This window comes from Misgurnus anguillicaudatus, chromosome 5, assembly GCF_027580225.2.
Source record: "Misgurnus anguillicaudatus chromosome 5, ASM2758022v2, whole genome shotgun sequence".
Lineage (NCBI taxonomy): Eukaryota > Metazoa > Chordata > Actinopteri > Cypriniformes > Cobitidae > Misgurnus > Misgurnus anguillicaudatus.
In genome coordinates this window covers 29,473,711-29,578,025 of record NC_073341.2, presented here as the reverse complement: position 1 = coordinate 29,578,025, position 104,315 = coordinate 29,473,711, and the positions used below count along the sequence as shown (strand labels likewise).

Below are 104,315 nucleotides of genomic sequence, written 5' to 3'. Positions count from 1 at the left end.
ATTATAACATTAGAATAACGTTAGAAAACCGTTAAACTAACCTAAAACTAACATTCTATTTCTGTAAAGAAAACTTTCCTGGCTAACCAAAAACAAACCTAAAAAAAATAACGTTATGGGAACCAAAAACTAACGTTAGGGGAACGTTTTTAGAACCAAAAACTAACGTTAGGAAAATGTTTTAGGAACCAAAAATTGTTAGCTGGGTCGCGTGCGCCCGATGAAAAATCTGAATATTTGCATTTTTGTGAAGGAATTTTTTTCAGAGATCAGATTATCAAAATGTAAACAAAGTGTAAAAGTAATAAATAATGTTTTGCTTCAGTTTTTTAATAAATTGGGTAAGTGCGCCATCTAGTGGATAATCATATTACCCTAAAAACTCACCAGGAACACGTTTTTCATGAAAACGTTTTGTCTTAATTGACGAGTAAAACAACGAGATAACTCGTCAATGGCGGGGAATGAGTTAAAATTGATATTTTCTTTGTGCTGTTCATGCTATTATTGCAAATTCTTTATGTAATGTAAAACTCCCACACTTACATAAGTTTTCTCTTCTTTTAGGGGCCATTTTCATTATTTCAAAACACCTTGCACTCACATATCTTAAAATATATCAGTGCCATTGTTTTGTCTCCAGGTGCATACCAGTAATGTTTTTTGTAAGGTTTGTTTGAAGAAAAAAAAACTACTTAAATGTCCTAATATCACTAAGGTCTAATCCTAGATTCATCTAAACCATGTCCATGAAACTGCCCCTAAATGTTCCATAGGCAAAAAATAGCATAAATCATTTGATCAGATTTTAATCTATTAATGATGACAATAACATTTGCAATATAGTACTATATGAAGAGTTTGGTTCGAAAACTTTAAATTAAATTTTTCAAATATCTTCTTTTTTTGATTGTGCATTCCAATTAATATCAATCAAAACTGCAGTTGGTTTGTTTTGATTTTAGCCTTAATTTCTACAAAAACAACAAAAAAAAACCAGCTAAGTAGCACAATAAAAACATGATAACATAATAATAAACATGTTTTGACAAAATTTTTAAAAACCGAGTTATGTCGTTTTGGAACCAAACTCTTCATATATTTTATTTTACATACTATACATTTTTTAATTTCCCCATTTTTGTGGGTTCATTGTTCTCATGTAAAGCTGCTTTAAAACAATGCAACATTGTTTGACTAGACTTTTTACTGTTTTGAAGAACTTGCAGTTTGTCCTTGCTTTCAACTAGTTTTGTAAGCCAATATTTGTATAACCTAGTAATTGCCTGTTGCTAGCTTATTTGGTTATTTAGCCAACGACCATTTAATAAAAAAGCTAATGTATGCAAATATATTCAAATAAAGAGAGAACTTAGCAGAGAAGATCCCACAAAAATCGATGTCATTCTATCCGCCGCCCGACAGGTGGCGACAACGAGGCGCAATGAGCAGTAAAACAACATCGTACTAGGAAGTACTGCAACTGTTAAAGATCAACATTTTGTACAGCTCACTGGACAGCCTGCTATTAATTTATGAATGAAGAAATAAGCCACGATATTGACACAAGGGTAATGGAGACCTGTTTTTCCGGTTGGCTTACATTAGCGAGTGCCTAGCTGCAATAGCTCTCAGCCTTAAAGTGTCAAAATAAGACACTGTTTCAATATATATTTAACATTTCATACACTTGCCTGGATCGTATCAGTAAGAATGAATCTTTAGGGCTTTATTTGGACCGGGGGTATCGGGTTTTAGATTTTAAAGTCGTGTCCCCAAACCGCAACTTCACTTCCGATCTCTTCAGCAATCTTCAGAGGGTGAGTCTAAATTTGAAAACTATTTAAGATTATTATGTTTTGTTAAAAAAAATATGTATGTTAAATCTAGACAATACCACATTTCGTAGATAATCTCTTATCTACAAATTTCTTTTACTCAGCGCCTCACAATATTTTACAGTTTAAGACAAGACATTCATTTAAACTTTAATAGTTACATTTTTATTCTTCGGTAAAATCTTATGTCAATAACAAAGTAAACTCATTGGTTTAAGTTTGATTTCTGTGTGAGGGAAATACGTGTGGGTACGTACATACGCTTATTGCCATATTGTTTACAGGGGTCCGTCCAGCTGAGACAATATTGTCTTTCAACATCTGTATGTTCTTTGCCTCTTTCTCATTTATTATGTCACCACAGGTCCTGGTTTCATTGAGAGAAGACCGTCACAATGGCATCAGCCAAACTGAAGTACCTTTCTTTGGGGGTCCTGGTCTTTCAGACCACCTCTCTGGTGTTGACCATGCGTTACTCGCGCACCTTACAGGGCGATGGGCCGCGGTACCTGGCCTCCTCAGCTGTGGTGGTGGCCGAGCTCCTCAAGATTTTTACCTGTGTTGGGCTTGTCTTCAAAGAACACAGTATGTTTGCCTTTAGTAAAACTACTGGTATTTGTCAGTTTCCCAAACCGGTTTCTGTGTTTACACTAAGGAAAAACATCTTGGGGTGGTTTCCCGGACAGGGATTAGACTAGTCCAAGACCACAATAAATCTAAGAGCTGAAAACAACTTGCACTGACATATCTTAAAATACATCAGTGCTCTTTGTTTTGCCTCAAAATGCAAATTAAACTAAGGTCTAGTCTTGGTTTAAGCTAATCCCTGTCCGGGAAACCACCCTCTTGGGTCCGGTTTCTATTACAAATATGAACCATCAACTGTTTGCCATTTAAAAAATCCTTTATGCTGTGTTTTGGGCCTTAATCCAGTAGGATTTTATTCACCAATAGAACCTACAGTAACACATTACCAGTAGATACCCTTAGATACCGTTATAGTTTTCTTTAAAACCAATCCAATTCCTGTTATTATGATATCTGTGATGGTTTCTAGTTTTTTTTAGCAGGGAAGCTAATATTATTTTGCTGGTTTGTACTTTTGCCCTGGTTGCCAAACATCACCTTTGCTGTCTTAACTTAAAAAAAACCATAGCATCTCAGAAATGTAGTCTAGCTGTTAGAAAACCATTCACCACTTTCTGTGTGTGACTAATAAACAAAGTGTGAAATTCAGTGCTGTGTTTCTATATAAAAAGCCTGCATTCATCAAGCGGAGAGGGAAATGTGTTGGGAACAACTTGAGAACTCCCCTTTTAAAACTAAACCTCAGATGTAATTGATTTGCCTGTAAGAACATTGAATAAGTTATAGAAAATGACTGAAAGTTGGTGGCACTAACAGACTGGAAAAACATGAGGGAAATCTAAAATAGTTAGACTTTTGAAATCCGCCCACTTAGACAGACAGAAACCATCTGTTTGACATTGTAAATTGATCAAACACAGTTTGTTTGCTTTTGCTGTGCCATTTGAGGATATGTCTAAGTTTATGGACTGACACGTTAAAGGAATACTCTCCACTTTCATAAAACAAAAATTCAGTCAAGAAGAAATTAATTTAATTTACTTTATTGGACCAGTTTACATTTTCATTGCAGTTTAAAATTGCAGTTTCAACGCAGCTTCAAATAACTCTAAACAATCAGAGGCATAATAGTCTTATCTAGCAAAACGATCATCATTTTTGGCAAGAAAAATAAAAAAGATGTACTTTTTAAACACAAATTCTCATCTTGCACTAGCTGCGTGCTGTGCCAGCGTGACCTTACGTATTACATAATCAAGTCAAAAAGGTAACGCATGACTTACTTAACCCCGCTGCGTTACGGCTCCGCCGTCCGCCAAAACCCACCAGTCCCATATTTGTTGCAGAGCGGCTGCGTGCTGAAGTGACGAGGACCCATGAGGTCTCGCAAATTCACGTGATAATTATGACGTTAAATTATGACGTTTTGCTAGACCAGCCCAGATCACAACACGAGATCTCGCGAATTCAGGTATGATCACGTGATATAGTCATGGCTCCGCCCTGCGGAGCTGTCCGGCATCCGGCAAAAAAAAGAAGCTCTGCATATTTGTTTCGGAGGGCTGCGAATGGCCGGAGCTGTAACAGATTTCGGAACGCAGTCAGTGGAAATACACACATTGACTTGAATGGAAACCGATTGACTCCGCCGACGTTCCGCAGCGGATCCGCAGCCGTTCCGCAGTCGGTGGAAATCCGGGGTTATGCAAAACTACCTCTCCAGTGTTTACAAGTGTGGAGAAAGAGGAGCGTTCCAACATTGTTGCATGTGTATAATACTAATCTGTTGTTTAAAATGGTCTGCAAGTGTGTGTTTCACATATGTAACGCGTGATCTTTCGACGTGATTATACGTAAGGTCACGCTGACGCAAGTGCAAGATGAGAAGTTGTGATTTAAAAGTAAAATTTATGATGATCGTTTCACTAAATAAGACTCTTATGACTTGATTGGGATCGTTTAGAGCCCTTTGAAGCTGCGTTGAAACTGCACTGAAACTGTGAACTGTTGAGGTCCAATAAAGGTCTTTTAAATTGAGAAAAATCTTAAAAATGTTAAGTGCTGCCTCACGATTAGTCGCGACTAATCGTTTGCAGAATAAAAGTTTTTGTTTACATAATATGTGTGTGTACTGTGTATAATAATTATGTTTATATAAATACACACACATGCATGTATAATTTTAAGAAAATTTTTTATATAATAAATATTTATATATAACATAGATTATATATAAATATATACATGTATATACACATGCAAATGTTTCTTAATTATATACATGCGCGCGCAAACAATTAGTTGCGACCAATCGTGAGGCAGCACTAAAAATAAACAATGAAAGACATAAACATCTTGTGTGAATAAATTATCTTGATTTTTTAATGAAAGTGGAATATTCCTTTAACTAAGTCTCCATGAATTGTTATAGGAAACACAAAAGTCAAATACTTTTTTGCGTCTATATGTAATGAGTACTGATTCTTTCACAGAAGGGTATCAAAACACAATATACTGTTTAGCTTGTATATATTGTTTATGGGGGGGACCACTGTTATCACTGTTAGTTTGAAACATTTATAATATGCATTTGAAAAAGCAAAACTCGTCAAACATAATCATTATACATATTTTTTATTATCATGAAAATACCTGAAAAAGTTTGAAAAACAGCAATAGAAACGTATCCTTAAAGGAACAGTATGTAGGATTGTGGCCAAAACTGGTATTGCAATCACACAGCTGGTGGCCAATACACAACATGACAACATAAACATCAGTTGAGGGCTGCAACTCCACTTTTTAAATGACAATATCCTGGCCGGACCACTGTTGTCAGTGATATAAGCATTTGAAATGAAAATTATTTCTTAATGTCTAGTGACATATCAGGGCCATTTTATGATTAATTTATATAAATTTCTTACATACTGTTCCTTTAAGCCATTTCCTGGAGCTGCATGTGTTTGGTTCTTCGTCTGCAGCACATATTGAGTTTCTGCACGAGAGCGCCCTCTGGCTTTTATTGGCATTTCACCGTAATTCATTGAGAAGCATAGCAAGCATCATCAGCCGATATATCGGTGCATCTCTAATTGTTTAATTAATATCGCTTGTATTTATATTTGTAAAGGTTACAGCGGTCGAGCACTAAGCAGCATACTGAGACAGGAGATTCTACACAAGCCTATAGAAACACTAAAGCTGGCGATTCCTTCAGGCATCTACACATTGCAGAATAACCTGCTCTATGTAGCACTGTCTAACCTAGATGCTGCTACATACCAGGTAAGTCCCTATTAATCCATGCCAAGTAACTTTATCTAAGATTTCTTTTATTTTTGATAAACTTCATTATTTGTGACCCTGTCTGTGAAATCTAGGCTAAAGTCTTGTAATTTGATTATGAGATTCGGAACATCAAAGTTTGATTTAAATTAGAGATTCACAGATTTATCGGCCAATAACCAGTATTGGTCAATAAATGCAAATTTTCTGTTATCAGCTGATAGTTTAAAACAGCCGATAGTCAATAGCCTATTATGGAAGTCAATGGTTACAATCAGCTCTGTGTGCTTACCATCATTTATCAAAATATCTTCTTTTGTGTTTATCAGAATTTTTTATACAGGTTTAAAACAACATCAGGATGAGAAAATGATGACACAATTTTCATTTTTGGTTGAACTATGCCTTTAAAAGCAGGGTGCGTAATAAAAAAAACACTTTGGAAAAGGGAGTCGGGCCGACTACCAAAACACACTTGTAGCCAGTCAGCAGTAAGGTGCATGTGTATTAACCAATATTGTTTCCTGGGTTGTATATGTGTGGGGCGGGTCTATCAAAAGATGGTCCAGATTCTATTGGGGTAGGGGCGTGTTTGTTTAGGGGATTTCAAATGTCAACATTGGCTTTCAGAGATCATGGACCCCGCCTTTAATAATCATTATGTAAATGAATAAAATTCAGAAAAAGTTATCTTCTGAATTTAGTTAATGCAAGTTAATATAACCACCAAACGATTGTTATTGGTACCGGCAGATATAACTCTTAAATAATCGGCTATCAGTATCGATGGAAAATTTTATATCAGTGCATCTCTAATTTCAGTCATTGATTTCACTTTAACTCATTCCCCGCCAGCCTTTTTTTTGGAAAAGTTGCCCCCTTGCATTTTTTTGTGATTTTCACAAAAGTAAAAAATGCCTTCCAGAAAAACATACAAATATATCAAATGAAAGAACAGACCGTCTACTTTCAAATAAACAAACAAACAAAACAAGAAAAAACTGTTTCATTCTATTTATATTTTTTCTCTGCTTATAAACTCTTAAATATGGGTATTTTTCTTAAAAAATATATTTTTTTAGCAAAAAGTTGAAATAATTGCATTTTGTGAAGGAATTTTGTTAGAGATCAGATTGAGAACGATTATCTGAACACGCACAGTTTAAAATTAGTAGATAATTTTTTGCTTCGTTTTTTTTATAAATTGGGTAAGTGTGCCATCTGATGGATAATTGCGGTATTACAGATTAACATAAAAGCTCATCCGTCACACATTTTTCATGCAAAGTTTTTCCTCTTAATTGACGAGATAACTCGTCAATGGCGGGGAAAGAGTTACTTTCAACCCTACACAGTCAGTATTTATGTTATCAAGGTCATATTTTCACAAAGTGTTCTTTACTTTATGTAGCATAAGCATGATTATATATAGAAAACTCTCAAGTAAATCACACAAATTACTAGCTGAATTTTCAAAGACAGGGTCACATCTTATTAGATATTATAGAAGTTTATTCCTGAGTTTGTTTAAAACCATTTACCTTCCCACCCCAATGCACATTTAGGTGACATACCAGTTAAAGATCCTCACCACGGCCCTGTTCTCAGTATCCATGCTGGGTCGCCGGCTGGGAGTGTACCAGTGGCTGTCTCTGCTAATTCTTATGGCAGGAGTTGCATTTGTTCAGGTAAAGCTAAGTGAGAAGTTTAAGGTCACTAATGGACAGTAACAGATATCAGTACTTTCTATAAATTGCAATTATTGAGATCTTTTCAGTATAATAAAGAGTATTTATGCTGGATTGGTTTGACAGTGGCCTGCCGAATCTCCATCAGAACCTCAGAAAGAGCAGCTGACTGCGGGCTCACAGTTTGTGGGGCTGGTGGCCGTGCTGGTGGCATGTTGCTCCAGTGGCTTTGCTGGAGTTTACTTTGAGAAGATCCTTAAGGAGACCAAACAAAGCGTTTGGATTCGAAACATCCAGCTGGGTCAGTATATTTGGGAAGAAAAGTCCTCCACTCATTCTGCATATCACAGTTTATTGTATTAGATATCAAATGACTCAGTTATAATAATACGTGTAGAGTATCTGTGTTGCTGTAGCTCAGTAGGTTGATCTCCATACTGATGAAAAGCATCAACCAAACGCATTTATGTAAATAGATTATGTTTTACTGATTCAGCCATTTATAAATGCTTCCCATGGAAACGTTATAATACAAAAGGGGCTTACAGATAATTGCTGTATAAACTGGCCAGTATTATAGTATTTCTCACTGTACCCCCACCCACCAAACACGACTGAAACTATGGTAAAAACTGGCATGTGATACAATATTTTTCTTCTACGCTGAACATGTTATTGTTAATGAATCCAGAGATACAGAACTAATTAACACTGCAGACTGCATGAGTGAAAATGAACTCTCAGCATCACACATGAACCATCACATAACACATATAAGATAAACGTGTTAAAATGCTATTTTTGTACATGAAGTATTACTTCCCTAAGGAGGTTTTTCAAGAACTACAATTTAATAGGTAGTTTGTTTAATTTTCATCAAATCAAACCAATATTCACTTACAGATAAATCATTTTAAGTGTCCTTGCATGTATAACCTCTCAAGTTGCATTCAGGTTCAATGCTATAGTGTTTTTGTTATCATTCTTGGTGTCTTGGCGTTAAGTTTATTTTTAACCGGTAATGTGTGAATTGAGCGTCTGTAGTGATTTACATCCTAATGTTAAGTGGGCCAAAACAAGTCTCCCGGTTATTCTGTGAGGCAATGCAAAAGCACACCTATGATGTCATCACAATGACTTAAAGAGGACACTTAAAGGATTAGTCAATTTTCTTAAAAAAAAACAACAACTGAGTTTCAAAGGACTCTAAACGATCCCAAACGAGGAAAAAGGGTCAAAAATGAATATGCCTCGTTTGGGATCATTTAGAGTCCTTTGAAACTCGGTTAAAAAAAAGTGTTAAGTGTTGGATTCCATTAAAGTCCATTAAAATGAAAAAAAAGAAGAATGTTTTCCTCAAAAAACATAATTTCTTCTCGACTGAACGAAGAAAGACATCAACATTTTGGATGACATGGTGGTGCGTAAATTATCTGGATTTTTTTAAGAAAATGGACTAATCCTTTAAAACTTTTTCCATGTTTAAGTGCTATAATTGGGTCCCAAGTGCTTTTATCAACCCAGTAACTTAGTTTTGGTAAACCATTCTCCAGAAGCATGTGAAAAAATAGATCATTGAAATTTGGCTCCCCTGGTGATGTCAGAAGGGAATAATACCACCCCTTAATCTGCACAATTCAACCAAGGCACTGCTACTTAGTGCAGAGATCAGCTCATTTGCATTAAAAAGGACACACACAAAAACGGCAAATTTTTGCTCATACCTGCAAAGTGGCAATTTTAACATGCTATAATAAATTATCTATATGGTATTTTGAGCTAAAACTTTACATACATACTCTGGGGACACCAAAGATTTATTTGACATTTTAAAAAAGTCTTGTGAAATGTCCCCTGTAACTAGTTAATACAGATTTTAGAGCATGCATGATTTTATTTTATTCATTTCATTTTTTATAAATATTAAAGTTTGATTCATTCATTGTTATACTGATATGTGACCCTGGATCACGAAAACCACTTATAAGTAGCAAGGGTATATTTGTAGCAATAGCCAAATAGGTCAAAATTATGCCAAAAAATAATTAGGATATTATGTAAAGATCATATTTCATGAATATATTTTGTACATTTCCTACTGTTTATATACAGTACTGTGCAAAAGGCTGAGATTATAATTGAAATGATAAGCTTGCTTGTTCTTGTCTTTTAAAGTTTGACTCTGATATCTCATTAGTGATAAGTTTTGTTACAGTACTTCTCACACATCTAGCTTAATGTATCTGAGGTCTGTGCTGTTCTCTATTGTATGAAAGAAACTAAATGTCCTCTCTCTCTCCTGTGTGCAGGCATGTTTGGATTGGTATTTGGGCTTTTCGGGATGTTTGCCTATGATGGTGCCAGAGTCCAAGAACATGGAATGTTCCAGGGCTACAGTACAGTGACCTGGATTGTGGTCGCACTGCAGGTGAGTCAAAACGTTTTGCGTATGAATCTTAGAATTTTATTTAGCACTACATATGTGATTAACTGTTAAGAAATAACAGGAAGTCTGTGTGAGAGTTATTTCCCTGCAACACATTAATGTGTAGCGATAATAAATAATTAAAGGGACACTCCACTTTTTTTGAAAGTATGCTCATTTTCCAGCTCCCCTGGAGGTAAGGATTGGATTTTTGCTGTTTTGGAATCCATTCAGCTGATCCACATCTCTGTTGCTGCCACTTTTGGCATGGCTTGGCGCGGTCCATTGAGTCTGGTTGGACCATTGGCGTCGCGCTGAAAAGTAACCAGAGTTTCGATATTTTTCCAATTTAAAACTTGACTCTTCTGTGGTTGCATCGTGTACTAAGATCGACGGAAAATTAAAAGTTGCGAATTTCTAGGCCGATATGGATAGGACTATACTCTCATTCTGGTGTAATAATCAAGGACTTTGCTGCTGTAACATGACTGAAGCAGGCGCAATGACATTAGCGCCTGAAAATAGTCCCCTTGGTAACTTTCAAGAGCAGGGACTATTTTCGGGCACTCCATAATATCACTACGCCTGCTGCAGCCATGTTACAGCAGCAAAGTCCTTGATTTTTACACCAGAATGAGAGTATAGTTTCTAACCATATCTGCCTAGAAAATCGCAACTTTAAATTTTCCGCCGGTCTTAGTACACGATGTAACTACAGAAGAGTCAATTTTAAAAATATCGAAACTCATTGGTTATTTTTTTGTGCAATGCTAATGGTCTAATCAGATTCAATGGATTATGCTAAGCTATGCTAAAAGAAGTGGTACCACCAGACCCGGAGATCAGCTGAATGGATTTCAAAACAGTAAGAATTAAATATTTAACTCCAGGGGAGCTGGAAAATGAGCATATTTTCAAAAAAAGTGCAGTGTCCCTTTTTAAATTATTATTTTTTTTTATCTCATTCAGGCTCTTGGAGGGTTGGTGATAGCTGCTGTTATCAAGTATGCTGACAACATACTGAAAGGCTTCGCTACATCACTCTCAATCATCCTCTCCACATTAATTTCATATTTCTTGCTTGAGGACTTCGAACCATCCAGGTACTTAAAAACCAACCAATGTTTTTTTCTGTTTTGTGTGATCAATAAATGCACAACTAGGAGTTGAAATTCGTTGAATTGTACTGAACTGAAATCTATTTCTGTGCAGTGTGTTCTTCATGGGCATGATATTGGTGATAGTGGCGACGTTTCTCTATGGTTACGAAGGCAAGCCGGCGGCCAACCCTAGCAGAGCGTGAATGAGTGGATGAGAGATGAGGTTAAAGTGGGGCAGAACAAAAGGATAAACGAGTGGAAGGACGCAGAAGAGGAGGCGTTGTGAGAGGAGAAAAACAGATACAAGGTTGGATTAATAGGCTGGGCCACTGCTGGGCAGTGCTGAGCTGAAATACTCTGGGTCTAAAGGAGAGCACGATTTCGATGTCGAGTTCAGTGTGTCGAATAAAACAGTGCCATTTTCTGATGTTTTTGGAAGAACTATTTTGGACAATGATGACTCAAACATTACTGAGGATCGTATCACAGACTGCTTTTCCTAGCAGTTTCGGTGATCAGTGGCTTATACATTCATCCATATGGGATGTTGGCTGCTTATAGATTGCAGCGATGGCCTGCAGTAATTTGCCACAAATTAAACTTGAATCTCGCAAAAACTCGCTTAAGTTTTGTGAATTTCAGGTTATTGGTTACTGTATTTTTCATCGTTCAGTCCTGAAAAAGCTTTTAATTGTTATTTTAATTGCGTGGGTCGCTGGGATAGTTTTGTGCAGGGAGAGAGCATACACTCTGAAAATGCTGGGTTGTTTTTAACCCAGCGTTGAGTCACAAATGGACGAACCCAGACGTTGTGTTAAATTAATCAGCATAGGTTAAATGGGTTGGGTTTATTCCTTTTTGACCCAGAGCTGGATTAAAAATAAACCCAGCATTTTTTGTGTGTATTATGAATATAATACAAACTTTTCACATAATTTTATTAATTTTAATGCAGATGAAAATGATCCTAGCCAGTCAGTTTTTGGGTTTTCCGCACTGACGTGATTACGTGATTATAATTATTTACCACATTACCTCTGTTACCAGGAAAAATACTTGAGTTAATCTGTTATATATGCAAGGAAGTGCTATTTTAGCTATTTTGCACTATGTATGATGCTGTATTAGTCATGGGTGAGGAGTTACATTGAATCAGGTGTTTATTATCAAATCATTTTTTTTAACAACACACACACGGCGAGACTAAATAAAAAAAACAGTTTGGCATTTTCCAAATGTTGTATTTACTGTAAAAACAATGCATGCAATCACAGCTTCAGAAAGGCAAACGATCATTTTTTAACTACATACAGTTGGTCTGGGATTAACGTTTATTCAATCATCTAAAACTGCCCCCAGTCCTTCAGTATTTTAGACTTCACTGTGAACCTCAAAAACAATAAACTTGCCCATGACCTCTGAGGACCAACCAGGTTATGTTGTTTTTGATGACGGCCTGTCCATACAAAGTTCAGTTTGTAGAAATGTAATGGCTTTTATGCTGAAGTCAGCTGACTGTATTATATTTGATATAATCACACAGTCTTTTCAGCTTAATTTGTGCCGGTTTAAGGGACTTGTGAGGCTGAAGAGGAGCGAGTGCTGAAAAGAAAACAGGTGAGTGTTTGTTGTGCTTTTGAATTTCAATGTGCATGTCTGGAGGAAGGTCTGAATGTTTTGCGGCTCTAATGGGAAGCCGTGGGTGTTAATGTTAGTGGTACTGTGTGAATCTTCCCCTTTGCTCTCTTGTTCCATCACTCCCAGGTGTGATTTTTTTTTTTTTTGACAGCTCCAGACGTCCTACAAGTTCCAGGTCGCAACCACTGTAGCAAGTCCGGGTTGGTTTTTCAGTTTTGTCTGACAAGCGTATGTTTTTGCCATGCTACTGTAAATATCAAAATTATACAGTGGTAGTAGCTTTGGTTTTAATTTTACAAAAGCTGTATTTAAAGGTGAATTGTGTAACTTTTAAAAGGATCTCTTGACAGAAATGCAATATAATATACATAACTATATATCAATGGTGTATATACTGTATTGTTTTTATTACCTTAGAATGAGCCATTTTTATCGACATACAACGCAGGTCCCCTTATGGGTGATTCTCGCAAAATTAGACTTATGAGGTGTCATGAAACATTTTGATAAAAAAGTAAATGCTATCAAAATAAGAAGCATACAGTTACAAACATGATTTCAAATGACATCATACAAACAAATTTTGTTGTTTTTTCCACATTTAAGGGGAAAATTTTCATTACCGCAATGTGTCATGACTGGATTTGGGTTCTTTGACAGGGAATATTTATATTTAAAAATATCGAAAAAATAAAAAGCTTCAGTGCATGTTATACTATAAACATTTACAGTAAAGAAACATGTGGTATTTGGTGATCATTGGTAAATGTAGAGACGATAATAAGGAATATAAATGTAATTTTCTCATCCTCCACAACAATTTTCAATCATTGTTTAACCCCTCAAGAATTAACATTTTCAAAAAAAATATGTTGGAAGGGACATAATTGACTGTGACACTCAAGATGGCTACCAGGTAAGCAGTTCTTATTTTTTCTCTCCAGATAAAAGTAAAAATTTTGTTTGTCGTAGTACCTCGACAACGTTTTGGTTCTAATTACCAAAACATGAGTTTGTAAATGCATATATTTAATGTAATATCATGTTGCGGTAATGATAATTTTTAATAATGATAATCTAAAAAATTTAAATAATTCAATAGGAAATATTTTTAAAATCCTCTAAAAATAATGGTTATAGTAAGTTCAGACCTTAATCTTATATGTGCAAAAAAATGGCTTCAAGGGCTTTTTAAAAATTCTGATGCTGGACACCTTCTAAATCTGGATTTCGTGAGAAATACCCTTATGTGGAAGTTGCCACCATGTTTCTACAGTAGCCCTAGTGCGTTATTTCACTGCGGTGTCTCAGACGATGACTTGTTTGTCTTGTGGCAGCTACTGTAGCTTCACTATGAATTTCGAAAAGGAGGGGCAAGCTGTGGAATAAGCGTTGGTTGCAATTCACAATTTTAACACTAGATGCTGCTTAAATCTACACAGTGGACCTTTAAAGGCGGGGTGCATGATATCTATAAGCCAATGTTTACCATTAATATCACCTAAACAAACACGCCCCTACTCCGATAGAATCTGGACCTTTTGATAGACCCGCCCCACACATACACAACTCAGGCAATGATGTTGGTTAGTAGACACGCCCCTTACTGCTGATTGGCTACAAGCGTGTTTTGGTAGTCGGCCTGCCTTCCTTTTCCAAAGTGTTATTTAAAAATTATGCACCCCACCATTAAGTTGCAATTTTCATTTAAACTGATGGATTTATGAGACAATACAGTTTTTTTTTTGATGTGGTACATATTACAATTAGCAAATTTTCATTTTTATGTCAGTGCATCTTTTTATTTACCATGTAAAGCCTGCTGTTTTGTGAGACTAGCTTCTATGTTGGAAAATCATTGTGCTCTCGTATAGGAAACAAAAGGCTTTTGTTTCACACAACGCGTTCTCGGTTAAAACGTTACTGAGTCAAAGCTCACATCAATTAAGTGCTGAATTACAGTGTTTTCAGTCCATTCCTACAAACCTCCATTCACATTTAAGACGTGTTTTTTAATCGGACACACACAGGCTACACCAGCATTAATCCGGATGCAAGGACGTTCAGATATTTGCATTTCCGTAATTAAATCATCTTTTTGTGCATATTTTAAAATGTATGAAGCGTGAGCCTGTACCATAATCTTTAAGTATATTAACAATTTTTCATGAGTTCGCATTCAAAATCCACTTTTACAAGGTGTTTGGACATAACCACCCTACAATGAAAAAAATCCACCCACTACTTTTTTATTCCCCGTTAAACCAAAGCAAGCTCATTAGATGTGCTGTTTTAATGTTCTTGTTAATGTGACATCACACTGATAAAGCCCCACCTATGGCCACTGGTATTACCATAGTTTCTGATGGTATTCACAGGAATAAGATCTATTTTAACTGAAAGCACTTGCTGTTTTTTTAAGTAGCTCATTTGCATTTAAAGGTACAGACACGAAAACGGCACGTTTTTGCTTACAACCAAATAGTGCATTGTGGACATGCTATAAAATGATCTGTGGAGAATTTTGAGCTGAAATTTCACGGATACATTCTGGGCACTCCTGAGACTTATATTACATCTTGTAAAAATGGGCATAAAAGGTGTCCTTTAACATGTTATCTGATATGATAATAAAGCATATTTGCTGTGCTGAGAAGCCATTTTAGGCCGAACCCGGAGTAATCTTTGTCCTAAACTGGGATAGATGCCATCTGAGAGTAAGGCGATGAGGTGGCGCATGAGGGGTGGCTATATACAGACCTCTTTGTGCCGATTGGTTGTGTTACATGACCATGTTCCTCCTGAAGTAGTTAAATGAAGTTCATATTGTATTTTGCAGTATTTATCAGTTGTATCTGACATTTTTAATAACACTTTTAAAGATCGCTGGGACATAACATAGGACATCATTCTGATCTTTTTGGGTCAAATGACTTTTTCGTAAAGCTCTTTTCTTCAAACCATGCTACTTTAATCCTGATTAATGTGGATGTAGCCTCAGTTTTGTTTTTTGGGGTGGGAGTCTGTAGGAATTGTTTCAGAAACTCTAGTCTATAATATCCTGATATCAACAGCCTTCGGTGTATCAGACTGTTTTTCTCTTTAATTCTTGACTTCAAAGAGGTTTAAGGCAAATGTACAAGTCAGAGTTTAGTGTCTCGAGGACCATTTAGAAACCAAGTATCTGTTTAAAGGCAGCAGTGTGGATTAAGGCAAATTTACTTAACAGATCCTTAAACTAGTGCTCCTAGTTTCTCATACCCTGCTACTTAGATGGGATGACCACTAACGGCGGGCCTCGCTTGGGTCTCCACATCAGCACTTGGGCATCATTGGCATTGGGGTTGCCCAGAGCATTAGTGGGAATGGGCTCCATATGGGCCAACACCTTAGGTTGGTCCTGGTATACCCTGCCAGCGAGTCTCGCTCGAGAGCCCAGCGGCTTGGAAGGGTCAACGGCGATGTCCACCTTCATCCTCCACTTGACTGTCTGGAGAAGGATCTTCTCCTGCGTGGCCATGTTTAGAGCCACCAGCCAAGTGGTGAAGCTCTGGTCCCGCTTGATTCGCGTTAGCAAAGGCACGTTGCTCTCGCTCACCGGTACAGCCCACGTTACGCTGGGATAGAAGTTATCGTTCATGCTGACGGTGAAGCGTGAGGGTTTGGACGTGGGTCCGGATAGGGTCACCGTTTCGGTGGTGTTTCCGTACCACGGGTAGCTGACGCCATCCGAGTCGCTGATGGCTTTCACGAGTCCCTCTCTTAACTCCGGCAGCTCCCAGCTTGACCTGCGGCAATTGAATTTCAGAGGTTAAACAATGTGCTAACAAATCGTGTTGCTGTACGTGTTAGTGAAAGAGTAATGGTAATGGCATTCATTAGCAAGGTCCCAGCTGGCAGTGTGAGATGACTCAGTGTGAGATGACATTGTTAGGTATAACCCAGCGCTGGCATTTCTCCGGTACCATCTGTGTCATAGACAGCCCCACGCGAGCACCCGCGCAGGCAGTGATGATACACCCCCACACACATGTCCACACCTCCACATGGACCGGCACCCCGGCCAGCATCAGAAGGGCCCACATCACACGTCACAGGGTCTGTGGGAGGGTGTGTGAATCTCTCTCTCTCTCTTTAGCTGTTGCTCTCTTTCATGGCAGATCAGCCATTAAGTGTGTTCCCTGCAATTCTGTTGGTGTTTAATGTGACCGTTTTCAGAGCAACTACAGTTTTTGTCTCTCTGGTCTGATCCAAGCTGCGAAACTATTTGTGGGAATTTGAAGGTGCCAACACTTCGCACCTGACGTGTAAGCTGACGTGCATTCACACTCTGTGAATATCACAGTTACATTGAATTTATGCATTCATATTAACTGGTAAAGCACTGCTTTAGGTCAAAAATACAAGACTTAAAATACTCGCCTGGTTAAAGATAACTTACATGCCAAGATCTCCATAAGTGTTGTAAAACTCCATCTGAGTGCACGCTTGAATCCAGCCCACCACCCAAGCTTCATTGCGAGGGATGGGCGGCATCACTATCCGGGCGGAGGCCTTGAAGTACGGGGTTTTGTAGCGGAGCACAATGGGTGAATTTTCCTCGATCACTGTCGGGCAATGGTCAATGGTAGCTGACAGGTCATAAACAATGATGTTCTCGCGTTTAATGCGGGGCTTACAGGCGACGCTCTGAATGCAGCCCATGACTGCAACGGGTCTGAATTAGGGTAACCAACCACGTCCGGGTGTGTTTTTTTTTAAACTGCTGTCTGATCCTGTATAAGCGCTTAATACAGTTATTCGTCACGTACTAATACATTTCAATAAAGTAAAAAAACAATGATTGAATGATAAATTCAAAAAATCCCTGTTAACAACTGTTGCACGATCATCTCTCGATCTTTGGCATTCCCATGCTTGTGATTGTCACTCGCTTTCGGAGTTAATGTGTGTATTCGGTCTCCCCTTGAATCTGAAATCTTTTTCTTTCACATCCACGTGTCCTTTTGCAGCTCTTCGCCCCTTTATCCGTTTCTTTCTGCTCCGAGTTTTCATGTCACAACCGGAGGCAGCGCAAAACAGTCAGGTGTGGCGGAGCTCTCGCCTCGACAAGAGATGCTCGCGATCCTCCTCTCCTCTCTTGGTCTTTTTTGGTCTTTCGGAAGGACAGACGATCTCAAAGTGTCGCATGATTTACGGCACAGGAAGGAGCGCAAAAAAGTATTAAACGCCTGTGGATTGTTGTTGGTCTCAATCACATTACATTTGACGTTTCGTTATAGCGATAAAAACGCAGATCATCCACATAAAAATCCGATGATTAAAATTAAATAAATCACGAATTTGTCATCTATGGACCTTCGACGTTTATTTACTGTTTAAATAAACAGTACGCGTCTCCGTTTTGGCACGCTCGACGCTGTCGCTGTTCAGTCGCTGTGGTGCTGAATGAACGGGCACGCGCGTGGGAGTGCGTTATAGATCTGCTCACGTAGATGCACTCCGGTTATCTTGTCAATGTAATATTGCGGTGAAGTCGTGCAATAGTGCGATTTTTAAATTGTAAGGCATGTTCATATTGCGCGAGTTTGGACCTGTGGGATTCTGTTGCTGGTTTTACAACATTTTTTGTATGTGTAGGATATTTATTATTAAATATAATTATTTTGTTAATAGCTTATTATTGCAATGTACACTTTGTTATGAACCCAAATCTCGCGATGATGTACCGTTTTTAGGTAGACATTGAGTATTTAACTGCATTTCCTTTAATTAAAGGTCAATTATCTGTTCAGACGGTCTATTAGCTCGTGTACTTTAGGATTAAAGTGCAAAATGAAGTAGCCTATAAATACGAAACTTTTAATATGTCAAAGACTAGATTTAAGAGCAATGCTGAGAGGCAAATGTTTGATTGTGCATTTAAAAATAACAATTAGATTTGTGAAATAATGATTTTTATTTATCTCTATTTAAAATTGTGTCGCAGGGGAGATTACACATCAGCGAAACATGTTCCGCTTCTTAATTGATAGCTTTCCGTGTAACCATGACAACCGGCGTGTGGACTGTCGTCACTGAGGCCGAACTTGTGTCAAGTTGATTCGTTTCACTGTCAAGGAAATTGTTTACATTTTTGAGAGGCCAGACGACGATTATGTTGTTTAATGTATATGAATCTACCCCAGAATAAAAGTGCTGGATTAGTTAAATGTGTTCAGGTGTCAGTAGCATCATAGGAAAATAAATCATCACTCGGATGCAGTTTAAACTCCTAATTTCGCCAAAAACATTACAAAACTAATGTTAAAAGGCTCGTTTCTGCCACAAGAATAGAATGAATATACAGTAGCCTATGTTGAAAGATTTAAAGAGTCAGCTGTTCTGTCCAATCTGTTTTAACTGTGTAAACTGTTTTAGTTACGCCGTCTGTAAAAAATACTTTTTTAAAATTTTTTGTTAAATCGACTCAGATTTACAAGTCATGTCAACAGAGATGAGTTGTCACAACTTATAAAATATAGTTGAGAAAGTCAACTTTATTTTATATGTTGTAACAACTCATCTCAAGTCAAGATGAATAATATTAAGTTGAAATGACTTGTAAATCTGAGTTAATTCAACAAAAAAATTTAAGGCAGCAAAGTATTTTTTACAGTGTAGGTATTTCATATTTGTTTCCCAGAAAACCATCACAAAGAAAAAGTAACAAATAGCTAGAAAGTCATTTTAATGCGTTCACATATTAAAAATAAAATACAATATAAATGTTTTGGCCTTAGAAATGATACTGTGTTTCAATATTTTAAATAAAATAAAATAAATTGTTTATCTTCTAGACTTTTTTTCCACAACTAAAGTTACTTTTGCCAGAATGTCTCTAAATGAATACCAGTCTGCATTTACTAAAATGTCCAGCAGGGGTCCATGTTGCTTGTGAAGAGTGTGGATTGGATTTGTGAGAAGAATCTCTTATTTTATTGTATAAAATCCAAGGACTCCCCCATAACCACCTAGTTTTGTTTTTTGTTTTAATGCAGGTGCTTGTGAGATTTTTCGTTACATTACAAAATATATAAATATACATATTTTTCTTTGGTGTGCAACGCTAAGTCTCTTGCCTATATATCTATATGTCATAATGTGATATGCTTTTCAAGATTTTGTGTTTCCGGATTGTTAGTGATAAGATCTCATCTGTTTTCACCTTGGCTGGGGGTCCGAATTATAATAAAGAGAGCCATCAGCGGAAAGAAAACCAAAGGAAGGAAACAGGGTTTTTAGTTCAGTCAGCCACCTTTAACTTCTGGAGGAGCGGATTAGAGTTTTGTTAAGAAAGAGAGAAATAGTGGTGGGTGATGTCCGTAAGGTAGCCTGTCTGTCTAAGATGGCCCAGTATAATGGGCTAATGGACGGGTTAAGATTGTGTGTAATCCCTAGATGGGTGGGTAAATAATCCATGCCTTCTCTCACCTATACAGCACAGGTCTAGACCACTTTGCAGCCTATTCAAACCTTGTAATGCGACTCTTTGCTGGAACTTATAAAGACGTGCATGAGAATCCTCCTTTGGTAAACAAGTACAATACACCTAAATCCTAGATGGAACAGGGACCAGGCAGAAAAAAGGTGAAATTCCTAAAACATATGAGCGTCTGATGGCCTATGTGTGGCATGTGGTTTGTTTGGTGTCTTCTAAGGTGACAGGAAAAGTGTGTGTGTGTTACTGGATGAATTGTGGGTGGAGCATAGGAGGTGAGGAACTCATCAGAAACCTGCTTGCATCTGACCTTTCTGCTTTAATGAAATGTCATGAAGATAAAAGCTGAATAATGTGTGTGTGTGTAGACACTGAACCTGTTTGTGAACAGAATGTAGGCAGATGTGTATGTTATGTTGTCTTGCTATTGCCTATCTCTCTCTCTCCATTATCTCTCACTCTCTCCATTCTCTCTCTCGATGTAATGAAGGGTGGAGATGCTAAAGCTCAATCTCTCATCACTGTTCAATGCTGAACTGCATCACAGATGCCACGACTCCTGCCACAGTTTCAGGCTAGTTGCTTGGTGATGTGTTGGCATGTTCTGTAAAAGCTTTAAAAAATTGGAAAAAGTCACTTCTTGGAATTTTACTAGTTTCTACTATTTGTTCATGCCATAACCAGGTATAGACAAGACGAAGTGTCTGTTGAAAGATAAAACTGGCCCTTGTCTCTTTCTGTTCGTCTCAGTCTCTCTTCCCAAAACCCTGTGGCCCCTTTTGCGTCACTTGCTCACTTTTATCCATTGATTTTGATTGGTGGGTAGCTATAGATTCGCTGTAGCTGTCTATGACTCTTTGTGTTTTGATGAATAGAAGCTATACAACCACAGCATTATATAGGCCTACCCAAATTATGTACTTACAAATCCTGCTTTTAAAATTGTAATTAGATTTTTTTTAATATGGATATCAGATATTTTTTGTGTGTAATTTCAATATTCATCAATGCATCAAAACCCCCTTTTCTTTAAAGGGACACTCCACTTTTAAAAAATATGCTAATTTTTCAGCTCCCCTAGAGTTAAACGTTTGATTTTTACCGTTTTGGAATCCATCTCCGGGTCTGGCGCTAGCACTTTTAGCATAGCTTAGCCAATCCATTGAATCTAATTAGACCATTAGCATCACGCTAAAAAATAACCAAAGAGTTTAGATATTTTTCTTATTTAAAACTTGACTCTTCTGTAGTTACATCGTGTACTAATACAGACGGAAAATTAAAAGTTGCGTTTTTAGGATGATATGGCTAGGAACTATACTCTCATTCTGGCATAATAATCAAGGACTTTGCTACCATAACATGGCTGCAGGAGGCGCAATGATATTACATTGTGTCTGAAAATAGTGCCCTGTTATTGAAAGATACTAAGGGAACTATTTTCGGCTGCTGCGTAATATCATTGTGCCACCTGCAGTCAAGATTTAAATAGGAAGAATATTGAAACTCTTTTTTTAGGCGCGATGCTAATGGTCTAACCAGATTTAATAGATTATGCTAAGCCAGGGGTGTCCAACCTTTTTATGAGCAAGGGCTACCGCAATGGATAAAACAATCTGGAGGGCTACTTTTTGATATAGTCTACTTAAAACTTTTTAGTTTTACTTGTTTATTTTATTGAATTTGACTTGTTTATATGTTTTAGTTAAAATTTTGACATACGTAAACCAAGCCAAGCTAATATAGAAAAATATGTAATGAATAAATATTACAGTTGAGACTATTAATAGAATGTGCTTTGCCGGGCACCTCACAGACTCTGTGCGGGCTGCCTGGTGCCCGCGGGCACCACGTTGGTGACCCCTGTGCTAAGCTATGCTAAAAGTGGTAGCGCCAGACCTGGAGATCAGACCTGGAGATCTTCCAAAATGGTAAGAATCAAATGTTTAACTCTAGAGGACCTGGAAAATTAGCATATTTTCAAAAAAAGTGGAATGTCCCTTTAACACAGACAGACACATTTAGTCAGTCGGTCAGCAGTCTGAGCCACCAAACGCATCAGGAATCTCATGTCTGCTCAGGATACTTCCTGCTCAGTGCAGCAGACTTCTAAACAGTCAACTTAGTCACACTGGTCCTTCCCAACAGCTATGATGTGGTCATCTCGAGGCTTATGCTGTCCAAACAGAGATTCTGTTTAACACACCCAGTGGATTTTCAAGCAGAGAAACCACCGATTGATCACTGCTTTAGTTTATTAGCTTAACTGTTGACTGAAATTCCTGTTTTACAGGTTCAGTCATACTGGTTTAAAGTGACACTCCACTTTTGTTTCAAGGTGTGCTGGTTTTCCAGCTCAATTGGAGTTGAATGTTTGATTCTTGCCATGTTGGAGTCCATTCAGCTGATCTCCGGGTCTGGGACTATTTTCGGGCACTGCGTAATATCAATGCGCCTCCTGCAGCCATGTTACAGCAGCCAAGTCCTTGATTATTACGCCAGAATGAGAGTATAGTTCTTAGCCATATCTGCCTAGAAAATACCAACTTTTAATTTTCTGTCTGTCTTGGTGCGCGATGTAACTACAGAGGAGTCAAGTTTTAAATAGGAAAAATATCTAAACTCTTTGGTTATTTTTGAGCACGATGCTAAATGGTCTATTCAGATTCAATGCATTTTGCTAAGCTATGCTAAAAGTGGTAGCACCAGACCCACAGATCCAACCCAGTCTCACGGCAAGTTGTGTTATAGTAATGAAAATTTTAATTAATTTATTTGTGTTTGATGACACAAATTTCCGCTGTTTTGATAGTCTCTGGAGTCTTTTTCGTCCTTCCCAGCACAAATTTCTATCAATGGCTTTTTTTATTGCGTCATTTTATATTTTGTTTTCTCATCGTTGTTTTCAATGTTTTGACCATTGTCGTTTGGGGTTTGGGTTAGAATCACTTTCTGCGACTTCCTAACCCAAACCCCAACTCTAACCCCAACTCCAGGCGAGAATAGTTTTAAAAGCGAACGAAAAACATATAGAAACCAATGCATAAAATTACATCCTAACGCAAACCCCGAATCTAACCCTAACACCAAGCGACAATGATTTAAAAATAGGAAAGAACAATGAGAAAAAAATATATAAAATGACACGATAAAGAAAGTCATGCCACAGACACGAACAGCCATTGATAAAAATTTGTGTTGGGAAGGATGAAAAAGACATTCATCTCCAGAGACACGAAAAACAGCGAAAATATGTGTCATCAAACACAAATAAATGATTAAATATTTTCGTTACTATAACACGACTTGTCGTGAGACTGTGTTGGGAGATTGGCTGAATGGATTCCAAAACGGTAATCAAATGTTTAACTCTAGGGGAGCTGGAAAATGAGCATATTTTCAAAAAAGTGGAGTGTCCCTTTAAGTTTAACAGGGTTAGCCGAAAGTATCCAAGTCATCATTTCATTTAGATTAAAGGGATAGTTCACCCAAAAATTAACATTTTGTCATTGTTTACTAATGTTGTTTTAAAAAAGATATTTTGATAAATGATGGTAAACACACAGTTGATGGTACCCATTGACTTCCATAGTATTTGTTTTTTCTACAATGGAAGTCAATGGGTTCCGTCAACCATCATTTATTAAAATATCTTCTTTTGTGTTACAGAATAAATAAACTCATACAGGCTTTATAAAAAAAGGAGGGTGAGTAAATGATGACAAAATTTGACATTTTGTGCAACAAGTATCTGCAATTATCAGACCTCACCATGGAAAAAAATTGATCAAATGAAACAGCCCAGGCTAGAAGTTTGTCAAAAACTTAATGATTTACATATTTTACTATTATGAAATGACCATAAATTGCTGCAGTGCTACACTAAAATGACAATAAAGTGCTGAACTACAATTAAGCTAAGGAGAGAAACAAGTTATGGTCAGGATGTTTTTTGTGCTAGTGAGAGTAATTTCACTTCGCGCATGAGCACCAACCCTCGGGTCAAAATCAATAAGATCTGTCATTAAGAGTTTGGTGATAAGATCAAGCAATGCATGTAGAGCTTGACCAATGCATGCAGCTTAGAGCAAAACTTATTTTACACTGTCAGAAAAAAATAGCCAGAAAACTTTTAAAATGTACACGTTTGTATCTAGAGTACATATACAGAGATACATATTGGTACCAAATGTATACATAACTGTACCCAAATTATACATATTATATGGGACCTTTATTTAGAGCACTGTCCCAGTGATTGCTGTTGGGACCTTTTTTGACATTTAGTTTTTTCTGATCAGGTGCACTGATTTTGTGCTAATAGAGAATTATAAACATAATCACACATTTTCATTATTATTGTATTGTATGTTACTTTAAATTCAGTTTTACAAGAGGTGAACTATAGAAGCGATGTACAGGTGAAGTATAATGTATTTGTAAGTCTGTAAACAATTCTTTGCTGCCTTCAATTTTTGTTTAATCAACTCAGATTTACAAGTCATTTCAATTTTTTTTTATCTTGACAAGAGATGAGTTGCTACAACTTATAAAATGAAGTTGACATGTTTCAACTAAGTATTTATAACAACTCATCTCTAGATAAATAATAGTAAGTTAAAATGACTTTTTTTATTTAAGGCAGCAAAGTTTGTGTTGATCTGTTTTTTCAGAACGTCCATCACTGACCTACGTGATGCATGTTTGTGAGAGCGTGTGTATGCTTTCTGTCTGTCTGCGTGTATCTGTGAGAACCACGTTGAAATGCTTTAGCGAAGCAGCGTAGCGTGCAGTACAGGAATGATGTGTGCTGAGCTGACATGACCGAACCCCAGCCCACCACTAATCCTGTCGTTTTCAGGAGCCCTGGCCCGTACTTGATGAGCTTGGGTAAGAAAAGGGGCAGCGCTTTCTGTCATTCACTTTGCCCTCTTTCGTTCTCTCTCATTCTTTCGTTCTCTTTCTTTTTCTCATGCACCCCCTCCCGATCCCCATCCCTGCCTGGAGCCAGCGTACAAATGAATGAGTTCCAAGTGTTTACTCAGCAGTTTTCTCTTGCTAACCCCTCTTCTTTAGATCTTTCTCTTTAGCTCTCATCAAGCTCGATTTCAAAAATATGTCTTTTAACATGAACAAGGTTACACTTATAAAAATAAAGGTGGCATAAATACCTTTAACATCTGAAGAAACTTTATGTTTCACAAAAGGTTATTTGTGGTGAAAAAGGTTCTCCTAATTATAAAAAGGTAAAAACCAAAAAAAAAAAGGTTCTTCTGTGACATTACTGTGAAGAACTTTTGCAGCATCTTTATTTTTAAGAGTGTATTGTATTGAGTTGGGGTAAAATTAAAGGGATAGTTCACACAGTGTCATCATTTACTCATCCTCATGTTGTTGTAAACCTGTATGAATTTCTTTTTTCTGATGAACACAAAAAATATATTTTGAGAAATTATGGTAAACACACAACAGATAGTGACCATTTATTTCCATAGTAGGAAAAAATATTTTTTAAGTATTGTGATAAATGATAAAGAAAATATTTTGATAAATGATGGTAAGCACACAGTTGACGGTACCCATTAAATTCCATCACATTTTTTATTCCTACTATGGAAGTCAATGGTCACTATCTGCTGTGTGTTTACCATCATTTCTTAAAATATCTTATTTTGTGTTCATCAGAAAAAATTATTCATACAGATTTAGAACAACATAAAGATGAGTAAATGACAACAGAATTTTCATTTTAAAGTGAACTATCCCTTTAAGATGTATGTTGTGTGACTGTGCTTAAGGTAAATTAACTGTATATAGTGGTAAAAAGTGTGTAAATATATTATTACAAAACCAAGCCAAGTGGAATACATTTTAAAGGAATGGTTTAGCTTAAAATTGAAATTGTGTCATCATTTATTCACTCTCATCATTTTCCAACCTAATACAACTTTTTTCCGCTGTAATGCAATTTGAGAAACAGTTTTGTCAATTTTTCAAGGCATTTATAATGAATAGGAAGTAAATCTATAAAAACGTAAGACTGAATAACTACTTCTCTTATGGACTTTTATGAATTTTCCGAGGATATCTAGTTATATATCACATGGCTTTATAGTACTTGTAAAATACTGCAGAAGTCATATGAACTGTTTTATGTTACTTTTGCGTTATAAATATAGGTCTGGAATGACATGGACAAAAATGTCCCAGGAGAATGGACCCACATTTTCCATTTTTTTTTATTTTGTAATCTAATGCGATTTTATTTTTAACATTTTAAATGTGTTTATGGCTTAAATGTCAAAATGCGTTTTGGAGCCACTGTTGGTTTGCTTATGTAAACACATTAACCTTACATTAAAATACTTTATACAGATATAATACTTCAAACTTTTCAGCAGGAGACTATCTGTTGTGTGTGGAGTAATATTACATGGATAGGCCCTGGGGCTAGTGGATTGGGGGGGGGGTTATTTCCTGGCTGTAGCCCTTGTTTGTCTGCCTGACCTGGCAGCACTAGAGGCAGATCCTGCTTGGATACATCCCTGATCCCACGCCTGTCTGAAGCTGTTAGCCAGCCACTGTGTTCGGCTAGCTGGGCTTAGTTCGTCTGGGTGTAGGGAGGGGGGCGTGGGCTGAGGCCGCTACATATGCTTTGTGCCGGGGCAGTGGGGAGTGCGGACAGGGATATGGACGCTGTAATACTTTATGACTCTGGTCTTATTCATCCTACCATTTCTTTCCTATCAGTCAGAGAGCTACTGAGCCCTGCTGGATTAGGTCTCGCTTTGAAAACATAATGTCTGTCCAGTACTGTCTCAATCTCGTTCATCATCACTCTATTGCTCGCCGCTTGTCAATCATAAACTTTTTGCAAGTTTAAAGTCTTTGTTAGTTACATTTATAAAGCTTGTTAAGCATAAGTTTTTGGCAGAGCTTTTGGCAAATGCATAATACATGTGAGAGTTGTTAACTCCTGACCTTTATGTAGATCCTGTGTTTTTGAAAAAAATAATCATTTATTTATATTTTCCTAAAAGTCATTACAGAAGTTGAGAAATCTCTGGACATATTTTTTTGTATGTCATGATCAGTTAAATTATCGTCAAAAAGACTTTGGTTTATTATTTATTTGGTTTATTTATTATTGTTTTTTAAATCTTTTTCTGACTGTGGAATATAAATAAAGCAGCTTTATTTTCTTAACATCCTTTAAAGCTTTCATAGCTCGATTGCTGTTTTTAGAGGCTTGTTTTATTTTTCAATTGGCAGAATTAGAGTTAGTTTGGAAAGTCTTTTCTTGTGTGTTGTTTCTGTCCTAGATACACACTGAACCCTGGACAAACTGAAATAGATCAAAGTTTTTCTTTTGTCAACCCATTGTCTACCGCAATGTTTCAGATCATTTTTCCTAATGATATAGCAATTTTCTAATGACTCCCCTGTAAGAGAACCGTTACATTGTGTAGGTGGTAAAGAGTATTTAATCCACCTCCCCAACCTTCAGTTTCTAATCCTGTCACTCTTAAGACCCCAGGTTAGTGGAAGCTATTATGTCCGCCACTTTGTCCTTATCTAAAATCTCATGATGTATATTCTACACTTCCTTTGTGGGTAAGCTTTAAGACAAGGTATGACTGAAGTCATCAGTATTCATGCTGGCATATAAAAGAAAAACATGAACTGTGTGTCTATTAATTGTCCTATGCATAACACGTTTGCTTGTCCTATGCATAACGCGTTTGCTTTTGGAGATAGATAGATAGATAGATAGATAGATAGATAGATAGATAGATAGATAGATAGATAGTTAGATAGATAGATAGATAGATAGATAGATAGATAGCTAGATAGATAGATAGATAGATAGATAGATAGATAGATAGATAGATCAGTGGTTCTCAAACTGGGGGCCGGGGCCCCCAGGGGGTCGCAAGATGGTGCCAGGGTGCTCCAGTTTTATGACATTTTATAAAATACATTCATGTGTCATGAATTCTGTGTAATTAAACCTAAAAAATAAGCCTACTATCCAACAGCACAAATTAATATGTTTTGTTTAATTAAAATGTTAAATTTTAGAACAGTTTTTGTCATAAATTTTCTTTGGGGGGGCGCAAAGAAATGCACCGTACACAAGGGGGGCCGCACGCGGAAAAAGTTTGAGAACCACTTAGATAGATAGATAGATAGATAGATAGATAGATAGATAGATAGATAGATAGATAGATAGATAGATAGATAGATAGATAGATAGATAGATAGATAGATAGATAGATAGATATGATTTGATGTGGCTGATAATACACGTAAAAAAATTATTCATTCAATTTTTCAATTTATTCATTCAAAAAATAGTAAAATAAAACAAAATAAAAAACTTTTTTTAAAGTAGCTTAAATAAATTAATTGCAACCACTTATCTTAAAAAAATTAAGTAAATTGAATGAATATTTTTTTCAGTGTAGTTCTACTGACCTGGGGTATGTTGACTGGGTTATATATAATATACTGCGTTTTTATTATGGATTTAATAATATATGAATCATAATCTATACAATATCCAAAAATTAATGTAATGCAGATCATTTGACCTTATATTCTTTGTCAGGAACTTTCTCTAACGCCCAATGAGAACAGCTCGTGTCGTCACAGCTCAGGTCTATAAAACTCCCCGATTCACTCACCTGGTTAGACAAACACCTCCCTAATCTTCAGCTGAGAGCACACAACTTTTGTTATTGTTAGTATTTTTAAAGCCGGTTAGTGGCTTAATCGAGTGAGATTTTTTTTTAACTTACAACTGATGAAAGACAACTTTTATGAATCTTGCAAATTTTTCATATTTTACGGGCATGTGCAACATGACGGCAGAGTCGCATCCCTCTCCAGCTGAGGCGAGCAGTCCGTTGGAGATGTCTCCAAACATGAATTTGGACTCCGCAATTCCTCCTACTCCCCTCCACCACCAAACTCGACCGAAGGATGGTGTTTTAGTCAAATCTGAGCCAAACGCAGAAAGAGAGGATGTGCTTTCGGTTGGTCAAACCGAGGAACATATGCCCTCCACTGGGACCAGACGAAGAAAAAGGCCGGTACAGCGAGGAAAACCACCATACAGTTACATCGCCCTGATAGCAATGGCCATCGCCAATTCACCCGAAAGAAAACTCACCCTGGGTGGAATCTATAAGTTTATCATGGAGCGTTTTCCGTTTTACCGCGAGAACTCAAAAAAGTGGCAAAACTCAATACGGCACAATCTTACACTCAACGACTGCTTTGTGAAGATTCCTCGAGAGCCCGGTAGGCCCGGTAAAGGAAACTACTGGACGCTCGACCCCGCCGCCGAGGACATGTTTGATAACGGGAGTTTTTTACGGAGGAGAAAAAGGTTTAAGCGGACTGATGTGAGCACGTATCCTGGGTACATGCAAAGCTCCAGCGCTTTTACATCCACACCTATGAGTAGACAGGCGTACCCCAACACACTGTATCCCAGTATGACGTCAGGCTACGGGTCTCAATTGACAGGACCTTCGCACCCAGCAATGCTGCATCATTATCAGACGTCGGCGCAAGGTCAGAATAGGATGTTCAGCATCGATAATATTATCAGTCAGCAAACAGTCATGCAAAGCGCACCGGGAGACCTCAATATGCAGTCGCTCGGCCTCGGTGCGGGAGACATGGGTACCATGTCATCCAGCTGTTCCGTATCTACCTCTGACCTTACATGCTTTCAGACACAACCGATAAATCCCACAACCAACATGCTAAGCAGGAACACCGGATCGCTTGCTTCGAATATGACGACCAGCTACGCGTACCCATCATCAGCATCACCTACCCACTTGTCCGGGGTCACGCAATCCAGCTTCTCTCCGGGTGGTTCACAGGTGTTTTGTACAGGGAACAGAATTGCGCTGCCGGCTGTGCGCTCTGGGTCGTGCGCCGAGCACACAGAACCCCTGTTAGGTCTCTCTGGATCAGCAATGAACTCTTATAATAATTCATATATGAGACAAGCAAATTTTGCTCCTGGACTAGAGCGATACATGTGAAGACCAAAACAGCAAATTGCGCACCATTTCAACTTTAGATCTATCACTGTCCTGACTAACAAACTTTGTTTTTTTTTAAGTTTACACCACACTGCTTTCGCTCAGGCTCCGTAAATGAGTGTCATAATCTTGACAAATGTTAGTTTGCCTAACAGAAGTTGACTGCATGTAGAAAAGATAACACTAAGTTAAATGTTTATTTAGTCCTGTTTGTTAGTAAATAAAAATTACATTAATGTTACGTTAAAACTTAGTCGGAACGATATTGTTCGAGGTAAATTTAACCAAATAAATGTTTTCCGTATTATTTTTGTTGCCATCTTTTAAAAAATAACTTGAAAATGTTCACTGTAGAAAAACTTAATGTGAAACACTAACAATAATTTTTATATATATTATATTATCTGTCCTTCTGTCTAAATAATTAAACATCGCTAATTTTTTAAAAACAATGTCTTAGAGATCTGTAGTGTGATTGTAACAGCATTTATTTTATTATTTTGTATCGATGTAATGACTTATGTTCAAAAACTTTTATGGGCTTGATACTTGGACTTCTCCGTTATTTTTAAAGGTCTTTAAAAATAAAGACCTTTAAAAAGCTACGCTATTCAAATATTTCTTTTTGATAAGGGGTGTATGAATATTTCCAACCCAGCCCCAAAAATAACAATAATAAAGTGTGTCCTAGTCTGTGAAAACCTATCTAAATTAATTTACTGTTTTCTTGCATGAAGTCATCCCCAATTTGGTTAATAACATTCTGTGAAAATATAACCTGATTATGTTTAATATTGATTGAGGATCAATTGATTGAAATCAATGATTGAAATTCAACTTTGAACTTTTTAATTACATAATTAGATCACAAGACTTTAGCCTGGTTTTCACAGACATGTTAACAAATATGCACCAGAAAAACGGAATCTCAGGATACCGTAGGCTACATATCAATTTATTTAAGCTACATTTAAACAAAAATTTTTTTTTTTCGTTTTTTTCTCTATTTTTTTTTTTTAAATGTAGCTTAAATAAATTGATTGCAACCACTTACCTTTAATTTTCAGTTTAGTGATATAAATGTTACTCCAATCGAATGCTTTTTAAATGTTATTACATTTTATTTATTTTTCTGCATGTAAAACTGAACGATTTTCATCCATTATCATAATTTGTATCGACTGATGTTCAGGGGGTGACATCAACTGGTTAGGATTATTGAATTTAAAGTCAATCAGGATTTGGTGTATTTCACCTAAAATCCACTAGATGTCAGGCACTACCAAGTCAAGACCATGGTTGGATTTTTCTAATCAGTTTCAAACGTATTAATTTACCTTAATTTACAATGGATCATCGTCTGGTTCCTCAAATTATTAAGTAGAATTTAATTACGAAGCTATCAAGGTCAAAGGTGCAAAGCTTTTACCCATAGTTTGAGTCTCTCCAGCCATAAACAGTAGGAACCTACTGCCAAACACAAAATATATGGCCTTGGTAAGGATTTAGGAACGTTTATACTCAACTAGTGCCCAAAGTCAACTAATGTGCGCCGCCTTTAAGGTAAATGTACAGCAGTTTGTATCATGTGATAACAGAAGATGTAGCAAGCTGTCAATCAAATCTCATGAAATCCTTTTACAAACATTTTTATATTCTCATTTATAAATACTCATATATTCTCATATTTTTGAGTATAATAGCATATCTATTTAGGATGCATAAAACAGTTTTACAGGTAGTCCATGTTTCTAGCATTTATGCACACTTACTTTGTGGTTGTGCTTATTTGAGAGTACACAATTTTAAAATAATATATGTGATCCTGTCTGTGAAATCCAGGTTAAAGTTTCTAACTATGAGATAGGAGCATCAAAGCTGATTTCACTTATTGATTTCTGTCATTGACATATTATTATAGATTATTTTATAATTGTATCAAATATTATTTTAAAAGTAAAATAAAATAAAATTAACAAATAAAACAAAAAGTTCAATATAATAAAAGTATCAGCCGTAAATAAAGAATGGTACAAAAACATAATCATAGAGCAGCTTCTCCCAACCAAGAACTTTTTGACCATTTCTTTTTCCAGCATTAGGGAGCACCTTGCCATAAGGCACATGATAACTAAGTGGCTCTGGAAACAAAATATTGAAAATTTGGGTCCATGGCCATGAAACTCCCCAGACCTTAATACTTAGACCTTAAGAAGTTGATGAGGCAAATTGCAGAGGTCATAAAAAAGAACGGTCAACCTTGCAAATATTGACTCATAAATATTGTGCATAAACTTGTTTCCTGTCTGCCATTATTGGACAAACTGATCAATCCAGGTGTGTCTGATTATTGTTGTTGTGACTACTGAGGTCAGGCACACCTGGATTAATCAGTTTGTCCAATAATGACAGACAGGAAACAAGGAGCTGGCTGAAGTTCAGGAAGTAGTGCAGCTGGGCATAAAGCCTATATTCACTTTCATAGTATTCTTTTATCCTACCATGGAAGTGAATGTGGCTCATGTTCGGTTTGGTTACAAACATTCCTCAAAATATCTTCCTTCATGTTCATTATAACAAAGACATTAAAACAGGTTTGTTTTAAAATGATTACAGAATTGTACATTTTGGGTAAACTATCATTTTAACGTATTTGCAATTAAAGCCTTACTTATGCACTGCTTGTAATTGTACTTCAGTATACCATTTTCTTTTTTCTGACAAAAGACCTAAAAACACTACAGCAGCAGACTTAAATTAATATCTGTGTCATTCTCAAACTTTTTTTTATTTGCAAAGTTCAAACTAAATTCTTTTTGAAACGTATACAGAGTGCACCAGACAACCGCTAGGGGGCAGCAATGTAACATAAAATTTGCTACGGTGTTACAGTATCAGACTCATTTCACCCATGCCAACTCTCAACACATCGACTGGTCTGCTGAATCCACTTAAAAGCGGGGGAAAAGGAAGCGGAAGCCGCATTGTCAGTTTAGGCCAAAACGTGTCGCCTATGATTTGCACTTGACATTATTGCTGACCTTTCAAAACATTTTATTAGTTTCCTAAAACGAAAAGGCAAATTTAAAAAAATTCAGTAGTCTACTTATTTTTATACATGTTTATTATTTTATAAAATGTATTATAACATATTTATTCTTACATGCAAGACAAAAGGCCTAATTAACAAAATAGCACTAAACGCCTCTAAACCAATGAACTAATTAAAGGAAATCCTCTTTTAAGCCATAAGGATTAGAAATCAAATGCAGTTGGTGAAATTAAAGCTTGGAGTGCTTTTAACTTGACCTCTGAATACAAGCTTTTGTCACAGTATTGCTCCGTCCCAGCGACCATTTCAGACAAACAGATTTGTATTGGACGTTTTTATTTCTACGACAATGTTTGCTGTTTTTGGAATGTATACGTTGCTTAAAATGACACCTTGGTGCGATTTTATAAAGTAGACTGTGTGTTATTTAAATGCGTTAGGCTATGTTGAATTTATTTCGACAGTTGTAAATTTAGTACACAGGTCTGAAGAGCAGACACACCAATCTGTGTTTAACCTAATAAAATAGATTATTGTACGACAAATGGGATAAAAGAGAGGATGAATATATGGACAAAGAGCATGCCAAACGCATTTTAATGATATATTAAATTAATATATATATATATATATATATAATTATAAACTGCCCGAGACAAACTAAGCTTTCGATGTGCATGTGTATTTGTTTGTGAATTATAAATATAACGAAGAAGAATTAGAAACACGTTTTGTGGCACAGCTTGTCAGTCCCCCCATAAGCAGGTTGCACGTATGCCGTTCACATAAGCTATACAGTAGCCTATTATGAGTTAGGCTATTATTAATTATGCGTAAAAGGTAAACAGAAATGTTTAAAATTAACAAAGAAAACATAAAACCCGCGAGAAGTTGAGATGAGATATAACAGCATTTAATGAAAAACCTTCGCACATTTTGAACTCAAATGGATGAGGTTCAGATTTGGAAAAATTTAGTTTGTCCCATTTGGGAGCATATTTAGCCTAATGATAATCATATGTAGATTAAGTTATTTTATGTGCAGAATTACTGATTGTATATTGTAGTATTCATTTATTTTATGATTGTCCTTTATATTTTAACAATCAAAGCATGTAAACTAAGTTTTAGATTAATAATCAATTCAAGTTAATGTTTAAATATTATGAAATATCCAAGTATTTTAAATGAACCATACTGTGGTTTGTCTTTGCTAAACTGAGAACAAATGTTGAGTAATACACACATTTTCCCCGTTTACCTCTATTTAATATTTTTGGAATGACCATGTTGCTTTGTCATGAAAAGTTTCTCTTTAAGGCTGATAGATTTTTAATTTATTACCGAAAATTGTATTACTTAAATTCTTTAAAGGTAGGCTACTAATTTTTTTAGTTGATTTATTTTGGATGGAGCTTTCGATTAGCCTAAAAATAATCTTGTAACTCGGGATTTAATGCAAAAAATATAACATATTGGTTATTTGTTATATTAATAACTTTAGAAAGTATTAATGTCAAACATTACAAACTAGATAAAACTAATTTAAAAATAATAATCCAGCATAATAAGATGCATTTCAATTTAATAACGCATTGACTTGTTATTTGTCGTGATTTTTTTTACTTTAATTAGATGAAATGCGTCATTTAATGTGTCATAGATAAATCATCTCGTTTTGTTTCTAATCTACGCGAATGTTAGTTGAATATGATTAATTACATAGTTAGCGCACAAGTGAAGGGAGAACAGATAACACGCACTTGTCGTCTTCTCCGTGCTGCTGTTTTCTGCGCTAAACTTCCTCTAGTTCCTGGTTACTGACATGTTGGTCACGTGATTATGGTGTCTGGATAAATAGTTTTTGAGAGCCGCGAGGGGGAATACTTGGAGACACACTCGTGCACGGTGCTACAGCTGTACTCGATAACGCACTATCGAAAAATGAAAACAAACCTGTTAGTGAATGCATAGTTGTAGTACTTTATAAATATTCAATGTTTATATTGCACATGGACTAACCACATGTTTCGAGGTCTTAACTGAGTGTCCAGCTCGGCTTGAATGAGCGTTGAGGTCCGGACAGTTCTTCTGTTATGTAAGTCTGCTGTTATTCTTTCGAGGGTTTGCAGTTGATAGTATTTTTATGCTGCTCCGGGACGTAAAGAACAGCTATTTTTTACATTTGGAGGACGGGGATTTTGTCGGTCCAGAGCACACAAGTGACTGAGAGGACACATTGCTTGTGGTGGGTGCTTCACGAGACTGGACACGGAACGCGAGAGAGGAAGACAAAAAGACTCTCCAAAGATGACTCTGGGGACGGACATGTCGGACAGTTCTGCACTGTCCGACGACCTGGACATCGATGTTGTTGGTGGGGATATTGTAAAAGAGGGTAAATATCTTCACCATCATCACAATTTTCACTTGGACAATGACTCCGATGACAATCTATCCCAAAACGCGGGAGAGGGCGCAATCTCTCCGGGCCAAAGTAGCCTGGACTGTCCGGGTGACCGGGTAGGTCCACGGGATGAAAACGGGACCGGGACTTTGCCTGGAGATAAGCCAGGGAAAAACGCATTGGTAAAACCTCCTTATTCCTACATAGCCTTAATAACGATGGCTATCCTTCAGAGTCCAAAGAAAAGATTGACTTTAAGCGAGATATGCGAGTTCATCAGCAACAGGTTCCCGTATTACCGGGAGAAATTTCCTGCGTGGCAAAACTCTATCCGTCACAACCTGTCTCTTAATGACTGCTTTGTCAAAATACCCCGTGAACCCGGTAACCCGGGCAAAGGCAATTACTGGACCCTCGACCCAGAGTCTGCCGACATGTTTGACAATGGGAGTTTTCTGCGCAGAAGGAAGCGCTTCAAAAGACATCAGACCAATGAGATACTTAGGGACGTTGGGGGATTTCTACCTGGCTTTGGCTATGGACCTTACGGTTACAACTACGGCCTGCAGCTGCAAAATTTCCACGCGCATCACCCCTATCACCCACACCACGCGGGTGGCGCGTTTCCTTTCCAAAACGCACCTTGTGCGCTCCCAACCCCTTCTTCGATATTTTCGACGCCACACTCATTGCCTTCATTTTTAGGTACCGAGCTCAGAAAGCCATTTTATCCCCAACTCAGCCCGACTCTTCCCAGTCTCGCGCCACTCAAAACGGACACTAATGCGCCAAGTCGGCCTTCTTTCTCTATAGACAATATAATTGGTGCAGCTAGCTCACCGGCCTCTCCTTATAACGCGCAACCGAGTGGACAGGCTCAGATCTTGGCCATGCTAACTCCTTCACTTGCTTCGGCCACGAATCATTTGAACCTGGCGCAAGAAACGATGCTGCAGCCTGGCACACAGACATTCTCGAGCAAAACGTCAAGCCTTAACAATTGCCATTTGTAAACTGGCAGCAAATTGAATGTGCAGCAGTCCAATTTAATATGGTTGTTTCTTCATTTGCTAAGGTAGGATTTATACTTTTGCAAGATTGAAATGCCTCCCGTTTTATGTTCCTGAATTGTTAAATGAAATAGTTATTGATTATATTTATGGACTGTACATATGTAATATTTGACGTGAAATACACGCCGAACAGAGAGAATTAGGACCATGTAAATAGTAAGCTAAATATGAGGTTAAGAGCCTACCCTTTGGACGGCCAGTGGACCTTTACCGCTGTCCAATAAGTCAAATAGTTTGTACTCATTGACATAAAATTTCCTCGTTGGATGAACTTAAATGAAGATTGTTTAATTATTTTATTATTTTGTATATTTTGTGAGTTTGTGAAAAGCACTGTCAATACCGAGACTGAAACTCAGGATTTACTTGTTTTGAAAGCACATTTCCAGAGACAATGGGGGCTGTATATAGATTACATAGGTTAACGTCCCACTTGCCCTCATTCTCTCAACAGACGTGTTCTGGTGATTTTATTCTTATTTTATTTCTGTTGATAGATGATTATGTGGTTTTTGGTGTAAATCGCATTACCTCTCTTTCTGTCTGACTCTTGTGCATACGTCAATACATATTTCATTATTCCATTAAAATAATCTGTGAAAAGAATGTTGTTCTATGTAAAGAGACAAAACAATGTCTATAGGTCATTTTTGTTGTAATGACAAAACAATAAATGTTTGTGAATTTTAACTATGTTTTCGTTTAACTTCTTTTCGCTTTAGAACTCAGTCAGACTCATCGACCAAGAGCAGGAGTTTATAAACAAAATTGTTTATTGATTTAAAAAAATTGCGAATGTTAAGTAAACAGTAAATTGTAATTCCATTATTTTTGCTATATCGTTTTATGTAGGCTATTTATTATTATTTTGCCAGTATATTCTTCTTTAGTAATTCTTGCACTTCATTTGGGCTTCATAAAAAACGATAGGCATAGAACACTTAACAAGAATGTCAAACAACATTTATTAACGTCATTAAAATGTATTTTTTCCTCTTAAAAACATTTTACGTATTTACTCTACACATATTAATAAAATAAACTATTAATTAATAAAAATTAACGTATTTAATGTCCACATCATATTCAGGCCCAAGGCACATGTTGCCTTTTGTGTGGCGCTTTGAGCCGTAATAATTGACCAGTTTCTGGCAAACGACAAAGAGCTAAAGCAATGGGAACATCAGGGCATGAAAGCCTATAATTGAATGTGAGGGTTCTACATGGATACCCACGAAGTCTTTTGAGGATTCGTTGCTAATTTGTGGTAGCATTTTTTTCAGCTGGAATCTAATCCACAATAATGCAGCTTTTTGCCCATTTGTTGATGTTGTCACTGAAGACCTCGTCCCTAAGGCCTGAATGAGCACCCAGCAAGTGGTCCCTAGCGAGACAAGCCACACACATTTGCTTCTGAAAGGCGATCGTCTTAAAAGACTCTCGGTTGTCCGCTTTCATGTCATCTGTACTGTCTCGAGACATGTACAAAAGAAGCAGCGGGAATTCGCCCTAGTGCGAAAAACAGACTGATGAATCCATTTCAGAGTTGGCCGAGCACACGGTCCTGTTCTGAAGGTGGTATAAAAAGCTGCCTTTATTTACTTGCTTCGTGCGCAAATGGGTAAATTTGCTTCGTGGGGTGTTTTTGACAACTGGTTGTTAGGCAAAAAAAGGGAGGGTTGACTGACTCACCGTATTTTCCCCTTTCTTTAAATCCGCAAAACCTTTTGAAACGAATGCAAACATGTTGGTTGTGGTTGTAGCCCATTAATTCAACATGTCATGTATTTTGTCATTTTGATTAAAAAAAATTGAAATATTGCGTTGTATTTCATAAAAACAAAACAAGTTCAAACGAATATAGGCCATATTTTTCATACGTTTTGTTTGGCATATTTAAAATATCAATAATTAGGGAAGCCAATCTATTGTTATAATTTAGGTGCACCTGTATCATTATTTTAAAATCATTTAAATAGGAAATCTAGCTGAAGTCATGGTTCTTTAGTGGTATTAAGGTAATGTGGTGAAACGAAAACTGATGCATAGTCTATTGAATAACGAAGCCGTGTTTTAATTTAATAGTAATAATAGCAGCAATAACACTAATGATAATAATATCCGAGTGTGCCTTTAGTTTAGTACTTCAGGATAACTTCAGGGCAGAGGTCACATGAGTCTCTAACTAAAACCCTTAAACCCACAGTTAAAAATACCACTTTTGATCTGTACTGACAACAGCAAATAAAACACTAGGCCTCACAGGAAATTTAGGGGAAAATACACGATTGTTTAAATGTTCTGTTTTTTACGCTGAATATGTTTTGCACCTCATGAATTTGTGGCAAATACCAAAGTTTTACAAAGTAGGTCTGTTGATTATAGGGGAAATGCGAGTTCGATGGGCGTTAATGTAAAAAAGATGATCCTCTCTCTTTGCGTTCAATAGTTTTAAGTCTTGTTTTGTTTCTCCATGAGAAATTACATCATTCTCCTTTAATCGGATCGAAAGTGTAAATCACGGGTTACGGCCTTAAATCCCTATAATTGCCCGTTCATTTCGCTTTCATTTTTTCCTTGTGGCGCGTTAGTTACACCATGAGGGGACCACCCACGATTTGGCATGGAGCAAAGCATATCTCTACTTATCTCTTCTATCGCTGTAATTTACAAAAGGATATCTCTAAAACAACTCTGTGGATTTACTTCGGGCCTGGCGTGCTTATGTGTTCTTTGCATTCTGCGATGTTGTCAGTGTTTTGTCGTGTTTGCTTTTATTAAGTATTTTACACTGTTCCGTGAAGTATTTTCAATTTTTACCGTTCTTTTCTTGTTGTCCTCTAGTTTATAAATTTGTAAAAATTGATGAAATTTCCCTGATCAACATTGCACATTTTAGTTTATTTTTATTTTGGGCTATTGCTTGTCTTGAATGTCTAAATAATTTTCTTTGCTTAAGTGAACAAAATTAATATTTTTTTTTATTTCTGAGCAAATTGTTACAAATTAGCTCGTGTTAGATTACTGTATAGCAGACCTTGTTGATAGTTTAGTTGCATTTTTGTTTTATTTTTTAATCTGGACGTGTGGAATTGGAATTAGACCTATCCCGGGGTACCTACCATGTTATAATAATGTTTTATCTTTCGAGGATAGACGTTTAATTTTATTTTTATTTGTTATTTTTAATACATACAAATTTTATATTTTAGTCATGAGTTATTACTTAACCAGTAACCGAATTTAAGAAATAAAAGATGTGGCACATATTTTATTCTTTATAAGGTGATTAATGCACAACAGATGCGATTTCTCTTCATTTTCGTCTGTTTTTACAAGCGGCTATGTTTATTTATTATTATTATTTGTGGTAAATTATTTTTGCGGACATAAGGCTTTTTTTTTAAATCTTATTTTTACACGGTAATCGACGTTGTTGTTACCACTTGTACATCATAGATTTTAAATAAATTTTGTTGCATCGATACTTATCGTAGCTTTTTAATTTTGTTTGCATATTTTGTTGCAAATATAGACAAAAAGCGTCCGGACGCATCAGAGTACTTTAATTAAACCAGGGCACCTGCTGCATGAACCGTAAAATACCATATCGGCTGCGTTTCAGCAACGACGTTATTATCGAAGTCTGTTATTATATGTGATGCCTTCATAAACCAGATTAAAAAGAACAGAATATCCTTGTGGTTACCTCAGTGGACTTTTATCACAGGTCTCAAAACCTCTGAATTGCAATTTTCTGTGTCATCCAATTTTAACTTTGGTGTTGTATTTTTCGTATTTTGATCATTAGGCCTGTATCCCTCCAATTTCTCTCTCTCTCTCACTCTCTCTCTCTCTCTCTCTTTCTAACATACACTATTTTATTTAAAGGGCTGAAATAAACAGATGATGGGAGCCCTCGCCCTCATTGTGAAGGAATGCCGGCGGCCGAGTCCCCTGACACCCCGGCATGAAGCAGAGATGTACGGCCACAATAAATTAGGCCCTCCCTCCCCAGCCCAGCATCTCCCCCTCCGTGTTTTTCTAACGCACCGAGGAATCCTCTGCTTAATTAATTTAGAATGTGTAAATAAAGCAGAGATACAGGCCTCCCCTCTTCTCTGGAAACAAAATATTAACTTTGGAAGTGTTCGCCCCATCGACTTCGACTCACTGGGACTCACTTTAGGACACCTGCTGTTGGTCTGGCCCACCATCCCACACACAGAGACGCACATGGACACAGAGAGAGACTGGTGACCGATTACTGAAAAATATAATCTAAAATCTGATCTATCATCAGATGAAAACAATAGCTTCTTTATACGTCCCAAAAAAGACTGATTAGATAAAGTAATATATTGCAATTGCCCAACTGTGCATCTTTTCCAGTAACAAACTCCTTCAAGATGTGAATTTTTACTAAATCGGACCTGGGCTTAGTGACGGGTTAGTGTTGGCGTTACGGAAGCCCGAGGACTTAAGTTGTGACTTTAAGTTTGATGGAGAGGGGCAGCTGTCGCATGTCTGCGCGCACACTCCCGTTATCCGGTCAGGAGACCACCTTACCGCACGGTTTGCAACATGCATGCGCAAAAGCAGTGTAGGCTGGATTCTATATTAATTACTAAAAGTTGAATGTGATTTATTATCATGTTTAATGTACTATGCTGTCGTACAACGCCATTTACACCATCCAAGCCGCAGCTTTGTGGGCAACTATCTCCTCTCAAAATGAGTTCACAGGCATATATAATATAATAATTGGGGTTCGCTTTTAGTAAGCAGAACTAAATAAACTCCTGCACTTTTCCAATTTAGTAAATTACATTTAAATACCGAGGGCGCAACATAGCTAGTGATTTTTCAATTTAGACAGCCCCAAGAAACTATCAGCAACAGCACTACCAAAAATTAAGTGAAATGTGAGGATGGGGATAACATTTCTGCTATAGCCTAGTCTCACAGTTACACTTTACGTGAGAGATTTTCCCTTAGTGTGAAATGTTGAGGTCTGTCTAAACAAAATTATGATCTTTTGGTTTTCTGGAGAAGTTTCCCAGCTGAGACGCATGCATACCTTTTCATCTTTAAAATTTTAACGTAATTCCCGTGTCGTATTTAACGGGTGTGTTTTTCCGCAGTAAAAGAAATTAGACACGCGACTTTTCTAGAGCCAGGTGTAAGAGAAACTTTCTTAATGTAGGCATTTCATATCTGTGAAAACCAAAGACTGTTTTCGGAAAGAATGGGAAAGTCCCGCGATAAAAACGAAGTTTACTATCCAGAGTGAAATGCGATCAGAGAGAGGTCGCGGGGCCAAACTTTTTAAGACTAATGTTTATTTAGAGAAGTGAGCGCTGTCTATGAGCCTCCCGCGCTCTCCTCGAGCGCACCGCTAATGTATTTAGCAGAGCTGACCGGACCACCGCACGAGCGGCCCACCGCGTGCGCGCGCGTGCGTGAGCGAGCGAGCCTTTCCTGGCTACTGACGCTGTGACGGGAGCCCCTCGAGGAGACTTGTGTGTTATAAAGCGAGACGGACGAATCACAATATTTGGGTTCAACACATTATTTTGAAACTGTAACTGTTACACTCCGGCTTGCCTCAGGACGAATTGACCCGTTGTCTTGATGCTTTCGTGATAACGGATGAAAGCTCTCGTGTCCGCCTGTGTGTGCTCCGTCGAGATCTGTGTTTTCTTACAGTTTGTGAAATTGAATTAGATACGCTTAGGAATCTGACCTCATAGCAGACCTGTACATATTTCCAACTCCCAGGTCCATCGTGTTTTGGGGTGTTTTTGTTTGCTCAGCTGGAATGGCCATCAAACAGCCAGTCCTGGTCCTCCGCGTCTTTTTACTCCCTCTCCTCTCCTGCCTCGCTCCCTCCTGAGCCGGCTGTCCCCTCTCACGCCCTCCCTACCGCGCCTTCGCCATCACGGACTGTGTGTGGGGAGGGGGGTCAGCTTTGGACCAAAACAATGCCACTTAAAAATAACGTTTTTTAAGGAAGTTTTTTTTTTCGCAGTGATGCTGAACAATATGGTTTCCCAATCGAACCCCGACTTTTTCCCTCATTACCAATTTATCTAAAGGAGCACTATTTATACCAAGCAGTAGCTTTGTTGTATTTAAAAATAGTTTTGTGTAATCTAGCATCTTTAAAATCAGACAAATGAATCACATTGTCAATAGCAGCTATATGTTGCGTTAAAAACTACTGGACAGATGCCACACCACTGAGATAAGGCCACTGAGAGCACAAAAACACAATGACTGGGGAGCAACACATACCAAAGAACATACTCAAGTGAAGAGGCAGCGGGCAGGATGAAGCCTCTCTGCACTTCACTCTCCTAGTACTACCTTTATAGGATGTTAACACGACAGAGCCCCCTGCCTCCCAGATCCAGGCCAGCATACGGGCACAATGGTCTCGAGTTCACCGGGTGACGCGAAACACTTAATGTTGCACCGCTCTCAAGCACCTTTTCCCCCACCCCACTCCATACAGCGCGCTGGTGTGAGGTAATGAAAAAGCCTGAGAGAGTTTATGTGTGTGTGCGTTGTACTCGTTAGTAAAACAATACCAGATAATCCAGTGCAAAACAGTGCTAATCCGGATTTGTTGCACCTTCTTTTTCAACTCTTTGGTCGAAATGTGTCCTAAATTGGTTCATGGTTTTATGCTGCAGTCGTGCTCCATACACCACTTCTAATTCAGGCTTCTAATTATATGAACTGGATTGGCTTGAATGCATTTACTGTCACTTTGCTCATGCTTGCAGATCTGTGTGGAAGAGAGGAAATGAGGAGAGGAAACTATTTGCACATTTTGGAATGAAGTCTTTCCCTCTGCTCCTGTTTGTCATGCCTCACTGCACCCCAGCCAGGCCAAACGAGAGGGTCTGAAAGTAAAAAGTAAACAATGGTCATTTATTTATTTGATGGGTTCTGTTTTTATGAGCTGCAACAATAAAAACATGATATTTATATAAAAAGTGGAACATATATTTTTATACATAAGTCTCAAAATCAATTTCTTAGATCATCAAAAGTTTGATTTCAGCCATTTTTAAGTTTTTCATCTTAAACATGACCATACTCAGTTAATTATATAATAATAATAATAATAATACATTATATTTTGACAGAATGCATATTTATGAAGGATGATTTTATGTAGAAAACAGTAAATCTATAAAAGACTAGCTGGGTTTTCACAGGCAGGGTCACATGGATATATTTATATAGTCATAAACTTTCAACATTACACATTATATTTATGGACTTTGTACTGACTCTCATTACATTGTTTTACTAAGATAAATATAAAAGCATAAAAAGTATTACCTTCATGCAAGCCTTATGCAAACTTGAAAAGTAAAAAATGTTATTGTAAATAAAAAAGTTCAGATTTTGTAATGTCAAATAAATCGCCAGTATTTACAATGTTGCACTATTTATAGGTCCCAAATCAAAGCAAATTTGTAACATTGGCCATCATTTTTTATTAAAGATCAAATTTCTTTGTTTTCACTAAAGTACACAAGATGCTTTGGAACATTCAACAAATCATGCTGGGATCACATGGGTCATCAGGTTTTACACAAACTTGTAAAGTCCATGGGAGCGCAAGTGCATGCTTTTATTAAAATTGCACACGAAATGCTATAAAAAACAGAAATTTATGCTTGTTTAAAAAAAAACAATAACATTTTTAAAGGGGATATATCATGAAAATCTGACTTTTTTCATGTTTAAGTGCTATAATTGAATCCCTGGTGCTTCTATCAACCTAGACAATGTGAAAAAGAACAACATAGTAACTTTGTTTTGGTTAACCATTCTCTGGCTCTCCTTGTGATGTCAGAAGGGGAAAATACCACCCCTTAATCTGCACTATCCAATCATGACACTGCCATTTACAGGAGAGATCAGCTCATTTGCATTTAAAAGGACACTTTTGCTCACACCTACCAAGTGGCACTTTTAACATGCTATAATAAATTATCTTTATGGTATTTTGAGCAAAAACTTCACATATGTACTCTGGGGACACCAAAGATTTATTTTACATCTTTAAAAAGTCTTGTGAAATGTTTCCCTTAAAGCAGCTTTGGGTCATAAATCACAAACTCATTCGTTGAGTTAAAATAACCTAGAAAATGTTTATATTTCAAAATAACAGTATTTGGGTAAAAACAGTTGGTGATAGGTTAAATTACATAACAACGGGTTGGGTTTGTCCGGTTTTGACCCAAGGTTGAGTTGAAAACAACCCAGCATTCTTTAGAGTAGCCTACATTCAAAATTAAATTTCAAATATGCAAACTGAGTGGACTGAGATTTTGAACCCGACTGCATTAGTTAAAACCATTAAATGTTGTGTCCTTTGATGCCTTTGTTAAAGGCGGCATAGGGTTTGATTCAATGCGCACAGTATGTGCTAATATTAGTTTAATAGATAGCAGTCGATGCCATCTTTTCCCCTGCAGTGTGTGTGATACTTTCAGCTTGTTGATGTTTTTTTTTTTTCACATTTTATGTGTTTGTTCACACAGCGGACAGGTGTGAGTCCATCACTAAAACACTTTTCCAGTGTCACCAAACACCACAGGAGCAATGAAGAACCATTATTACCACAGTAACTCACTACCGTTTTCATTAGAACCCAATGGAGAGAGTAGGTGGAGACTACTTATCACTCCTAGAAAGAGTTTCTAAGGCAGCAACCCTACTTTAGTGGTTTTAGTCCTAAATGCTGCTTCTCATACCCTAATCCTTTAAGAGAGGACCGTGTGTGTGTGTGCGTATCCATGTTATATTCCCCTTAGCCTTTTGTTGTCTTTGGAGAACCTTTCCTGGAACTATTTTTTAATGCTGAAGCACCATGTTATGGAGGAACAAGTCTTTTGTGTTGTGTGTGTATGGGTTTCTGCATGTGCATATATGCGTGCGTGTGTGTGGCCAGACAGGGCTAAAGGTTCTGAAGTGGGTTGCGGTTTTCAGCCCCCAAGTTCAAAGCTGAGGAGAGCTGAAAAGCGGGAAAAGATGATGAGACCTCTCTAATGCGCCTTATTTAAAAAATGTTAGGAATAAAGAAATAAAAGCTGGCCAGAAACAATGGCCTTCCTCCCTGAGAGGCAGAAGCAGCGGAGGTGAAGTGCCCTGAGATTGCAGTGCAGAGGCTCAAACAGAGAGGCATCTGGCAGCACAGGGGCTGCTTATAATCTGCCCTAATGATTAATGTCCTCTAGTAATTTTACTAAGGATTTCTCCTCTCCTTTTCTATCCTGAATGCATTGTGAGAGACCTCAGAGAAGATATGCGTGTGTGTGTGCGTGTTGCAGGCGGAGAAAGTGACAGAGATGAGGTTAAGTGGGCTGTTTAGATGTAACAGATGCTGAGTGAGTGAGAGAGAGAATGAAAGGACGTCTCAGGGCTGTGCGAGGGCAAAGCTGAAGTGAAAATAATATAATTGCACAGGATTCTCCATTTTCTACAGTTTCATGTGTGTTTGAACCCGCAAGACTTGGATGTCGACTAGCTCATGCGGCGTGACATTTGGACAGTAGAATTGCGTAATCAAAATAGCTCAAATGTCATCAATGCATGCATTCGTTGCTAAATATATCATGTCTTATTTCTCTCATTTAACCATCCCCCATTTTTAGCCTCATCTGATGTTTAACTGTTCCTGGGTCAAGGGCAGGAAGTTTTTCCTGGGTATTTATGTGTGGAGAGGATGTGGCATGTAGCACAAGGGAGTCCGGCAGGGTGGCAGACCCCCATGTGAGTAACATGGCGGGGGGAAGAGGAAGTGAGCTGTGTGTCCACCACTGTTTGTCTTCCCCTGCGGTCCTGCCCAGCTCTGTCACAAACCATTGTGGGCTAGGCAGATTGATGGGGAGCAGTGGCAGGAAACTAAAGGCTGGGAAAGATAAACCCTGGAGCAGGTAAAGGAATAGACTATCACTTTTCTTCTCATGTCCTCGTTTTTGTGACTGTAAATTTGTGATGTGCATTTCAGTTTTCTTATTGAAATAATAAAATGCTGCAGTGTAGCAATGATATAAATATCAATAGAATTGCTACAGTTTAATTCAATTAGTTAAAAACAATTCATAAAAATATACAATTATTTTTTTATCTAAAATTAGTTTAGGCTTAAAGTAAAAACGTAACTGTCTGGAGACTGTATAAAGAAGTGCTAAAAAAAGTTGAAATGCTTTCATAACCATGTGCCACAATATCTTGATTATTATTATTGCTTTAAGCACTGAAGCATTTTTGTTATTATTTTTATAAATATTACATTTAGAAAGTTTTTATTAATTTTTTATTTAATTTGTATTAATTTTTGATTTTATTATCTATATATATATTATTATCTATTATCTATCTATATATATATATATATATATATATATATATATATATATATATATATATATATATATATATATATATATATCTATATATATATATATATATCTATATATCTATATATATATATATATATATATATATATATATATATATATATATATATATATATATATATATATATATATATATAAGATTGAGTGCTGCTTTCACATAGCCAGAAAACACACAGTCACACAGAAAGTTAGAGAGGTTAATTGAAACGGACACTGCTGGGCCAGAACTTCCTGACTGATCTGACTTTTCCATTGTCCTCTGTTTTACTTTACAACTTGGTGTTTTTTGCAGGTCAAAAACCTTGCCTTAAACCTGACTCCAGAGTATTGGTTTCACATTGGAGCAATGAAGTAGATTCAGCTATTATCGGTTCTTTTGAAGGGTGGTCCAGACGGCACGGAAAGGGGGTGCTGTAGAGTCAACTCTCTTCCCTCTATCAATCTTACTGTCTTAATTCAGTTTTACATGCTTTTATACATCACAATGCCACATCTTTCTTTTCTCATCTCTGTTTTTTGTGTATAATCAAATGTATTTTTTATATAAATCAGGCAAAATTGACTCATCCTGACAGGCAGTAATTTCCCTGCTTAATTGTTGTATACTTGTAATGTAAATTGGATTAATTTTTGCCGCAGTAATTTGTATTATCCAATTGTACTCTGTGGACCCTGTCCCGGGTCCAAAATGAATTATTATGACTTAATATAAAATATTCCTTTAATTTTGAATGGTCTGTCATGGACCCAGTCCCATATGAGATACTGTTTGAAAGCTTAGAATTTCTACTTTCTGCAGATATGCATCACTTTGAGATATATTTTACTGTAAGAAAGTTATTAACACTTAATTTACACTACCCCCCCTATTTTTATATCATTTAATATTCACATATTTCATATTTTTCAAGTATGACAAACATGGGCAAGTCTTATATCAAATGAAAGCTCTCACTCTCAGGAATAAGGCTACAGCGTTATTTTTGTTCTATTATCATCACATATCCAACAATCCTCTTTTGTAAACGTATGTGAAACTTGAACGTGAACTGCCTCAGATAGCACAGATAGCCACAAATGCTACACCATCTTTTATATTAGGTCCTACTCTAAAAAATTAGTCCATTCACAGCATTTTCTTTGGTTGTGTGCGTGAATAATTATATGTGCAAAACAAAAAAAGTTTTTTATATAAAAAAATTATTTTCACATCCTTCAGTAAAATAAGAATAACTTTTGAATTCGACATGCTAAAGAGATCATTGTTTTTTGGGTGTTTACTGTCTGCTGCTTGTAACAACCAGAACTGTCAGCAGTCTTTTAGAGCACACAGAACCAGAGTTATTCACTTTCAAATACAGTGTTTAAAACGTAAAAAAATTAAATTTGGTATTTCATCATATCAAAAACAACATAAATAACAATATTTGTCACAAACAGCAGCTTTTTATGTAACTTCAAAGGGTTTTCTGTAAAATGATATAAGGTTATTGCATTTATTCCCCTGTATGTGGTTATGGGGACACTTCAAATATTTTTAGGCGGAAATTGAATACTAAATGGGTATTATTCCTCCCTTCAGTTGGAGTATAATACCTTTTGCATAGATTATGATAGAGAAAAAAAAGCTAACAATTGCTGGAATCAAACAAAACTGCAGGTTTCATTACCACTCAGGGCCAGAGTTATACACTTTTTAATACAGACTTTAGGGAAAAAACTTCAACAAGCGCCTATTTATTTTTGTTTTTATTAGAGGACTGACAACACATACAACCATGTTTAGCACTTTCAACAGTGTTTTATGAAATTTCAAAGGGTTTCCTGTAAAATTATACCAAACTTTTGTATGTACACCTCTGCATGTGGGTATGGGAAGCTTTTGAAATTGGGTAGGCCAAATCCAGGTGGAAATCCTCAAAATAGCCTCAGAGTGTAAGAAGTTATATTTTATTACAATACTCGTGCAACCCTTTTTTTTTAAAGATTTAATTATCTTTCCGTTTTTTGGAAGTTCATCTACTCAGTTTAGGCCATATTGTTTTTGATATATCTCCAGTCTAGCTGAGTTACTGTGCTTCTTGTTTGCTTTTGCACCTGGATACTTTCCCTTTCTCCCTTTCTTTCTGTGGACCTTTTCTTACTCTCTGCATGAAAAGAGAAGAAGCAGGAGAGATGGAGAAAGGTCACTTTCGGGTGAGTGGTATCACCCCTCCCAAGACAGAGTCTGTACCATATGCTCACAGGATGCAGAGGTCTTCTGTCCTGCAGAGTAGGCCAGTGAAAGTTTAACAAAAGGCAATTGGTCATCTCGGTCTATTTGTGAAAATGCATTTATTTTACATTGTTCTTATTTATTTTAGTTATTGTGCTCCAATATACATTTTATATGTACATGTAAATAGCATGAATTTAAGAATTTTGAGTTATGTGGTATTTCCTCTGTTTGCTTTAATAATTGCATCCACCAACAGGTACGAATAAGTGTAATGTAAAAATAATTCAGACTATTTCACTTATTATACACCATGACGGCTTTGAATAAAATTTTTCAAAATTCTGAAAACTATATTTTTTAATGTAGCTTTTGAGTGCCACTGTATATGTGTATCTGCATGTGTGAGAGTGTATGTGCATGCTTTTTGCTTTGTGTTGACACAGTGGTGATTTAAAGAGCCAAGCGGGCGAGTGAATGAATGTGTGCATGTGTGTACGTGTGAAGGGGTTCCTGTTGAGAGTATTTGTGTACACAGATGCAGATCGGAGAGAAAGCGAGAGAGAAAGAAAGAAAGAGAGAGATTGGCCAATGTGTTAGTATGGAGAGGCCGATCGAGGGGATCGTCTTCCCTGCTGGCCCTTGCCTGGCCCCAGCCGTGGTTCTCCAGGGGTCCCTCAGTTCCTTAGGAAAAACATTTCAGCCCCTCTCACCTCTGAACCCAGCCCTCGGCCTGTTTATCTTGGCTGTGCTGCTTGACAGCTTTACTGATGTTACATACAGCCACACAGGGATTGAAGAGAGAGAGATAAAGCGCAAGAGACAGACAAAGAAGAGAGAGAGAGAGATGGAGAGAGAGGAGGGGAGGAACGTAGGAGGCAGAGTTGGTTTACCCAGATCCTAATCGCCAAATTTTGGAGCCTTTTGGAGGTCTCTGTTCAGTGATGCTGGAGAGGTGGGAAAAGGGGAGTTGGCTTTAACTTCTGTCTTTATGGCTGTGTTCACACAGCAGCAGAACAGGGGTGTCAGGTCTGACTGGAGTGCCTAATATTTACTTTTACATTTATGCATTTGGCAGATGCGTCTATCCAAAGCAACTTACTGTGCAATAAAAGCGCTTTATTAATGTATCTGAAGATGCAAACAGTGGGCAGTTAGAATTAAACTTAAATCCTAAAAGTTTTTATGCAAAGTCTTATTATTTAATGTTAAATGTGAATAAATACTTTCTTGTATTAAATACTTTGTGCCAACATATTAAAGGGGACATATCACAAAAATCTGTTTTTTTCCATGTTTAAGCGCTAAAATTGCAACCTGATCTCACAAATTTCTGTTATAGTAATGCATTATTTTGCTCAGTTTGGCATTGTCACGTAGTTCCACCGTTTTGCGTGCTTGTGCCACGCATTTCTTTTCCGTGTCAGATTCGCGTGTTGGTTGCTCAACTGTTTTTCCTATTTTTAAACAATTGTCGCTTCGAGGTTAGATTTGCTGTTTGCGGATGTCACTTTAAGTATTGGTTTATAAAAAATTTTCGGATGCTTTTTAAACAATTGTCGCCTGATGTTAGGGTTAGAGTTGAGTTTGGGTAAGGATGTCATTTTATGTAACAGAAAGTTGTTCTAACCCCAAAACGAAGCGACAATTGTAAGAAAATAGGAAAAACAGTTGAGTAACCAATACGTGAATCTGACACGGAAAAGAAATGTGTGGCACAAGCACGTAAAATGGTAGCCTGGTCCATCTAGACTCTCGTACATTCATTTCATTTGTACAGAGAGTCTGGCCACGCTACATTGCAAAGCGTTATTTCCGTTATAAGGAGGGTCCTCTGTTGAAGTTTAAAACTATTGGATCTGCCCAGAGTCACTCTGAATCTGCCATAACCAATCGCTAACATTTGGTCGTGACGTATGTCCCTCAGTCTGGTGCACGACCTCAACGTCATCGTTCTTAGCCACTCCCCTCTGTTCGCTGATTGGACCTGCAGATTTTTGCCGGAGAAAACGAAACTCTACACAGCATTCCCAGACGTTGTGCTGAAGCAAAATGAAAATTAAGCGGAAGCACGTAGAAGGGTGGAGCCAGGCTAGTAAAATGGTGGAAATACGTGACAATGCCATGCAAAACTGAGCAAAATAATGCATGACTATTTCACGTATTTTGTGAGATCAGGCTGTATAATTGTGTACCCAGTGCTTCTATAAACCTAAAAAATGTGAAAAAGATCAACCAATTAACTAAGTTTTGGTAAACCATTCTCTGCATGTAAAAAAATAGGTCATTAAAATTTGGGTCCCCCTTGTGATGTCAAAAAGGGATAATACCGCGCTCTAATCTGCACCAACTACCCAACCACGGCACTGCCATTTAGTGCAGTGAGCAGCTCATTTGCATTTAAAAGGACACACCCAAACAGCACATTTTTGCTCACACCTACAAAGTGGCAATTTTAACATGCTGTAATAAATTATATGGTATTTTGAGCTGAAACTTCACATATGTACTCTGGGGACACCAAAGATTTATTTGACATCTTAAAAAAGTCTTGTGAAATGCCCCCTTTAATGTTTATATTAACTATGATGTAATATAATAAGCTTTGGCTGTGAGAAAGTGAAGTGAAGGGGATTGACTTTAGTTGCGCTTAGTCTGCTGCTGTGTGTGCACAGGAAAATTTAGGAGTCACGCCTGTTAGAAAATACAGCTGTCAATTCCAAACACTCACTGTGTGAAGTCTCTACAGGATTGAAAAATATTATTGAAAATTTAAAATGGAACAGTCATTAAAATTTATGGTGCAAGTTTTTGTATATTTAAACAGAGAAAAGGCTTACTCTTCTCAAAGACCTGAATAGTGCCAACAAGCAAAACCCTGCTGGTTTTCTTGTGTCCGAAATGATTGTTTATAATGGATTTAAGGGTGTAACAATAATTTTTATGTAGTTGGGTATGAAAGCAGGGCCTAAAAGTAACACTTGCAAAGTGCAAAATGCGAATAAAATTCGGCAGTGAAAAAGTTTGTTCCTGTTGGCTGGTGGCATTTTTTTAAATTCTAGGCACAGCGCTAATGGGGTGGTTGACTTAATCCAGCGCTGCACAGACCAATCAGTGATTTTGACATAAAGGTATATGGAAAATGAGTCGAGAACAGTCCTTATGAATCACCCTTGCAGTACTTCGATGTCTGCGCTGCGGGAAATTAGAGAGGCTTGTATGTGAATACAGACACGTTAGGAGGATGAGGTGATGTTGGAGACCACTGGTTTAGGTTTATGGTTAAACGCAGGGTGCATGATTTTTCAAAAACACTTAGGAAAATGGAGTAGGGTTGAGTACCAAAACACACTTGTAGCCAATCAGCAGTAAGGGGCGTGTCTACTAACCACCATCATTGCCAGGGTTGCGTATGTGTAGGGCGGGCCTATCGAAAGAAGATCCAGATTCTATTGGGGTAGGGGCGTGTTTGTTTAGGTGATTTCAAATATCAACTTTGGCCTTCAGAGATCATGCACCCCGCCTTTAAGTAACATGTACGATTAATAAATCCTGTATAATTATAAGTTATTGTCAGTTCTGGATAACTAATGTTAATATAAAGTTCCTTATTGCATAATTTTACTTAAATATGTCTAGGTTGTGCATATATAGTTAGAAAAACTATGTCCAGTAAAAATATTTATGGACGTAAAATCTTCTCAAGTCACGGCCATTGGCAGGTGTGTCAAAAAGTTTTAGACCCTGTATAAGTGTTTATGATAATATTGAATTAAACAATCATTGGTTTGGATTAGCCCAATAGAGTGGTGAATTATGGCAAAAATGAAAAAAAGGAAAAAGTTTGTTATGATTTTCTGAATATTGTGTTTACAGCCCTGCTGAAAAAAACAGCATACCAGCAAGACCAGCATATGTTGTGTTTTGGTGCTGGTTTGCTAGTGAACACCAGCTATACCAGCATCAGCATTAGCACCAGCTAAACCAGTACAAAACCAGCATTTGCACCAGCTAAACCAGCACCAAACCAGCATCCCATGCTGGTCATACCAGCATATGTTGTGTTTTGGTGCTGGTATGCTGGTGACCACCAGCTAAACCAGCATCAAACCAGCATAGACCAGCATAATTCCATGCTGGTCCATGCTGGTTTGATGCTGTTTTTTTCAGCAGGGAGGGTTCCCAAACCTTAGTTAACTTCAAATTCAAGGAGCTTTCAAGAACTTTCCAGGTCTAATACTCTCAAATTCAAGGACTAAATGTGGGGACACATTTCAAGTGAGAGCAAGGTTACATTGTGTTACCTTTAAAGATACATTGTTACAGTTCCCTTTTGAGGGAACTCGCACTGCGTCACTGCGGTGACACTTTGTTGACACCTCCAAGGGTAAATGCGTCTGAATATGTATATCAAATTCAACCAATGGTGAGGCTTAACAACAAAGACAGGGTGACGCGGGAGTCAGGAAGTATCGGTATCTGAAATATTGCCAAAGACGGCGTTACAGAGATGCAGGAAGTATGGCAAGAGGGACGCAGCATCTCGTTCCCTTCTCAGGGAACAAGAGTTACATAAGTAACCTGAGACATTTTCACAACTATGCAAAAAAGCATTTTGGTATGAATCAACATTAACATACAGAAGATATAAGCATTTAAAGCGAACAGTTTAGCACGTGTGCTTAAAAGTCAGGGAATAATATGGATTGCACAAAATAGATTCAAGCGCTTTCAATGACCTGTATCTATGTATGTATATTTTGATCTATAGATACAGTCTGTGTAAATATAATTTCATATCTTTAATAGTATTATCTTGATATCTTCAAATATAACCTTAATATCCTATATCCTGAATTTAATATAACATTTATAACTCACTATAATACTTTTATATAATTCACAGAAAATCAATTAGTTTACCACATCATTTCATTTGGATTTTTGATAAACTAACTCTTTCATTTGGCCTTGATTTGTATTTGTTGGTGTCTGTCAGTTCAGTTTGGTGTGATAGTGTATCATGGTGGTTTAAATCTGGTGATGTATGGCTTTTGGATTTGTCTCGGGGTTGTTTTTAGTTCTTCAAGGCATCGCTGCTTATGCAGCTGGACAAGCTGTAAAAACACAAACACAACTTAACACAACTCTGCAGGTTGTATTAGCCCGGATCACGTTTCCCACAGCACAGAACCTGACTTGTTGGTAGGGGGAACAACACTACAATTACTAAGGTGATTAATCACCCGAGACGGTGCCTTAACAGATGTGTTTGTTTGTAAAAATGTTTGCTTGTCTTATTAGCCTCAGTGGTCACCCATGCAAATCACATCCCTATGTGTTTCTCCTGTCTAAATCACCTTGTGTGGTTGTGACAATACGGATTGGCATTACTGTTTGGGCTTTTGCTCCATGAATGTTGAAATCTAGTGGTTTCAGCACATTAGTGTGGTCATAAGGGACCGTAGGGCTAAAAACACTTCCACAGTTCAAATGTGACAAAATCCAGACACTTATTTTTCCGTCCTTTCAGCTAAATAGATTCAGTACTAAATAGATTATACACACATTACACATACACAGTAGGACATACACAACATTTTGTAGCATTCGTGATATTTCAGTCTCTCATAAAATACTGAGGTATATTGTAATTTTTCTAAATATACTTTTATATGATTTAATTAAATTAATCAACCTGACCATATTAGTTTCATATTTTAGGCAGAAATTTTTACATGTAACATACTCATTCCAACTACTTTCATCATGCTTCATTTTCTATGCATTACAATTATCCAATCTACTCATATTATAAAAATGCACATTTTCATTTTGCTTTTTGTCACCAGTATCACCTTAGATATTCTCACACATTATATTTCCCTTCCACCAATGCAGCATTGAACATAAGGAAAGATAAACCCAACAAAAATGAAACTAATATGCTAACGTCATCCATCTTCTTCTGTTCTCTCTGCCATCTACAGTACAACAGCTGTGAGAAACAGAGGTTATACGGGTCAGGCATAGACTGAGAGAAAGATCTGTGTAGGCCTGTCAGTAGTTACATACATTTTAACATCTGGCATGGCCCTAGAGAGAAAGGGCAGAGAGAGAGAGTTAAAGCGCCCTATGTCATAGCATTGACAGTCTAACCCTGTCTAACCTTTGACCCCTGCTGTCCCTCACTCTGTGCCAAGCCAGAACATCAGTCAACCGAGGAATCTCGCTTCGCCTTAACTCCCATGACAGCAATTTTTAACGTTAAACTATCCTCATTTCAACGTCTTGTTGGTGTAATTTTCGGCATAGCACAGACTGTTCCCTTGTTCTATAACACAAATTAATTTGATTATTAATGTGGAACTTACAAGTAAGGTAACTTGCATGAGGCCACAATCCTCGAAATAGTACTGGTCATTTGTTGCTGGGTTTGAATCTTCAACCAGCATTGGTGGGTGTTGTAATGACGGCAGTCGGACCCTAACACCCTCCCAACCTCGATCCCTCAATACCTTCTGTCCTACGGGCAACTGTGCAGTTTGTTTGGTATATGTCAAATTTATGGTAAGCTGTGTCTGATCTGTAATAATAATAACATGTGTGTTGCACATGAACTCGGGACTAAGATTCCATATAGGAGATGAGAGATAGTGTGAACAAGGCAGAATATAAAGTTATCTGGAGAAACAGAGCGAGATAAGATACATAGAAATAACATACAGAGGACATAATCTGATTATGAGTCGAATAAGGAATTTTTCAGTATTGTGTTTTTTTTTAAGCACTGCCGGGCACAGACACCCTGCTTGCAAATGCCAACCGGCCCACAGTGACAGATGAGCTTGACGGGGGAATTGAAGGAGGGGTGGGTAGGTGGAAGAAGTAAAGAAGAAGGTAATAGCTATGATCCAAGAGGGGAAACCCAAGAAAGAGTTAGAGGGCATACCGAGGCCATCCCGACCAAAGAGAGAGAGAGATGAAGAAAAAAAATGACAAATTTGATAAAGAATCCCTGAATAGTACCGCCTGTATCGAGAATGGGGCTATCTTGGCCGGCACATCTGCACAATCCATTACAGGGTGTGCGATGCACTCGTGTGTTTTTTCTGCCTGGCTGGCCCAAGACCGCGCAGCAAAGCTGGGCTCAGGTTTCGCCTGTGTGCGGCGGGGGGCCGTCTCCTGTTGACGTGTGATGATTTAGTCAGGTGTGAGCGTGCACTTTCCAATTTGGGGGGAAATAAATTAGAAGTGATTTTTTATGAGGGCTGTGTTGCAGTTCTCTGCCTCGCGGTCCACCCCTACTGTGCACTGTCAACCCAACTGATGTGTTTATAAAGAGCGTGGCAGTTGGACCTCCGGGCCCTCGATAACACACACACACACATTGACTTGAAGTCATGTTTGCCTACAAACATCAACATATGCAAACAAACAGATATATGCGGAATATATAGGTATGGATGAAGCTTGACAAGAATATGTGACCCTGCCTGTGAATCCAGGTTAAAGTATTGAAATCTAACTTTTAGGGCCTGTTTACATGAGAACGCTCGAGGGTGAAAACATAAAAATATTTTATCGGATGTGCCTTTCGTTTACACGGTGACAGCATTTTTGGGGCTTAAAAACGCAAAAAAGTGAAACCATCATCCAGAGTGAAAATCTTAAAAACTATCTACCGCCGCATTACCATCTAAAGAGTAAAAACGCAAAAGTCTGCTCACGGTGGCTCTCGTCGCATACGGGTGATTCTGACGAAATCCAGACTTAGAAGGTCTCCAGCATCAGATTTTTTAAAAAGCCCTTGAAGCCATTATTTTTTTTTTGCACATATAAGATTAAGGTCTGAACTTACTATAACCATTATTTTTAGAGGATTTAAAACATATTTCCTATAGAATTATTAAATTTTTTTAGATTATCATTATAAAAAATTATCATTACCACAACATGATATTACATTAAATATATGCATTTACAAACTCATGTTTCGGCAATGAGAACTAAAAAGTTGTCTAGGTACAAATAAGAACTGCTTACCTGGTAGCCATCTTGAGTTTCACAGTCAATTATGTCCCTTCCATCAAATTTTTTTTTAAATGTTAGTTCTTTAAGGGCTTAAACAATGAACGAAAATTGTTGCAGAGCATGAGAAAATTGGTCACATTTATATTCCTTATTTTTGAACATTTACTAATGATCACCAAGTACCACATGTTTCTTTACTATAAATGTTTATAGTATAACATGCACTAAAGCTTTTTACTTTTTAGATTTTTTTAATTATAAATATTTTCATGTCAAAGAACCCAAATCCAGTCATGGACATGTTGCGGTTATGCAAATTCTCCCCTTAAATGTGGAAAAAACAACAAAATTGGTTTGCATGATGTAATTTGAAATCATATGCAAAATAGTACATGAAGAGATGTTTGTAACTGTATGCTTCTTATTTTGATACTCTTACTTTGCATTTACTTTTTTATAAAAAAATTTCATGACACATTATAAGTCTAATTTCACAAGAATCACCCGTACGCGTTTACGTCACAGGTATGCGCCAGTTCAGGAAAATAACAACAAACATGTTGGATTATTTCCATATGTCAGACCTTCAAGTTGCCATAGCAGCTCTGATAAATATACAAGAGTCTTTCCAGCAGTTGTACGAAATATTCACACCTAGTATTACTGATCAGAGAAGGCGTATTATTTACCTCCATCAAATTGTTGATGCGCCAATTGTCAGAGGCAAACCAGACGGCTTTGGACCAGTCCTGAGAGAACAAGGAAGACGGTTGTACGCAGGCGCACAGACTTGGTGTTGTTGTGTGTCAGTGCTTCACATTGCCACCTAGCTGCCTGGAGTGCATACTACATCGAATATCACACACTTTGCGTCACCATATTCACGCAGATTTCCCCCTCAAAACGCGTATAAACGCGGAATAAAAGTGATAACGCAATGCCACTTTTGCGTTTTCTTTTTAGGTCGTTTCCGTGTAAACGTAGCCTTAGATTAGGAACATGACCTTACTTGATTCTAAAAATACCAAGGTTGTATTTTCACAGAATCTTTTTTACATTATGTATAATGATTTTATGTAGCAAAAGTGGCATATAGTAACTATACCAAATGTAACTATACTTTATCCCTTTTTTAGCATATAAGAAATTGTACCTTATGTCACAACAGTTTTCCTTCTAAATGTATTTTGTTATTGTAATATAATCACAAATTAGCGTCGCACATCTGTAGGTGATAAATAGGTGCCTAGGAGAGAAGACCGATAAAGTCCAAAAACAATGGGAATCCTGCACACTCACTGCTTGCAAAGCCGTATAAAAAATTTTATTTATTAGCAACGTCACGGTTATAATTTTTCGTTTTGAGTTAGGATTATACCATCATATCTGGTTGAGGAAAAAGTATATTTTCTCTCTAGCTTCATTTTCCCCTGTGCTGCTTGAGGACTAATATTTTTGCAGAGGAGGCTGCAGTGAGCGGGCTGTGCTGAAGGAAGCTCGCGTACCGAGCGCCGCAGGAGGCTTTGCTCAGGAAACCCAAACCCTCAGTGACCTCTGACCTTTGCTACTGCTGCAACATCTGCACCAGCGAGAGAAAGAGAGAGGAAAGGAGGAAAAGACAAGGATGGACAGTATGAGAGATTGAAGAACAGACACTGAGCTACAGTCGACAAGGGAGATGGAGAATGAGAAAAGGCAAGCGTGTTACACAGAGAATGAGAGGTCAGAGAAATAGTGGTGCCCTGTTACTCATCCACTGTTTAAAAAAAATACATGGTGTGAATGTTTGGCGTGAGCGGTTCGAAAGCCAATGACTGTAATCTGTATCATTACTGTAATCTTCTGACAGCACTGGTGTTAATGATAAAGCCAGATCACAGCAGTAGCAGGAAATTACCTCTCGAACAATAAAGCACTCTGTAACTCCTCTAAGGTATGCACAGACGTGTGGCCACACTGCCACAATATTAGCTTAATTTTTTTTAATTTGTATAAAATGTAATAACATAGGGCAAGTATAGGGCAGAATATGTGTTTTTTATGTATCATTTTTTGTTTCATTGTGTTTGATGATTTCGTACAAAAGCAACTTACAATACTACACAATATAAATTTGGGTGATTTTGGCAAAATTAGACTTATGAGGTGTCATGAAACATTTTGACAAAAAAGTAAATGCAAATCAAAAGTATAAAAATAAAAATAATATAGTTACAAACATCTCTTCATGTACTATTTTGCACATGATTTCAAATGACATCATACAATGTTTTTTCCACATTTAAGGGGAAAAAGTTTCATTACCGCAACATGTCCATGACTGGATTTGGGTTCTTTGACATGGAAATATTTATAAAAAAATCTAAAAAATAAAAAGCTTCAGTGCATGTTACACTAAACATTTACAGTAAAGAAACATGTGGTATTTGGTGATCATTGGTAAATGTAGAGACAATAATAAGGAATATAAATGTGTCCAAGAAAATTTTTCTCATCCTCCGCAACAGTTTTCAATCATTGTTTAAGCCCTCAAGGAACGTACATTTTCAAAAAAAAAAAAATGTAGGAAGGGACATAATTGACTGTGACACTCAAGATGGCTACCAGGTAAGCAGTTCTTATTTTTTCCCTCCATATAAAACTTAAAATTTTGTTTGTCATAGTACCTAGACAACTTTTTAGTTCTCATTACCGAAATATGATTTTTAAATGCATAAATGTTGCGGTAATGATAATTTTTGATAATGATAATAATTCTATAGGTAATATTTTTTAAATCCTCTAAAATAATGGTTATAGTACGTTCAGACCTTAATCTTATATTTAAAAAAATATATAAGAATATAAAAAATCTGATGCTGACACCTTCTAAGTCTGGATTTCGTGAGAATCACCAATTTGATCAGTATGTGTGTACTCTGGGGATCAAACCAAAGAATTTTGCATTGCTAACGCAATGCTCTACAAGTTGTGCTACATGAATACTGTTTTGTAGCCAAGACTTACGTTGCGTGCATTTACAGTATTCAACTTTTTAACAACTAGCGCCGTTCTCCCTTCTACCCCAGAGTATCTAAAAGATATATTTTTAACTGATGTTCAATAGCCATGCAATACCCCATAGCTGTCTACAGTGGAGTAGCAACAGGGTTCAAAGTCTCCCAAATTTACGAGCTGATATAACACGACTGGGAGTGTCTGTAAGCAGGAGGGAGAAAAAGACTGAGGAAAAGGAGAGGAAGTGGGCACTGTAGCTTTCTCCAGCTCAGGATCTGTGCTGGTGGAGGGGCAGTTTAGTAATGGGGTCAGAGTTTGGGTGATCAGAAAAAACATACATACGTGTGAGAAACTCATGGGCATAATCACAGGGCTCTCAGATTTCTCTTTATCTCCGTTTCAATCACTTTTTCTAAGTATTACACACGCCTGTGTGTTTTTGTTAATGCAACTTAAGTTTCCCTCCTCTCTTTGGATTCTTACTTCACTCGAGGTCTCAGGAGAGAACAAATTCAAAAATCATGTGCTTTAACACACCCCAAAACAGCTCTTTGAGTTAATTTCCCTGGCTACTCGGAATGCAAGCGTATAATGTTGTTTTTCTCGTCCAGCACTCAAATGAAGCCCGATTTGATTTGTACTCTCCAACGACATCAGTACTAAAGATACACAGCAGTGTTTGGGAGCTAATCGGGTGCCGAAATCTGCTGAGTGGTATTGTTAACAGAGCTCACGGGTCATCAGTCTGTAGCATGGTCTGACTCCAGGGCCCACTCTAAATGTCAGCTCTGATTGGCATGATTGACTGTGGCGCTGTGGGAAGCGCCCTGCCACGATCCGACAGAGAAACCTGTCAACAGACGGGGAGAAACCCAAACACAGCCAGCCACAAAGCTCGCCTGTATGTCCAAATTCAACAGTCACAATAAAAAATAAAGTTAAGATTTAGTTTCTTTTAAGGTCGGCTTTCTCTACATTTCTTTATTCTTGCTCCTTTCTTGCTCCATCCGTCCAGCCTTTTGGTCTTCCCCAAACACTTACTGTACTTGATTTCTAAAAACAAATCCATACAGCACGTTTGAATTAGCAGCATCTATTCAATAACAATGATGTAATCCATTTATACTCAGGAATCCGGCTTTAATGCAGTGGTGGAACGTTGGAATGCTGCAGAAAAACAAACGCAGCATAGGAAAATAGACAAACCGGGATAATGGTGGGCAGAGAGGAAGGAGGCAAAGGCGAGAAATGGAGAGATTCAGGACGTTAATTGTAGTTGGAAGAGCGAGAAAAGAACTGATGATGCTAAAGAACTGACTCACTTCCAGATCATCTTTTTGTTGTTGGTCTTTTTCTCTATTTACAGGAAAATACAGAGTGGACAGCAAAGGATATGAAATTTGCGATTGATTGGACTATTGTTGGTCAATGAGGTACTGATACGCTCGACTGTGCATAAGACATAGCGGCAAAGGGTGTGTTTCAATAGCAAAAAAATAAGGATTATGGGTTTGGCAGGGTGTAATCACCCCTGATCACTCCAGGGAAAGAGAGAGGGAGAACGAGAGGGGAGTGAAAGTGTTGACAATGCTGAAATTTGTGACCTAATGTGAACACTGAATACACCATATTTCCATGCCCATAGTCATCTCTATGCTTCACTGACTTACTTCAGCTGCAGTTTCTCATTGTGCACAGGACTGACTCACTCATAAAACCTAAAGGCAAATAAAAGAGTCAAACCTCAAATCATAAACGAGCATGTGATAATATTTTCATTCTTTGGGAGGAGGTTTGAGAAGGAAATTCGGGCTCCTGTCATCTTCACTTTGCTGTGCCGTAATATGTTTGCCTTTATTAATGGGACAGAAAGGACAGATTCGCCCAGGATTTTAGAGAAGAGATATATAAACGGTTGCCGAGGATATTGCCAGGGGTCAAAAAATTGACTTTCTACACTGTAAAAAAATTCTGTAGAAATTACAATGTTATTGCAGCTGGGTTGCCGGTAATTTACCGTAGATTTAAATTTATGTTAATTACTGGCAAGAGTTTATTCAAAGTTAAATAAATGTTAAATATTAACAAGTCTTTATCTTTACAGAATAAAACTATACAATTAACAGCCTCATGCAAAGCATTCTGGGAACCAGAAATCATCATCAACCTTTTTCTGTTTTTTCTTCAGATTTTGTTTCCCAGAATGTTTTGCTTGATGCTGTTTTTTAGTTTTACTCTGTAAAGACAAAGACCTGTAAATGTTTTATGTTCATTTAACTTTGAACAAAATGTTGCCAGTAAAAAACACAAATTCAAATCCACGGCAAGTCACCGGCAACCCAGCTGCAATTTCTACGGAATTTTTTTACAGTGTAGTCATGATCTATAATCATTAAAAATATAAACTAAAACAGTATGAAAAAATATAAACAGACCCCATAATCTGATTAATCTGAGGCAAAACCATCTAAGAACAATTTCTGAATGATAAACAGATGTAGGGGAGAGCGGGGTAAATTGTCACACTGTTCATAAATCCAACACTAGAGGCACCATCTCAAAAATCTTAAAGCCGCTTTGTGTGACGACTTCTTCTATAGACCATTTCATCGGACGAAAGTGATACACGTCTGGATCCGAACCTTACTTAACCAGCAGCCATATCACCCTGTAGTCCAAGACAGCTTGCCCACTGAAGCTAAGCAGGGCTTAGTACTTGGATGGGAGACCACCTGTGAAAACCAGGTTGCTGCTGGTAGAGGTGTTAGTGAGACCAGCAGGGGGTGCTCACCCTGTGGTCTTTGTGGGTCCTAACACCCCATAGTGACAGGGACACTATACTGTCAAAAATGCACCGTCCTTTGGATGAGACGTTAAACCGAGGTCCTGACTCTCTCTGTGGTCATTAAAAATCCCAGGATGTCCTTCGAAAAAGAGTAGGGGTGTGCCCCGGCATCCTGGCCAAACTTGCCCATTGGCCTACTAATCATCCCTCATACTAATTGGCTATATCACTCCCTCTCCACTAATAAGCTGGTGTGTGGTGGGCATTCTGGCGCAATATGGCTGCTGTCGCATCATCTAGGTGGATGCTGCACATTGGTGGTGGTTGAGGAGATTCCCCCATTCATATGTAAAGCGTACTGAGAAAAGCGCTATATAAATGTAAGGTATTATTATTATTATTACTTCCGTTTTCGTTTTTTTAACGGTCTGACTAGTTGCTAAACTGATCTCATGAACAAATGCCTCGTCGAAAATAACAAATGTTTTGGTTCGTAATCTATGTGTTGTTTTTTTGCTTGTTATATAAATAAACTATGTTTAAAGAACTTTGTTGTTATTTATTCTTAGCGGAGTTTACCGGAAGTTACGTGCGTACCGCGACAGATGCTTGTTTATGTTGTTACTGCTGAAACAGTCTATAGTCAACTTCGTTTTCATATGTGTAAATCGTTCTAATCTAATCTGATGTTGGCACAATTTTTGGCACAAAAGTCTTAAAAAGTAAAAAAATTTGCACTTTAAATTTATGCAATACAACTTTGTTAGGTATGGATTTTAAAAATTATTATTTTGCACAAAATAGAGGAGACAATAACGTGTCTTTTGATACTTTAGCTGACGTGCTCTGTTGAGCTAACCCTGAGATTTAGACAACATTAGCACACATGTCAGTTTGGGGCAAGTTGTCTCAATGACTTTGGGGCAAGTCGTCACATGCTTTTCAAACTTGAAAGAGTTAACCCCGCGTTATTCTAAACCCCGGGTTAATGGAATCCTAGGTTTTCTGCTTCACACTGTTCGTACTTAACCAGAGGTTAAGAGATAACCCTAGGTATTCATAATCTGACATTTCACACTGTGCATTCCTAGGTCAGGTGTCTGAAACCAAGCTTCTACACCTGTCTGTAATTATCAAGCAACCCGAAACACCTTAATTAGCTGCTTCAGCTGTGTTTAATTGGGGTCATAACATTCTAACCCTGGCTGTTTTTCAACATGCGTTCTTCAGCGATCTTGCGTTCTCGCTCATCATTAACCGTCGAAGTTCAGTTCCAATTCTCAAGAGCGCAATTACGGAGGACGCATGAAAATACCCAGATGTGTTCTTGATATCGAGGATGCATCGAGTGCAGACTAGCGAGCTGAAATCGCTTTACGCCGCAGAAGTCATTGCGGCAAAACAATGGCGAAGGTCATGTGACCAAAAGGAAGATCGCACACATCTCAATTCTCACAAGTGTGTTTTGTGTTCTCGCGACCTTCTGAGTTAGTTCTTCCAAGGTGGCCTGGGAAGACCGATCTCCATGAGAACGCAAGTCTGTTCTTTGCGTTCTTGGAATTGAGAAACAGCCCCAGATTCGTTTCACAATGGGTAACCCCGCATTTAAATTACAAGTGTGAAACAATCTTTAACCTACGGTTAAAAGCAGGGTTTAGAATGAAGATAACCCAGGGTTAAGTGCAGTGTGAAAAGTCCTACGTTAATATTTCCAGTTCTAGTTTGAATTTAAAAATTAAAATCAATAATCACAATTAAGTTTGCCTCGCCAATGGGGCAAATTGTCACACGTGAACATTCTCTATAACAGTCTACAATTATGTGTGAAGTGATAAGATATATAAATGTAATGAATACAACATATGTGCGCAAGACTGTCCTTCTTTCATTTGGTATGAGATTTATACTATTGTGATGTATGGTGCTCAGTAAATGTTAGACAGTGTGAAAAGTGTGACAACTTACCCCAGTAATAGACTGTAGTAATAGGTTAGTGTATACTAAAGCCACCAAAATGTGTTAAAATTCAGGACTCACTTCAATGGTGAAAGTGTTCAGGGCTATATGTGAAAGTCAAATTTCATGCACACATACTGTATCAACTGTTAAAACTCATTATTGTAAGATATACACATAGAGGTGGGGAAGAGGCTATGGGAAGGTATTTACAACCTACTGAGTGACCTGCTAAACGCTTTAACAAGAGAACAAGAGTTAATGTTTAATTTAAAGCTGGTCAAATGGATGCTCAATTTTCTCATATTTTTACTCATATCCACCCACGCAAACACCCACTACAGCCTATAAATGTAACAACTTTGCTTATACATTTTAAGGACTATAAAGAGTTCAGCACAAACCATCTAAATTACAGTAGGATAATAATATTACAGTATCTGGTATTTGATTTATTTTGCATTGTATACTTTTTAGTTTGCATTTGTGTTTATAATAGAATACTAGTTTATTGCTTACATCACACCAAAAAAGCATACTGTATGCTAGCTACTATTTCTTACTATGTATATGCAATAACGTCTAAAGCATTAAATGTTTTCCCCTTGACCTCACTAGAGTTTATCTATATTTATTTTCTGCAGAAGCTGAGATGTCAAGAAAATATTTTGCAGGTGATATTGCTTTTGAATTATTTGTTATATTGGAAATAAAAGGTTGTGTGCATTGCACTGTACTTTATTGCATACTGTACATTTTGGTAAATTTAGTTGTAGGTTATTCAGGTTTTTTATGCATTCATAAAATTTGCATTCTGCACAGTATACAATGGTAGTATACACTATCTCATGGTAAATTGTATGTTTTTTAAAAGGTGGCTAAATAGTATAAATTTGTAATCGTCTTTGCACGATTAACTTTGTACGAATTCATATGATTTAGCCAACTCGTACAATTTCTCGTGAGTTTAGGCTGTAGTATCCTAATCCATATGTAGACCCATTGCTTGCATCCCTAATGAGCAGATCGTTGTTAGCTAAGTTCTCTAATGAGTCTGAAGTAGAGGAGAGAAATGACAGGCACTGAAGATGCCTCTTTACAATGCTAACAAGATCATTCAGCTCATCTCATAAGTTAGCCCTTTGATTAGCTAATGAGGCAGCAATAATATTTGCTGACTTGACAGTCAAGCACAGTGTGATCTTGACAGTCTCTGTGGAGTTTCCGCTAAAAAAATAAAAAAGAAATGGTGGTGCAACATGTTTGACTTTGGTTTAGGTTTGGCTCTTCTGTGGTTAAACCTTGGTAATGCTTCTAGGTGTATTCTTACATTAATTTATCTAATATCATCACTTCTATCGTTCATTCTTTCAGCTTCTATGCATGCATGCATGTGTGTGCGTGTGCCAGGCATAGGGAAGTTAAAGCACATATTACACACACTCGCAATCTCAAGTAGCCTTGACCTCCTGCCCAGAGTGTGGCTTCCCCACAGCTTAGCTCATACATCTTCAGACGCACATACACATACATGAATGCACGCCACAGTACAGTTACAGAACAAGGTAATTGCCCATAGCCGGGTGGGACTGAGGGCAAGAACAAGGTTTTACAGCGCAGATGAAAATAAAACATAAGGACTTTGTGGTTCACAGTACAGTTGGAAAGACAAATATTATTTTTTTTACGAGGGAAAGAGAAGGCAGAGTCAAGACGAATAAAACACCTAAATGATTGAATAGCTTAAGTATTAAATCTCCAGATCCGAGCCTGTAGCATTAAAGCCAATGAAGACCAACCATGTGAGTGTGACAATGTGGTCAGATGACGAATAAACCCTCCCCATACTATATTTTTTATGTTTTTCTGGCAGGGACACCCTTTTTGTAAATCTTTGTGTTGGATAGCTTTTAGTGGTTTAATAATTACCTACGAGTGAATACAGCTCACTTTTTGAAGTAAACTCCAAGACCGGGGTAAGAAATGCGTTTTTGAATGGTGTGGTCTTGAAATACAACACTTTTGGGATTAAATTCATTTATGAAAATTCAACTTAAAGTGAATTCTTTTAAGCCACTAAACCCTTTATGAAATCATTTCTCAAAAACGATTTCATTAATCAATCTCAAAAATGTGTTTTTTTAATAATAAAAAAGTGATTACAAAAGTTACAGAATCAAGATTCAGATCAGGATTTATACACATTGGATTTTGTGACTATTAACTTGAGTATTTATTTAAAATAATAGCATTTGGTGTCTGCATTTGTCATGTAGGCTATTTGAAAAAACAATATTATTGCTAAACAAGAAAAGATAGGCTAGCAATACTGCCCTACAAAGCCAAAGCGCAGTAATTACGTATTTGGTTGAAATTGAGTTAAAGGTTAAAATGGGCTTTGTGAGATCTGTTGTGTCTTGTGACAAAGTCTCATCGTTGAATTTTGTCCCATTTCAGAGAAACGTGTGCCAAAATTGCAGTAACATGTTTGACTGGCTGGTGTAAAAAACTTTAAGGGCATTTTTCTCGGTTTCAGTGTTTGCGTAATGCGTACTTACTGCACTTAGCCTTTGCAGGGCAGAATAGTAAAGAAGTATAGGTATACAACATCATAATGACTGAATATCTGAAGTATTACTGTACATCTCACCTGGCAATCTGTAGCATTCAATGGGAGATTACATCATTTGTGTGAGTCTTACAGTACTTAACCTGAACCACTCCAAATCAGACTCAACTTCAACAGTATCCTGCACGTGTCATGCAATCCTGGGAAAAAAAATCACCACGGACATTTTAATGAAAATTCTAATGGATTTAATGGTTATAATGGTAATTGTATTGATTTTAATAAAAAAAAGTAATGATCTAGCTACTGGTAATGTGTTGGGTTCTATTGGTGGGATGTTATTTGTTACAAAAAGAACAACCTTAAATCCTACTGGGATAAGCCCCAAAACACATTACATAAAGGAATTTTGTAATTGTTTTAATGGTAAACAGCTGATGGTTCACAATGGTATTTGTAATGGAAACCATTAGAATTTGTATTGTTTTTTGTCAGTAGGGATAACAGAATCTAACGTGTTTCCCCTCATCTCATTGCTAACCTGACCTTGAGAGCAAATTTCAATCCTCACCTCGACTACTTTCTTCTCATGAGCGAGGAATCGCGCTATTTAGTCCAACATTCTTGCGGTGTTCTGAGACAGCGACTGTGCGCGTGTTTGGACGGGACAATATACAATTCAAACAGAGAAGATCAAAGACAATGAAGGAAAGATCTTAGAAGTCCGAGCCAGCCCTCATTACCGGTATACACATCCTGCTCGGGAATGTTAACACGGAGGGTGGCTGTGTCAAATTCTCCACACATGCTCGTCGCGATTCAGTTACTTTTTAAAGCGAGATGCCGTTATTAAAAACTTTGGTTACGTTACCTCAGGCGACGGTGAATATGCTAATATGCGGACATACCACAAAAATGACTCGGATTTGCCTTGAATATGCATTTTACCCCTCGGGCCGGTGATTACTTTTGCAAAACGCGCGGGGACGTCCGTTCGCTAGGCGCGCGCATTTCTCAACGTTCTCTCAAATTCCGCGCGCGCTTTCTCACGCGCTGCTCGTAATCCAGCTATTTCAACCTGACAGGGCGTGAGACTGTGTGTGTGTGTGTGTGAAAACCAAGATTAGTGAATCATTTGATTAAATGCATCAGGCAAAGAAGAGCTTTGTTCACGAGTGGCAAAACCTCAGCAGTTCGCCTCTTTTATTTCTTTATCTCACCCTCTTTCTTTCTCTCCGCCACTCTGTCATCCACATTTTCTTTCTCTACAGCTGCAGGGCTGATGGCGGACTTCCTCCTGGTAGCCATTATGATATGTGTGTCTCTGGGTGGTCTGGCCCCGGCTCCACAGCTCTAATAGTTTTCTACTGGTGTAGCCCTAGCTGGGCCCACGGGCGTAGAGAGAGCGGGTGAGAGAGGAAGACAGAGGGCAGTTTGTCTAATAAAACCCTTGTCCAGACCGCTGTATGTCCCTCATAGCACTTCCTGGACACTGCCCCCTGCCAACCCCAACCACCTCCTGTGCTTCACCTCTAATGGGACACAGCTGGACACCCTTCTCTCTGTTCTCCTCTGTTACTGACTTTGAATCAGTTTTGCTCTACTCATCCTTTCTCCATTATTCCGTTTCTCTTTTATTTGGCTTGCCACCGTGTCTGTTTCTCTGTTGTTCTCTTCCTACTTTCTGTTTGTCTGTTTTCCAGTCTCCTCCATGCTTGGGGACAGATGTATTGCTGGACAGGCTGTGGTCTGGCTCTGTGATGTGGTGCGAGTCAGGATGTGAAGGACGTCAGAGAGGACAATGCTCATTTACACACACCTCACGGCCCTCGGGCCCTTCCCTCGATTGTCTACGTTCATCAAGAGCACTCACAAAATCTATCTTTTTCTTCTTCAGACATCCTCCATCATGTGGCCAGTTACAGCTCCAGTGTGGGTAACATATGCTCTACAGATATTCCTCAATGAAAGAGGGTGGAAATGTGAATGTCTTTTTACTGTATGGAGAAAACAAACAAAGCAGGGAGTTTTATGCAGCCTGCATGCCTTTTAAACCCCACCATCTGATCCCAGGACAGCTCTCCCAGACAGATCTGGGGTTCAGACAGTGACGTTTGTACTTGCTCCCTCATGCTTTCGGCAGAACATGATGGCTTTACATGTCCAACAGCTTGTTCTCTGTGATGTGCAGCACATGGGTGGGCAGATAAACTGTTTGCAATCACAGATGTCACTGTAAGAGTGACGATCTCTCTAGATCAAACCGTTTTAAAGGGGAGGGCTGGGTGGCAATTGAGAGACTGTGTGAAAAAAGTGCACTTTATGTGGCAAAATTGAAAGGAAGGATCTGAAGAAGTTGCAGGGAGGGAAATTATAGAGCAAGAAAAGTGCTGATTTAGTCCAAAATAGGAAAAGTTATAGAAATAGCACTGAGGTGTCATCATAGGCCTGCATAACAACTAATCGTTTGCAGAATAAAAGTATTTGTTTACATTATGTGAGTGCACTGTTTATAATAATTATGTGTAATTAAGTACACACACATGCATGTATTTATTTAAAGGTGCAGTGTGTACATTTTAGCGGCATCTAGTGGTGAGGTTGCGAATTGGAACCAACGACTTTGTCCACTGCTCACCCCTCGCTTTTGAAACATATAGAGAAGCTACGGTAGCCGGCACCAGACAAACATGTCATCGTTGAGAGAAAACTTAGTAAAACAAAACTGTCTGTTAAGGGCTTCTGTAGAAAAATGGCGGCACAAAATGGCGACTTCCATGTAAGGGGACCCCCGGCGTATGAGGATAAAAACGTCTCGTTCTAAGGTAATAAACACATAACGGTTCATTATGAAAGGTCTTTATACACCCCTGATAATATAGTTTTGTATATTATTTTGCATTTCTGTCAAGAGATCCTTCTAAAAATTACACACTGCACCTTTAAAAATTATTTACATGTGTATATATGTTTATATATATATATATATATATATATATATATATATATATATATATATATATATATATATATATATATATATATATATATATATATACATACACACACACACACACACACATATTTATTTCTTAAAATTATACATTCCGTGTGTGTATTTATATACATAATTACTATACACAGTACACACACAAACTTTTATTCTGCAAACGATTATTTAATAAATAAAAAAAAAATATATATATATATATATATATATATATATATATATCATGTTTTAGTGGCTTTGTGTGAGTATTTTATACAGTATATTTATTACATCACCGTTGTAGTTTTTAAATGTAAAAATTTGTAATTTGTCAAAAACATGTGATGAACTACTTTCTAAATAATTTCATCCTTTGCAATGTAAATAAAATATAACTTTCATATCTTGAATATTGACTAAGTAAACCACATCAAAAACTGAAATTAATATTTAGAAAGCCATGGCTAGACTTCACAGACAGAGTCACATATGATTTTAAATGTCATGGATTAATCTCGGCTAACCTTTCCTAAGGTCATTAGTAAGAATAATAGTTAATTTTGGAGTAGTACATAAATACATTACGTACTGTATTTATGTGTAAATTCAAGTCCTGTGCTTTATCTTATGGAAGCATGTTGGTATGGACACGGACAATGCTGATACTGTGGAAAATCCTTCAATGTCAGCGAGGACGTGTTTGCATCAGCCATGGGTTTTCTGCCACAATGAAAACCATCCCGAATCCGTGAGCATGCCATGGTGGTTACATGGCCCTCCTCTGTTTACTGCCCACAGACGCCCAGGCTAAACAGGAAAGGATAGACCATCAAGGCAAACACAGCAGTATGTACATGTGTTTCACAAACACACACAAAAGCCAGTTGTTGAAACAGTATCACATCCAGCATTTGATCCAGATGCCATTTAGACCTTTAAGAATGTGTACGTCTGTGTGTGAGAACGTGTCTTTAGGCCTTCCCCGAATGAATGCGTCTTTGTCATTTTGATTGTGGCGAGGTATTTGTGTTAATGATATTCAAGTACTGTATGTGGGATGATATGCATGCATGTGTGTGGTGTGGCCCATTTCACGCTTCCTACAAGTAATCTCTGACAGTAAGAAGGAAAATCTGCTGCGTGCAGGACGTATGAATCATTGTGCATGTGCGTGCGAGTGTGGCAGGGTGGTAGACAGTGTGTTTGTGTATGAAAGGAATAACACGGTGCCCACAAAAGCTCCTCTCGACCAAAGGATGAAAAGCAAGACAGGCTGGATATGATGTCAGATTACCATTAAATTCTAGCTGCGCTTGTGTGTACGTGTGTGTTCATTTACATGACCTCTGCTATTGACTTTGGTCTCCAAGCCATAAACATTGGTCATGAGTGTTTGTTAGAGAATGGGGGGACCTGAAACTTCAATAGCAGGGCTGTTGATAGGTGATGTGAAGAACGTGGGTCGGGGTGTAAGCTGGAGTTTGTCAGGGCAGTTTTGGCACCATGGCTCCAGTGACAGAGCAGCAGGGGTCTGGCAGGGCTGGAGGCAGTGTCGTCTGGGTGGAGGAAGCTTAGAAAGTTTACCTAAGAGGCTCAGTTTACGTTCAGGGTCACCAAAGTTGGACCTAAACACTGTTTCGCTTTAAACCCGCAACTATGATTGTTTATCGTGAGGGTGAGTAAATGATTTATTGTATATGACATCAGAACTGGACAGGTTTAACTAACCAGTGTGGCAGGCTTAACATTTAAATTTACATTCTTAGGAGACACTTTTGTTCCCAGAGTCGATTACAGGAAGTTCTGGTAGATAACTGCAAAATTGCACCTATAAACAAGCTGCAACTGTACTAAAACCTTGATAAACATACTGAGGCTTTTTACAGCCGGTACAACCCTTCAGTCTAGGCTTACTCGTCTAAAGGGCCTGGCGGTATGCCAACCAAATGGCATGAGGCACGCTGTGGTCTGCAAAGGTGCACAAATGCACTTGATGCCCCCTGAAAGAAATCACATTATTCAGGGCATCTTCTTAAAAGTTTGAAAAAGTCACACATAGTCGTGTACACTTTACAAGTGTACATACACTCCAATACAACGTGTCAGCCGAGTTCGACCCAACCATCATGGCTCTAAATATATTTTGATTTTGAAAGTGTGTTTTAATTTAAGATAGATTTTAGATAATGGATTATGTTTCATTTATTCATTTGGAGATGCTTTTATCACAGTCTGTACATTCTTATCAGTATTTATGTTTCCTGGGATTGAACTTTATGACCCTAGATGTAACGTGACGCAACACTGCGTTTCTCACCCAGTGTATGACAGGCTTAAATGTTTAAAATTGTTCTCCGCTAATTCCCAGCAGGTCCAGATCTTTCATGTTTGGCCAGCCCAGTTATCTTCAGAGAAGCAATGTTCCTGTAATGGGAGCTATTTCATCTGATCCTCTACTCCTCCATTTTCTCTTTCTCCTCTTTCTCATTCCTTCAATACTATCTTCTTCCATATACAACATCTTAGAAAGCCCCCACAACAAATGAAGCTGTCTTTTCAGGCCTTTTAGGGGGCCAAGCGTCAGTGTATGTCAGACCGACTGTGGTTTCACCTTCCATGGAGGTCCGGGACGTTGTGTGTTGTGGCCCTCACCCCCAGTTAAACCCATTCAGCCGCAGGACCTAATGAACACTCCTGGCCTCATTCACTCCTACAATGGGCTTCTCCAATGCCATTGAGTGTGAGCACAATAGAGAACATCGCTCCAATTAAACCCCAGGGGACAATGCATGTGGAAGGGGGCCAGTGTTTAGATGTTGGGGGTCCCTCTACGGGTGCTGGGTGCTGAGGTGGGAGGTCATGGGGTAACGAACGTCTCCAACCGGGTGCTTCCAAACGGAGGGTGGCTGAAGTGGCGGCGTCTGTGATGTGCTATTAGGATCAGCAAAGAGTAATTACGTGACAGGGAACCCTCCCTGGCCCGGTGGGGCATCCGTTGTGGTCTGATGTCTTCGTGAGTGGAATGAGGTGAGCACGGGGAAAAGATTGAGGGATGATACGTATGACATAATACAGGGAACAGTACAGAGAGAGAACTGTTGTAGTATCGCATTGTAAATTTGTTTATTTTATTTTTTAGATCAAAGCAAGACGATATTTGCTGACTATGTTAGTTCTTCTTAAAACTTGACTCTAATAGGTTAGTTTAAGTGTTTTGCGGTCAGATATTTTAATGTAATGATGGTTAGATTGTTTAATTGACCATTTTCACAGGCAATTGATTTCCAATGTAGCGGTGCAAGTTTTACGTCTTTTTTTAACTCTTGCTACTGGATCTCTTTCCTCTCACACAATACTAAACATAAACTAAATATTTAATGATATATTTTTTTATTTTTACTTATTTTTATATTGAATGTTTTCAATGTAAAGTTGGATCAACTTCAAAAAATTACTTTTATCACTTAAAAGTCAACTTTTTTCACTTAAATTGTTTTTCACTTTTTTACAATTTTTTAAGTATTACCATTTGAAGTAATTTTTTGAAGTTGATCCCAATTTTACTTTTAACAGTATAGAAGTTAAGTCATTTTCACAAAATGAACTCAATTAAAACAAAATGAATTTATATTTCATTTTTTTACAACATTGCTCTTATGTTTAGAAGTAATTTTACTTGAATTGAAATGCCTTATTTTCACAAATGTTACTACACTGTAAAAAAATACTTTGCTGCCTTAAAATTGTTTGTTAAATCAACTCAGATTTACAAGTCATGTCAACAGAGATGAGTTGTCATAACTTATAAAATATAGTTGAGAAAATTCAACTTAATTTTATAACTCACCTGTAGTTATAACAACTCATCTCTAGTCAAGATAAACAATAGCAAGTTGAAATGACTCGTAAATGCGAGTTGATTCAACAAAAAATTTTAACAAATTGAATTGTCTTTCGCTGCAAAACATGCAAAAATATCCACTTCTAGAAGTCTCCAGTCACTGTTCTTTTTTGAATAAAGGTCAATATCCTATTATATCCTGCAAACCTCCTTTAACCGGGTAAAAAAAAAACAGTGTATCACCTTGCGAGAACGTGCTCCTTCATTCATCTATTTAACTGGTTCTGCCAAACAAACCATTATTTCTAGATGGCCTGAGGCTGGGATTAAGCAGAATTTATTGTCTTCATAAAAAGATTGTAATCTGCTATAGCGGTAAATACATTGAGACTATAGGGTATTAATAGGGCATAGTAAAATAATATGATAGATGGAATGTATTAAATTAAATCAGACATGCCTTTGCATCTTACATGAAAATGGAAGAGATTATTATTATTATTATTATTATTATTAAGGACAGGAGTGTATAAGCACCCTGATGTCCAAGTCTGGGTCAGTTCAACAAAACCAGAAAATATCAAAAAGTATCAGAAGTGCAGGCCACTGCGTCTGTGAGTGCAGACGGTCTGAGTTTTCTTTGTGGTCAAGGTGTGTAATTGAATCGGGCAGACCGCTGGACAGCTTTGTTCCTCTGCTGTCCCTGGCGGGTCCTGGCAGCCGCACAGGAAGGCGCGTGTCAAACACTGAGACAAGGGAGCTCTCTCTGCGCGGGCCACACAGGAGCAGAGGAAATAGAAATGGTGGAATTAATGCTGTAAGAATAAACAGGGAAAAGAAACACAGGAGAAGCGGTTAGTTAAATAACAGTGAGGGGGGGCCGGGCAGCTCTGGGGAAACGTTCAAGACATACCCGAATGTTTTAAAGTAAAGTCGCAGCGTTGAAAAAAGGTTACGAAATACTTGTGCAAAGAATCCTCTGCCATATTGCGGTTGAATAACTCATTATTGACATTTATACACAAAATAGATGGAGGCCTTCAGAGAGGTGACATTTCACTGGGCAGGACAGCCAGGAATACCAACAAACTGCAACGTGAGATGCGCACCTGCATTTTAGCATTAGTTCACCCTATTGCTGGATGCTCGGGTGGAGAGTTGGATCTGCTGTCAGAAAGGCCTGAGGTGGCTTTTAATCCAAAGAGGGTCCCAGAGGAAGACTGTAGTTGATCCGGACACCTGTCAGGGCTGTAGGTTGTTGTGTTGTGTTGTGTTTCTGGATCAATCTTCTACTCTGACCCTAAGGGACATACTGGGATGACTGGGAAAAAGAAACACACGGTATAATCCTAGCTTGTTACATGTCAGCTCGGATTCTGGTTGAAGATTCTGTCCTCTTTTCCATTTTCCGTTGTATAGAAATAAGGTATGAAGTGGATGATAAGAGCTTGTGATTGTGTGTGTCAGCATAGCAATGCGTTTCCCATATACAATAGGCATGCTCTCATTGAAGTGGTCAGCTGTAAGACGGATAAACTCATGTCATTTAGCTCAGCGATGCTAAGAGCTTTCTAGCTCTTCAGGTTGATTCCTCATTCTTCACTCAGAGCAAACTAAACATTTTTACGTCTTCTCCGTTCACCTCCGTATGGCTCCATTCACAAACCAAACTCTCCACTAGGCCTCATCTGCCCTCAATTTACTCCTGCCATGACCTCTGACCTGTCTGTACAGCATTCCTTTCTTTATTACACAAAACACCATATTGTTTTTCAATGAAAGGAGGCATAAATAGTCTAGATTATTTGCCAGCCTAGTCGAGTGGAACCAAGCCTTGTTATTGTAAATCAAAGGCAGGGAGCTAGGTTTCCGCATGGCAAGTGTGTGTGTGTATTGTGTTTTGGGGATTGCATTTGTGTTAGTATGTGGGCCGTAACCAAGATTTAAGGAGGCAGTAATGTATTTTTAGGGCATGTTTGCGTCTCTGCATATGTCTGCATTTTTGCATGTGTGTATTTAAAGACAGGGGGCACTATATACTTCTCTACCTAGTTTAAGACTCCCCATGCACCTTTAAAATTGGGCACAGTGCAGCCTCCATTCTTTAGCACTCTTTTTCTCGCTCTCTCTCTTTTACTCTCTCTCTCTCGTGTCCTTTCTGCCCATGCTTCCTCTGGCTGATGGAGGTGTGGAGAGCACTGGGATGGGAGATAGGTGTGTATGTGTGTGTGTTTGGGGTATATCGTGTTCTCCCTATTCTCTCCCACAACAGATTTATGGGGGCTTGGGCCTTTTCTAAATATTTGGCTTTCCCTCTGTACAGGGAGAGATTGATGGCCTTTGATGTGGGGGGGGGGGGGGGGGGGTAAGGGAAAGTTGGCGAGCCTAGTTTAAGAACAGTGGCTGATGGTGTATTCATTTGTGTGTGTGTGTGTGTGTGTGTGTGTTCTCTTTATGAACCATAACATAAAACATACATTAACATGTTAACATACTTCAAAAGTAGTTCTTAATCCATCTAGAATTCAAGTACAATCCAAAAGATTATAGTACACTTTGTATGTAATATAGGATTATAGGATTATATAGGGAAATGCATCTAGCTTTGTCAAATTTTCTTGTTTCCAAAAGCTTGCGGTGCACAGATATCCAACATAAAAGTATTTGATTTTAATTTTTATGTGTGTGTGTTGGGGGTGGTATATGTGGTTTAGGGAAACATAAATATTGTATAATGACATGTTAATTATGCTATAAACATGGTTTACGGGGACACAGGTAACATGGTTACACTTTCTAATGCATTTAACTAATGCATTAACAAATACAACCTTATTGTAAAGTGCAAACAAAATGTTTTATTTTACTTTTGTTTTGCTTTCCTTAAAAGCTACGTTAATGATGCATGTGCAACATCCATGTTTTACAGACTAATCACATGGGTAATTATATAGTTACAGGTACAATTGATGACCAAAGTCATTATTTTTATGTTTTGTTTTTTAAATGAAGAGTTTGGTTCCAAAACGCAATAAATCCATTTTGACTAATTTCTGTAAAAATGTGTTTTCTATACCAAGAAAATGACAAGATGAAAACACTGTTTTTGTTACAAACTTTCACATAGCACCTTTAGGTCATAAGAACATTAAAAATTCATAATTTTTAAATCTTTAAAGATTTTTAAAGATTTATTATAAAAATTATTATTTTTTCCGCAAAATGCAATAAATCCATGACAAGTTTTAAATAAATCTATTGAATCAATATATAAATGTGCATTCATCTTTGCCATGTTATATTCATTAGTTGACTAGTGGTAAACAATGATTAAAAAAATAAACAATAATGGAATTAATGAAAACACTTGCTTTGTCATATTAAGAATACTGCCATTGCTGCTGTCATCCTTGGGACGTCGCCAATGAACTTTTTTGACAGCGATCAGCTGTAAAATGTTTTGGTCCTGCTCGATTTTCGAGTAAAATAATGGAAAGTTTTTCATAAGATCCCCTGGGGTCAGTGTGTTAGCATGACAGAAGCTTGATGCTGTCGTGTGAAAACAAGCAACAGCCGTCATTTTTCCTCCGCCCGAGTGGCTTATGTTTCTTCCCCGCCACAGAAAACCACCACAGGTTTATCAATGCCCTCAAAAGTATTATTTTGTTTTTGTTTGTTTGTTGATCACGGAGTACAAAGTAGATGACGAAAACTAGGATTCCGTGTGTATTCAATGCGCTGCCATTGTTGTTTACAAATGCGTGGAATGGTGTGCTGTAATTGGTTAAGCGGATTTATTGCATTCTGCAGAGAAGGAGGACTGGCGTTTATTGCATTTTGGGGAAAAAGGGAGAAAAGATGACAGAATAACACGGAGGATATCAGATTTTGCATAAAATTAAGAATGTACTTTTTAATACTGACCTGATAAAATACTGATTTTGGTGATAGCTAATTTTTTTTTAAATGGCGTTTATTGCGTTTTGGAACCAAACTCTATAAATATTTATATTTAAATTATTTTAATAATTTGGTCTTTGTCATGGATCACAAGATGTTACAGGCCATAGCAATATAATGCTTTCTTTAGTGTCTTATATAGCTGGAAATCATTATTTCCTGTTGTCCAAATTAGTGTCAATACTGTTACTGTCTTGTATTGTCAATGAGTACTCATCTGTACAGCTATGTAATCTTATTGATGCGGTTCTTTGTTTTTCAAAAGTCTGTCAGGTGAACGATAGGTGCTATGTCATTATTTGGGGGTTGGCTACATAACATTGAGGGGAAATATAATATGGATTTTCTCCTGTCTCGGTAGACAGATTCGAATCAGTTTTAATGCCGGCTTAATGAGGGTGAAAGTCATGGGAACACTGCCGTCTGAGGAAGCGTGTGCTCCCGAGTCAGCTCCCTATTCTTTGGAATGTTGCCTGAGAAAAATCAAGGGCAAATTTCCAAGACTATTTCCAGTAGCGATAAATATTGCATAATCCAGGGTTATTTTGAGACTTTATTCTCTGTTTTTCTATAGCTTCTTGTATCTGAGATGACAAACAATGTCATGACACACACGAAAAAAGAAAACATTGCCCATTTAGGAGTTCAATTTCTCTCCCACACACTCAATTAGTCTCACTCAGACAAGTTTAAGCAGCGGACGGTGTAGGTAACCGTGTTGTCCAAGCAAATAATTACAGTGGTTATTTAAACATAAACACGATTCTAGCAACACTGATGATAATGTAAACTAACTCTCTCTCTCTCTCTCTCTCTCTCTCTCTCATTCTCTTGGTTTAACTGTAGAGTGATTGCGTAGCCTTTTCCCTTTAGCTATTCTGAGAGGAAACATGCTGTCAGATTACTGCTCTTTACCCTCTCTATTAGTATGTGACAGTGAGGGAGTATTTCCTTAAACATAAGGATCATTCAAATCACTAAGGCTGGGTTTCAATGGAGAGCCCTGACTCATATTAAACTATTAGCCTCCTAGGGGTCAGTGTGAGAGAGAGAGAGAGAGAGAGAGAGAGAGAGAGAGAGAGAGAGAGAGAGAGAGAGAGAGAGAGAGAGAGCTGCATTAAAACAACAGCAGCAGGGAAAGAAAGTAACTTGTAGCAATTTGGACTGCTGTTCTTCTGCTGGAATGCACAGCAGAGGTATTTACACATTCATGGCGATTTATGGATGTTGGCTTCCTCAACTCCGTCGTTCTCTCCCTTAACCGTCTAAGCCAGAGGAGACAAAGAACTGCAGCAGTAATCTCTCCCCTTTTGCCCTTCCACACCTGTTGTGTCAATATTGCATCGAGGGACTGAATGCGTGCATGCATGACAGTGACAATCTGTTAATGTATGAGGGTCTTAATGTGCATTAGGGCAGCTGTAGGGGCGGTCCTCCTGTTATTTAATATGAAAAAGTAAGAGCAGTCGCTTGTGAAGATTTACCTCTTTTCCGCCTCCCTTTTTGTTCCACAGTCACCTTGGTGAGTATGGAACCAATTTATTACGCAATAATTTAGCCATAAAGTGATATTAAACCAGCCAAATTGAAACTGTAACTCATGGCTTTCACAGCGTATTACCAGCACATCAATAAAAGTCGGCTGAGAATCCCACAGTTTGTTGTTCAGAACAGACAGGGATTAATGGAGAGATTTTACTATTTTGCTTATTCATGATACTGTACTGTACTGTAAAAAACTTCTTTGTTGCCTTAAATTTTTTAGTTTAATAAAACTATTTATTTTGACTACAGATGAGTTGCTATAACTTATAAAATGAAGTTGACATATTACAACTATTTATAAGTTATAACAACCCACCTCTAGTCAATAGAAACAATAGTAATTGTATTGAATTGTAAATCTGAGTTAATAAAAAAACTTAAGGCAGCAAAGATTTTTTCCTAGTGTACAGGTGAACAGTGATGGATCGTGGCTGCTCATCCGGGGGGAAACAAATTTAAAAAATATGTTCGGAGTGTCGTGTGTTGCTTGTGTTTTCAAAATATGTGTTTGTTGCGTCATGTTAACCATGTGCATCACATGTTTTTTCAAAATAAGTGCCTGCTGCACACGCTTCAAAACAGTTTATGATAAAAGAGACGCTCACGTTCACAAAATACACGCAAGACACTCCCTTAACAGTAAACTCTGATTACGCATGAGATTATGCGAGTATCTGGCATCATAAACCCTTTAGACGCATCTGCAGCAGTCACTTATTTTGACAAGAGACGTGATGCACATACGATCACTCGTCGTGCAGAACACATATTTTGAAATTACGAAACCACACACATGAGGGGCTACATACATGTTGTGACGAACTTTGCATCAAGCACCCTTGAAAAAAGAAGTCACCGGCCGCAACTGCAGGTGGATAGGAGGAAAAGAAAGTCAGGAAGCCACTTGTCCGTTTTGAGGGATGGTAACATCATCATGAACACCAAATACAAAACTAATCCGAATTGTAGGAACTTATCACCTAACACATGAATATAAATGCAGCATGAAATTAAAACAACTTGGTTTTGCAAATCAATTTAACGTACTAGTTTTGACCTGTGATAAGTTGACATAACTTATAAAAGCAAGTTCAAATTGTTTAACTTAATTTGTTAAGTAAATCTGTTAAATTGTTTTAACTTTATCCTGCATTTTTTACTGTGCACAACAGCAACCATCACTTAAGTCAGAAGCACAATTTCAGTCCAATGATGTTACAGTTAGGACTACTGCTTATTTTGCCAGCTGCAAACCGTATTCTAGCTGGGTATGATGTTTTAATTTAAAACGAAACCCTTGAAAGACCTCCAGTAAACATAAAGGTATTGCGTTATTGGGCTTGATTACTTGAACCAGAGTTATCCCAAGAGAGGTAAATATTGGTACCTAAATGGTACATATAAGGACCTTTTTACAGGGTATGTGTAATTTTTTGACCATTTTTTCCTGACAGTGTACACACATACCTGTAGTCTGTTACCCATGTAAAAACAAAATAAGCCTGTTTCTGCCTGCGTACACTTGTTTACATGATTAAAACGAAAACCTGCAATTAAACAAAATAATGTGTTTTTATGTTCTTTTTGCATTGCGGTTATGTTTGACTGGGGTTAATGAGCAGGAGACCGGGCACTATCAACGTAAACCCCCTCCCTGAACCCAGCGTGTTCTCACCCACCCGAACACAGATCTAATTGGGGGCAATCACTTAGAAAAAAAGGCTCAGGAGCAGCATGACTAGGCTCTGCACACACACACACACACACACACACACACACGCTCTCATTCTCGATTTTCTCCCTTCTCTTGTCGGTTAGCCCTCCCATTAAAATGCCATGTCCTTCTTTTCATTTCTGAACTGAGTGATCCAACCAGCTGGCTTTTGTGTGAGGGAAGAAGAAGCAGAGAGCAGAGATAGAAAGAGAGAGAGAGAGAGAGAGAGAGAGAGAGAGAGAGAGAACCACTCTTGCTGGCTTGTGCGATTGTCCCTCTTGAAAGTGCAGACCCAACAGTTTTCAAAAGATGTTTCTGGTCTCTTCCTTCAAGAATAAACGCGAACATTTTCTATTATCCCAAAGTTCAGAGACTACCATAAGCAAGTAATTTGTAGGTTTAGTTCTTTGGAGAGTGTTATAATTGTGGCTTTGTGGTGCCCGGTTTGAACATGCCAACATGTCATATGACATGGCATGACTTTTGGGGAGACTATGTTATAGATCTTGAGAAAGGAATTGACTACACTCTAAAAAATGTTGGGTTGTTTTTAACCCAGGGCTGGGTAACTATTGGACAGAACACATTTCTGGGTTAAAATGACCCAAATAATGGGTTGTTTTAACCCAACTGCTGGGTTGTTTCAACATGGTTGATTAACAGTAACCCCGCAGATGGGTAAAACAATCCATTATTTGGGTCATTTTAACCAGAAATGTCTGTCCAATAGCTACCCAGCCCTGGGTTAAAAACAACCCAAAATTTTTTAAAGTAGTTTACGCAAACAATGGAGGATGGGGATCGACAAATGGGCGTGTAGGAAGCTTGTTAGGACACATTATTTTTTTTTAAATATGTTTGCAATCAAATTTATTTGCAAATTCATTTCTGTGGTAGCAAATTATATTGCAATCCTTTGCAATAGGTCTATAATAGGCTACTTGTGGATAAAACAACCCAGTATCACGAAATTACGTACCTATAGTCACGTAAATTTGTGATTCTTTTCCGTGGCACTGTCACGCTTTTCCGCGTTTTTACGTGACCGTATTACGTATTTCTGTTTACGTGTCATTGGTTACCCAACTGTTTTGTCCTATTTTCTTACCATTGTCTCTACGGTTTATGGTTAGATTTACATTAAATGATATCCTTACCCAAACCCAATTCCAACCCTAACGCCAGGCGACAATGGTTTAAAAATTAGAAAATATAAAAAATCAGAAAAAAATAGTATAAAGCAATACTTAAAGTAACATCCTAACACCAAATCTAACCCTAAACCGAAGCGACAATGGTTTGAAAATAGGACAAAACAGTTGAGTAACCAATATGTGACAATGACACGTAAACAGAAATACGTGATACGGTCAAGTAAAACACGGAAAAATGTGAGTGTCACGGAAAAGAATCACAAATTTACGTCACTATAATTTCGCGATACAGGGTTTTGATAAAAATATTTTTTTTACCAAAAATTTATTTGTGGCCCTGCCTGTAAAAACCTAGCTAAAGTAATATTTTGTGATTGACACTTTTCTACATAGAAAACATTAAAGTTATATTTTCACAAAATGTGAAGAACATTCTGTGAAAATATAACCTTGATATCTTTAATATTGACTGAGTAAGAAATCAAACTTGATGCTCCTAATCTTATAATTAGATTATTAGAATTTAGCCTGGATTTCACAGACAGGGTCACATTTATATAATATAAAATAAATAGCCATTTGAATGGAGAAATATGCTTTACAGAAATAGATGGTGGATAATGGGGGCTATGCTAGCCAGCCAAAACTTGATTTTAAAAGTAATGGTTGAACCAGATGCTTGAGTTACCTGTCCCTTAAAAAAGAAACGGACTGTTTGAGAAATCTGTTTGGTGCTGCTAATGGTACAGCTATTACACACCACACCTTGATTTTATAAATATACTGCGTGTAGCTGGCACATGTTGATCCAATGGAAGATGACTATGTTGAAGAGGACCGCTCATGATTGCCACATGGGCTTCGGCACAGAAAGAGACTGTTGATTTGGAAATGGTGCAAAATGAAATATGCACAATGATTGCAAAGCTCTTTAACTGAAGGGCCACAGCCACCCGTACTTTAAGGCTGCCCCCTTCAACCCTCCTCTTTTACTCTCTGAGAGAGATAGTGTTTGGAGTCAATGTTGAGTTATGGATGGTGCTGTTGGATGAAGAGGATGGTTGGAGGCTAATAGGGTGGAGCAGTGTGGCTATTGAGAGAGCCAACCCCACTTAGCTCTTTACTCGCCCTCTCTATTTCACTCTCTCTCTCTCTATCTTTTTTCTATATTTCTATGTACACGATTTCATTGCCACTATCTGGCTAGAAATGAGCCTGTGATAAATGTAAATCTTTTGCAAGTGTATATCTCCAATCCAAGTTTGATACGCAAATCTGGCACTATCAGAAATGCTTTTTTTGTTTGAGCCGCCCAACATTGATTTAACCAATGGCGTGAGTTTGACGTGGGACTGACTTTGTTCTAAACAATGGAGGAAAAGGAAAGAGTTTGGGACAGACAATATAGAAATAACACAAAACATTTTAAAGAACACAATGCACTAAATTAAGTTACACAGATAGATTAAGAAAATGTAACAATAGTGTCCATGTAGCTTAACTGGTAGAGCATTGTGTACGCAGCACAAAAGGCCATGGGTTTGATCCCAGGGAACACACACACTGATACAAATGTATAGCTTGAATGCACCATACAGTAAGTCGCCTTCACTGAAAACCCTAAGTTGATTGAACTCAGTTAAATTGAGGGAACGAGTTTACTAAAATCATTTGAGTAATGGGGTTTCCCAAAACTTGCATATTTAAGTTTACTTTTGGTGCTTATGTAGATTTGACTTAAATTGTTTAGTTCACCAAACTTTACGATGATTTATTGTACTTAAACAATAAAGTTCATTTAACTTTGTGTTAATTTCAAGTGCACTTAACACAACATGACAATTTAACTGAAATTAGAATTTAAGTCTAAAGAAGTAATTCTATTTCTTTAATTGTAAAGTTATTAATTTTCACTGAAAGCTTTGTTTTATTTAAGTGCAGTGTGCACAATGACAACAATTTTAAGTTGAATAGACTTAATGTTTAATTCTTCCAATATTCCTGCACTCTTAACCCGGATTAGTTGACATTACTAGAAATTTGTGAGGTAACTAGTTGCATATAACTTTAGTTTTTATCACTTTATATTACTTTTGATGTTATAAATGGCATTATAACACAAAATTAATGACTGACTTTAAGTCAATCATTGAATTAACGTGATTCTCTGCAGAAACACACACAAAACTGTGTTTTTGACATACATTGTCAGTACTGTGAAGAGAAATACAATAAAATGTTCTGAACAGCGTTCATGTACGGAAACACTGATCACCTGAATGGTGACTTCACAAAATAATAATTTACAACAAAACAACATCAATAATATAAGAACCTATATGACATTTTATTAACAAATATTTGAGTAGTGCAAGTTCTTATCAGTTTTTATTCTGTGAAAAAGCAGAAAATAATCAAAATATTCAGGCGCAAAGGATTATGGGTATTCCTCACAACATGAACTAATACTTTTAAGTTCATTTTACTTGAATGTTTTAGTTTAATGGATTTGTAAGCTTAAAAGTTATATCAACTACACTTTTTAAGATTTGGCTTCAAATCAGAAAATAATAAGTGATGTTTACTTGATTGTTTAAGTAAAGACAATATCTGGGTTAACAGTGTTGGACAAATGCGCAAATGAAAAAAATGGAAAATTGTGTGAAATTTTTCAACACCCAGCTGCTGTTCGATATAAACAGCTGACCAAATATTGTCGAGAGGCTATAAATCCAAGTCAAAATGTTCGCTATTGTCATGTTACATTAAACATGAGAGCTGTGCCCACATTGCTCGCTCTAAGTGTGTGCGTGTGTTTCTGTAAGCGCAATAGTAGTGTCCTCTACAGAATAATCATGTTACACCTCTCCAGTATCAATTAAAACCAGCGGTCCACTCTACACTCATCTTCTGCTTCTGTTTATCCATATCTCTCTCTCTCGCTCTCACACAGCCAGTGAAAACATTAACATAAGTAAGCTCTCTCCATAGCAGGCCTCTCCATAGCCGTGTGAGGTTGCAGAGACACAGGGGAAAACATCCTGGTCCAGGAGAGCAGCTAATGAGGGAGCGTCGCTGAGCCAGGGCCTGATGGGTAAAGCCACACGGTCTGCCGATGGGAGAGGACTAGTGTAATTGTTCAAGCTCTTGTCTCTGTTGATACAGGCTCTTCAGAAAGCATGTGATTTAGCTAAAAGCCATCTCCAGGCCAAGTAATTAGAGACACCATTTAGAACCGGCATTAGCCTGATCCGCTGTTATTGACTCGCACAAAGGACACACATGCGCACACACTCTCTACTACCAATTTAACACCACGCAGCGGGTGTTATTCAACCCATTTGTGGTGAGATTAGTTGCCCAGTGTGACAGAGAGAGTAAGTGAGCTCACAAGTGCGTGTGTGTGTGTTCTTCATTGGTATGTGTTTCTTAATATGTTTTCACTCTCTGAGCAGGGTGTGTATTTATACGTTCAAACGTCGAGATTGCTGTACGCGCTCAGGACACTTGACGGATTTAAGTCTTTAGTGTGTTTGTGAGAGGTGTTTGTCTGTGCGTTTTGCCGGGGTTCACTCTCTAACAGCGGTGGGTCACTGTGGCAATTAAACCCATCCAAAGTGTAATTCAACAGGCAAGAGGACATGCACACATGCATACATACTGCTTCATGTAAACACATACTGTATATAGCTCAGTGAGTAAAATCAAACTTTGATGCTCCAAATGACATAGTTGGATTATGAAACTTTAGCTTGGATTTCACAGGCAAGGTCACAAATATGTGTCATATTCGTTACTTAAATTAAAATGGCCAATTTTGTAGTATTTTAAAATATGTTGCATGTTTGTACAAGTATGGGGCATTTTATCAGTAAAATCCATAAACATACATATTTCATATCTTTTGTAGATGTGAAGAGCTCAGATGCAAGGGCGAAGCTAAACGCCACTGTCAAAACTTGCCACGAATTATACGTTTTTGGAAAACTTTTGCTCAAACCCACTTAATCCTGGCCTCAGGGTATACAGAAATACTGATTTGTTAGCAGAATCTGTTAAACGCCACAACATTTTTTCAGCAAAGTCCTCTAAGTGCACAGAAGAAGAATTGGATGCATACAACATGCATACGTCAAGAGCTTTTTTACCCGATTAAATGAGGTTTACCAAATATTGACAGATTTTTTTTTAGTCTTTTGCTTTTATTCAAAAAGGACGTGAAGAGTGACTGGAGATTTTACATGTAGCCTACTTTTAAGAGTTTTGCAGTGAAAGACTGCAAATAGGTATTTCAATTACTGACTAATAATCTTTTCATTGCCATTACATGAAACTATAAGGAGAGGTGTATAGGATGGCAAAATGTTGCAATCTGGACTTTGCAATAAATTTTTACCTCAACTGAACACGTCCCAGCATCCTAGCTGCACCAGTGGCGTGCATAGACCTCTTCACGGGCAGGGGAGGACGGACTAAAAAGGGCATTAAAAAAAAGAATCAAATAACAATCAAATGTATTTATAATTTAATAAATGTAATAATGTAAAATTCAATTAAAACAAATAAATAATTATGTTAATTAATTAATTAATAATGTAACCTTAGTGGCTCATATTGCCGCGTTTGGAATAAAAATTGAATAAATATTACTTCTCTCTTCAGAAATTGAAAGTAAACATATAAATCACTCGATTTTTCCAAACATGCACGCCTTTGATCCAAAAGCCCCAAGGGATGTTGTTTTGTGAAGTGTTTTCTTACTGACTGCGAATGAGGGTCATATTTCATTTGACAGGTATAGACACAAGTCTATACCTGAAGTCACGGGGTCCACGACCTTCAAGTCTAAAACAAGTGCGTCCATCCTTCACAGAATAAATCCAAACGGCTCCAGGATGATAAACAAAGGTCTTTTGAGGGTAATCCGTGCGGTTTTGTTGTAGAAATATCCATATTTAAAACTTTATTTACGAAAATAACTACCTTCCAGTATCGCCGCCATCTTAGTCGCGTCCGCATTCAAGATCAGACCTTTACGCAGCCTACAGAGGCTACTCTGCTGCTGCTCTGTGCCCACGCCCTCCGAAATAATACTCTCTCCTGAATACAGAGGAGTCTAAGATGGCGGCGCTACCGGAAGGTTCTTATTTTCGTTAATAAAGTTTTGAATGTGGATATTTCTGCAGCGACACCGTGCGGATTGCCCTCAGAGGACCTTTGCTTATCATCCTGGAGCCGTTTGGATTTGTTTTGTGGGGGATGGACGCACTTTTTTTGGCCTTGGGGGTCGTGGACCCTGTGACTTCACATTTAATTAACTGAAAGATCTAAAACATTTTCTAATATATTTGAAAATGTGTTTGTCTGAAAAACGATGGACATATGCAACTCGGACAGCTTGGGGGTGAGTAAATCATGGGTTTAATATCAATTTTGGCCGAACTATCCCTTTAAGTACAATATTTTGCCTTAAATAAGTAACGTTAAACAACAAGAATCAGGCTGCACTCGCGAGGCCGCACATGATCTTTGATCAGTAATTAATTAGGTTTTTAACTACATGTTAACATGAACCTAATGAACTGCACTTATACAGCATTTAATAGTTAATATTAATTAATTTTAAGTATTGCATGATGAAATCAAAGATATAAATTCCTTACAATTAAGAGTTGGATGTGGTCTTAAATTTAATTTCACTAGATGAATTCTCTGAACTAATAACATAAGGATGTACAAGAGCCTTGGAGAACGACATTTCGAGAACGACATCAGAATGCTGCTGAAATCGAGTTTTACTAATTAGTCAAGCATTACTCGCATGCTGCCACAATCTTTACAAAAGTAGCATGTAGGATAAATGTATATTTTCTTTATAAGCTTACTACCTGCCGCTCGTGTAGCTAATTTGAAGAGTGCGGTAACATCTGCGTAGTGCTGCAAAGGAAACTCCGCCTACCGCTCCGCCTCCTCCAAATGGTTCCGGCAAAAAATATTTATATAAAATGTATTACGTTTTTTTTTTTATTGTCAGTGGCAGTTGTATATACGCATATTGATATTTATTTTAATTTGTAGTAATAATTATTATTATTTACTATTACTGGACAGTGGCACATACATTTTGAGACAGGCCCCACCCACTTGTGCAGGCCACTGCACGGTCACTGGTGAGTTTGTGATTCACTGAAACTTCGGAATTACCTTTAAATAACAGAATTTGTGAACGTGTGATGGCTAGCAAAAGAAAAAGTCGAAATTTGTGAGTGTCTTTAATGGTTAATAAAATCAACTTCCAAGAATAGCGTTCCCTGGGTGGGCTCTACTAAGATGAAAAAGAGAAACGCGATAGAATTTACTGGAATGGATTGATAGGCTAAAGGAGGAACAAACAGTATGAAATGAAAAGAAGAGTGTCTGTGGCGAGGTGAAGTTAAAAAAATCAGGGAGCCCCTTGTGGCACCTCTCTGCCTTCTCTTTATGGGTTACCCGATTCCCTGACAGTTTGTTTTAAATTTGACCATGCAGATGTTTCTCTGGGTGACTGACTTTTATAGTTTAGAAAAGATTATATCAGTTTCCCGCAGATTGTGTTACTGTATTTAAAAAAGAACAGACAGTAGAGAACGAGAGAGAGGCCAAGGGGCCTCGGGGAGCAGGGCGAGAGACTCCAAGGAGAATGCTGTAGGTCTTTAAAATCAGGGGTTTCGGTGGCACAAAAAAGAAAGAAGGAGGGGGAGTCAGGCAAAGTGTGCTGGAAGTGAAGCTGAGTTCAGGGGAGCCAGGTTTGGCTTATAGCATTAGACACAGATTCTTTCTAATTTCAAAGGACAACATAAGCGTCAAATTTGAGGATATTAGTTTTTGATAGGCAGCTGGGGCAAAGAACTTAGAGGGAAAAACACACTGTTCTCATTACAGACTTCAACTTTCACTGTAGCCTGCCAGAAACACACACACACACTGCTTCTGACAGTGATCACTCTCTCTCTCTCCCATATCTTTAAATCTCTGTCTTTATCTCTCTCTTTCTGTCTTCCTATCTATATCTCCAAATCTCTCGACTACCACCTCTATTTAATTATCTTGCTATATCTTTCTTTCAGGACTACATTTGTATGTTATCTTTACACGGTTTGCATACTGTTGTACTTAAAGGATAATTCCGGTATTTAACACTTTGAGTCTCATTTCTGGTTTGTTTTGGATGAACTACAGTGATGGACACAGAAATTTTGACAATGGGTCGAGTCTTGACTTTTCGACTCATTTAGAAGCATCTCTTGACTGCTTCAGAATGGAAGTCAATGGCCATGCACAAACATGTCATTAAAACAACACTTTACGTTCATTTTCGAGGCTGTGCTGCTCACCGAGTGGTTCGTGGTGTTCGTTGATGATTAAAAACAAATATATTGGTGCAATGTATGATTTCAATCCGTGTTATTTGCTATAGTGGAACAATTTTTTCAGATACCTCACAGCCGCGTATATACTTCCGCTCTATATTTGAGTCTGAAGCATGAATGAACGTAGTCCAACAAACTGTAATAAAACGGTAGCATACTTTCAAAATCAAGTTTATTTATAACAGTTACACCATCCAATATGTTTTTTTCATCGGCAGAACAATAAAGAAGATATTTTGCAGAAACCCCGGTGCTCCGTCATGCAAGTCAACAGATCCGCACACTTTAAGAGCTAAAGCATATATATCCAATACAACAGTAATCCCCCATAACTCCGTGTGACATATTGACGTCTTGTGAAGCAAATCAATCAGTTTTTGCAAGAAACTGAATGTTATTTACAACATTATTAGCGTGAATGTCAAAGCAGGAAGCGCGTTTTCCGTTTGAAGCGATCTCTTCCACTGGTGTGCGTTTGGTGGCTGTTGGCTCTGGATGTTGGTCTCTCTGCGCCACCTATAGAGTGGGAGCGTGAAGCGCACTTCCTGCTTGGCAAAAGCTCTGCATTAACGCTGTAAAATATTTATATATATATTCGAATCTCAAAACTGAAAATCAAATGTCAACCCACGGAACAAATATTCGAATATTCTGGTCCAGCCCTACAAATATGGGAAAAATTTCTTCTGAGAGAAACCGAGCGAAAAACTACAACCACATGTAAAAACAAACAGACCCTTTTCTGTTTCCCGGCGGCGGAGTGATATATCAGCGAGCAAACAGTCTTCCAAGAAAAGTCAATGGAATTTTACAAAATGTCAAATAAAACACAACAGAAACTGTATTTCGCTACACAACTTGTTTTTAATCATCAACGAACACCACAAACCACTCGGTGAGCAGCACAGCTCCGAAAATGAACGTCAAGTGCCGCTTCAATGACACGCTTGTGCATGGCCATCGACCCCCACTCTGAAGCAGTCAAGAGACGCATCCAAACGAGTCAAAAACTCAAGACACGACCCATTGTCAAAATTTCTGTGTCCATCACTGTAGTTCATCCAAAACAAACCAGAAATGAGACTCAAAGTGTTAAATACCGGAATTATCCTTTAAGCCGCTTAGCCCGATAGTGGAACGATTACACAGTCCATAAGAACGAGCCTCTGGAATTTCATAAACATTTAGAGTGTTCACGTTCTATTTCCTAAAAAACGTCTGACGGCACTTTGCAGGGGCATTGGGGCTTTAAAGGACATGGGGTTAAGGAAAAGGGGCAAGAGGGTTAAGCGAAACATAAGTAACCAAAAATATAAGGAGAAAAGTGCACATGGGTTAATAGGTGGATAGTAATGGAGAGTTGAAAAGGATTGTTAGCAAAAATGAAGACAAACTTCACCGCTGCCCGTGTCAGAAAGCATTTTTTGCTGTTACTCTGTCAGAGTGAATTTTAAAGGTCATCCATCCTGGAACTTAATCAAACCCCATTAACACAGAATCTTACTTTTCATATGAAAACATAAAAATAAAAGAAACTTCAGATGAAATATCAAAGAACTGGATAGTACTAAACTGTAGGATGAATGTATCATATATGTATCAGTTGTTAAAAACATGGATATAAATGGAAAATAAGTGGATCTTTTCCTAATGTGATTTTAGACATTTGGTGAACTTTCCATGTCGGTTTGTACAATTCTGGCATTCTAAGCATTGCCACACTTTAGATTAAAGTCACTACGGACTAAACCAAAGACAGGAAAGCCTCCGGGAGTTTTCCCAAACACCACTAAGGGTGACTAACCCATTCTGCTTATATGGTCGGAGGGCCTGTAGATGTAGCATAGAGGACGCTGTCTTCAGTACTGTGTGTTCAAACCTATTGAAGGTCACGTTCTTTCTGATCCCATTTTTTAAACCCTAGTGTGTAATGTTGCTATATTAGCATAAATAATGCCTGTAAAATGATAAAGCTCAAAGTTGCAGGTGATATATTTTCTTTAACAGAATTCGCCTTTCAAAGCATACAGCGAACGGCCGGTTTGGACTACAGCCCTCTACTTACTGCTTTAATTGCGTCAGTAGAACAGTTTTTGACTAAACTCCGCCCACAGGAATACGTCAGTCGCCAGCTAAGCTGACGGCAAGCTAAGCTAGCTGCTATCAAATCACAACACACTAAACAAATTATTACACAATTAGAACTCGATACGTATTTCTAAAGGAGGGACTTCATAGGACAAGGAAGACATCAGCCCGTTTTGAGGACAGTGAAAGCAGCGGTATACAGATAAGTAAATTGAAAAATACCATGTTTTTTACACATGAAACATGAACACGTTATATTGCGCACTGTAAACACAATCAAAGCTTCAAAATCATAGAAAGAACAGGAGCTTTAAAAACCTAAAACAGCTTTAAACTAAAGATGCTCGAGCCACAATGGCAGCAGTGTAATCTGGACCTTGTCAGTCAACTCAAAGACAACACTTTCCATCTTTCCACTGGCTTTTAGCCTTTAATTTTGGTGTGACTTTGTAAACATTATTCCAAGATATCTCACCCTCAGAATTTTCTTAACAAATTGAGTTGCACTCCGTTGCAGATTTGGTGCTGATACACGCAAATTGAATTAAAGAAAATTAGATTACCCTAAGTTACATCATACATTAAGGAGCTTGACTCTTTCTTTTCCCTGTCCTGCCATCTTCATGCTGTGAAACATAACGTAACTGTTACGAGTGTTACTGGGGATATATTACTTGTTTTTAAGACTTTGGATCAGCACAGCCCACACTGCCGTTTTTATTCTGACCACTTTCCCACACCAGGGATTATGACTAAAACTGGACTAAATTAGACCATCAGAGGAATTTAGTTGGGGGAATTGTCTTTGTGGAAAATGGCTCCTGATTGATTTCCTGATGAAAATCAGAAAGACCAAAACATGTTAGTTGTAAGTTTTCTGTTAATTCAATTCACAGTTACTGTGTGATCTCTACCGCTGCTTTTTCTCAGCTTCGTCTACAGCTTGCTCAGATAATGTTTGATACTTTGATGTTTGTGTCCCATGGCCTGAAATTGGGGGTTTGGCGGTTTGATGCGAGGCGGTTGTTGACTTGATTTTCTTGAATCAAGATGAAAGACCAATCTGTCTTTCTGTGGCATTTGATCAGTGAGATTCAGTGACTTATTCGTTCAGGTTCATCATGGTCAACTTCTGATCCACTCATGACAACATGATGGAGGTGACAACAGAAGTGCCTGAAAACCCCTGACTCTGGCCCTCTCTCTCTTTTTCTCTCTCTCTATCAATGACTTTGATTATTATGGGCTCAGTGATAGAATAGAAGTGGTGTCATTTGACTGTAATAGTAGCACAATCAGGCTCTAACACTGAATCTCTATTGCTCCAGAGGGGCCAAACATTTACCGGCACATTTCTGCTTTACATTTCTGTTTACACTGAGCGATGTTCCCCAGACAGTCTCTTTCTTCCTCTCTCCCATCTCTCTCTGATGATTGAATTTCTTATGGTACATTATATAGTATAGAGAAAATATATGTACTTATGGTTTCAATTGTGCAGCTCTCAGGTTGATAAGCTCTTATGTAGATGTTCTCTTTTATCTGCCTCTTCATTAAAACCATGTAAAAAGGAGAGGGGGTGTGGATGGAGAGGGAAAAAAGAAGAGAGTAAGTAGAGAAATGAAGAGAGAGATGAGCTAGTTAGGGGCAACCAAGCATCTACCTCAAGTGTGTCTACCTCACCTTTAATCTATGGAAATGTGTGTATCAGATGAGAAGTAATTGTAAAGTGGAGTTTGACTATTAAAATGCCTGGAGAGCATGCTTGATCAGCGGTCCAAAGATAGAGCCGAGATAATCGGTGTCACCCCGAAGGACACTGATGATGGGGACGGAATTAATTTGTAGCGCAGGAAAACAAATTAATGTACTCGCCGCCAAGCTCTCCATTAGACAATAGCATATATAAATATTTGATCTTGGGCAATTCAGGTTTGCAAAGGTTTAGCACATGCTCATCCAGATGAGAGCTCACACTTCAAGCACACAACTGTAGGCTGTCTCTCCGTAACCTCATCAGTCATCTTTCTCTCCTTTTTTTCTGAACATCTCTGTCTATCCTTCATACACACACTTTTCCTCTCCAACTGTTGTTTTTTGTTCAGTAGACAGATTGTTCACACCTGAAGATGCAATAGCATTAGCCACATTTAATATGAATAGGATTTATCCTTCAGAAACCATGCTTAACAGGGTATATGCACAACTTACTTTGCTCGTTAACATCTTTAACCTTAGTAAAAGAAAATGTACTTTATTTTATGCTTTATAGCTTTTAAAAAAGGCATTTTCTTTTCGCATGCATACAGATATTAGAATAAAAAAGAACATAACACAAATAATAATACTACGAACAACAATAACAAACTACAATAGCACATACTGGCAACCGGAAGTGACCAACCCAGTTTTTCGGTTTGGTCAAGTGACGTTCGACAAATACTGTATGATAGGATATAGGAAGTAGCTAGGTAATGCTATCTCCGCCTGTACTTCGAATTCATGGACGATGCTGGACTTTTTTGCTGCGTATGGATGTTAGGCCTACTAACACTATGCATTATAGTTAGAAAAAGTCGATTTTCATAATATTAAAACTTAATTTTTTTTTCTGGACTCAATGCTAAATACATGTCTGGCTGTTGGAACGAACAAACAAAAAAAAAAAACCTAGAAAATCGCATTCATTATGATTTATGGTGATTTTATTTCCGTTACACCATTGCCTACAATCTCGCTGATGCAAGGCTCCACTGTTTCAAGATGGCGGCTCTATTTGACGCATTTGTTCCAATGAACTGCCGTAGCCAAGGCGACATCTAGTGTACATATCTATGTCTATCATAAAGCCAACATGGAAGTGACTTAAACTGCAATTCAGGCTGGCTTAAAAAGAAAGCAAATTCCCATAGACCCCCAAGTTAAATGCCCAACTTTACAGCAGAAATGAATGTGTTTACAAACTGGTACAAAAATTGGTTTTGGTCTATATTGCTAATTTTGCCCTTCATAACAACTGTGAGGCGGGTGAATTGTTTTGTAACTTTTATATTAAATATTATAAATATTTTATATTATAATTAAGGGCGTGACCACTTGAGTGACAGGTAAACTCTTTCTGCTGTTACTACCGCCAAGCTAGGCGGGCTTGGTTTTAGCAATCAGCCACTTCAGCTTCACACACATCCCGCCTCTTTTCCCATTTTTGGTTATCCGTGAGTTATGCACGATGACGCAATGCCAAGATGGCGACAGCAAGCCCTGCTAACTAGAGTGTATGCATTGACTTCACTTTTCCACGTGTCCACGTCTGAGTTCAACCCTGTTGAGTGGCAAAACATATAGCAAAATGGCTGGCTGTTCTAGCGGTGGCCGCAAAAATGTCAGTATAACTGACAATTATCAGCAAAAATTAAATTTAGTTAGACTTGATAGTGACCCTAGCAACTTGTCAACCCATCTGTGGTCAGTGGGCGTTGGCATAGATGATCCATTTGCTTCTCCTTTTGGTGTTTTTTGGCAGTCTGTAAAACGATAGCTTCGAATTCTTGTTAAATCTGTTAGTACAGTCTACCACAAAACAGCATTTTCCCTGTGTTGTCGCTGATTTCACACTGTACACAAATTCTGCCACTCTGTCTTTTGCCACTTAGTGGGCGTAACCGCAGTCACTTTCGCCGAAGGTGACGTCATGTGCATACCCTCTATATCACGAACACGTCCATATTTTTTACAGTCTGTGGTCCAGCCCTTCCTTTTTTATTTAAGAAGCTGTTTCACTCGGATATACGTCACAGCGAGGAAAATGAGACATTTGTTTTCTTGGTGACTTTAAAAATGAAGATATCTCTCTTTAAAATTAAACTACAACCCTCAGTAAAGCCATAGAATAACTATTTTTAGTTCCCCAAAAAGCCTTTCTTTTAGTCAATGGATCTTAAAAATCTTTTTTTTCGTTCTTTTTATAGTATATTGAACTTTTCTGCTAAAAAATAAATAAATAATACATTTTGTGCAACTTTATAGTTCTTTAGGGAACCATACAACTAGACAAAAAAAAAATTATTTTTTAGAGTGTACCTTATTGAAACCTATGAAATGCATTGTACAACTTTGTAAAGCTGTAGTTTTTTTCGTGGGAGGTCATCTTGACTGTTCTAGCTTAAATAATATAAATTCAGAAAGTTTTTAACAAGGTCATAAAAAAGGTATTAAATATTCTAAACATACTGTAGCTATATATTTAGCAAATACAACATAACAAATTTATGACAATGAATTAATTCCAAAATGTGTTATTAACAACTAATTCAAATGTTGTAGGATTGCTCAAGAGATTCCAATAAAATGTGTGTTGTTCAAACTAACACAACTTTAGTTAATTTGCGCGTGTTTCTGTTGAGTTAAAATCAGTTTAATTTTAAAAAAAAAAGTATATGGTGATGCTGCGCATACCGATCGGCGTATGACATCACAGCTTTCCAAACGCTCTCGCGGTACTTTTTTTCATACTATGACTCCGAATCATCTGCACCGCATGCCATGAAGTTGAACACACACAAGGTCTGTTTAAACCCTGTCTAAAAACCTTTTCTTTCTAAGAACCCTTGTTAAGGGATCGGTTTGTCAGTAGCGCGTTGGTGTTAATGTTTGGGCTAATTATCTCAGCGTGTGTTAATGACTGTGTTAATGCGCGTGCAGTGAGTTAGTAACGTGCGGCTCCTCCCTCTCTCGCTCGGATCTAATGAGGCTGCTGCTTTAATGAGGGATTTAATGGATTTATTGCCGTTTAGGGCTCAGGCGTACAAGGCTCCCCGATGTCAAATGGCTTTAATTGCCGTATGGAGTTTGCCCAAAAGTCCCCTCTATTGTCAACCAGCCATATCGTTCACCTGACGCCACTGTGCAGTCAAGTAACCCACGATGACTGACACATTCGGCATAGGCCTTTTATCAGGATAGCTTGTTACCACATAAAAATACTGAAGTATAATAATATTTATTTACTATAGTTGTATAATACTACCGTATATAATTATACTGTAGGCCTAGTATATTGTAGTAATTATAATATAGTATAATTAGTTTAGTGTTAGGCTATATAGTTAATAAACTGTAATAATACTGTAAAAACACTACAGTATCTTAAAAATATGTTTAAAAACACTATAGTGTCTAAGAATTTCGGTCCAGTTTACTATAGCTACTAAAGTTTTTTTTTTCCCTCTCTCAGAGGGAGAGTTCACATTTAGTTCTTTAAAATTAGTCTAACAATAGCTATGATAATAAAAATAAAATAAATATGGTTGTACTTTTACACACATTTAATAATTTAAAAATAACCTGTGACCTTTTGTGATTTCTCCCAAAGCTACCCAAATGAAAAAGTATGTAAGTGTTTATTAGAGATACTATAGTGTTTTAAAACTTACTATAGTAAATTATCAAGTGTTACAGTTTATCAATTTACTATAGTTAATACTAAACAATACTATACTATAGTATACATTAAAGTGTTGTAATTGATATAACATTTACTATTGTAAATAGTATGTAGCTGCTGCTGAATATTTCATGTGGGTATGCATTAATATCTTTAAAAAAATAATTCATAGTTGTGTTTATATCTGTATCTTTGAAGGTTAGTTAAACCCCATAACTGTTTAATCCATCTGACATGTTGTCTGTATTCCACCGGAGTTGAAAGTCATTTGGGCACTTGTTTGCTCTGGGCAGCTGTCAGATGAGCCTTGTCCTCCAGCTCCATGATCAATACCAATTTAGTGTTAATAGATGTCAATTGATCTGATGTCCCCAGGGTGTGGCATGACCACACACACAGTTTGACATCTATAGCATGTAAAATGGGTTGATCATCTAGGGAATGCAATGCTACACTATCTTTATAACATTCCCCAGGATGGTGCCTATTGTTCAAAGTAAAAAAAAAGTCAGCTATGGACAAAATGACATTCCAATTTCTAATTATCAGCAAATGAGATTTATATGAACTACTGTAATAGTTTACATGGTTAATTATTACAACTTTGACTGAAATATTTTTATCATAGTGCATTTTGTCCAGGCTTGTGCACAATTCAGAATTTCAGAATTGGCCTCCGTTCAATTCATGAATTGGAATTTGAATTGAATTGACTCCACCCTACAGGAAGTTGAATTGGAATTGGAATTGGAATGACAGGAAGTGGAATTAAATTCATGGCAATTCAAAGAAATTCCACACTCACACAACAGAAAGAATCTCACATACATTCAGTGTTAGGAAAGTTGCTTTGGAAAATTGTTTGGCAACCATTTTAAATACTTGGTAAAATTAAAGCATTCTGGGAAATGAAGTCATGTTACATTGTGTTCCATAAAATTACAATTGCAAAAAATCAAACTTAATTATTTGCTATGTGACTAGAGTTTTTTAAATTAATTGCTGGGGAAAAACATTTCCTGTTAATATAATCTGTACAAATGAATATATTTATAGAATATGTAATGCAATCATATCTGACATATACTGAAAGCTTCATTTTTAACACTTCACTTACGTATAATATGTATAAGAATTTCTTTGAATTTCTATTGAATTGCAATTCTGCTTCCTTTAATTCAAATTCGAATTGTAATTCTAGATCCTGTTTTTGACATAAATTCAAATTCAATTCAAATTCAAGAATTGAATTGGAATTTAGGAGTCATTCTCAATTCAATTCTGAATTCTGCACAAGCCTGATTTTGTCACTGTTTATCTTCAGTATAATGATAGTTAAAGGTTTGACTTGAGACTGAACAATACAGTGACAGGAAGCAATAATAAAATAATTGAAAGGTTATACTATCTCACAAAAATTGGCTGGGCAAATTTTAGGTATGCACCGATATGGAAATTTTGGCCGATACCGATAACTCTTTAAATTTGGGTGCCGATAACCGATATCTGTAGGCCGATAAATATTCATATTATTTTCACAATAAAAAACTCGCAGACCGCAGACATCTTGTCTTTGCGGTAGACTAGCATACTCTTCTTAAGCCCGCAACACAAGTCATCTTCGTGCTATGTCACAGAAAGCACCAATCAAAACTCCACATGGCCAGCAATGAGCAAGTGAAGTGGTTCAACACACCAAAATAATCCATCATTTATCAGCTTTCATTTATCGGCCTAATTTTGCTATCAGACCGATAACCGATAATCGATAATATTAAAAATAAGCAGTTATCGTCCAAAAACGATATGTCAGCCGATATATCGTGCATCCCTAGCAAATTTAGAAGAGGACAGAGTTGTGACCGAGCTGTGTTTCCCTATGGTTGCTTTATATTGACAATATTTGCATGTGTGTAGAACTTGGCTTCCCTAAAAAGCCCTACCAGCACGAGTGGCCTGCTAACTCATTAGTTCTCTGCTCCTTATAAAAAGTCTTTATGATGCTAAGCCTGCCCTGGAGGTAATTTGTATTGGCCGATGCACAACATTCAACAAGCCCCTCTCTGCAAGGAAGGGATTTACCATTTATAAACATAATCACATAAAACAACTTTCACAAAATAGGAAACAGAAAATTTATAGTTGGGGTAAAACTTGTTTAATCCTCTGTTTGTCCCGCCCACATGAATCTGGCTCACAGTGAGATTATCTGGAGCACGAGCACTTGGAGAAGAAAGCGAGAGTTACTTCGAAAGCCGTCCTTGTTTATCCCTGTCCTCTACCCATATTTACTTCTGAACTGTCACTCATCTTTTTTCCTCCCTTGTTCGCTCTGCCCTGCGGCTTTTCTCTCACACACAGGCTGTGCGACGGCGCTGTTGCAAGCGAAGAAATCTGGGGGACCATCTGAAACCAATTAGGGTGGTGCAACAGCCACCCAAAGACTCGGTGACGGATGGGGCTCTTGTATTTATAGCTGAAGTAATTGGCAACACACACACACAGAGAGAGAGAGAGAGAGAGAGAGTTTGTGGTGCATGCATGCACTTTTCTCACAAAGTGTAAAGGAAGATCCAGGCCAAGTCTCTCCAAATTATGATTCATGTTACATCACAGTTTGATAGCACAGATGTGTATGGGATTACGCATGATCCTCCCTCTCCAAAATTGAAGGTGCTTTGAAGTTGTTTAGGCTGTGTACGCTCGCAATTTCTGCCAAAGAAAATCTTTCCGATGTCCAAGGACCAAATGGCCTGGAATGAGCGTATTAATACAATCATCGGTCATAGACGAGCGGACGAGCATACGGACGCGCTGCTGTGCAGCCCTGACGAATCACGGTGGCTGCGCGCAGCTGATACGGAAGTAGGGGCCGAGGGCGTACATCTCGGCTATCTGTCCGGGGCTGTCAGCGCGTCAAACCTGCATGTGAAAATATACACACTGCACATCTGCCACTCGTTAGCCTCCATAAATGACTGCCATGTGGTCTTCTGATAAATAGGCCAGTCTATTTATTGGAACACAACAAATTGGCTGCAAACACTGACATGGAATCGTAGAACTATAAATACTAGACGCGATGAGAGTTTTAAAACGTGCTGCAGGTACTTTATGAGCGTCCTCGTTTTTCCTACTTTCTTTTTATGTACTTTCAGCCATTCCTCTTCCTCTTCTCGCTCTGCCAGGTGACGAGTCTCTCTCTCTCTATGCTTCGCTCAAGCATAGTATGTAGATTAGGCACTGACTCCATCATGCAGCATATTTCAAAGTGTTGTACAACTAAAACCAAGAGACACAGCCATAAGATTCCTGAATGAATTGTCAACAGACAAGCCCTAAACCCCGTGTAATTACATATTTGGAGTTTATCTGGCTTTATGCGAAAATGCACAAGTTTCCCTTCCTTGGTGGTCCTTAAACACATCCATATGTCTTGAGTGTTTTCCTTCCCACTCCTCCTTTCTCTCTCTCTCTCTCTCTCGCTCGCTCGCTCGCTCTCGCTCATGCTCGCTCACGCTCGCTCGCTCTCTCACTCATGCTCTCTCTTTCCCTCTCCTCCTTGGTCTTTGGAAACTTTATCCTTTAGCATGAGTAGATTAGTAGTAGACCTGTTGGTGTGTCTTTCCCTATTGTTCTCTATAGTTGTGGCATTAGATACTTTCACTGGCCCAGATGAAGTTTTGGATTTGTGGAAGATCTGGGTGGGGCAGTTTGCAAACAGAACAGAGCCACAAAGCACATCCCCGTAGAACCAAACAGGAACACACAGTAAATGTGGGGAGGCTTGGAATCGTGTGTGGGCCTGCTTTCCTTTTTTTCCCGCTTGAGAAAACCGATCTGTTATAGAACACGTGCTAAATATTACCATATTTACATTTTCCTGTTTGAAAAAGGCCAAGCCAGGAGGGAGGGTGGCGGGGGAGCAGTGGGTTTGCAGTGGAAAGGTCTCGAGCCGGGTTAGGCTCTGTTTGAAACTCTAAACCCTTTTCATGCTTATTTGTTTTATGATTCTGCAGGGTACTGTGTTTACACTCGAAGTGCAACATCTGGATTAGATAATTTGTTGAGAATTAACCGAGGCTGGATGCTTATCGACCTCTTCTGATTAAATCTGTTTGATGTTTTGGTATTTCGCTCCACAATGATTTTTTGGGGGGTTAGTGTGTCAGCTTATATCTTGCATGATATATTTTTGTTCCAATAACTTTGTGGAAAAACTAGGTGAGGGTGAGGATTATTAGTACACTGGAACGGCCACTTTAAATAGACAGAAAGAGGGAAAGCGAGCAGGCATCCGTGCTCTAATCACATTTATTGCCCTTTGATCTATAATGGCTTATTTGAAAGTTAAGCATGTGGTGACTGTTTTGTCTAAAGGCCACCCTTGCAGGCTGCATAGCGGAGGACCACAGAATGATAAATCCCTCTTCCATTATTAATAGTTTTTGTAAAGACAATGCTTTACTACTGAAGTTGTTTACTCTGATGGGACATGTTTAATAGATTGTCTAGTAAAATTAGCAGTATTTACATCAAGATGCAGTACAGATTTGATTTAGATCATTCTGGTAGATCATTGCATTAGCAGCACAAGGTTGTGGGTTTGATCGTCAGGGAACATACATACTGCTAAAATGCAGGGCTCCAGACTAACTTTTTTCATTAGGAGCACAGTGGCCCCCAACTGAAAAGTTTAGGGGTGCAACCAAAAAATTTAGGGGCACACACCGTAAATACAACATGCTAACCAAATAACCACATTTCTACAAATTTCCACTGTATTACTAATAAATAATTTGAAGATAGATGCAGTACAATGTGCTGTTTCAAATTCAGTGTCACATCACAAAAAAGGTCAAATTTACTGGTCGCACATGTGCAACTGGATGTAAAATTCAGTGGCACACTCTCAAATTTTTGGTGGCATTTGGTGGCAGTCTGGAGCCCTGTTATGTATACCTTCATTGTATGTAATGTAGTGTAAATGTAGATAATTCATGTGAAATAGGATAATTTATCATACAGTAGGTATTCAGGTAGGCTATATGTGTAGGGGGACCCTAAAAACTTGTCCAAAGACAACATCATTTTTCATCAGCATGGTGCCATCAGAGTTTTGAGGTCGTGTCCTAATGAGGTTTATTAATATACATTTAATAGCACAGAAGTTTTAGGTATGATAGCCAGTTATGACTCATAGGAGTAAAGAGAGCAGTAGTGATTTGACGGGAGTGTGTGAATCATGGGAATTTTCTTGCTTTGAACTGCTCTCCCTTGCAGGGTTCCAGTATAGATCCAGTTAGTAAGCTAACTGTGCTCCTGAGGTCAGCCATAGTTCCAGCTCAGACCACAGTGTTCTTGTAGCTTAGCTGGTAGAGCTTTGCGTTAGCAGCGCAACAGGTCATGGGTTCGATTCCAGAACAAACACATAACTGATCAAATGTGACCCTGGACCACAAAACCAGTCATAAGAGTCAGAATAAAAGTTTTTGTTTACATCACATATGTGTGTGAACTGTGTATAATAACTTTGTATATATAAAATACACACACATGCGGGTGATTCTCACGAAATCCACACTTTAAGGAATAGTCTACTCATTTTCAATATTAAAATATGTTATTACCTTAACTAAGAATTGTTGATAGATCCCTCTATCATCTGTGTGCGTGCACGTAAGCGCTGGAGTGCTCGTATAACTACTCGTCTTAAATAGGAAAAACGTTGATGTGTTTGGTCACTTCTAACTTTATCTCTTAATGGTACCATTGAATGAATGGGGCTAAGCTAAATGCTATCGAGCGTCGCAACTCGCTCCAGCGCTTACATGCAGGCACACAGATGATAGAGGGATGTATCAACAATTCTTAGTTAAGGTAATAACATATTTTAATATTGAAAATGAGTAGACCATTATTTTTAGAAGATTTAAAAAATATTTCCTATAGAATTATTTAAATTTTTTAGATTATCATTATCAAAAAATATAATTACCGCAACATGATATTACATTAAATATATGCATTTACAAACTCATGTTTCGGTAATGAGAACTAAAAAGTTATGACAAACAAAATTTCAACTTTTATATGGAGAGAAAAAAATAAGAATTGCTGGTAGCCATCTTGAGTGTCACAGTCAATTATGTCCCTTCCAACATTTTTTTTGTGGAAAATTTTAGTTCCTTGAGGGCTTAAACAATGATTGAAAATTGTTGCAGAGGATGAGAAAAATTTTCTTGGATACATTTATTTTCCTTATTATTGTCTCTACATTTACCATTGATAACCAAATATCACATGTTTCTTTACTGTAAATGTTTATAGTATAACATGCACTGAAGCTTTTATTTTTTAGATTTTTTAAATTATAAATATTTCCATGTCAAAGAAAGCAATTCCAATCATGGACACGTTGCAGTTATAAAAATTCCCCCCTTAAATGTGAAAAACTTTTTTATCAAAATATTCATGACACCTCATAAGTCTAATTTCGCAAGAATCACCCATGCATGTATATATTT

At 37.7% G+C, this 104,315-nt stretch overlaps 4 protein-coding genes across 7 annotated transcripts; 3 read left to right on the top strand and 1 right to left on the bottom strand.

Moving 5' to 3' along the window:
* The first annotated feature begins 1,420 nt into the window (after positions 1-1,420).
* On the top strand, positions 1,421-12,357 carry slc35a3a (solute carrier family 35 member A3a). The gene is made up of 8 exons (XM_055167331.2): positions 1,421-1,820; positions 2,203-2,423; positions 5,560-5,714; positions 7,280-7,402; positions 7,529-7,703; positions 9,712-9,830; positions 10,797-10,930; positions 11,040-12,357. Exons 2-8 carry the CDS (start codon positions 2,234-2,236, stop codon positions 11,128-11,130), a joined length of 987 nt encoding a protein of 328 aa, XP_055023306.1. The 5' UTR covers positions 1,421-1,820; positions 2,203-2,233; the 3' UTR covers positions 11,131-12,357.
* A 3,260-nt stretch (positions 12,358-15,617) lies between these two features.
* On the bottom strand, positions 15,618-88,854 carry fam78bb (family with sequence similarity 78 member Bb). Of its 4 annotated transcripts, none has more exons than XM_073867945.1 (5): positions 88,737-88,854; positions 87,245-87,320; positions 67,727-67,845; positions 43,477-43,552; positions 15,618-16,353 (listed from the first exon to the last, which is right to left on the bottom strand). In XM_073867945.1, coding segments are annotated over exons 4-5 (525 nt in total). In that variant the 5' UTR covers positions 43,479-43,552; positions 67,727-67,845; positions 87,245-87,320; positions 88,737-88,854; the 3' UTR covers positions 15,618-15,830. The 4 variants fall into 4 exon arrangements, 3 of the variants coding, with proteins under 3 accessions (XP_073724046.1, XP_055023312.2, XP_055023310.2); XM_055167337.2 differs by lacking the exons at positions 87,245-87,320; positions 88,737-88,854 and adding exons at positions 68,217-68,291; positions 68,389-68,647; XR_008634023.2 differs by lacking the exons at positions 15,618-16,353; positions 43,477-43,552; positions 87,245-87,320; positions 88,737-88,854 and adding exons at positions 55,127-55,302; positions 68,217-68,647.
* On the top strand, positions 26,718-31,234 carry foxe3 (forkhead box E3). Its single transcript, XM_055167329.2, has one exon. It carries the CDS (start codon positions 28,868-28,870, stop codon positions 30,107-30,109), a length of 1,242 nt encoding a protein of 413 aa, XP_055023304.2. The 5' UTR covers positions 26,718-28,867; the 3' UTR covers positions 30,110-31,234.
* foxd2 (forkhead box D2) lies at positions 35,018-37,331 on the top strand. Its single transcript, XM_055167330.2, has one exon. It carries the CDS (start codon positions 35,472-35,474, stop codon positions 36,579-36,581), a length of 1,110 nt encoding a protein of 369 aa, XP_055023305.1. The 5' UTR covers positions 35,018-35,471; the 3' UTR covers positions 36,582-37,331.
* Positions 88,855-104,315: the final 15,461 nt, after the last annotated feature.

What these genes read in the sequence shown, in the direction of transcription:
- foxe3 (XM_055167329.2), top strand. Translation starts at nt 28,868, where the DNA reads ATGAATCTTGCAAATTTTTCATATTTTACGGGCATGTGCAACATGACG.
- foxd2 (XM_055167330.2), top strand. Translation starts at nt 35,472, where the DNA reads ATGACTCTGGGGACGGACATGTCGGACAGTTCTGCACTGTCCGACGAC.
- fam78bb (XM_055167335.2), bottom strand. Translation starts at nt 17,269, where the DNA reads ATGGGCTGCATTCAGAGCGTCGCCTGTAAGCCCCGCATTAAACGCGAG. An exon ending in ACTTATGGAGATCTTGGCAT is followed by an intron (nt 16,354 to 17,006) that starts GTAAGTTATCTT and finishes CAATTGCCGCAG; the next exon opens with GTCAAGCTGGGAGCTGCCGG.
- slc35a3a (XM_055167331.2), top strand. Translation starts at nt 2,234, where the DNA reads ATGGCATCAGCCAAACTGAAGTACCTTTCTTTGGGGGTCCTGGTCTTT. An exon ending in GATTCGAAACATCCAGCTGG is followed by an intron (nt 7,704 to 9,711) that starts GTCAGTATATTT and finishes TCCTGTGTGCAG; the next exon opens with GCATGTTTGGATTGGTATTT. An exon ending in GGATTGTGGTCGCACTGCAG is followed by an intron (nt 9,831 to 10,796) that starts GTGAGTCAAAAC and finishes TATCTCATTCAG; the next exon opens with GCTCTTGGAGGGTTGGTGAT.